The sequence below is a fragment of the Melospiza melodia genome, chromosome 5, assembly GCF_035770615.1.
Source record: "Melospiza melodia melodia isolate bMelMel2 chromosome 5, bMelMel2.pri, whole genome shotgun sequence".
Lineage (NCBI taxonomy): Eukaryota > Metazoa > Chordata > Aves > Passeriformes > Passerellidae > Melospiza > Melospiza melodia.
In genome coordinates this window covers 81,444,063-81,570,214 of record NC_086198.1, presented here as the reverse complement: position 1 = coordinate 81,570,214, position 126,152 = coordinate 81,444,063, and the positions used below count along the sequence as shown (strand labels likewise).

Here is a 126,152-nt window from a genome sequence, read left to right as displayed (position 1 = left end):
CTCTCCCCTCTCCCCTCTCCCCTCTCCCCTCTCCCCACCCCGGCGCCCTTCGGGGCAGCGGGCTGTGCTTTCCCCGAGGCGCTGACGCGTCTCAGAGGAATCCCAGATGGAAAGCGGCTCGATCCACGAGCCAGGGCTGTCCCTGCGGGCTGTTCCCTTCCCGCCGCTCTCGTCACCATCTCGGCCAGGGAAACGCGCGCGTATTTGTCCTTCGATCCTCCACGGCCCACGGCCTTGAACTGTCCTTTGTGGGAGAGACAGCACAGCGCGACGGGGAGGTTTGGCTGCACACAGGGCGCGCAGAGCCTTTGCATTGCTTCCATCGCGTTTCTTGGGGTATTTACGTCCGCAGTTCCCCTAGAGCTAGGTGCACACGGCGTGAGGTGTCCCTGTGGGACCCGGTGCAGTCAGTGGAAGCAGAATCGGCAGCTCCGCGCCTCCGTCCCAGCCCCAGCGTCAGTGGCTCGGCACGGCACGGCCCGGCCGTCGGGGCACCCACACGCTCTGCGGACAGATTCACCCCGGTACTGGGTCTCGTTTGGCAAAAAGGAAGCGTGAGGATTCACTCTGGGTGATTTTTTCGGGGTCGTTTTGTTTTATTTGTTGTTTGTTTGTTTGTTCAGTTGTGTTTGGGTTCGGTTTTGTTATCGTTCTTAAACGAATGAAGCCACCGTCGTTTGGCTTTAATCCCCGCACGATGGAAGCACAATGCGCATCGACCTCAACGTCGATGGCACAGCATTCCTGCCCAAGTGCTGCAAGGCAGAAACTCCACGTTTGTACAGAGCGGCAGGCATTGCCTGCTTTTTAAACCCTGGGTATTTCTGCTGGATTAACGTCTGTTGAGCCACATGAAACTTTCCCTTCGTCGGGAATTACTGACCGTGGATACCCCGGTCACAGCTGCAGGGACGGGCAGAGAGGGAGCAAAGTCAGGTGCTGATGCTGTGCTCCTGTGCCCCGCTTTGCAGCGCTCCCCGACACAGCCCGATGAGAGTCAGAGTGACACAGAAACCCAGACAGGGCCACGCAGCCACGCGTGTTTCCCGGGGGGCTGGTGATTAGCGGGGTGAAGATCACACATCGGAGCATGCCGGGGCTTTACCCGGCCCTGCGCAGTATCCCTGGTGAGATGAGTCCCCAGGCTGCTCCCCCCGAGTGCCCCTACAAAAGCCACTCATGAACTCGTTTCTCCGCCGGGGCGGGAGGACCGACGGGCGAGGCGGGGATGCGGACGGGGGGTTATCCCTGGTGAGATGAGTCCCCAGGCTGCTCCCCCCGAGTGCCCCTACAAAAGCCACTCATGAACTCGTTTCTCCGCCGGGGCGGGAGGACCGACGGGCGAGGCGGGGATGCGGACGGGGGGCACCTCAGGGCCGCGGCCACCGGAGCCCGGCTCGGCGCGGCCACAGGGAACTGTCATTGCCGGCAAAGTGCTGAATCCGGCCGGGCACTGGCCCTGCTGCGCCTTCTGCGGCAGCAAAACCTTCCCGCAAAGGGCGAACACACCGACTCCCGCTTTGGACAGCTGAGGCGCAGGAAATGGAGTCTCACAGCCTGTTAAAGCGAGCCGTGCAAGGATTTACCCGTCCATTTAAAATAACACTTTAAAATAAAGACTAGAGGGGTTGCCTGTCCGAGATTTCTTGGAACCCGATGAGGTATTTTGATAAGGATTTCTAGTTAAACTAGTTTATTTCTAGTTAAATTTCCAAGCATGTCTGAAGTGCTATTGCACTTTCCCCAAGAATTAAACAAAATAGTTTCTCAACCCTTGAATTTAAGGTAAAGATGATGGAAAAAAAAAATCACCAGCCCAGTACACACTAAAAACCCCGAGCAACTGCGCATCAACAGGAACCACCCGACTGCCGGGAGCGGCGCTTCCTCACTGGGAGCGGGACTCGGGCTCAGGTGCTCGGTAGTACTAAGGAAGTCCTGAAGGACACCCCAGTATGAATCCCTCAAATTCAGCAGAACAGTAATTGCTAATGACCTTTCCTCGCTTTGGACATACAGGTTTGATTAAAGGCTCTTTACAATTATTCCCCCTAAATTTTCTGGCAGGCGTCCGGACTCAGATAGCTCCATTTCGGACAGGTTCGGTCTGGGGCTTTTGCCACGGTTTAGATCACATTCACACTCTCTCCACCCTGACCTTCACATGCACACCCTCATCGATTGCAGGGAGCTTCCTAAAACCAGGAAAAACACCATGGCATTCAAGAACTAGTAAATAAACTTTCCTATATGTTTTTGACAAAGCTTATCCTCTTACTCTATGTATCAACTGGTGATATATAAATTTGGAGGGGGGGGGGGGGGGGAGAGAGGGGGAAAAAAGAACTCATATGTTCATTCTCTGCTAGGATAAGAAAAGCAATGTTCCAGAGACAGAAGGTCCCTTTTCCTTGATAACTTTGTAAGATACATGTTACTTTATGCCTTAACACACCACCTTAGACCTGCAGATCTCAGTGAATTGTGTGGAGCAATAACCTATTCTGTAGAGCATACTGTATCTTCATTCCTTCTGCAGAGTATTTTCTAGGTATTGCTGGAACAGAAAGGTCTCTCGGCTTCCTAGCAACTGTTCCACAGTGGTATTAAAGAAAGGACGAAGATCTCAGCGCTTCTTGCTTGTCTCCTGTCTCAGGAGATCCCTCTGGACGTCCCACAGTCCCCTGCTGGTACGTGGCGTCTGACACTGCCATCTTGTGTTCTACAGCTCCAGCTGTTATTTACGAAACCAATTTCAACGAAAACGTGTAGTTACGAACATAAAAGGTATAGCTGAGATAATTAAACACATGCTCTCAAAGAGAGGTGCCAAGCGCCCGTTTTATTTAAAAGGCTAAATATCAACATTTTAGCTCCTAGCAAAAGAGCAAAGTTTAAACATATTTGAGCCCGTGAGACCTTCATGAAATGAGCAGGTTTCTCTGTCTCTGTCATGGTACAGCTCTCAGGTCCTCTCAGCTCTCTCCAGTGTCGCTTTTCTTCTAGTTATGTTTATCATTCTCTAGGAAGAAAGTAGTAGAATTTATTTATCCTGCGCAGACACAAACCTGAAGGTCATGTCAATATTTTACTGCATATTTTCTGCCTTCACTACCAGTGCTGTAACCTAAGACAAATCTATGCAGACTCACCATGCAGCTTTGGCTTCAGTAGCTAAAACAGCATGAAAGAGAAAAGCTAGGGAAAATCATTCAAATGAGGCAAGACAAAGACATTTTACCCCATCTTAATCATTTGAACTGATAGGCACACTCATCAGGCCAGTGAGGACAGATGGAGGAGAAGTGAAGTTGATATACAGGTTTTATACCCAGCAATAAATGTCAAAACATTTTGGGCAGCTGAAAAGAGAAGAGTGTAATGGCAACAAAATGGGCATCTCTGGAAACACAGAAGTGCTGGCAAATTGTACCTTTATTTTTTACTTGTTTTTTTTCTTACAGAGAAGGCCTAATGGCATGCCAAAGTTTATTTTACGTTTCCTGACTTCTTTTGTTAATGTTATGATCTTGATTATTTAAACATTGTTTTCTTTCTTCATTAACATAAGTATAGATTGCAAATCACTGTAACTCTTTAAAGTATTAAAATCATGTAAGAATGGTGTGATTAGAGTAAGTGATGAAAACTTTCTGGTCAGGACTTCAAAACATGTCAAATTCCTAATGAACAACTTGAGTAGGGTGGTGCAAATAATGTTAATTAAAAATGTCCATGCACAGTCCCTTTGAGGGCATGTGAATAAATACATAGCAGTTTCTACTGGGATCTCAGTTCATACTGAAAATGAGGAAGTCTTTATAATTCATAACTATTACAGAGTCTTGATGAATGCTCTTTCTCATATTTCCCACTGGAAACCATTAGATAATCTGTTTTTATTATATAGAGCCAAACATTTGGCTTAATATTTTAGTTTTAGAACAGACCACAGAAGCATGGGGATATTAGCCATCCCATAATTTTTAGGGGTGCCTTAAAGTCATGTACATTTATTCCTGTCTTGAGAGTTTCTTTAAATTACAATCTTTGATCCTTGTTCTTCTAAAAATGTTACCCAAGATACATATAAAACAGAAGTTTCCTACTCTGTGTTTTTTCATTAACCATCTACCTTCCCACCCACTAATGCTGTGAATTTAAGAGTCTACATAATTGAGTCTGTAAATTAACAAAAAAATCCAGACAGCCAGAGCAACCAAGTTGCAGATGGTACATTGGCCTTAATGTTCTTATATTAGCACATTAGGCAAGCAGAAAGGGAGCTTTTCATTCATTATGTGTTTTGGTTTGGTGGTAGTTTTTTTTAATGGCAGCAAGATGCCTTTCTTTCCCTGACCTTCCTTCAAAGCCAATATCTTTTTGGGGCCAAAGATGAATTAAGTCAGATAGGAAAAATGTGTGATGAATGGATTATTCTGGGTATCTGAGAAAGACTGTGAGTAGGAAGCAATGGACTGCAAGAGTAATTCAAACTGGTTTTCAGTGTTCTAAACTATGAGTTATTCAGCATTTCAAATTGACAGCTTGTAAATGTAAATTTTATTAAATGCAGAGCAATAAAATTTTGTAAGTTTCTGTCATTTTGAATTTTAGTGGTTGAAATTGAAGCCTCTATCCTTTTAAATCACAACTTGTAGGAGCACAGCTCTATAGCATCCATTACTCCTAAATGTGTGCTTTTCAAAACCTCATTATTGCCTTTGCTCACAAAATATCCTTGTCAGGATCCAGGTCTGCATGTCTCGTGTCAATGATAGGCTGACAGGCTCATGCCCTCTGTTATGTTTACAGTGTATATTGTATAAAGTTTTCTGCTCTTCATTCTCACTAGGCAGAAAATAAAACAGGATTAGCAGTGATAGCACCCTTCAGACCAGCCAGATTTTCTCCTTTGATCTCAAAAAAAAATTCTTTGCATGTGCAGTGCAAGAGTCTGGCTCAAGGATCCTTGTTTTGCTCTTGAGACAGACATTGCCTGAATGAGGAAAATGAAAACATAATAACGCCTACCAGTTAAAGCTGAAATCTAGCAGGCAGTGTCTTGGAAAAGTTCTTGCATGACAGAGTGAGATCAGTGGAGAACTTTTGTAATATTTTACTGGATAACAAAGCTTGAGTAGAAGGCAGTTTTGCATAGGCAAAGGATTGCAGGAACTCAGCCAGACAGCTCAGAAATTTATGAGACCAATTTTTTTTTGGACGATTATAACTGCCATCGAAGAACCGAAGTGAAGTGACAGAATTGCACAGCATCCAACATGTTTGTGTTTGCCAGCAGGGATCTAAAATCCAGCCACTTCACTTGATGTGCTCCAGCAGTCACAGACGCATACTGTCTGTGTCTGTGGGTGTACATTCTTCCATTTAAAAGGAACACTAGCAACTCAAATATCATATTTCCTTTAAAAAAACAGGCATTCTACTTACAAGTAAGAATTGAAAATCACTCCAAACATTTTAAATTGTGTCAAATGATGAGAAGGATTAAAGACACACCACATCTCATTTTAAGTCAGAATCTCAATTCTCATAGTAGCCTAGATATTTTTATAGTATTCTGTTAAGTCTATGCAATAAGCTGAGTAAGCTCTCAATTAATTGAATATATTGTCAAATTGAATATGAATTTGAGTGTGTTATTAACTGGTGAGAATTTTACCAAAGTAAAGTAAGATAAAAACAACTGATGCATTATAAGATGCTAAAAGCGTAGGTGGTGGAATTCTCAGGAAATAGAAAATAATACCTAATTTTAATTAGTAATAATTGCATGTTCTCAAAACCTTAATTGCACCATTTCTTCTTGGTCTGCTTGAGTAGAGTACTAGATATGCAAATTCTGTCACAGTTTTCTTCCAGCTTTTGCTGGGATGCTTCTCTTAACTCTCTCTTCCTTAGTATTTTCTATATTTACCACGTTGCTAATGCACCTCTATGGTTTGGCTTGACTTAGATCTGAGATAATCATGCCATAAAGCACTTCATCTCCATCAGAAACACCTACAGTTTTGGCAGCAGTAATAAAATTGCCCTCAAGATGTAGAACTTCCTGGGAAGAAATTAGTTTGGAAGCATATAAGCTAGCGTTGAGGAAAAACACTTTGAGTGAGTCACAACTTTTGATACCACATCAGAAGAAAATTGATACAAAGTAGGGGTTTGAAAACCAGTTATCCAAGAGATGTAATTCTGCTGCTCATAGTCCCTTATGGAAAATTGGGGGATAGTTCTGATTTTAGTTTGTCGTGTGCAATAAGAAAGACGAATGGAAAAACTCAGAAATATTAGTTCTTTGTCATTCCAGCTGAGACACATTGACACTGAGCTGTGAACTTTACCATGCTAAATGATATAAATAATGTCTGAGAAAGTGTGTTTATTAGAGCTAGGACAGACCAACTTCCAGACAGGATGTCAGCTCTCCAGTTTGCTGGATGTCACAGCTCACAGAAGCTGCAGCAGCTGGAGGGACTTGTGCCCAGCCTGATTGCTCATGTCATGGCTTAGGTCACGGATGAAGATGAGCTCAGGTGAGGCTGTGGTGTGGGTGCACATTCATTGCTGCAGTGGTGGTAGCAAACCATGGAGAAATTGTGGATGTGACGTCCTGAACTGCTGCAGCTGCTGGCTCCTGAACACAGACGGAGCCCTCTGTCACGGTGGGTAGTGACACACACACCTATTGGGCACAGAATATATCTCAAAGCTGATTAAGATATTGCATTAAGCTATTCAGATGGGGACCATTTTCTGGCAAAGTTAGTGCTTTGCCTTCATTTGCTGACGTGGCAATGAGATGGCACAGCTGATGGCTGCCTGGTAGGTCTGTGGAGGAAATGCTCATCCACCAGAATACTGTATCTTATATAGACTATTACAACAGGACATAGCTGAGTTGGAGGATACTAAATGACACTCCATGGATATTTCAAATTAATTTTGGGCTGAAATCACTGTTTGCTCAAGAAAATCAGTCTTGGGTGTCTGCAGTCAGTGCAAACTTACCTCTCCCATGAAAGTTTCACAGGAAAGTGCGCATCCAATAACTCCAGACTGAGCTATACACCTGACTGCATCACTTGAATATTCACAGCGGCTAAAATCTGTAGTCAGACATGAGGATCTCAGTTCACTAGGTGATGTACACAGGTATAGCCAACAGATCATATTTGTTCCCTAAAAACTGCAAATTGCAATCTAGGGAAAAAGAAAAAAAAGTTTCCACAGTCATGGAGGACAATCAAAGAACAATGAGACAATTTTACACAAAATGACAGACAACTGTACTGGATCATCAGTACCTTCCAGCTGTGAAGTACTTATAGATGAGGTTGCACAGTGAAGGAGCAGAGGAGTAGAGGCTCTACAGCAGCCCGTATAATATAGTCTAGGAGTCTGTGGAACTAACTAGCTGTAAGCACTCTAAAAGCATGGCTGGCATGTGCTGCAGTGAACACAGAGCTGCACTGTCATGACTATGACATCTGCAGTTTAATGTTGGAGATAAATGTATATTTGGAAAGGTCAAAGTAGGAAACCTGGAGCTCTTTTCTCACCTTTGAGGCTAGGTTGTCTAGACTTGGCAGAAAGGGGATTGCAGAGGGTTTCCAATGTCAAGATTCATTCAACTCATGTATGTGCAGTTCCTTGGATGAATATCAATAGTGAATAATTATTGCTGTGAAAGCTGATCATAAAAGTGCTTCAAGGGATATATCCACTATCATATTTATGTCAAATGTATTAAATATCATTTGCAATTAATAATTTATTCAGAAAATTGAGTTTGTCTTCTGAATTGTTCACACAGTCTTCACAGACTGATAGATTATATAAAAGATTTAATTGATGTATTTCCAAGGGATTTCTTTTGACATATAGTTCAGAGTGAAAAAGAATGTTAATAAGGACCTGTAGGCAAGTGAAAAATAGGATACATTGCAACACAGGTTCACTTCACATGTCATATTAATGAGACAGTTGATTTGCTGAAAGATTTTTAGACATGTGCAATTTAGACATGATAATGTATTGGGTTTGCATGTCCAGGTTTTGGTAGCGGGGGTGGGTTCTGTGAGAAGCTGCCAGAAGCTTCCATCATGTCCAACATGAGCCAATACCAGCTGGCTCCAAGATGGACCTGCCACCAGCCAAGGTCACGCCAACAGCAACAGTGGCAGCACCTCTAGGAGGTAAGGAGAGGGGGAAAAAATCTGCACAAGTGTATCTGAACAGAGAAATGAGAATATGTGAGAAGAACAAACGTGCAGACACCAAGGTCAGTGGAGAAGGAGGTGAAGGAGATGCTTCAGGCACTGGAGCAGAGATTATTTATCCCTCTGCAGCCTGTAGTGCAGACCTTGGAGAGGTAGGTGCTCTGTTGAGCTCCATGGTGGAGCAGAGATCCACCACCAGCCCCTAAAAGACCCCATGCTGGAACAGGCAGATCCCTGAAGGAGGCTGTGACCCTTGGGTAACCCATGGTGAAGCTGGGAAAGAGTGTGAGGATCCTCCCCTGCAGAGGAAGGAAAGGGAAAGACTATGTGTGATGAACTGACCACATTCCCCCTTCCTTATCCTCCTGCACCCCTCAGGGGAAGGAGCTGGAGAATCAGGGAGTGAAGATGAGCCTGGGAAAAAGGCAAGGGTGACAGAAAGCTGTTTTAAGTTTTGAGTTCATTTCTCTGTGTGGGAGTAGCTACACATTAAGGCAGAAAAATGGAAATTGGTAGATAAGGAGAAGATGGGAGAATTAGATAAAGAGAAAATTATGATGGATGTTACTGAAAGAAGTATCAGGTTGCAGGGGATGGGCCACCTGAGTAATAAGTTTCAGGTGCAACATTGTGTAATGCATTTCTTAAAGAACTGCCCACAAAAAGCAGGATCAGGCTGATTAACTGGCTAAGAGGATTTTGGGAAGCTATGGCAGAGGCTCAAGATACTGGGCCAAGAGAACTGGATAACTGTGGCCCAAAACCCTCGATGTGGGGTAAGATTCAGCCATATAGACTGTAAAGTCATACACTTGGAAACTAGTAACTAAATATTCAGGAGTATTCACGAGGAGATGAGATTTAATAGCTAATAGTTCAAGAGAAGAATGAGATAGCTACTAGATCTATAGTAAATGTGATTTCTGTGTGAAAAAAGCAAATGCAATTATTGTGCACAATAAAAAAAGCTGTGGGAAAAAGGGAGAAAAGTGGACATTTGAGATTATTGTACTTGTCTTCCCAAATAGGCAGGCTGAGGCTCTGCCCTCCAGGAAGCATCTAAACATCTGCCTGCAGATGGGAAGTAGAGAATTAATTTCCTTTAAAAAAAATTCGCTTGTGTGTATGGCTTTGTTTCACTTATTAAACTGTGATTATCTCAACTTTCATCTCTTGTTTTTGTCCTGATTCTCACCTTGCTCCTGCTGTGGGAGAGGGACCAAGTGACTGGGGGGAAGTTTCTCTGTCAGGTGGGATGTTGTGGTTTACCCCAGCTGGCAACCAAGCCCCATGCAGATGCTTGCACACTCCACCATCAGCAGGATGGGGAAAGAACTGCAAGGGTAAACCCCTAACATGGAATGAAACCACCAGGCCTTAGAACAAACTTCCAAGAAGAGTGGTGAGAGCACATGGCTTTCCTGCTTTCATGACGGAACTTGATGGTATCCTTCAGGAATTCAACAACAGGACACCAGTGATTCAGGTGGGTCCTTCCAAAGCTGCAGTACAGGCTAGAAAATAATTCTAGATTTTCCATGGTGTTATAAAAAGAAAAAAAAAAAACAGCTTTTTTTTGGACTGGTAACAGGTCAAGACTGTGAGAAAGACAGCTTTATCCATTTTTGCAACAAGCATTGTGGTTTGGGGTCAAGAAACAGGAGTTCCCAGTGATCCTCTGTGTTCATGTGGGAATTTCCAAATTTGCATGACTGTGTCAGTAGAAGTTAGAATTACTTAATTTATAAATTAGCTCTCTTTTTGTAGGTCTTTTTGACCCGTTTACTTTCTGTAACTGTTGTTAGCCTCACTGTTGCTGGACTTTATACTCTGAGTTACATAGTGTAGTTTAGTGAGAAAAAGTGTTTACCACACTGAAAATGTGGTGTGGCTTTATTAGTAAATTCAGCTAGTGGAAAGACAAGAGAACTTGTTTGTCCATTCACACAACTGGAGAGCAGGTTTCCAATGTGGGTTTTTCATGTTAACTATGGCTAGAATTACTGCTCATGTCTTAAATACTAGCCAAGTGTCAGTGAGTTATTTCCCTTTACAGGGAAAAAGGGTAGTGCCTTACACATATTAAAAAGCTACTGCTGACATTTCTCTCCCCTCCCCAGCAGAGTCAATGCAGGAGGAGATAGTTCCAGTGGGACCACATGCCATGGTCACTATTGCCAGAGGGAGGATGCGGTCAGCTTTCTCCTAAACATTTAGCTTGGCCTCCACAGTCTGTGCTTGGTGAACCTCACTGGCCCTGTTTTACTGGGCAGTTTGTGGGGAACAGCTGCCTAGTGGTTCTTCTCTGTTTTGTTAGGCATTGTAGTTCATAAAAGTTGCGGCCTTCAGCTTAACCATATTCCTGAGTGGAAAGTCTTGTTCACTGCAGTGTCTGGGCCAGAGACCTTTACATCACTGCAGTCAACAGTGTTAAAAACAGTCACTCCTTACGTGACCTTAGGTTAGCAGGAAGCAAGATGGAAGAATGCCCTTCCAAAAGCAAGGATTTCCAACTTGAGTAGGAACTGTTTTTTACATGTACCAAAACAAGTCATTATTTACCATTTCCACTCAGTTGTATGTCTAGTCAGGCACATTAATCACTGAGTTTCACTCAAGGCACAGTCATCAAGCAGTGCAGAAGAAAACAGTGTCTGGTAAAGACATTAGAGATGGTATTGGTGATGTAGAAACAATTTGGGTTTTATTTGCAGATCTGTAGTGCAATTAAAACCAACAGCAGCTCTCTACTCTGCTCCAGAGATGAGTGGCAAACCCAACATTATAATGGAAGTAAATATATTTTCTTTTTAAATGCCCACTTTTGCTTTTCTTTTCAAGGACACTTTCCTCATTCAAACAAATGGAAAGTCGATGTCCACATTGAAGAAGAGGAGTGTGTGCAGATCCCAGCTACAGAGACTTGAAATAGAAAAACTGATATGAATGAAACTCAAAAGAGAATGAGTGTTGTTGTGTAAGCATGGGCATAAAAAGCAGAACAAATATTAAAAGAATGTCTTGTATTGGTAACAGAGGACACAGTTCATGTCAATCACTCTGAGAAGTGTGTTGTTTCCATCAAGTGCTGTAAGGACAGCACAGATGACTTGGAAGCTAATGACCCTGCATTCTTGAAGAGGATGGCAAAAAGGTTGAAGGCTCTCACACATGCTATTCCTTTTTCTCTCAGTGCAGATTCCACCTCATTCAGCTTGATTCACACCTTTTCTCAGAGCTTGGGAGAAGCACACATCTATTTCCTATGTAGGCAATGATTTTTAGTGATTTTGTAGATACTTGCATAACGGAGTACAACCTTATACTACATTCAAAAAAAACCCTCCCACATTCAGAGGTGTAGTTTGCATTTGTACAGTTTGCATTTGCAAACATGGTGGACTGTGTGTGCCACAATTACTTAGTCAGGGTAGCTTAAGAGCAAGGAGGCAAAGGAATCAAAACTGGAACTGTACTATTTCTTCAAACAGAAACTGATTATCAAAAATAGTTTTCTAATTAAACTGTAACAAAATGACAGGATTAAAAAAGAGAGTATTTCTGACTTCCAGCTCAAAACATGCGCAGAAATGAAAATCAATGGCTTGCACTAAAAAATTTAACCAGGTTTGTAGGGGGAAATGTGAAGAAGGGAACAAGCGCAACACAAAAATTCACAGGGGCCAGGAAGGAAAATTCCTTTAAACCCAAATGAGGTGAGCTGGGTACCTGGTTCTGTCTCTTGAGATGGATGAAGATGTTACATAAAAATGTGGACAGCGAAGAGTGAATACTAGAAACTCCCACTCTTGTCTCTGCCCCTTAGAAATTCCCACAGATTTCCCTATCCAGCCCTCCTTTCCTACCTACATATAAGCTCTAACTCCTCCACTGCTGCCTGTCTCCTCTCCTGAACATCTCTGGCCTGTGCTGTCACACTCTACTACCTGTGTCTCCCAAAAACTCATTCAGAAGTTGCAGTGATTCTACTTATGGAAAGTTACAAAATACAGACCAAATGTCAAACAATATATATTTACTTAACAATATATATTTATTGTCTGTGTCACTTGGTGACCCAGGCTCTTTTCAGTGAAAACTCCATTCAAAGTAACTGTTCAAGGATTTTTTCTTAATGTTTTAAATATGCATAAGAGTTTCAAATTATTTCCATATTGCCATCAATGATTTTTTTTTCACTGCAGTGATCTGTTTGTTAATTCCAGTGCTTTTCAACACACTTCATATATTTCCTTTAACTGTGAAGTATCAAACACTTTGAGACTAGCTTCCTTTCATCTATAAAATGCATATTTAGTAAAGATGGCAATGACAAAAATAGTTCAATTTGAAAGCCTCCCAGAGGGGATGTATTGTCGCAAAAGTTTGTACCACTCTGTAAAATGACCACACCATCCTGTTAATGAGCTTGCTGAACATTGCAAGCAAGATGTGTAAAGATTTCCAGTCAGATTGTTTGCCCTGTTATGCTGCTTAAGTTAAATAATGGTAAACAACACTCTTTGGTAGTATTATTGTTAAAGCATTAACTCCACCAGGCACCTTTTTTCTTGTACACTTATCTTTTATACAGTAAAAAGCGATTTTAGTACATTCCTGTCATTCATAGACTTAAGCAAGGAGGTTTTTGGGAGCTGAGTTGCCCAATTGCAATCCTATGCCATCTCCTGGGGCAGTTTCCATTCATTTTTCTTAGTAGCCAGTAGCAAGCATGCATGTTTATCCATACCAAGTATTATTGTACTTCCAAAATTATGTTTTAATATATAACTGCTTATTTAAACAGATCAGATACACAGGCTCAAGACAAATTTAGGCCAAAAATACAACATCGAAGATAAAAGGGAAGAAGTAAATTAAATTTTGGGATCTTTATTACAACACACACATTTCTTTGAGGTATTTCAAATGAAAATACACATAGTCTGGACACCTGGAGCACCTTGCTCTCTTATCATCCTGCTTTTGCACATGTAGCTTCTCATCTTGTGAGTTAAATAGAACCTGTTTCCCCTCAAAATCAAGAAAGCTTTAAATTATTATTTCATATTTTTTTCTTAATGTGACTGAGGTGGCATTTGAGAATTATGAGCAGTTCCACCAACAGTGGTTTATCAAGCATGTGTCTGCCCTGGTGTGAGATGTGGAGCTTTTAAATGTCTAATGCCAACTGTACAGCTATTCAATATGTCAGAAATCATAAAGGGTAAGTTTCACGTTTGTCCCTATTGCTCTTCCTTCCAAGAAATGCTGAGCCCTGATGCTGATCTTGCTGAAGTGCCAAAGAACTTGCAGTACAATTAGGCTAAATGATTATCTGAAGTGGAAAATAATGAAGAACATGTTAAATTTGATTCAAAGTATGGAGTGACAAAGGTGTGTGTCTTGTTTTCCATTAGAATCTAATGTACTTTATGGTGTATCTGCCCCCCTCTTTTTAATTTTTTTTTCCCAGAATGTCATTAGAAAAGCATTTAGCCTCAATTATGCAAACACATGAATACATGATCAATACGGAACCTTCTTCATCCAACTGAGGATTGAGTAAAACAGTGTACCTGTAATATTGGAAATTTCAGACATACATATCATAAAGAAAACCTGAAAGAGACTGAAACAGGTATGATTGCTATTAAGACATTATACAAACTTGTTCTAAAAATTCTTAGCTTGTAATTGAATCCATTAAAATACATCTATACCTCAAAGAGTTCCAGATGGTTCTGTTCAAATTGTCATACAAACAATGTCCAAAGAATTGTTGTCACTCATACTGGAAAAATACACCAAATGGAGGCTTGAAGAGATTTGGTACTATTGGATATCATTATTAATGACTTTTGAATAGAGTATGGTTCTTAGACTTCCAGATATAAGCAAGTCAGGATGGTTGGCATGCATTTTAGAGGATAACATTATAAATAAAAATTTATAGACAAATGTTGCAAGTTGCCTGAAACAGGATTAAATTCAATGGGGAAAAGCAGAAAGCACTACAGTCAAACAGAAATAAAGCTTCAACATGGATGAAATGCCAATAACAGGAGAGCATGCAGAGGCTCTTTTAGTAAATCAGGACTCATATGAGTCAGCAATGTCACACCGTCAAGAAAACAAACATCATACTGGGATATGTAAACAGAAGTCTTGTACGCAAGACACATGAAGTAATACTTCCACTCTGCTCAGTATTCCCAGGGCCTCAACAGAAGTACTGTATCCAGTTTTTGGCACAGTACTGCAACAAAGTGGAGAGGGGCCAAAGGAAAGCAACAAGAATAATCAGAAGTCTAGAAAAGACAACCGAGGGAAAGACTGACTGAAGAGGAGTTGTTTAGTCTGTGGGGAAGATGACAGGCTGAAGGGACGCTGGCAGTTCTCAAACTCAGGGAAGGCTGATGCAAAAGAGGAGGTTAGAGCCTGTTCTCCCTGGCTATACAATGTATTTTATATATAATAAAGTAATGGCCTAATATTCAGCTAGGGCTACCTTGACAAGTTTTCTTACTGATTCCTTATATAGATAGAAAAGTTCTGAGACTGTGTGAGAAAATGGTGGAGTCTCTAAAATCAGGATTGTTCAGTCTGCAGAAAAGAAGGCTCCAGAGTGACCTTACTGCACAGGCCTTTATGTACCCCCCCCTAAAGGGGATATGAGAGTGAGAGAGAGACTTCGTACAAGTGCATGCAGGGATAGAACAGGGGGGACGGCTCTAAACTGAAAGAGTGCAGGGTTAGATTAGATATCAAGAGGAAATTCTTCGCTGTGAGGGGCAGTGAGGCCGTGGCACAGGTTGCTCAGAGAAGCTGCGGCTGCCCCATCCCGGCAGTGTTCCAGGCCAGGCTGGACGGGGCTCTGAGCAACCCAGCCTAGAGAAAGGTGTTGGAATGAGATGATCTTTAAGGTCCCTTCCAACGCAAACCAGTCAGTGACTATGATTTGGCTGCCATAGCTATTTATTTAGTTGCCACATGTAATTGCCATAGCAAACCCCCGCCGCCCGCCCGATCAGCCCCACACGGGGCGGCCCCGCCCCTCAGCGGGGGCGGCCGGGCCGTAGCCGCGCCCCCGCCCCGCCCCCCGTTGCTTGGTTACCGCGCAGGGCGTCACTGCGGGGCCCGAGCCACGGCGGCGAGAGGCCTACAGCCGGGCTGAACCATCCTCCGACCCTGTGGGGGAAGAAGTGGGTGTGTCCCGAAGCAGTAGATGGACTTGTTGCTGTAGCTCCCGCCCTCAATTTACCGCTTCCCCCCCTTTTCTCTGCGCTGTCGTTGGTTTCGCCCCGCGCGGACCATAGCGACGGAGGGCGCGCCGGAGGAAGATGGCGGTGGTGGCTCCACCGTTGGTGCCGGCTTTGTGAGCGCGGCGCTCGCTCTTCTCCCTGTCCCGTTCTCGCTCCTGCACCTAGCTCCTCCCGGCTGCTCTCAGCCTCTTCTTTCCTGCCGGGGCCGTAGAGATCATGTCGGACTCGGAGGAGGAGGAGAGTCCGGACCGCCAGCTCAAGCTGGTGGTGCTGGGGGACGGCACCACCGGCAAGGTCAGTGCCGGCCCCGCCGGCAGCTCCTCTCCCTCGCCGCGGTGCCCCGAGCCCCTTCGCTGCCTTCCCCCTCACGCTGCCCCGGCTCTGCTGCTGAGGAGGGAGCAGCTCGCGGCGCTTCCAGTCTGTCGCGCAGCCGCTGTCGCGATACCCGCTGGCTGCTCCTCCTCGGCTCCAGGCCCTCCAGGCACGGGGGACGCGGGCTCTTCCCGCCGGTGTCCGCACCGTGCCCCGCAGCCGAACCCTCTGGCGGGCCTTCCGACCCGAGGAGGTATCGTCACCTAAAAGACGTACACGACTGTAATCCAATTTTCTTGAGCCGCGGGCAAAGGAGCGGCCAGTAACGTAGTTCGTGCTGTGCTGACGCAGTTGCCGTGGTCCCCGTGCGCTGCCCGTGTCGCGACGGAGGCAGGAATGGCTCGGCCGCAGCCGCTGGAGCAGCCCAGAGCCGCTCTCGGCGGCTGCAGTGCCCCGGGCGGGCAGGGCTGGGGTCCGGACCGGGCACGGGGGTTCGCGGCTCCCCTCCAAAGGGACGAGCAGGGAAGGTCGCTTAGCTGGGGCTGCAGCGCCCTTCCTTTCGGATACAGAGCTGCCAGCCTCCCGAGCTGGATGAAACACTTTGCATCTAGTGGAGTTACTGTTCAGAGTTTGAAAAGGCACTGCTGGGTCTATTTTAGTTTGTAACTTCTATGTTTTTGTTTTTTTTTTTTTTTCCCTATCTGTAATCACCATAATGAAACCCTGTTTATAAACGTTTATTTATCAACAATAATCAAACAATAATCAAAACAACCAAACAATAATCCAACAAATTTCTCTTTGTAAAAGAGAAATTTTGACAAGGAGAGACCAAAGAAGGCAAAAGAAAGGCTGCTTTCTTGACCATTTAAAATAGTTACTGATCCTAACTATTCCCTTGAACATTGCATATTGGCATATATAGCCTGAATAATTTTGTGAGACACACCTGAAAATAGTAAATTTATTGTATGATTGAAGTATACAGTTCTTTCCTCTGTCATTAACTTTTGAAATTGCAAGGAGAAGAAATTCTGCGTGCTTCACAGTTCATATGAAAAAAGGAAATGTTCGTAGAGCTGGTTTAAGTGTAGTCCCTTGCATTAATAGGAATAAGCTCTAAGTGAAAGTACATGTGGTTTTGCTCACTTACTTACTCAGAGCTCTGTAAAGAAACAAAACATTTTTTTTGTCTCCAGTGATTCTAAACCCAGTCTGAAGTGGTATTGTGTTCATGTGAGTCAGTAGATGGGCAGTTCCAACCAGCTGTGTGATGAGAGCATAATAAATGTACAGCATCGACAGCTGAAGTGCTGCTTCATGGGTAGCATTTCCCAGGAGTTTCCCATTCACACTGAAGAATCCTTTCACTGCTGCTGTTGAGCAGCTTGTGGCAAGACCTCTTGCCAAGCATGGATTTTCAAGCATTCTTGAGTTTTGATATATATTCCTGTTGGTTCCTACCTCTCTCTCAGGAGCTGCCACTCACTGCATCTCCTGCTGACTCCAGGAATCTCATGCTTCCAGGGCAGGTTCTTGGGCATGAGCAGCAGCAGTACTCTGGTGGGCTGCTTTTCCTCCCGTCCCCCCTAGATGATGCTGTAATAGAGGCTCCTTCCCACCATCCCACTGGCTGGCAGCACTCACAGATTTATTGTAGGGTCTTGTAAAAATAAAGAAGCAATTGGGTCATGGAATGGAAGGATAAAATGTATCTACTACTCTTTTTTACCTCAGAAGACTAAATTGTTGAGGCTCCTCTCTTTTGTTGTCTACTCGTTCCGCTTACTTGTTGAAACCTGTGTATGTCTATGTGTTTTCAGCTCTAAATTGCCTGGCTCTCACATCTGGTTCACAGCTGGTCTTCACACACATGCATACTTACCTCTCTTTTACTGTGCAAGGTGTTGGTTTTTCTCTTCCTGTCACCCTGGGACCATGAGACAGGAGGTGTGTAGAAAATGATGGCATATATCTGAAATGCTGTATCTTGTACTTAGTGTGAGGTGTTCACATTTGTCTTCTTTTACCTCCTCTTTTCCAAAGAAACAACAAAAAAAAATTGTTGTTATGGGTCAGGTGGAAACTTGCTGTTTTCCTCACCCATTGCTTAGAAGCAATGTGACTCGAGTTCTGTGAAGGGATTGGTAGCAGCTTAAAAACAAATCAATGTCAGTTCAAGCTAAAGGTAATGTTTGTACTTACACTAGCTAGGAATTGCTCTATCCATGAGGCAAGGGAGGCGTGATGTGCTTCTGTTAATTTGTTTTGAGGTGGTTGAATTGATAACTGGATACTTAAATTTTTAAGGGTAGCAATAAGCACTGCTGGAGCAAACACAAGTAAAGAAGAGTAAAAGTGGAAGAAGGCATAAGAGTAGAATGTGTAAAACTCTTAGAGTAAAATAGAGATGCAAGGTAATGGTAAACTGTGGAAAATCAAAATTGAGGGAAGCAAGGCTGGTTAGTCAGAAGATAATAGAGGGTGATTTTAATGAACTAGACAAACTAGGAAAACAATCTAAAGAGCAATCAGAAGTGGGGGCAATGGGGAGATGAAAAAATCCAGCAATTATTAATAGCAGTTGGCTCTTTGATTTTGAATATAGGAAGGACATATATACCCACAGCTGCCTTACGTGTCTAGGTTTTAAATCAGACCACTCTTCCTGGGCCAAAATGATTTTCCATTAAAATAAACCAACATTACTACTAGTATGGATTGAAAAAAAAAAAAAAAGGATGTTATGATCCAGATATTTCTACTCTTTTTGTGCATAGATTGGCTTAATACTGAAATATACAAGGATGCTGATTTAAGATAGAATATTATGATTTGCCAATGTTGAAAAAGGTTTTGGGCCTCTGGAAGTAAATCTCAGAGCTTTTAATGGGAAGGGAGGTCCTGAAAAATAGGTGTGCTGAGGTTCTGTTTGTTTGCTGTCTGTTGTAGCTGGAACTGGAGTATGGTATCAGAAACATCCTACCTTTCCTTCTGGTAACAATGGATGATGAAAATGAAATAATGAATGCTCAAGCTATGGGAGTGGTAGGAGCTAAAACATAGGTTGGCATAAAAAGTAGTGTCCTGCTTACTTAAGGATTTTTTTAGAATAGAAGATTTTTAAGCATTTTGAATTGCCTTGTTACACTTGGGCTCAAAAACTTCATAGATGGTGACAAAAATATTTTTATCACTGTTGAGTCTCGCAAATGGAGAACTGAATGAAGTGTGCTGTGCAGATTGGCCCAGCTGCATCAGAGACCTACATCAAATGTCAAGAAGTTATGATAATTTTCTCTTTTTCAGTGGAGAAAGTTGCATCAGTAGTTGGCAGTGGGATGGAAGGACATTAGCTTGGACAGTTATGTGTTTTTATGGTAGTTAAAGCATTTCATCATTTAGCCTAGTGTTTGTTTTAGTTTTGCTTTTCCTAAAATTCTTGTCAGTAAGATAGGACATGACTGAGGGATTAGTGTAGCTGTGCTTGGATAATGGCATTGATGTTCTAGAAGGGAGTGAGAGAAAGGATAGATACATGTGGTTTTTGGAAAACAGAGTTTCAATTTGTGGCTAAAGTTTGTGTGTGAATGGAAATTCATGGCTTCAGAGCTATGTGCTTGCATCTAATTGAATTTTTGGTTTAGTTTTCTTTCTTACAACTGTGATACTACACTTTGGCACCGCTTTCTCAAAACTTAATTCTATAGGACTTTACTCAAAGAGGTGTCATTGGTGGGGTTTTCCCTACAAGTTTCTGGTTGCCCTGATGAGTAGTCATTGTCAGAGCTGGCTATCATTGCTTGTTCCATATGACTTTCAATTTAATTACTTTTTAGTTTATTTCATAGATATTTGCTTTTTTTCCTCTTTACTCATTATGTAGGTCTTCAGGAACAGCATGTCAAATTCAGTTTATACTGAATTGTTGACATTGAAAAATAGAAGCAAGGAACTGTTATGCCTTTTATGTAAGGTTAAATTCCATCTTTGCTTCTTTGAAAAAAGCCTTCCCAAATATCCTATTGTATTTTGAACTTAGAATACTGTACTTTTTTTTCTTTTACTGCTATCTTGGTTGCTGTATATTAGAGTTCAAAGACATTTTCTTGTTTTTAACAAGGCTTCTTTAACCCCAACCTTCAATGAAGTATTGATATTTAGAATAGGATGTTTACATTAGGTGTGTGAACCTTCCAAACAGATGGAATTTTTGCTGGAAATTCTGCTATGCAAGCTGGTGACCTGTTTGTCTTAATAGAGCTGCAAAGGAACAAAGGCCTTCATACTATTGTATTGTTTTCTGAACCTGACATTAAGGGGTGAAATTGTATGGAATGCAAACTTTCTAAAAAATGGGCACTGATTACTTGTTTATTTTTACAACTACAGTTCTACTGAACCATTATTTAACTTTCATTAATTGTTATATAGATTGTATTCAACATGTCCTCAGGTAAAACAGTTGGGCAAAATCTTTTCTGGCAAGCATGGCAGGGAACACTTCTGGGATTTGAAGGGAGTATTTGCATTGTAGAGGCGCTTGAATATGCATTGACATAACTTCTTTGTTTATTGTTGTAAAGAAGTTTGAACTGTTGCTCTTAGCATTTTGTGGATAAATGCTTGTTTTGTGAAAAAATAGAGGACCCTAGACTGGTAATTCAACACCTTGAGCTCTAACATTTATTAGGAAAAAATTTAAGAAGGAGTTAGTCAATGATTTTGTGCTATAAATTCCTTTGCATTCAAGAGCACAGTGGAGAAAAACTGTTTCAGAGGACTTTGCCATGCTGTTGATTACTTGCTACTCTTATAGGTCAGCTGTTATTGAATATGTGTCATTTCTTGTTACTAACAGCCCTAGAAGTCTTCAGGGATTATTGAATGTCAAAGAATGATAAGCTAATATTTACTGAGCCTTTAAAATAAGAATGGAGTGGTTGCTTATTTAATGAGGATCTTAATTAGTGTGTTGGAGAATATAGAATACTGTGATATAGTCAGATGCTACTTGAATCTGTACTCTAGGCACTAGTTACTTTTCCAAAAAGGAAAATTTCAAGAGGACTGAATAGTGTATTCATGCAGTTGTCTTATTCTCATCTACATCTTTAAGGTCATAAAAAATTAAAGATGTCATTGTAATCTTGACATGCTAACTGTTGAGATTAAGTGAATCAGTTCTACTGACTCTTTCAGTACTGTAGTCTGAATCTGTATTGAATTTTATTTTGTGTGTGTTGTTAGGATTACTGTCACATAGCTGAAGGCAGAAGAATCTTCTCAAGATTTGCTCTCTGTGGTCTTCCCCCTTTCCACAGGGATATAAATATATAAGTGTACTCATGCTATTTCTAGTTTACTTGCTTTTTTCCCCATTTGTTTTTTTATTTTTAATCCTCTTGGGGCTTGAGTTCAGTGAAGTAAATGAAAATGTTGCATTAGGCTAACACTGACTTGTGGAATTGTTTCCTAAACATGTCTTCTGATATGAAAATATCATTCATTGTATATATGCCAGTGATAGGAATATAAATATGATACAGAAACATGAAAACAGTAAATCTTATTTTATTTATTTAATAGGAAATCTAATAGTTGAATAAATATTTGCCAATTCATAATAGAGTGTTAATGCTGGAGCTCTGGTGATAATGTTTTAATGCTAAAAAGGGTGTTTTTTTCTGTGTACATGTGGCATTAGCCTAATTTAGATCTTTGTTATAACCTTCTATTCAAGGACCTTGCCTACTCTCATATTTCGGAACTATTTGCATTATTTTGCTATTGCATTTTTAAATGTGCTCCTAACAGCAATTCTGATAACAATTGGTATGACTTATCTCTTCATGGCTTGATAAATGGAAAACTGGCAAGAAAAAACCCTTCTGGCCTGCTTTGAGTTTTCTTAGACAGTGTAAAGGTTTTGTGAGCCTCTTAGTATTTTTCCTTCTCTATATAGGTAAAGAAATATTTAGATTTTTTTTCTGTAGTTAATTTGTATATTTGTTTACAAATGTCATGCCAACAAGAGATTTTTAAGTGTACACTAATTTGATGTTGCTTATATTTTATAATTTTTAATATTTAGTATTTTTTTCACAATGCAGACTTCTGAATTATTTATGATTGTACCACTATTTTCTCCTTTACTTTTTTTGTGGGCCTTCTTTGTATATTTCTTTCCTTTTCTACCCCCACCAATTTTTTTTTTTTTTTTTTTTCTTCAATGGAGACACTAAATTGCTACCAATAGAATGTAAGTGCCTTGCTTCAGTAGTTTGCCCAGGTTAGTTGTGTATCCTTCCAGCCATATACACTAAATGCTTATTATTAGGTTAACAGTGTATTGGTTTGCTTTCATAAAGCCACAGAATACCAATTGAAGAAATAAATTTTCAAATTTCTGCTGAAAGGAATAAATCTATAAATGTGCATTCTTAATATGTGTTTACCTTCTTTTTCTGTGTGCAAGAAAGGACTCTTCCCATTTAAGAGTTCGTGTAATCCCTGATCCCAAAACTGATGTACAGTGGCAGAATCTGGCCACACTCAGGAGCCCTCTGTGGGATCCTGCACTGTGCAGGTCTCTATTCTCTCCCAGAAAATTGGTCTGGGATCATGGTGTTCCTTACCAGAGAGGACCCTTGTTTTTGAAATGAACGCTTTTTAAAAATACTGAGATCTTCAGGTACAGATGGTGTTGCCTAGATTTATGTCTGTTTGAGCATACTAATGATACCTCCTTCAACTCTGCACAGTATTTTGTAATAGAACTATTAGAGTTTTTTGAAATCAATGCAAATATGCACCTTGCTTCTTTTTGCATAAATTAGTAGCCTTTGCCACCTCCTGTTATTATGTTGAAACTGACTGGAATCCTTGTCAATCCAAATCCATGAACACTGTTACCATTCATTGATTTAAAAAGTGCTTAACTGTATTTCATACTTTTGAGTTAACATAAAGTTTGTTGCTGTTAAAAATGACGACTTAATTTGATACTGTTCTGTTTTAGACATCCTTAGCTACCCGTTTTGCTCAAGAAACGTTTGGAAAACAGTACAAACAAACCTTAGGACTGGACTTCTTCTTGAAAAGGATATTATTGCCAGGTAAGAGAATAAAAACTAACTCTGAAAGGCTGGGTGGCAGCAGGACTTGCAGAAACAGATTCTTCAGAGTAATGTGTACTAAATAAGCTAAGTGCAGTGATTTTTATGGCAAAGTAAATTAGGTTGTTTGGAGAATATTTTGTTCATACTTTCCTGCCAGGTGTCATAGAGTTATGCATTTGCAACTTACATCTCTAAGTAAAGCACTGAATTCAAATAAAAGGAGTGTTATCTATACTGATGAATTTTATAATCCCTGCTTAAGTGCACTCACTTTCCACGTGAGTAGTGTAACATACAACAATGAAATGGAACTTTAAAGATATTAATTGAAAAAGTATATGTGTTTTGAAAGAAATATATATATTTTTAAATGAAATACACTGCTTATATTTGAGTTGTGTGGGAGATGCATAATGCAGCTATGGACTCACAGTGCTCTAATATGTGAATGCTGTTTTATGCAAGGCAGCATGAAATTGCTGGCATTTAATAGACCACTAAAATTTAGGGTCCCTCGGCACTCATAAAAATACAGTTTGAGCATTCAAGATGTTTCACTTCATGAAGGCAAAGAAACTATTTAGATGCCAGTTGCGGCACACTGCATGGAAAATGCAAAGAAATAATTAAAAAAGAATAATTGCTGGTTAAGTTTGTCTCTGGACAATTGGGGTTTAAAATACGTCTTTTCACTGATTTGTGTGTGCTCATATTCTAAGTATGCAAGTATTTAATTAAAAACATTTGCTTCTGGGTTCAGAAATCAGAAGTTAGAAAAAGTTCGTGTAATTATTAAGAGCTGTAGAGAGATTTGATAAAGTTGATGCAAGTTCTGTAGTTCTGTCTTCTCCTTGTGGAGGATGAGGAGGGAAGGAAACCCAGAAAGTAAGCATTTTATCTGTAAACTGAAGTTATAAGAAAATGTATACAGTTCTTGAACTTATTTTTAAAAAAATTATATTGCAAATAATTTCTTGATTGTGTTTATATATTTTCTTAAGTGAAACAGAATAATCTTTTCAGACTACCCCTATGTTCACTATTTTGGTTTGGCCATTTTGCTGAACTTTTTTAGTATCTGGTGAATGATAAAGTACCAAATCCCAGTGCTTATTTCTCCATAAAATCAACAGAATAATTTTTTTATTGTCCTGCTCATGCCTCTAAAAATACCAGTGTGTATAATGCTTAACAGCAGTACTTGCAAGTGGAATGTGTACACAAATCATGCAGTGTGCATGCTGAGATCTTGTATTTTGCAAGTTTTTATTCCAGCTGTTAAGCATACAGAAACTATTAGTACGTTACTGGGATTCTAAATATCCTTGTTGAGTAGAAAATTTGGAAAATTATCAACTGTTGCTTCATTCATTTTTGTTCATAGTTTATATTGTGTGTGAATTTCATTCATTCATAGTTTATTTTGTAATAAAATCAGAATGCTAGTAAAAATAGCTCCAAAAAGTCTGTACATCTGTTTTCCTCAAAACAGTAGCATTTGCATTCATATTCAGGAAGAAACATTTTTCTGTAGGTTGTCACTCTGGTTTTTGCCTATACCTATATATGTATTTAGGTGTATATGGCTCTCTGTTTCATAGGTAAACTGGATTAGTTGTAGGGAGTAAGAGGGAGGGAGGTTTCATTTCTAAATGCTGGAATGGGAAGCATTACTTTAGTAAGTGGATTTTTCTAATTTCTAGATTAGTTCTGGGTTTGCAGAGTTTACTCTATGCTTGTTTACTTGACAGGTTAATTGAGACCACTGCACAGAAATTATGTGTATCAGTAGGAAAAAGGACTTGATTTCTCTTGTTCAGTAAGAGAATTGATGAACAACTATGGTTCAGTAGTTGTTGTTTTTTTTTCCTTCTTCAATGTAAGCAAAGATTCCAGAAATTAAAATTACAGATTTCTAGAATTACACAGAAGTTTGCATTGGGCTTCATTGAAATATATTATAACTTACAAAATAAAGTACTGTTTTTCTGGATTTTTTTTGTTTTTTTTTTAAATTTTGTTTAAGATAAAAGAGGCATTTGTCTCCAATTGTTTTAGTAACTAATGCAGTTTTGCAGTGAATATAGTAAATATTTTGCATGGTAAAACAGTACAGTTTAATACAAATCAGAAGTACTTTGATAAATTTTGAATGCTTTCTGTGTTGCTCAACATGTGTCTAGTGTTCAACATGAGAAATTCACTTCCTGCAGTTTGTTCAAAATACTTTTTTTTTCAAAGTGCTAATCAGTTTCATTATATTTATTGATGCAGAATCTTGTATAGTCTGGATGCAGCTATGGTGTAAGTTTTAGTGCCTAAATAGTGTATCTGTTACTCAGAGGGTCTGCTGATAGAGACTCCTAAGAGCCATAGTTGTATACTTTTTGGGAGGTTGTGGGTGCAGCTCAGTAAACAGGATTCTCCTGTTAAAAGGATTTTTTTAAAGTTGTTGGTGTAAAAAGTGTTCAGACTTGTGTCTTGACTGTGCAGCACTGCAGGTAAGGTTAACCAGTGCACGAAGGTTCCTCCTGCAGGGTCTCTGCTGCTGCAGCCCAGTGGCTTCACTCCATGCCAGGAGCAGTCTGCACACCTGCACTGTGCCACCTCACGTGTTTCAGCTTTGCATTGTGTGCATTTTCTACAGAGTAAAGAAGTGCTGGGGATTTTTTGTCCCTTAATAGTGTGTTACATGTTATTTTGACAGTATTCTCCTGTTATTTTTATTGGAGAGTTAAGACTGTTTCTAAGAACTGTCTTATTATGCATGGTTTCTTTTTGTTTTTTTTGTAAGTCTCTAGTTTTTATGTTCCTGTTAAATTGAAAAAATAAAAGATTTCAAACTTTTTGCAGAGAACTTTGTCTGCTACTATCTCAGTTGTTAATTAAATACTTGCTAGGTAAATTGCCTGCAGTTTTTCCTTTTGTCAGAATAATCCTAACATCCTTCTTTCTTCCCCAGAATCAATCTGAGCACAAAGCAAATATTACAGAACCTATTTGGAAAAAAGGGAAAATGCAGCATTTTGCACAGGAGATGATCAGTATGAATTTCATAGTTAGTGGGGTCCTAATTAAGAAGTTCACCTTGAACAAACATCCCAATCTCTTTTTTCCCTGTTTTTTTTTCTGTTGTTAATGAAACAGAGTAAATAATTTGTAATAGGAGATTTTTTAAATTGGACAGTCACAGACTATTTAATGTAACTTATTGCACTACAATTTTTAAGGTTGTTCCATGCAGTTATCCAGATACTGGGGCCAGAATGCTGTGCATAATTTTCCTTAGGAGGAAAATCAAGTTGAAACTTTTTAGAGTACTTGAACACAAGATTAGGCATCGGAAAATTACTGATTTTGAAAGTGATAATAAGCATAAAGGTATTTTTTTTCCAAAATACATGTCATGAATAACACAGTGACTTTCCAGCAGAATACATAGGGGTAGAATATTGCAGCATGGTGAGCCTTTGAGCCTGCATAGTTTGCTTACCCACTGAGGACGTGTAGTCTTTTCAGACTGAGGATGCACTGGTTTATGGAAGGCTTTCCTGCATTGTTTGCGATCATTTATATTCTAGGCTTTAAAAATAATTAATTAATTAATACATAGTATATGAATTATCAAAACAAACAAGCTTTTTGTTGATTATAAAAGGTTGCCTTGATTGAATTGGGGTGTTTATGATGTGTTTTCTAAGCTCTATGTAGATTTTTTCTTGGTATTAGATAAAACTCAGAGTAGCCTAATATCATCTCTGTATTTTTGAGACCAAGGTAGTAGTTTTGGGAATCTGCTCTTTTAACCAGATTAAAGCAAGGTTGCATTATAAAAATATAATGTGGTACATGTAATTTCACTGGTAGCATATATTCAGCTATACAGGTATAATTTGCTGTTATTTTCACCTAGTACAGTGATACATTTCCATGGAGCACATTCCCTTGTGTAACCAATGCCATCGTGTCAGTTACAAATTTTCAGCTGAATGGATCATGTGGGGTAAAATCAGATTGTCAACTGCATAAAATAGTTGAATTAAGAATATATCTTAGCAAGCCAAAGTAATGCGCTTATTTTCACTTGATTTGTAATTGTTGTGATGTGAAATTTGTTGCATTTTTTAAAATCTAGGAGTAAAATTAATAGGCAGTTGTGATTATTTGTGAGTATGTAGAATTTGTATTAACATATAAGTGTCATGTGAGTTGTGTGTGGGTTAGAAAAAAATTTGTAAGTCCTTACTCTGTTAGAGTTTGGTGCTGCAGGTAATCAGTACAGTTCTGAAAACAGTTATTACCATGCAAAATGTGAGAAAGTATACTTTAGTATGTTTGTATGTATATGGTACCTTACCTTTCTATGTATATTTTTGATCTGTGAGTTGCTGAGTTGTCTTGGAGAATATGTATGATTTGTAGGATGTTAAATATTCTACATGATTTTTTGCTAGTTTTGTTTTTAAAAACCTATTAACAATTTCAACGTAGCTTAAAAATGGTTCAGAGTAGAAAGGAGGGTCTATTCTTGGTGTAGATTCTTTGAAGATGAGACTGTGTAAATCATGTACAATTTAGCTTCATGCCTTAAGGTGAAGAGTGGAGGAATTAATCATAGTTTGCATCCTCAGCTTAGATGGGTGTCAGCATTTCCATTTTTTTACTCTGTCAACTATACAATTCTGTAACTGTATACTACTATTAGCATCATTACCAAAATGAAGTTATCATGAAGATTTTCCTCACTTCTTGATCTATAAGGAAGATTTGGAGAGGGGATGAGGAAGGAACACACAGTATGAAATAATGGGGATAAGTTGGCATTAATTGTGTTACCTTTCAGTTCCAAGTACCCCACTACAGAACATTCTTTGTGCATTTTTAAATGTTTTGTCAGTGGAATATATTATATAATTTCTATTCAGGAGTGTTATACTTTATGCAATTCCAATTATTTTCTGTCACTATTAGATATGTTAATAGCTAGCTATAGTTTATTGTATCTTAATGACTTAACTGGACACAAATGACTTTTTTCCCAGATGATACAATTATTTTTGTTTCAAAATTTAGTTCCTGTTTCTTGTATACTTGTTAAAAGCTATTGTTGTTGAATATATTTGTGTCTAAATTGTCCAGGTTACACAATATCTGTATAATTTTTTTTTCCAGGAAATCTAAATGTTACTCTTCAAGTATGGGATGTAGGGGGACAAACAATAGGAGGCAAAATGCTGGATAAATATATTTATGGAGCTCAGGTACAGTATAAATGCTGATAATTATATTTTATAGCAATGATTTAAAATTAATTGAAACTTTGTTTGTAAAATTATGCATACATACATTATATTTAGCTTTTAGTTGACTGATTCATGAATCTCAAAAATGTTCAATGTCTGTTCAATCTAAACTTAATTGACATTAATATGCTACTTTAATTTTGGTGTGTAGCTAATTTTATAGAGCTGACATAAAAACCAAAGCAAGTGTGTGCATTTATAGAACTGAATAACTCCCAAGAACAGATGGTTGTTTCCAGGCTTTGTGTCTTGAGTTAAGAAAAGCAATCACAATAAATAGTAAAGGCTATTTGGTTATCCACATGGTAGATAGAGTGGCTGCTTTCAGAACAGCTGCCTCCTGGGGGGAAAAGGTAGAAGGAGGAAATTAAGAGCAATCCTACACCATTAAACTCATACATGCAACTGGGGTTATAAGGGGGCAAACAAAAGGAGACAACCAGGTAGCTAAATATTTTTGCAGCACTCCTATCCAATGAAAATTAACTTTATCTTCAGGTTAACTAAGCAACTTTAAGTGGATGGTAGGATTAAGAGTTAAGTATTATAACTGCATCTTGAGTCATGAGATGATTTAGGAGGATGTATTATAAATGCCAAACTTCTTAGCGTGAGTGATCCTAATATGTGCTTTGTTCCTTAATTTGGAGTTTGTAATGAGACCAATAGGCATATAATGTGCTATTTGATAATGTTATACAACACAGGAATGGCTAATGAAAGAGATTGGGATTTATTAGTGAATTGGATAAAGAGAAACTTGTCAATGTAATGTTTTGTCACTTTCAAAACAATGTCAATATTTTTAGCTGTTGCATCTGTTTATAGCATGTTATTTTTTTAATAAAACCACATTTGCTAACCTGTTACGGATCTAGCAAGCAATAGGAGAAAGTGGCTTCCTTGACAGAGGGAATTTGATTAATCACAAATTGTTGCCATATGTCCAAAGTAAATTTAATGAAGGAAATAAAAGGCTATTAGCTTTGTCTGTATTGAATTTGGTGATAAATGTAAGAGTTTCTTACCAAAAATGGCAGGTCAAAGAGTTAATACCTGTGCCCAAAAGTGCATAAGCAGTTTATATCAATAAGACTAAAGTTTGATTTTTTTTTTGTTATTCAGAACACATTAACAAAAAAACCCTGTGTCCAATCTCTTTGTCTTTAATCTTCCTCCAGTCCTCATTTTAACCCATTTTTTTTTAATGGACTGGTGATTTTTCTCTCCCAATGTTGGCATGTATTGCCAATGTCTGTAAGAGGCTTCTTATCATCAAAGTTGAGTTCTAACACACTTTTCTATTAGCTTTATAACAATGCCTGTTAAAGATGCATAAAATTGTCTCTATTTTCATCTATTCATGAAATGACATGAATAGTTTGAAAAAGCACTGCTTTCAGCTTATTTCTAGGCATAAGCTTATTTAATGTTGAACATCGGTACCTTTTTATAAGAAAAATAGGAAAAGCAAAGAAGAACAAGTAGGAGTATTTGTAAGGGTAAATCCTTTTAAATATGGATAAAAAATTCCCGTGAATGGGCAACAAAACAGCAAGAAAGTAACTGTGAAGAGGTAGCATGGAGTTTGTAAAGGTAAAATGTGCACAGCCAACTTGATTGTTGTCTGTGGTTAGGTGGTTAGCTGTGTGGAGAGGAGAGCAGTGGATGTAATTTGTCTTTGCTTCAGCAGGGCCTTTGACATAATCTCCCACAATATTATTACAATATTACAGTAAATTTACTGAAAATCTGAATGGACAGCTGGATTTAAAGGTCTATAGCTCAGTGTCTTACTGATTTATTTCTTAAGGGTTGGTACTGGACTTGTTTCTTTTACTGATTCTTTTATCAATGGAGCAAAACATTGTAAGTTTATGAATAGCACCAGTTTGGGGAGGAATGGTCACTGTGCTGGAGTGTAGGGCTGCTACTGAGAGAAACCATGACCAGCTGAAGGAGTGGGCCAACAGAAACCTTGGGAGGTTCAGCTGATGACAGATGCCAAGTCCTGCACCTGGTACAGAACAATCTTATGCAGCTGGGAATCAACTGGAGAGTGTGCAGCGAAGGGCCACAAAGGTGATTAATGGTCTGGAGCATCTGTCCTTATGAGGAAAGGCTGAGAGAGCTGTGACTGTTCAGCCTGGAGAATAGAAGGCTAATCAATATATATCCACCATGCAGGAAGGATGCAAAGAAGAAAGAAGCAGGCTCTTTTGTGTAGAGAACCAGAGCAATAGGCACAAACTGACACAGGGGATTCCTTGTGAACATCAGGAAACACATTTTCTCCTGTGGGGATGACTGAGAACTGGCACAAGTTGACCAGAGAGGTTGTAGAGTCTCCATCCTCAGAGATAGCCAAAAGCAGTCTGGACATGGTCCTGAGCAGCTGGCTTTGGGTGCCACTGCTTGAACAGCATCATTGCACCAAATGACTTCCAGAGGTCCCTTCCTACCGCAGTCATTCTGGGAAATGGCTTTGGAGGAAAAAGCTCTTGGATGGATGTCTTATTGAGGTAAAAAACCAGTTTAATGGGACTTTGCAATGCATCCTTGCAACGGTGAAAGCTAATTGAGTACTGATCTGTGTTAGTAAGAATGAAGTAGTCAAATCAAGGAAAGTGATTATCATGCTCTCTGACATTTTTGAGGCTACATTTGAAGTACTGTATTCAGTTTGGGGTTCCCCAGTGCAAGAGAGCCTTTAAAATATTTTAGTAACTTGAGTGAAGGTCGCAAAAAAAAAAAGTGTGTGTGCCTATGATGTGCACTTGGTCAGCGTGTGTGGTGCAGCTGGGATTTTAAACATCTTGTTTGTAAAGTACACAAGCTATACGGATATAGGTAAAGCAGGTGATTTGGATCTGTTGCAGAAATTGTGTTTGTCTGTGTATTCTTCAAATCTAAATAATTCAGGTTTAAAATACATGTGTGGAATTGTTTGTAGCATATCTATGGCAGATGCCGATAGCCTTGTGTAGGTTTCTGTCTATTTGATCATTGTGAGATTCAGAAATCATAAGCTGCTAAATTCTTATTTTTGTGCTCAGAATTAAATATGTATGGTAGGACTACTTCTGAAATCCTATGGCCAGCTGGAGATGGAAGTTTAGAGAATCTCCTGCAACTGAAAAGATTATGGTCTACAGTTCACCTGATCTTGGTTGAAATTTGATCAGAACATCAACAAGAGTAAATGGAGTATCCATCTAAACTTCACTGCAAAAACTTGCCATTAGATTTTTCCTTCTCTCTAATGAGAGATGAATCAATTCTCTAGGATAGATCCTTTGGTTAGGTTGCTGTTAAGATGCCATATTTTGATTGAGATCCCCTGTTTTTTTGTGCCATATTTTAAAAAAAGAATGGCAGATTTGAGCATGAGAACTTTCATTGGTTGCTATTGGAATACGGCTCCCAATATTGCCAGTTATATTGTGCCTGGGCCAGTCTGACCCTCGCTGCTGGGCCAAAGGCAGCAACTGCGGTGTGTCACCCCAGAGATACCTTGGCTTGCTGGTGGTTGCAGCTGGGCACTGAACAAGTCCAGGCTTGTTAGGAACCCCGTTTACCTCAGGAGGAATGGCTTCAGGTGATGGTGAAGAGAAAAAGGATGGATTCTGCTGGAGGGTTTAATGTCCAGAGGTTTATTCCACGGTTACAGAGGTCTGAACGTGAGGACCTGCTCCAACACAATCCCGGCCGCATGGTCTGATTCACCTTTTAAGCTCAGGGACAGGGGGAGGGGAGGTACAGGTGAGCCACCAACCAGGTGAGAGGGGCAGGGTCTCAGGGGAAGTTGACACCCAGACAGGCCAATGACCTCTGGGCATAGGGGCATCCTTTGAACTTGACCAACCACACAACGCCTTGCTGGAATGCTAAGCCTGATTGACAGGAGTCATTCAGCATGGGGGTAAGGGGGAAGGGAGAGAGGTATAGGCACACTTGGGGAAGGAAGTTTACAACACACTGCAACAGGTTGCAGTTGGAGGAATTCCAATTCATTTCTGTCTTTAAGCAGTTGCTTTCTCCCTGCACATTTTTAATTTTTTCCTCTGATATTGCTCATTTAGAACAATGTGGTTACTGCATCCTGTCTTGGTAGCTGAATTTCAGTGATGGGGCAGAAGAACTCTGCAAGCTGTGGAAAAGAAGAGCCCTTTGATCTTTATAAATAAAGGGTGTTAATAATCAACACTGACTGAAAGCTATTTAAAACTACCACATTTATCTCAGAATTGAGAGATGCTGAGAGTAACTGTGTAGTCAGTTGCCACAGCTGTACTGATAGAGAGTAAATAATTCAATTATGGCAATTTAATCACTTAATCACATGTATTTGAGTGACCATGTCCTCAGGATCAGCAAAGACAGGAGTGGTTAAGTATGTGTGGACTGTAAGCTGCTTTCATTTGCAAAAAACTCTGTTTTCATCTGCACGTTTCTGCAACAATTGTGTGCTCTTTACTAAATGAATATTCTGTGACTAGAAAAAATACTCTAGAATTTTGGCCTGACTTATTTTATAATATTAATGAAAATTTGAAAGTTCCTTGATGCAAAAGTCTGTTATAGGACGAGGGTAGCTGAGGATAAATGAAGATGAAAACATATATTTTTAATTATTGTTTTCTCTAACTTCCTTTTATTGTGCCAGATCTTGACATTAACTTGGCATGTCTTAAATTTTGATTATCACTACAAAAATATTGCCTGTTTAAAACACGTCCATACTAACACTTCAGTTTGGAAATAAGGCTGCTGCTGTTTGCATGGTAAATCTTTCAGAAGCACTCCCATACTTACCTGTAATTGCTGCCCCTACCCACATATCTAGTTTAAATTATCATTAAGATCTGGCATATGCTACATCATAAATTGGCTTGTTAATAGGAGTACTGCAGACTCTACTTTCTCCAGGGAGCAGCAAATAATTTCTGCAATATTTTCAGTTTCCAGTGACCTATTTTTGAAAATGCTCTGTAATTCCTAAACAAAAAGCACTCACATGTGCACTAACATAGACAAAATGTCTCTTACTAGAGTGTAATTATGCAAGCAGGGACTATTCACCATGTTGCTGGAGACTAGAGAATCAATGTGCTGTTCTTGGCATGTCGTCTACCATGTGTTTCAAACCTCTTTCATGGCAGGGAAATACAGTACTTTTGTGTAAAAATGGCAGTGTTAATTTTCCTCCTGAATTGCTCACACATAATAGGGAAACAACAGTTTTTATGCTGTCTACTTGGTTTGTACCTCACACAAGCACCAGTTATTGTGGGGGAAGGGTAGATATAAGTTTAATTGTGTTAGGAATTTACATTTTAAAAAAGGAACTTACTATGTTGTGGTAAAATGTTTAGATATGGATAATATTGGAACTAGACTAGTGAAGAGATTTTTGCTTTTATTTTTAGAACATTAGTCTCAAAACAATTAAGATATGATGTTAACAGCTCACTGATTTACACAAAATGTCTGCTGAGGGTGGGATAATACAGAAAGACATAAAATCATTTTAGTCTAGATTTTAGCTAATTACACACAGAAAACTACATATTGACAAGCATTCTATTTAATCTCATAAAGCACACATAATGATAGTTAAAACAAAGACTAGTTTATAGGAGACAAAGAACAGAGTTCTATTTATGCTAACTTTCTAAAGATATACATTAAATAACTTTGTTGTCATTTTAAAGCAAATTTTACAGAGGCTTATTGTTATTTGTCACGTCTACTGCTTGGGAAACTTTTCTGCTTGCTTGGGAAACTTCGCTGTAACAGAATTTCAGCTTGAGGCTTACATACTTTTTTAAACTATTTTAACTATTTCTCAAAAATTTTCTAACTTTATGGATTCTAACATTTCTCTCTCTCTGTTTGACTCAGAAGTTTTCATTCTCTTGTTGCTTGCTACTTGCGTTTCATAGCTCTATTGCAAAATTTCTGCTTATTATCTGTTAGAGACTTATTTGCACTAGACTGAAGCATTGCTATATTATGGCACAGCAACTTAATGCTGTGAAGACTTAATTTTTGAAAGAGATATGATTCACGTTCGGCAACAGTCACAAGTCATTGTTCGAAAAACTCTGGTCGATTCTAAAGCTTTAATTCAAAACTTTTGTTCATGTCAATACTTTTATCTACTGCTTTTGTGAGATTTCGTACACTCTTTGTGTTTCCACTTCTTAACTCTTTTGTTTGTATGACAAATACTTCTTGGACTGTTTTGTTCATCATTCGCTGAACACAACAGAGTATACAAGGTACTACTATTAATATTAGTATTAGAACACTTAATACGTAAAGACTTATTTTGCAAAGTTGCTTTAGCTAAGGTGCAAAACTCTAATTTTGAAACAAATCATTTAGTTAGGAACTTCTATCTTCTTTAATTTGGGCTGTCAGATCTTTTAATTTTTGAATGCTTTTGTGAATGGGTTCAGAATGATCAGACAAATTTATACAACACAATCTTTCAAATTCTTCACAACTATGCTTTTGTGTCAGTAAAAGAAAATTGATGGCTGCTCTGTTTTGAAGAGTAGCATGTCTAATACTATCAACATCGGTCAACATATCACTGATTGCGGAGGATGTGGCATTGGCTTGTTTGCTTAGCTAACATCTAACTCGATCTAATTGTTTCAATGCTACTGCTGAAGCTAATTGGGGTAAAAATATACTTGCTGAAACTCTTGTCGTGGCATTTTAAGGCATAAAATCACTCTGACAGTTCTTATCATAATGAGGAATAGCTCTTGCTCTCTTTTGTTTCTTTTTCATCACTGCTTTGGCAGTGGGGGTAATTATGGTGAGTATACTAATGCTACAAGGGCTACTTTCAAGGTGAGCTGGAATGCTTTGCTAAGTTCTGTCTTTGCAAATGAACTAATACTCTTTCGGCAATTGCTGTGGATATTGATTTATCTTTGGAAACACATCTCAACTGTTTGAAACATTACACTAAAAACTCAAATTTTTATATGCAAAATAATGAGGAGTAACACTGAACTTTGGGGGATCACTTTTTCGCTAGGCATGAGTCATGAAAGTAAAACAAAAATTAATGGTCAAAGAACTAAGGATTTCTAATTCTTGAGGTTCAGATGCTGTCTTGAGAAGTTTTTTGGACTAAATGTTCTAATTTAAGGAAGGACTGTTTCTATTGTCAGTTCTACTTGGTTTACTATTGGATTGTTTTTTGACTAAAGGCAACTCTTTCACTGGCACACCAACTAAACACGTTGAAAAAGGCTTTTCTGGTTCTGAATTAGACAGACATATAGTATCTGATCTGGTAGCTTTGGCTAAGGTCACCTAAACATTTGTTTTCGGTTGATCTACAGGCAAATCTGCATGACAAAAAACAATTAAGATCAAGGAAAACAAGTATACTATTTGATTTTGCTCCATCTCTTTCAGGAACTAAGTTTTGGCAGAATTCTTTTTACACAAAAACAATAACTTAAGTTTTTACTAAAAATTAGCTTTGTTAAATAAACATTCAGCATTTAACTAGCATACTCATAAATAATATTGGCACAAAATCAGAGTTCATGGGTTCTACTGATGCACAAAGAACGTCAGGCACAAGAGGCGTCAGGTGAGACTCAGGATCCTTCGATTCGGTTCACGTTTGCGTACTTGCTTCTTCGGTCCTGGGCTCGACAACAGGTTCTGAAGTGCGATATGGTTTGACGTTTTTGGCAGGAACTCAATTCTAGCACCTGTGGAGACAGAAGCATACCCTTTGCCCCATGTTATTAATTGGAACGGACTTTTTATCTGTCTAGAGTCAGGGTTTCTAATTAGTACAGGAGGATGTTCTTTCAGTTTTGCTTGTGTGTTATTTGAAAAGTGCTTAAAGATTGGTGGATCTGGTTCTGTACTTGAACTGTTTAGAAAATTAAAAACGTACAGAGCCTTACTCAGTCTCATCTGTGGGGTGATCTCCGTTTTACTCCATATACTGTAAGTTTGTCGAAAATATGATGTATTTTTTTAAAAGAAGTTATGGGATTTCTCTGTAAAATAAAAGAAAAAGATGAAATAAATTTTAGCCGTGGAGTTGTGACTAGTCTTTCATTAATTATCTGTATCATACTAAGTTGTTTATAGAGTGCTGTTGTGGTGAAAATCTAAGCAGAAAGTATTCTTTATGACCTGGATGCCATGCTGCCTTTGTTTTGCATCTTTATGATGTTATACCTGCCATCTTTGCTTTTTGAAAGTGCAGCAAATATTGGCAAGACTAAAAAAAATGTTTAAGAAAAGAACGTGCTTTAGAAGCAGTGTTTTAGATCACAGAGAAAGGGACCAAAAGGAAGTGAAGTCAGCCCTAGTTGCAAACTTTGTTAAATGATTTCTTTGATGGTAAATCCACTGTGAATACCCTTTTATCCAGAGGGGTAGGTAGGCTACAGTTGTCTAGAAGACATGAAGCAGAGTGGAATTTTGATGAAGAATTGGTTAGAAAGAGTTGACTAACCTTAAATGCTCACACTTTCTTATTTATTCTCCATCAAACTCTGATTAGTGTTGAAGATTGTTTAGATGATCTGCTCTTCTACAAGCTGGTGAAAGAACTCGACAGCTGGTGAAAGAAGCATTGCCATGTGCTCTTTCCTCATTTACAACTTCCAGCATTATGGCTGGTGTTTTTTTTACCATACCTATCCTTTAGATTGAGTTTCTTTTCCACTGAGAATTTAATAACTTAAGTATGTCCTTCCTAGAGCAAAACTTAGATTGTGAGACAATTTAATTTGACAATTAATTGCCAAGTGCCCAGGCATTTGGGTAGTTATAAAAATAGTCAGGAGAAATTAACTGAGATTAACTTAGAGGTGTAAGATATTAAGTAATAAATTGTACCAAAATTGGAAGAGGGAAGTGGATGTTTAATCTTATATTTGATTAGTAAAGAAGGAAAGATAGCAAGATAGCAAGAGCTGGGTGTCATAATTCTTAATTTCCTTGAAGGAACTGATGAAAGCTGTTCCTCAGAAATTAATAGCAACTATATAAGGAACAAAAAAATCAAGTTTGCCAAGGAGTTAGTAACATTGGAGGAAATAAGATAGGGTGGTATTGCTGTCATAAGAAAGTAGGAGTTGGAGGGATCTCAGTAGGATCTGTTGCCCTCCTTTAAAGCTATCCATGTGTATTGACTTTTATCAACCTTCAAAAATTTTTTCAGTGTTGGTGTACACGACTGTTATAAGTGGTGTATTTCAGAGCTTTGCTATTCTTAGTCTCCATAGGGTTTTTTGTTTTGTTTTTTGCTTGTTTTTAGTACTCTTGCTATAATCTTCTTGCTGTGAGTTAAACTTATCACTACATGTTGTATTGATCACAGATTTGTAAGAAAGTGCAGGGTGGAAGGATGTCAGGAGGTTGGAGTACAACACTCAAGTAGGGTCAACTGAGAGATGGAGCTAGGCTGCTCAAGGATCTATTGAGTCCTGCTTGTAAACTTCTAAGGATGGAGACTGAGCAACCTCTGGTCAACCTGCTTTATCTGCCTCATGGTGAAAAAGCTTTTCATTAGTTATGGTTTGAATTTCTCTTATTTCAGCTTATGCCCACTATGTTTTATCTTGCTGTGCACTGCTGTGAAGAGCCTGGCTCCATCTCCTTCTTTGCTTCCTCACGGGTATGGGAAGGCTGCTTTTAGGTCTTCCCAGGGCCATTTCCTCTCCATGCTGAAGAATTTGGGTTTATTCATCTCTTCCTCATAAAACAAGTGCTCCAGCGTCTGATCATCTTGCTAGCCCTCTGCTGAAGTTATTCCACTTTTATCTTGAGGGACCTAATGATGTGTTTTGACTGGATGTGTTATTTTAGCTATGACCCAACAAGTGCTGAGTAGAAAAGTTTACTGGACTGGTGGCTGTACTTCTGCTAATGCCGCCCAGGATTACGCTGGCCATCCTTGCTGCCAGGGGATGTTGCTGGCTTGGATTTGGCCTGCTGTCTGACAAGACCTGCAGGTCATTTTCAGTTGCTCTCCAGCCAGTCATGTATTGCTCCCCTCAGCCTGTATTGCTCATTCCTTCCCAGCTGCAGGACTTGGCACTTGTCCTTGTTGAATGTTGAAAGGCTCCTGTTCACCCATTCCTTGAGCATGTCTACATACCCCTTTGAGATAGCCCTGCCCTTGGGCACATTGGCTGGTCTTCCCAATTTAGTGGCTTCTGCAAACTATGTATAACAGCATATACAAAGAGAGCTCCTGTTATCTTCTCTTGAAATTTGTTATCAGTATCATCATGCCTAAGTCATGCATTTGTTGAAGCAGACAGGTTTTTTTTCCCACTTTTTCCATGTCAGTCATGGTTTCCAAACCTGTGATTCTGTTCTTCATTTCTTCTATTGTACCCTTTTTTGGCATTCAAGTGTCCAAAGATGGATTTTTTTCCTGGAATGTTTTATGCCAATGTGATATTTGCAAAATAAGTTTGACATATTCAGCTGTGAGCTGTAACTCCTTGATCCTGTTATATGGAACTTGCTGCAGAGCCAGATGCTTCCTATTGTGCACTTGGCTATTGCTTCCTTTGAACTTGTCATGGTATTTATTGAATTACATCTTTTTATTTTTACACTGTCAGCATAAAATCTGAGCTCTCCTCAAATAGTCTTGCAGTCTATACTAATTTGTTATCAAATGTGAAGTTATTAAGTGTACACTCTGTTTTGTGATCTAAGGCACTCCTTATGATCTGAGACACTCCTTTTAACTATCAGTTAAAACTGGGCCCAGACAAATGCCTGAAAAAACTTGAAAAATCTTTTCTATTGAGAGTAGGTCTTTCACCCAGCTATTTTTGTATGGACCATACTGTTTTTTCAGAATATTTGTGAAAATTTCATGTGAGAAACAGTGTGCAGATGTAGGGTTTTTTTGCCAGGTGTGAACTTCATGAGAACAAGTGTGCCTGAAACCAGTTCCGACTTTACTCCTCATTTACAAGACATTGACTTTATTAGGGTGTAGTGGAAAGCAGGGGCGGAAGACTCAATAAGATCTGAGAGCTGATCTTAGAATTGTGGAGGGGACAGGGATGACTTGGACTGTTAATAGGCTGTGCTTTATAGTACTGAATATCTGTGCTGAGGAATCATCAGAAGTGTCTGCTTTAAGTATTTGTCACCTGTAGCTTGGCCCAAAACCTTGGAAATATATGGGACTCCTTTTTGAGTTCTCACCATGTCTTTAGGTTCTCTTTTGAAAGTTTAAAGCTCACCCATAACTTCTTATCTTCTGCAACACTGAAGGAATGGAATCCGGCCTTTATCCCCAAAAGGCAGCGGAAACATGACAGACAATGTGCAGAAATGTATAATTGAACTGCCTTTTGTTTTTCTTTCAAAAAAGGGAACATTGAAACTACAACTAATATTTGTTAAAACAAAAGACTTTCTCCAGTGTAATTTTTATTTTCCTGTTAGTGTGAAATGCTATTTTGGGTTTATCATAAAGTCTATACAGTTTGTAATATTTCTGATATAAATAATTGTGCTCTTGACTGTATTGCCATTTATTTCCTGAAATGTGCATTTGGAACACATGAAATGCAGGAGAAATACTGTATGTGTATAGTGTAGAAATTTATAATTCCTTTAACTGACCCTTGAAAGATATGATGCCATTATTTGTTACTGCTCTATTCTATGACAATAATAATTTAGATTGCTGCAAATCTTACCATGTTAAATTATTTTCCAGTCTGTAACATTTTAAACATGTCTTTTTATTTAGGGCATTCTCTTGGTTTATGATATTACCAATGGCCAGAGTTTTGAAAATTTGGAAGACTGGTATAATGTGGTGAAAAAAGTGAATGAAGGATCAGAAACACAGCCACTTGTGGCCTTGGTTGGAAATAAAAGTAAGTTACTCATATTTACTTATAATGAAATACTCTGGATGTGGTTTGCTATTAAAGAAATGACATAAGGTATATGTATATTTAGCAAAATGCAACTGAATACTATCTTGTGTGTTTTTGCTGTGTACAGATGACATATTTGGGTATACTTCAGGATTATGGCTGTGGGCAGATAGATTATGTTATGGGATTTGTTGCATCATGCTTTGCCTAGCCTGCAGCCTCTCTCCCTGTATCCTCTTTGCTTGGAGAGCAGCACACAGGAGGAGGGAGATCACTCCCCCATGTTTGAATTTGATAGACCCCAGGAAATAACCATGGCAATGGAGAACTGGGGAGCATTTCTGGGTGTATTAAAAGGTATATTTCATGGTTCTGTATGTTAAGAGACTGCTGCATTAACTACTGGTGTATGTTTAAAAAACTACACTATGCATTTGGCATAATACCTAGGAATTGATTATCAGACTTTTTTCAAGGTTATCTGTAGTTGTGTACATCAGGTGATTTGTGTTGTTTTGGGATTTTTAACATCCTTTTTTTGATCACATAAGTGTAATATAACGGTTTTCTTCTGACCACCAAAATACATCACTTTATATAATAATCACTTAGGTAGTTTTCTAATTATATAGATTCCAAATTTCCCCATTTCCAGTTAAAAAATCTTACACAAACATTATTATTAACATACCTGCTGTCTTGATCCTGGCTTTCTTACCCATTTTTCTGTTGAAGATGGTAAAAGCAACATATAAAAATTTTAGAATCAAAGTGATAGAAGTGGGTACATAATTTTTAAATACTACAAATGTGTTGTTTGAGCAACAGAAAATATTTGATATTTTTTTCACTTCACAAATAATTTGTTTGTGTTACAGTGACCATGTCATCAACAAACCTGAGAGAAGAACCTTATCCAGCATATTAGAATTGTTTAAAATAATTTGAAAACAATGTAGAGACAACACTTTCATTCAGAACCATTAATTGTAGTATTGCTACAGTGATACTGTAACATTTTATGACATTAACTATGAAAGACTAATTTCCTGTGAAGAAAACAGAGAAGGTCTTAGAGTTACAATATATAAATAGCACTTCTGAAAGCATAACACTGACAGTGTTGTACTCTAGCTGACCAGAGTCAATAATACAAATTCTGTTGAAATTCAAATGAAAAGTATTTTCACTGGTTTCTATTTTGCCCTGAATTTGGACTTCCTTGCTGGAGTTCTGCAAATATTACTAAGTATTTGCAGTAAGATACACTGTAACATAGCATAAACAAAATGTTCCTTTGCTGAACTGGCACAATAGGTGCAGAAAATGATACATTGTCTTTGATTTGGAGGTTGGTTATTTCTTTTTTTTTTTTTTTCAAATATACGTGCCCACAATTCTTTAATATCTGATGTTTCCTTGGGAGCATCTGGAAGTAAAGTCTGGTTTCCTAGGTGAGTTTTCAGACAAATGCTGATACTGACTAGTGAAAGGGCTTTCATTTTATGGAAATAGCAGTTGAAGGAGTTACTTGCTGCCTTGTTTTCCTTCAGAAGCTGTATAAAGAAAAGCAGCAAAATACTGATTTCATGTGATGCTAAGGATGTTTGTTGCTGTTGCACATGTTGGGCATGCAGGGGATACTGTTTACAGAGGGATGTTTTTGCTTTATTTTTATTTCAGCATGATAAAAATTAGACTTTGAAAGTATATTGCTTTTCTGAATTCTGTAGTAGGATAAGAATATCTAGGAGGGCTTCCACCCCAATACTAAAAAATTAATAGTAGGCTGCTGTCGTTACATAAATGGAAAACAAAGTGTTTATATAAAAGCATGGTTTTGACTCTCACATATTATTAAGAGATAATACTACTGGTACTAGCAAATTATTAAGGAGGAATCACTCTGTTCAACTTTTTTGCTTAGTAAGTGATAAAACACTCATGCAATGCAAGAGCAATAATAGGTTAAGAGCCAGGAGAAGCCGTTTGATGAATTGATGGACTTACTTGACCTCATGCATCATTCAGAAGAAATACTCCAGTGAGTGGTTTCTGTCTCAGGATTGTACTTGGTTTTTTGAGCTGTACATGTCTTTTAGGAAAATATCCAGGTAAGCTCACTGAAAGATTAGAAATGTCAATATCCACAGGCAAGTTATTCTAACACTTAACTTTCTTTCTGATAAAAGCTTTTAAAATTTGCCAAGTATGCAGTTATTTTCATTCATAGCATTTGGAAAGCTTTGGGCCAGTCTTTAGACTGATAAGAATTTGGAAGCTCAGCCTCTGTTTTGAAACTTTGGCTTAAACCTAGTTACTTAACTTGGGCTGTCCTTTGTCTGTTTTCTCTTAGTAACACTGTCTGAAATGCATGTGTATTTTTTCCATTTGGGGGAGACATACCTGGATTTTCTCTAGGGAAAAAGCTATAGCTTGGAAGAAAACAAAAATATTTCTCTACACAATATGATACAGAAAACTCTACACTTGAATTCTATACAACTTCCCTGAGTAATTTTGTCATTGAAAGCAAATTATTTGATACCTAGCAGTATCTGGTCCATAATTGTTTACTACTGTTAAGTCATGCAGTTTTATAGGTAATTTATTAGTGGTTTCTAGTATAAATTTGTAGTCATTTTGTTAAATGTTAAGTTTGTGGGGATTTCTCTAGTATTCCATAAAACTTGAAGAAACTGTTCAGTGCTGATTTAAATGAAACCGTGCTTGTTTTCACTGTTCTGGTTTATTGTGCATTGCAATAGATTAGCAGCATGAACACAGTAAGCTGCTGTGTCTGTTTAAAGCATGATAATTAGCTTCAGAGTAGTGTCAAGCTATTAAAGCTATTAAAATGTCCTGTTGTGATTGTAAGAGGTTAAGATTTAATCATGAAACATTTCAAAGGTAATTTCTACTTAAAAAGCTCCTATCAGTTGCTGGTGTCTCATCCATCAGAGATTTATTTGAAAATAGTAGAGCAGTATGAATCGATACCTAAATTCTGGAATTCTGGACCTTCCCACCTCTCTTTTTTATTTTCCCTTTTTTCCACTTCTCATTTTGTTTGTTTGTTTTGGTTCTTGTTTGTTTGTTTTTGATTTTTTTTTTTTTTATTAGATGAAGCCGTGTTGTTGCCCATTAATTTATTCAAAAAAATTGGGAGAGTAAGAGCTTCAGAAATGCTGATCTCCGTTGTAAAACTAGGACTTTATTGAAGCTGTCTGGGTTCCCTCTGGGTGCTTAGTTTCAGTTTCATTCTTTTTTCCTTCCTGTACCTTTTTTCTTTTTTTTTATAGCCTGTCCGACACATTTGATCAGACAGTAGAAAGCTGATTTGAATCAAGGTCTTGCCCAGACCTGCTTTCTGCACCAATGAGCAATTATCAATTGTCTTTCCATAGATTTTTGTCTGTGCATTTGATGAACAACAGAAGGAATTAAAAAATTTAATGTAGAGATATTTTTTCTTATTAATTCTAAGTCATAAGATCTTAATCATCCTGAACTTTACAGCTGACAATGAATCTTACAACCGACTTTCCTAGTAGCTTACCTTGTGTTATTTTATTCTTATTGAATACAAAGTATATTTGAAGTGTGCTTATATCTGTGTTGCTAGTACCACTTGCTTTGCACTGCTGATTAGGGAGTAACCCTTACTGTTAATTTTAACTTTATGTTTTGGAGTTTCTATGCAATAACTCAAACCTTTTGTATATATGTTGCTGTCAAATACTTTGATTTGTATGGTATAAATGAGACTATAGTTATCAAGTGAATGAATTGTGTTTTGTGCACTTAGGATTGTTGCTTAAATTAGGTATTGATAAAGTTCAGTGATCACAATGGATCTTCTAGTCATTAAGTGTGAATTAGAGAGAGTTTACCATGTTTCATATGATTGATGTATTTGCTTCCTTTCTACCTTGATGGCTTTATGTATTTTCTTCTGCACTAATCTATAAGCAGTCTCCTCAAGTGTCATACCAGCATTTTCAGTGGATATATTGTAAACAAAAATTAACCCAGGTTGCATGGGAGCTATACTCATTGTGATTTATAGCTCCCAAGATGGTCTTAGGGCGCTGGTTATCTGTAGCTTATGTAGGGGGTAGGAATTATCAGGTACTGGTGTATAGTGGCTAGATGAATGATTTCTGTTCTTAGAGATATTAACCAGATCCACTCCTCAATAAAGACTAATAACTCAGATTTTTAAACAATCTTCATGACAGATGAGGGCACAGAGGAGAATGCATCAACACTAATTAAGAATGTTGACCGTTTGTTCGTCTTGGCCATGATTAATTGATCTTGGAGTGCTATCTCTGAACAGGAAGTGGGATGCTGTTACATTGTGAAGTTTAAAGGTTACATTTCAGTGTACCCTTTAACTTGCCCTTACAAGCAACATAAAATGTTTTTACCTATCTTATCTGAGCAGAGAAAGAAACATTTTCCAGCCCAGATACAAATTAACATTTGGTTTTTTGTGTACTAATGTGAATCTGGCTAGTCATGGGACTTGCCCAGTGTGCTTTTTGACTCTGTTGCTGCATTATATACTTAATCTCCTCCGTTGTACTCAGAAAATTTCTTCATTAATACTCACTTTGATAATCTGTTTTATTTAAATTCAGAGCTGTGCATTCATTCTCTCGTCCCTCCCTACCGTCCCCAGTTTTCTGCTCTTGCTTCCTGCGGGCTCGCCCTTTTAAGGTCCTTCACCTGTAATTAAGACAAGTGTTGAGCAGCTAATGCAAAGACCCCTGTTCTTTAGAGTCTTATGCCTGATTAAACTAAAGTTCCTGTATGCCCAGCAGCAGGTCTGGTCACCTGAGCCTTACACATGCTCTTGGGATTGGAGGGTAAACTACTTACATGTAGAGATTCCCTTAAAAAGAAAGCCTTGTCCTGTGCTACAATAATTTTACAAACTCATTTGAATAAATGTAGAATGATACCCTGTTTTAAAATATATATAAAATGTTTGTCTCAACCAAACCTGTTTGTCTCAACCAAATGTTTGTCTCAGCTTGTAAGATTAATAGAAAATTGGAGTCCTATGGATTTGTTTCAAAGGTCACGTAGCTTTTTAACAAGAAACTTAAATTAACGGAAGAGAAAACCACAGGTAAAAATGATCTTTTATTTGCCATAATATTATATTTCCAACCCAGTATTTCAATATGCTCTGTATTACTTTAGCAGTGGGAGCAACCTAGGAGCACACACATTTTTGAGTGAAAAAAATTACCTTGCTTGTCTGAGAAAGCATTTGTCTTGCAAGACTTTGATCCTAAATCGTGCTTAGCTTAACATTAATAGGCCTGAGTACCATCCATGCTGAAGGGATCTATTAAAGTATGTCTGTTAAATTGCCATGTGGACAAGTCTACTAAACTGTGATTAGTAGGCAGAGCTTGAGCCTCAAGTGCTGTTCTTTGGAAAGGATCTGAGCTTACAGAATTTTACACAGAAGAAAAGAAGGAAGGTTTATTGCTCTTGTGTAGTATTTACCTTGCCATTTTGTATTGTCTGTGAAGGGAAAACACCTGGCAGGAAAGATTACAAGGATCTGTGTGTATGTATTGCATTTTGGCTCCTGTCTTCGTGTGACTTGCTGTGATCTGTTGCAAAGGGCTGCAAATCAGCCCATGTTGTACTTCAAGCCTTCTTTCACTAAATGGTCTCTTGGATGAGAAGGCAGTGGACACAGAAGCTGATTAGTAACCTGGTTAAAGGCAAATTTTTAGACTTCTGGACTTTCTTAGAGTGCTGCAGCCATTATTGAAGCATGTATACGGTATAGTTTTTGATGGTGAATCCTTTTTTTTCATGCTGCTCAAAAGATAATTAACAATCCTTGTCAAATAATTGAGCCTGTATTCAGCCCAGATAGCATTAGTTAGTAGTGAGCTTCTTTTTCATTTGTGTTCTGCTGCAGTCTGGGGTTCATGACAGAGTTGAAGCTGAGCAATATACACAACTTGCACACAGAAGGTATGTTACTGTTGTACTGCTTGTCTGAGTTTGAGATTTGTACAGCTAGACAGAGTCCTGACATAAACAGGTGTAGTTCTATGAAAATCAATGAATTTACATTCAGTTGAACCAGGGCAGTTCAGATCTGTGCAAACTATTTGCAGAAAAAATGTTTTCTCGTTTGGGTCATACAGTGCTTGTACAAGAAAGTGAGTGAGAAAGTGAATAGTCATGAACTATTCCAACTAATAAACAGTTAAGTTATGCTACACTTTTTTTTAATTTTAGTGACAATGAATAAACTGGTTTCTTCTTCCTACATGTAAAATCTTGAGGCTGCACTTGAGATTTTTGTTTTGTGCCCTTGAGTTTTGTGTGCTATGACTAACCAAGAACCACAACCAAGTTGAAGGACCTGGTAGACAGTTGTTAGTGTACTTGGAACTCAAACACCAGTGCTACAGAAATACCAGTAAATAATGTATTCTCATTCCCTAACAGTTATGCTTAAATTGAGAAAAATCTGTAGAAATGTCATTGAAAAATGCAAATAGAAGTAAACTGTTTAAATACAAAGGTTAGAACAGTATATGTATCATGTTTTTATAATAATACACAAATGAAATGCTGAGAGATCTCTTACTGTTTCCATGGATTTTGTCTGTGGTTTATTTAGCAATGTAGACATACGCCCAATAAAAAAAGATGCTGCATAAACTATAGTTCAGGCTGAATGTGCTTCTGTTTTTGGTTTAGGTAGAAATGTTTTTTCTGGCTGCGTCCTTCATACTTAGGTCTTCTTACAACAAATGGAAAGCCCTTAATTGTACCTAAGGGAATAGTTAATCTACGGTGGACATATGGTGGACAAAAGCTGAGTCTAGTAAATGAAAAAATTATAAACAGAAAATGTGTGAATGTCTGCACAGTCTGAGAGTCATGGGAGATATTGTGCTGTTGGATTGGAGCTTATTTTAGGTTAATTTGCTATTCTTTTCTATTAGTATATTAATAGAAGTCAGTGGAGCATAATATCCATAGTTTTAAAACACAGTCAAATTCACGTCTGTTTTATTAGATTGAAAAAAAAATACCTGGTTTTAAAACAGGGAAGAATTTCTTTTCTTTGCCAGTTGTCCTGCTCCTACCTTTGCCACATGACATAAATGCAATTTCGATTTCATTAGTGGAGGGAAACTCTCTGAAATTTTTAAAAGTTATAACATTTGATTGGGGGTAGTTAATCAGTGTTAACCCTGAGCAGCTCTTGGGCCTTATGGATTCAAGCATTATATGTGGTTGCACTGCTCCAGCAAAAGGTTAAGTATTAATGGAAAATGTTCACAGCTCTTTTACTCAAAGAAAACATGTTACTTGTAAGTTTTCTTTTGATTTTACTTTTACAGTTACATTGAATGTCTTCATTCATTTAGCCATCCATAAAGCAAATATTGTTGCACATGCAGTGGATAATAAGTCTTTTTAGGACTACTTGTGTGGTATGTCACAGATCATTAACTGCAAGTAACCACCTGACTTGAGGGAAGTCTGGAAGCATCATTACAGTGAAGTAAGCTTTTATTTCTGTATCACTGCAGCACATTGATTTGTAGGAATGTCTCCATTAGCTACTGTGGAAATATATTCTCATATATTATTATTATTGAAGGAAGTTGATGAGAGAAGATAAGCAAATTTTGAATGTGAATAGGGCATTACTATTAAGATTTTGGATAAAATGGAGAAAAAGACAAATGTTATTGTAGCATTATTTTCTATTTAAAAGCTAGATAAGTCAGTAAACTAATATTTTTTTTAAAGCTTTCGAGTTTCAGAGTCAGACTGATAAATGTAGTAACAGTTGTACAGTGTTTTAACTGAAATGCAGGTAGTAGTTGAATAAATGTAATACTCTGTATGGGCAGAGAGTGTGGAAGAGAAATTTATTCCTAACCAGCAGGGAAAAATTCAGCTTGTTCTACTGATTTCAATGAACCAGAAAAAGAAAATCAAGACTTTTATTGGAAGTAAGCAGTTATTATTCCAGTTCAATTTAGAGAATGAGGGATAGTTTATGCTAATATGGGAAATAATCATAATAGATAACCTTCACTTTCTTTGTGGTATGACTGATGTGCATAGAGATTGAAGAACAGAGAAAAATTACAGGGAATGCATTGTATGTACATTTTTTAATTGTGTAATTGTCAGGACATCATCATGTTTATTGGGGTTTTGCTAGCGAAGTGGAAATTAATGGTGCCATTTTGAGTTTAGCCCACAGTAACAGCTCCATTCCTGAGACACTGTGGGTTTATGATACCCATTTCAGTACAGGAACGTGTGCTCTGCTAAATGCGTGGCTTTTTTTGGGTAGAGCTTTAAGCATATTAAGCACTTATGGTTATGAGTTCAAATATTGTTCCAGTATCTGAGAAGACATGTCTTGATGAGGTACCAATTGTGCTGTAGTTTCTTTCTGCATTCTACTTTGGTGTTTTTTATAGATCATGGTTTTTTGAGGGGAAAATTTCTATTTGGAAAAAAAAAAAGTCATTCCTTATGTGTGTGTAATATGAGACTGTGAAGATGTTACCAGAGAAGTAACAACTAGGCCAGTATCAAACAGATCACTGAGATAAGTCTGTTGGTTAAATGCAGAGAGTGTTGTTGTTATTTACACTCTGTGCTTCCAGCCATTGTGGTTTGGAGGATAACTTCAAAATATCCTTGTTTTAGAAGGAAAGGTTTAAGACTCCACATTAAATTCAGTTTAAAATCAATTAAGATTTACTGAAATTTGTTGGTTAAGGAGGGTGGAGTAAAGTGATGATAAATGGTAAGTTAGTAATCTAATTTATTTATTTAAAATAAAGTTGTACAAGAGGAGGCCTTTATGTACATTATACATAGTTTCTATTTCAAAAATACTGAGTTCCCTATGAAATTTTCATGATATATTTTTGGTTTTTTAACTCTAGTTTTTTTTTTCAGAAGTAGTCTTAAGATAAAAATTTTTGTTGTTTACATCGGTGTAAATTTATAGCAGAATTAGTGAGCTACTCCAAGTTTACTCTGGTGTTCTCGTGCTAGCCCCTAGTTTATAATATTCTTCTGCATTACCTTTTTTAATATGTATACTATCAGGGTTTTCTTTGGTTGCAAATATTGTCCAATATTTTTACCTAATTATGTGTGATGACAGGAATATATTGTACTGGTATAATACTAGTATGTAGAATTCTACACATGGTAGAATTCATTAAAGTTTTGAAATATGTGTACAGAAAGAGGAATAACATTAAATCTTTCTGACTTTGACTGGAGAACTCAATCATACCTACGTCATACCATTTAAAAACTGCCATCAGGATTATTGCTTTTTGTTTCATATCTAAACAAAAACCATTAAAAAAAAGGTACGGCCTAAATAGTTGAATGGAACACAAGAACAGTAAAATGCCTTGGGAAAGGCTTGCTTTGGAAAAATCCAGGGATATAATCATGATGTGTATTTAGGACAGCTTTAAATTGTTGGATTTTGTAACCAAGCATTTTTTTGTGGTAGATAATTTAACATGAAGGCTGGAAAAACCAAGATTTGTACAGATAGCGCACCTTTGATGCTGTGGACAGGAAGAGAGACCCTCAGTTCCTAAAACCTTACTTCATACATTTCCAGGAGCTTGATGTGTTTTGTTTTGCAAATGCCACTGTGATGTCTCATGGGATGTGTATCTTTATGCTTCTCTTCATTCTTCATTCTCCTACAGGCTTTGCTGCTAATGCTATGGGTAGAAAGGCTGATTTAGTTGTTGTTTTATTTTTCCCATTATATTTTCCATGATGTAGGTATGCCTTCCCCTAAGGTATGATAGGACTTTGTGAGAGTAGTGCACCAGGAATACTGTCCAACTGGCAAATCTAAACTTGGGAGGAAATAACAGTGTAAGACAAGCAAAAAAATCCCTCTCACAAGGCTGATCCTTCTGATTCAAACTGTTTGGTTCTCTTGATTGGAATTTTTTTAGGGAGTTAGTTTTGTATGAAAAAAGGAATCTTTTTGAGCAGAAAAAGTAGTTTTCAATGTAATATATGAGCCCTAGTAGTTTTGACTGATAGTTCTGAACTAGTTCAGCTGTAGAGAATTTCCAGAGTTTTTGAGTTTAATTCATTGTTTAATTCTAAATATACTGTTGTGGTAGTTTATTTTAATAACATTACCCCGTGTACTTGCAGATGCTGGAGAAAAGAATCTTAGTCTGGTTGTACTGTAATTTTGCAAGGTTGAAAATGGTTCAGTGTGAAGAGTACTGACAGTTGTTTCCCAGTAATATTCAGTACTGCTTTAAAGTAAATTTTTAGAAAGCACTCCATAAAGCAGCTCTAAAACCTTTTATTTCTTAAGTTGTCTCAAGCTGTACAGAAGAAGTAAAGGAAACAATATAAAGAAAGATTAAGGAGCAGTCATTGTAGAGATCTCTATTGCTAGCTAATATGCTGCCTAATTAATAATTGAGCAGTTTTATTGGGCTGACTTCTTAAAGTACATGTACTAAGATGACCTGCTTTTACACTGTAAGTTTTGCTGTTTTATTTTGGGAATGGTGTATACAAAAGTTTATTAGAGAATGGTTACTGGTCTAGTTGCGTGTTTCAGTGGTTGATCACTAGGGCAATAATGCTGGTTTCTGAGCACAGCCAGCACTTTTTCCAGCTGCTTTATAGTGATATCTTGAAGCTTAAAATGTAATCTATATGGGTAAGCCACAAAAGCCACTATATATTAAAGCAGACTCTGACAGTAAATCAAAATTGAACAGCTGGCAACACTACTAAAGTCATAAACTTGTTTATTAAAAAAACTAAACAGAAGAATTATATTAAAAAGAGAGGAATATGTTCTACAGACCAGTGGATATAGCTTAAAACCTGGAAAGTGCTGCAGATTAAGGGCCCAATTTATGAACATCTGTTCTGGCAGTTTCTGTGAGATTCTCATGTTCTTTACAATAAAAGTGTGAAACATGTTTTTCCCCCCATACTAATCATGCTTTTCTGCAGTTCATAAAACTTGCATTGAGCCTTATGCAACTGGGCCTGTCTGCTTTACACACTTGCAGAGTAATTACTGTTCATGAAAGAGTACTATAGCAACATCACAATCCCACCATATACACTTACCCTCACTTGTTCCAAGCAGTCTCATTGCCTTCAAAAGCACTGAAACAAGACTGCAGTTTCCTTCATATTTTTCAGCTTAGAGCATGGCAATGAACTAATAATGGAAGCAGGATGCTAGAGAGCAAACTGGATAGAAAAATATCTTGTACATTGTTTCTCTAAAATTGAAGCATACTTACAGTCTTTCAACTGTTAACTCCCCTTATCTCCTATTTTTGAAATAAATAATCATAGAAAGATTATTTTAATTGTGATATTTACATGGAATATTACCCTACTTTTTTGGTCATATTGACAGATATGTAAGGGTAAGCTTTAATATCTGATCTGCTTTGAGAGGGAACTGAAAAATCAAAAGTTTAAAACTGTCTAGTTCCATTGTCAGTGGTACTGTTTGACTTTTGACCTCACTGTGACTAAGATTTGTTTCAGAGATTTTAGCCACAAGCCTTCTTTCATAATCAGACTTGGTCTGCACAGCACAGGACATATTTTGTTCTCTATCTTTTACTTCATGTCTAGTAATTCAGATTGAACTAGAGCAGATCATTTTGGAAGGCCATCACTTTTTTTCTAAAGCAGTACAGACTGCTAACATCCTGCCATTACTAAACAAAGTCAGGTTCCTGACAAAGTCTGTGATTAGGAAACCAATACGTAGAAGGAATACTTAGCAAATGTGCAATAAAATCACTTTCCTTGTCCTAAACGGATTGTATTGCTTTATTGATGGAAACGATTACTTTTTATTTGAATGCTTTCTTTTAATTTGAAATTGATCACTGTAACTGTGTTATGCCTTATTTATTAGGTTGCAAAACCACATGCTTTTGTAGTTATTTAATCTGAGGGCAATGCTTGCAGTTGAGAATTCTCAGGACAGGAAAATTTCTGTGTACCGTTTGGGTACTTTCTCGTACATTTAGGGTCATACTAACTGACAGTAGGGAAAAGAAAGGATATCTGATAATCCTTTGGACAAAGAAATGTCTTGTAGCAGCAAGGCATTTTCTGTTTCTATGTCATCCATTTTGGAACATTTTATAGTGTGGGTCAATCTCTGTCATGTTGATAGTGTGTATCCATTTTTAAAGTTGCTTGGCCAATTTTTTCTCCAGCTCGCTTGTAGAATATTAAGAAACTATATTTCAGCAAAATGTATATTGTCATTGATAGCTCTTTCTGTCTTTCCATTGAGTGATACTCTTATGATTAGTTCATTTGTAATGCTGAGGACAGTACTATTAGGAAATAAAACATAAAGTGACTCAGAGTATTTTAACAGTTCTGGATCTTAAGTTTTCATTTTGCTCTAATACAAAACTTGAATTGGTGCACTCTGCTCTAATACAAAACTTGAATTGGTGCACTCTGGATCATTTTATCTGCAAGTGGTGTTCAGTATATTAATGTCAGTTCTTAAAGCATGTTTTTTTTTTTTTTTTTTTTATAGAAGGGTCAGAGACATGAATGCTGTATTTGCTATATTCTTGTGTTTACCTGTGGTAATTTTTTATTTTTGGCTTTTGATTTGTTAAAATGTACAAATGTAATTTGTATGCACCTGCATGACTTGATTTGTGCCCCGGACTTAGCAAGGAACTAACCCAAGAGAAATCAAGGCTTTGTATCATCAAAGACAATATCCCAGAGGCTGTTGTCCCAGAGGAAACCCAAGGAAGGGATCTAGGTTGCAATATTTTTTATTGGACCTGACTGGAATGTTCTGGATTTCTGGTTTTGATAAGCTCAGATTTTTGTATTTATAGTGAGCCTCTTGTACGTGGGTGAACAAGGGAATCCAGCAAATGACTGCATCACTGTAATTTTCCATCTGCCTCTCTCTGTTAGGCTCTGCTGTCCAGGCTGGATTACTTGTCTCTCTTCTTCCACTTTTTCATGTTCTTCATACTCTACACCTTGTCCCTTGTGCTTGGTGCAAAGACAATGCCCCCAATGTTGTTGGTTTTCTTTTCATCCATAGATGACCAGGATGTGTTACTTCATCAGCCCAATATAGCAGGCTTTTTTCTTTTTTCTCTTTTTCTTTTTCTTTTTTTTTTCTTTTTCTTTTTCTTTTTCTTTTTCTTTTTCTTTTTCTTTTTCTTTTTCTTTTTCTTTTTCTTTTTCTTTTTCTTTTTCTTTTTCTTTTTCTTTTTCTTTTTCTTTTTCTTTTTCTTTTTCTTTTTCTTTTTCTTTTTCTTTTTCTTTTTCCTTTTTCTTCTCCTCTTTTCTATTCTCTGGCTTACTTTGCATAATTTTTTACTCTATTACAGAGGTTCTAACAGCTTCTTTGAATAAACTTGATGGATGAACTACTAAATTCTTTTGGTTTAAGTAGTAGCTCTACTAGTGTACCGAAGAAGATTTCTTTTGGAGCTGTTACAGTCTACTGGGTGCATAATCTACATGAATTAATGTGGCATTTCCTTCATATTCCTATGCATTTTCTCCCTTAGAGCTGCTTTTATGTTTTCTGTAAGAACTTTAGTAGAATGTACTTTAAATATGTGTTGATATCCAGAATTGTTATATTGTCATAGTGTGCTTTTGTATTTAACATGTACAAGTAGAAATAAGCTGTGCTATTTTTATTCTTTCTGTGGGTTTTTTGTTAGAATTTTGTATTTAGTGCTGCTTGTTAAGTAATTAGGCCAAGAAGGCAGAATTTTTTTTGAGTATGCTGGTGTTAAAAATGTAGACTGCTGTCTGGTGGGGTTTTCAAATGGACTTAAACCATTGCCAAGCTGCCCAGTTGCTTTGGTACTTAAAAAAGTGCCCCTAGGAATGCCTGTTTTCATCTTTCAATCTCTCAGTACCGTTGCAAGTGTGACTCTAAATGTTTGATTCTTCTAAAGAGGACGTCTAAATGTAGGGGAACTTCAATTATTTTGATAACCAAACCAGTAAATATCTGGCAATATTAATGAGCTAGTTCTGACCTGAGTGTCTGCGTTTTTTGAGTTTCTAAAAGAATTTGTGACAACATTGGAACCTGTGAAGCCACTTCATTCTGGAATTAATTTTAGGATTGGTCCAAGGGAAAAGCATAGTAGACATCACAACTCTATTATATTTGCAAAACAAAATTTAGTTTAATTTTTCAAAATGTTTTTTAAGAAACATAGAGTTAACTTCTCTTTAGCAAATAAAATCACTTGAGTGTGGTGTGCACTTAGTGTAGGGAAACTTATTTTGTGTGTTTACTCTACCTCACTTCTTGTTCTGGAATTATTTTCCCTAGCATCAGCACAGCTGCATCATCCATTTCCACAGTCCTTTTAACCTCCGCTTTTAATTAAAAAAAAATTAAATCAAATGCTGTTTAAAGCTTCCCATTTAGTTTTGGGAAAATAAAAGTTCACATCTAGCTTAGACGTGTGTGAACAGCTGTTAAAAGCCACAAGCAAAACGATACTTATAAAAGTGCTGGGGGGAATTTTAAGAGCAAGCTGCCAGTTTGAGTGAACTTTTCAATAGCTCTTCACTTTCAGCCAAATGGTTTTAACAATAATTTTCTTTGAAAAAAACCTTTTTTATAGAACCAGCAGCCCAAGCAGTTAGGCCAGTGGTAATAGGAGGCAAGTTGCCATTTCTCTTTAACTTTTTATGAAATTTTTCTTTGAAACTGAGGAAATTGCTCATTAGAGAGGTTGGAGGGGCTGATGTCCGCCCATGCCCACCCACATGTAAGTACATCTGTCCCCATTTGATTCTAATGAGGGATCTTGTTCATTGAAATTCCCAAGTTTCAAGTCTAAGCATAATACTTCCCCTGTGCCATATTTTGCAGGCATTATAGTCCTCCTCATGATTTAAGTATTTTGAGGTAATCATAGGATTTCTCTTTTTTAGTCTAGGTTACTAAATCTGATGAAAATCAGTTGGACGGAAACAGGCAGAGAGTTCATCTGATGTTGAATATTTAAAAGAAAGAGGCAAGACTTAGACTTTTCCTTGATTAATCTACCTTCTGAAAGAGAAAAAACAAAAAGTCATTCCTTCAAGAACATTTTCTCTTTACTGATATTGGGGGTCATGGGGCTAGAGTGTAAAATGCTCCATAACCTTATATCCATGTGTACATATCTCTGGGATTTGTTTGAGCAATTTGTTTTTGTCCTGTCTGTCTGGTCTATTCCATAAGCGATGCATGGTCACTTATGATGTGATGCGTGGTCACACTGCAAAGCCTTCCCAGAGGTTTGGTGGCACTTGGAGCAGATGTGACTTGTCCCACCAGGTTACCCCATGGCAGGGCCATACTGAGTTCACTTAGCCTGAGCTTACTGTGTCAGTGCTCGTTCAGAGCATGCATCTTGATATGGAATTGTCTTCAGACAGCTGGGGAGCATCTAAGGTGTAGTCATTGAATGTTTTGTGTGGGAGCAGAGATGCTACTGAAGTTTCTTCAAAGCTGAAATTTTCTTTTTTTTTTTTTTTAATTTTTAATTGAGGTTGTTGGAGTGTCTGTTGGCTTGTAATCTTAGCAGATTACAGCCTGTCATAACTGGTGCTGTCACTGGTCTTGGTACTTGTTGCTTTGCTGTGTTGTGGTTTCCACACTTGTGGAAATACCTTCAGTATCATTTTTGCTCCCAACAGTGTGGCCTGTGGTGTGCAGCCAAATACTTCATGTTCAAAGTCTTGGTGTGGCATTCATTTAATGCATCTGCTTTTGGAATATGCCACTGTTTGCTTTGCATAGACAGCTGGTGAAGATGAGTTGGGTTGCAAGAATGTAAATTCTTTCTAAGTAACTTGGTCATTGTTTTCTCCTTATATGTCTGAGTGTGTTTTGATTTCACATTATTAGAAAGTAAGAACCCAAAAAGCTTTTTTATCACTTCCAGTTTGTTAGATATCTCATTTTTATGTTTAGCTTGAATTCTTCACAAATTTCCTACCATCATTTCTGAAATGAAAAGAAGAAACAAGTAGGACAAGCAAAATCCCAGGTGAGTAATTTCTTTCCAACACAATGTGTATCCCTGGTTTCAAACTGCAAAGCTCTGATAAGACTGGGATTAGAATTTTGGGTATGAATCTCAGAATTATCCTCAAGAATTGAGAAAAATTTTGATGATCCCAGTTTACAAAGGAGAGCAGTGGTGACCAGAGGAATGAAAAAGCTTTTGTATGAGGAAGAGCAAAATAGATTGAGTTTCCTAGAAGTCAGGAAAAGACAAACAGGTGTATAAAACCATGAAAAGAGGGTAGAGAACAATTACATGGCGTCTTTTCAATACAAACCCAAGGAAATCTCATGCCTTTTGTTTAAGCAACAAGCTTAAAATAAACATATTAAATTACTTTTTTCACATTGTGAACAACTAAATTGTTGAAGTTCTATTCATTGTAGAAGCCAGAAGTGCACATGGCTTCAGAAAGGAACCATAGAGGCTTGTGAAGGCCTGGCCCACCAGTGGCTATAAAACATTTCAGCTGTATTCCTGGCAAACTGGAGATGGAGTGTCAGGCTGAGGAACTCAGGCTGCCTCAAAGTGGGGTGTGTATCAAGGAGTGATCACTGTAGTTGTACTGTTTCTTATTTTCCTGCCTCAGTACCTGCTGCTGAATGCTCTTAAAGGAAAGTTGCTGGAGTGGACTGTGTTAGACCTTCAAGTATTGGACTTTAAAAAACCCCAAACTCACTCTCTCAAGCTGTTACAACTCCTTCTCCCCTACTCCAAGCTCCAAAAAACCTTCTGGGACAGTGAACAAAACACTTCCACACATCCTTGCAATTTTGACCTTGGTGCCTCAGGTTGTGTTTGTGTGCATTACTTTGTAGCTGGTTGGTTAGAACACTGCAAGTGAGAGAATGTGATCTGGATTCTGGTGGTTGCTCTACAGTCTTAATTATTTTTCAATACAATTGTCTTTGGATAAAGTAATTAAGAAGGCTGGGGAACAAAGAGAGATACTGAGTACTCAGTAGTCCCTGGTTAATTAATTTTAGGCCTTCAAGGTCATTATTTTAAAGTATCTGCTCTTAACCAGTTAAACTGTGTGAATCTCACAGACTCTTCTGAAAACCCTGTGTCTTGCCTAGACTATATTAAAGAAAATTGTGATACTGAAAGGTTCTAAGAATCTAACATGTTCTTTAATATATTTTTATTAATATGTTTTAAGTGGAATTTTGATGTTGACATAAATTTGTCAAAGAGTTGTCAAAGTGATGGCCTAAACAAATGTTTAACCATTAGCTAAAAAAGTTTATCTACTATCCTAATTTAGAACACTTCACCCATGGAAATAGTGCCTGTGAAAACTCTTAATGTATATTAGAAGAGGAGGAGTATTCTAAGTCACAAAGAAATTAGGTCGTCAGCAGGGCTGTGCTAAAATTTTAGTAGATAATATCTTGGGGTTATTTGCAAGGGACTTGTTAGCTTCTTGATGCAAATTCTCCTTTCCTTTTCCAAACCTAGCAAAGGAAGTTCTGCTGATCCTTGAGGACTCCAAACTATAAAAAAATAATTGGGTTTGTTTCACTGTTTGAGGTCATGACTGACCAAATGGTCTGGGAAAATACACTTTCAGCAACTAAATTCTGCTTTAAGTCAGATGTAGCTGATTTCTCTAAGTTAAAAATGGAATGAAGCAAAAACTCTTAAAATCACCTTTGGTTTTAGGAAGTCTAAGAAAAGAAATGTTAAAAAGTTCACAAAAAGAAGTTCCAGCTGAACCCCAACTTACTTAATATTTTCAAGTCAAAATGAATCCTGACAAAAACTTTCGAGAGCATGCATTTGTTCAAGTTTAGCTGTTCTCAGTGATGTATTTCCCACAACACAGCCTGGTCTGAGGTGGTTTTGTCATTGTCTTCACCCACTTTCACTTTTGTCCTCTGCAGTCATGGTAGCACTGCATGAAGTCAGTTTTGTTCACTAATCCAGCCTCAAATGAGCAGAACAAAGACGAGTTTTCTTTGAACATGTGGATTCCTTTTTTTCTGCAGTGGTGCTATCACTTCAGAAGCTTTGGAAGTGCTCAGCCAGTAGCCCAGGAAAAGCCAGGATCATCCCTTTGATTTGCAATTATGGTAGCTTAAACTACTAAAGAAACTATCACTTTTCTAACCAATTTGAGGCCTGCCTCTTCTGCTGAACCATCTACTTTCTTGATGATAGTCTTTTTGGTGTGAAGTTGGTTTGGTTAATTTTATTTTTTTTTTCTGTTTGTGTGTGAGAGAGAAGTAATAAGAGGGAATTTGATTGCTTTGCAAAGGCAGATGGCTGGGTTTGCTTTGATAAGAGTATGGGCCTTCATTTGTAACAAATTGTGTATAAAGTACTTTTCTTATTCCCTTGGTTCCTTTATGCATTACATAGCTTCTAAAGTCTTGGACAAGGTTGTTAATGATTTTTGTTCAGTCCCTTGTAGATTGCCTGATGACTTGGTTCTCTCTCCTCATCTGAGACTGGTTAATACAGTAAAGTTGCAATATTAATATAATCCATCTTAGTGTGTCCACTATTTGATGTTTTAAATTTGTTTGGGAAAAGGCTTTTGTAGCTTTTCCTCAATACCTGAGTCAATAACAGCTTTCTGTTAAGCTAATGAAGTTCTGGACCACATGTTCACATTATGATAGAAATTTATGTCAGGGAGAAATGAGCTGTATACTCACTCTGCTCAGAGGTAAGAATAGTTCTTCAAGACAGTGATGAACCAACTGATGTATTGATTAAAATTCAAGTAGGCTTTTTTGCCTGCATGACTAGATTGTGATGATGAAGTATGTGAGTTGGCAAATGCATAGGATTTCTAGTGTCTGCTCTGAAATCATCACATTGTTAAGTATAAGTAGCTTGAGTTCAGTTCTTGTAGTCTTTGAAATGCTGTGGCTCATTTTAAGAATTAGCTGATAAATTTACTGTCATTGATCTGAATGTGCTTGGGTTTAATTTCTCCTTCTGTAGTTAATTGAAGAATGTTATATTTATTTACTAAGCAGCCTCACTTTTTTGCTTATAAAAAGTCATTTAATATAAATTTCATTTGGACTATTAATTTTTTAACTGCCAGTTAAAATCAGTTTGGCTTAGTAATAATTAGTTACAAAAGCTTCCAAATGGAAGAAAAACTGGGCTGCTGTTAAATAGGATTTGATACACATGGAACAGTTAAGCAGTAATAAATTGCCTAGTAACTGAGTAATTTCTCTCAGATATGTGCCAATCTTGTCTCTACATTGAAAAATTTTGGAAGAAGAACTGATGTTTGAAATTGCTTAATGCTGGAGGTTTATTGTAATAACAGTAATACTGACTTGGCCTGATCTTTGAACATTTAAGGCTTGCTTTTATATCCCAGTGAATGATTTCATGTTCATTTATAATTTTTGTTGTGGGAGAGTTCCCAGAGGGGTATGTAGGAGAAGCACTAAGTGTCTCCAACTCCTTATTACATCTGCTGGAACCACAAAGGAATCAGGCATGGAAGGGCCCTGGAGTTAACCTGGGTTGGCTCTGGAGCAAATAATTCAGAGTATTGGATAAAAGCATCACACTGGAGAGGATAGCCAAACACAGCTGCTGGCCTGGTGTCAACAGAGGCATACCTGTGGAAACCGTCTGTGTGGATGGATGCAGCAGTAGCCATCCAGAGTGCTGGCATGGGCCCTCTGGGGAATTGTGTTTTTTTTTAGGTGAATGCTTTTTATAGAAGTAAGTTTGATATCAATAGTTCATTTCTATGGCTTCATGAAATAGATTACTCTGAGATATGTTCCTATGCATTATTTTAAAACTCTGTTTTAGGAACTGCTAGGTAAGGATAAGACTGTTTTTTGATGTTTTAATATGTCCAGATTTACTATTTTTTGGAAGAAAGTATTTGTCCAACTCTACTTAGTATGGAAGGGGCTGTATAATGTTTGAATAATAGGCAAAACTGGAAATTGGTTGCAAGATTTTGTAGGGGTTTGGTGGGGGGAGGGCAAATGGAATTAGTTTTGATTTCTGTCTAGAGCTACAGATTGCATCTCATATCTAATAAATAGATTTCTGCCTTTAATAATATGAAAAAATTAGTTTTTCATATGCAGTAATGAGACTGACTTTGTTAACTTGCCAGCCCTTTCCAGTTCTGAGAAGGAATTCAGCCCTTGCAAGCTCAAGGAGGCTGCAGTTCCACAATTGGTTGGCCTTGTGCTGAAGCACGTTTGCAGCTTGAAGTTACCACTGCTGCTCCATGGGAAATCGGATCTGAGACCTGATCTGGGTTAAATGGAGCAGCCAAAAAGAAATGGCTATTTTTAACATGGATCAGCTCACTGAGCTTGGTAAGCTCACAGGAGCTGCATGGCCTCCTAAGTAGGTGAGGAGGGAATAGTTACACTCTGGCATGAAGGTGGGGATGAAGAGCCAGGAGTGGGACAGGTGAGACTTTCCAAACTTTGGTGCTGGCATCAGTAGGTCTTGGAACTGTGACTGCAGAAGGAAACAGATGTGAGTGAAGGCAGGATGTAAGAAATGTTGTATAAGTTTTCATACAGATTGCAAGATCCTGAATTTCTGAAATTATAGTGAGCTTTATATTTTATGCCTGTCAATCCTGTAAATCTTCATGAATTTCAGAATGGTATTATTTGGTAGTCCTCTTAGTACTTAAATGATGGTGACTATACTTTGTCCGGGTATTGATAAATTCTGTGATAATGTAGTAGATACGTGAAAACTAGAGAAGATTTTGAAAGAGATGAAGAAAAGCTGATCCATGCATGGCTTGTGTATATATTAGACTAGCACCATCTTCTGAATATTTAGTACACTGCAACTTCATGTCTTCAATAATGCACTTAAAGAACACTTAAAATAATATTCATTCAACTTAGAATTTCAGAAATTGCATTACTATAATATCTTTTTTTACACTCTGTTGGCCTTTTGGAATTGTTAAATTTAGCCAAAACAATGGACATCTCTGTTTGAATTAGCAGGAAAAACAGGCTTTTTTTTTTCCCTTTTTTTTTACCCTTTTCTGTCCTAAAACATAACTTTAATAATATAAGGAGGAAATTTATTTTTGAAAAAATCTATTGAACCTAGCAGTTTGTCACTATTTAGCTCAGCTAAATCAATCTAAGCTTTTTTTTGACTTGCAGTAATCCTGATAAAAATAGTTTCATGTTGAATCAGAGAAGAGTTTCTTTTTTTTCTGTCAGCAAGTCTTGTTTTGAAGTGCTGGGGCAGTCATTGAAATTCATTACAGGGAACTTTGGAAACTACTGTCAAACTCAATAATGTCTAATCTAAAGAGAAATGTGGTTTTTGAAGTTAGGCACATAGAAATGAACTTGTAGTGCATATGAACATTTAAAACATATAGTGCAGCCATTGCAGCATTGAAAATACTCTCAAAATATTATGAATCAAATGTTTCTATGTTTCTTATATGTTGCTCTATAAAGGGTAGTCTTAGACTGGTGAGGGAAAATCTTCATTCTAAGTGGTATAACTTTTTTCTTGTTGGTATTGCTAACACGTTAGAATTAGAACATGATGCCTCACTTGAAACTTGATTTTTTTTTCAATGTATATGCCTAATTACTGTGTTTATGAAGGATGCTGGATCAAAATGTGAAATATCATATATATTACTTACATAAAATTCTAAGAATGTGAGAAGAAATGCAGCAACTAGAGTTTTAGAGATACAAAAGAATTATTACATATTTTCATGTTCTACTGTATTTGAGTTATGTTCTTCATTAACAGAATTTCTGTTTCTCAGAGATGGTTGAACTAATGCTATTGCAGTATAATTTATAATTTCATTAACATGCCCTTGTCTAGTGCTGGTGTTTTAATGTTCCTGTGGGGACTGGTATTGGGCATTGGGATTATGGTTTGTGTGAACACAGCTTATTTTTATTTGCCTTGCTTTCTCAGCATCATTCAATAAACATTTTCAACTGTGTTCCTGTCCTGTGCTGGTCACTGTGCCTGCCCTGTGATTTTTATAATTGAACTAATATAGGAAGATAAATTCAGCTGGGTTGTGTTCTCCTGTCCTAGACTTTTTCTCATTTCTCCTTTTCTTTAGGAAATAGGCACTCATAAAGATGTTTGAGTCTAGATTAACACATTTAACTTAACTTTGTAACCTAAACTTCTGATTGGCACTAAGATTTGGAAGTCTGAACATAAGTGTGAAAGAAGATGAAAGATGACTTAGTGCACAAAGCAGTAAATTGATGGCTCTGTGAAATTTCCTTTGATCTTACACTAGGGCCATATAAGAGTCTGACAGACTGGATAAAAAGCAACAGTGAACAAATTGTCTTCTCTCCAGGAGTAGCTTTTAATCTTAGGACATGTTTCTGTGAGGAAAGTAAAAACTAATTAACCATAGGTGTGAAATTAGGGAACACCAAAATCTTGTGACACGATACTTTTGGGAGAGTAGCATTAGTTTGCTGGAGCCAGGCCGTTCATTCTCCATGCCAGAATGCACAAAAGTGTTTCATGTTCTTTTTCATTCACAGCCCCACTTTGTTTGTTGGGCTTATCCAAAGGATGTGTTTGTTTAGGTCTGTACACTGCAGTGAACAGAGATGCATCATAAAATCATCTGCACAGAGGTGTGTGCACCACATCCAAACTCCCTGTGCCTCGGTTAATGTGTTCTGAGGTCACTGTCTGCTGCCTCAATAGATCTTCAGTGTACTTGGCCACTTGAGTTGCAGGATGGGGAGAAGGCAGTCAACAGTGCCTTTCCTCCACCCCTCTTGCTTTCTGTGACCTTACCCTTTCAAAAATAAAAAAAGCAGAGTACTTCCAGTTGTTTTAATTCTAAAATAATATTCAAGGTGACTCAAATTTGTATTAGTTTAATAATATAATCTTTTCTGAATACTTGTTTCCAAAAATGTCAGCATTAGGGGTAGGGGTAAGTGGTACAGGTACCTAACAGAAGAGATCAGATTCCAGCTGTCAGTGTAGTCTTAGTCCATTCAGCCAAATGAGAAATGGTTGCAAGAAATTCTGCCAAGAATTTATTAAAAATGAAAATGGGAAATGTCTAGCTGAGAAAAAAAAAAATCTTATTTTCTCTTTAACTGTCTCTTTAGCTGTGTAAGCCATTCATCTGTCATCCCAGTATTGAAAAGAAACTTGGGTGTATTGTTTTTCCTTCATAAGAAATTTTATTTTTGTATGAAAATATGCCTGCTCTTTGTATTTGCAAAGGTTAACATCATCTTAAAAATGACCTGCCATCTACCAGACATTAAACATGCTTGTTATTAGGCAAGAATCCTGTCACACTCTTTAGTTAGCAGCACTTGGTGCTGAGAGGGAGGCATTTGCTTCTGGCTGGTCTTCTTGTTTTCTGTTGAAACCTATTTTAAATCTTGCAAGTGTTAACCTCATTAACCTAAGATGCTCAAGAACCACTGTTTTAGTGCTTTAGCAGAAGTGCTGTAATTGTTTGTTGTTTAACAGCATTTGAAAGTCTCATTTAATATGGGGTATTTTTTGTAAAGAGAAGTTAATGTAATAACTGCAGCTACTTCCATAAATGCCAATCAGAGAACTTGTCATGCTAAACACATTATTTTTTTATTATTTCCCGTGTTAGAAGAAACTGTCAGCCTCATCAACTTTATTTTAATGTGTGAAATATTCTTATTCCAAGAAGCTCAGATTTTGTGTCTTTGTATGACATTTTTTGGATGAGAAAGATAATTTCACATAAGCTTTGTACAAATAAGTGGACGCCTATGTGAGAGTTGTGCATAAAACCAGGCAAACCTCATTCACAGGCATGAGGTCTTTCTGTTTTTAAGCAGAGACCTAGGAATTGTTCACCTTTCCTTTCCCATATTAGGCATACATTTTCATGTCTTGTATCTGTAGGAATTTGTCTTTTGGAAGGCACTCAAATAATAGATTTGTCATTTAGAAAGCATTGCAATTTTTCTTATTGCAATTGAGAAGCATATTTGCTGATAGTTCTAATTTTTTTAGAGGAGGATGTGTTACAGTGTTTTGTGTAAATTACAAGAGATTTTAAGCTATCATTTTTTTGCTTTCTGAAACCAGTGATTTCCTGTTGTAGCTGGAAATGTTAAGTGTAGTTTTTAAAGTAGTAAAGTGTAGCACCACCTATTATTCTGCCTTAGCAAGTCTTCTAATACAACATTTGATTTGTTACTATGTCCTCATAGGAAAGCATCAGCAGTAGAGTGTTCATGACAGTGAGAAAGTAAACACATGCTTGCAATCAAATTAATGTATTTCATCTGTCTTCAATTAATAACAATCTGTCATGCTATCTATCTGAGAAGTGGCATAAACAGTTTATTTTGTGTTTGGAATAACTTCCTGGAGGTAGTTAATGTGACATGTAGTTTGTCTGACATGAGTATAACCAGATCAACACTCTAGATGTTTTCTTGATAACCTAAAAAAATTACTGAGAAAATCTGTACTGGAACTATATTTATATTTCCTTTGGAGCTTCCTTAAATCAGAGTAGGGGCATAGTTTTCAGGACTTCCATGAAAGAGTTTTCTTTTCTTGGCAGTTACACAATTTTAGTGTGAGAAAAAGATTGAAAGTATTAACAGAAAATTAACTATGAAAAGCAGCAGTTTTCACTCTAACATTTGGGACTAAATATTTGAGAATGTGTGCTGTAGTTATTTAGAAGTACCAAATCAAAACAGATTTTCAAAAAGCTAGTTGATACACAAAGTCTGCTAGTGCTTCAGACCAGTTCGTGGGCAAGTTAAGTTATTGTTATTTCTGTATAAATCTGATTATATTGGATAATAATAATTAGATATTAGATGCTTTCTATTTACACAGAAAGAGCCTTTGTGTCTAAATAGAAAATGAAAGTGCAGTTGCTTGAAATTCTAGGTAACCTATTGAAATACTCTTTAAAATTCTAAGATATAATGAAATAGCTCTATCTTTTAATGAGAAAAATATAAGTAGGTTGCTGGTAAACTGTACCATAAAAAACTAGGGAGGGTGGTTTTGTTTTTTTTTTTTTTTCTTGGTTGACCTTTTTTTATTATACTTTTTTCTTTGGCTTGGTGGTAGAATTAGGATTAAAACCAGATAATATTGCTTATGGCAGAAAAGGCTTGAAAGGGGGTTCCTTCTGGCCAGAGCAGTGGGCCGTGCTAAGCTGTTCTCTGTTGTTGACATGCTGTGATGAACTGGAAAGTAAATCCTTCTACCTAGAATGTTGTTGTCAGAGTTCAGCTTGATTTCTGGTTTATTTTTAACAATAGTGGATGTTTGGCACCTCCTGGAGAAATCCCTCTTTTAATTCCCTTTTTCATACACGTTTGCTTACGCACGGAGGAAGCGGAACCGTCACGTTCTGGAATTGAACTGCCTGTGCTTGTTGAGCAGCGTGCACTGCATGAGGACAGTGCTGCGTAACAGCGGTGTTGCCCTCAGTCTGCTAGGTTTTCAGGTGCCCAAGCCAGCTTTGTTCTTAAGAAATCAGTCAGAAATTATAGCAAAAAATAAGTTGAAAAAGACATTGTCATATACAGACCCCTTTTTTAATGACCCTGGAGTATTTTCAGAAGAGAAAATGTGTACATAATTTTAAGCACATGTAAATCAAATTAATAAATTATTAAAGCATTTTACTTGTCATGTCTGTGTGGGCTAATCGTGATAGCTCATTATTTAAACATTATGTAATTGTATACCTTGTGTGCACAGCTGCAAATACTTTGCAGAAAGATTTATATTTCATTTTTCACAGCATACTATAAAAGAACATATTTTTGTGTGGTACTATAGATTAATAAAGATGTTTACTCATAACTTTAAAACTACTCTTAGTTATATTGAAATATGAAATAGCTATAATATGTAAAATAAGTAAAAACCAGAGAGTTGTAACTTCATTTATGTCTTACTACCAGTTTTAATGGAAAATACTGTTATCAATTAAAAAAAAGTTCATCTTAAAAAGGACTGCCCCTTTGCAACTGAATCCTTTGCACTTTTTACAATTCAAGGTCTGAAAGCAGGAGGTTGTCAGATTTGGGTGGAGAGGCATCCTTGCACTGAAACTCTAAACTGTTTCTTGTTTCTTTCCAATACATATGGTTTAGAAAGTGGATGGGTTAATTATCACTGGTACAATCATTGAGAACAGCTTATGGTTTGCAAGTATAATCTCACAATCCAGGGGAAGTCCCAACAAAGTATTAAACACTCAGACTTGCTTCACATGCATTATACTCAGTTGTCCATGCTGTCATCAGCAAGTACTGTCACTAGTTTCTCAGCTGCTTGGAAGTACCTGTACAAGTTACAGACAGTTTTTTTGTTTCTTCCAAAATTAAAAGGAACATTCATGCAAAATGGATGTTTTCCTACTTAAAAAACTCCTATAATTTTACGTGAAGCTCTTCTCCCATGATGTTATGAAAGAAGAGACTTGCAGTCCTGGGGGAAAGAGAGAGAAATAAAATGAGTAGCAGCCTTTACATTCTGCACAAATGATGCTCTGTTGTCTTTTTTAGAGCATGTGCAGTTATTTACTTACATAGTTTTGAAAGATTATAAAACAAGAACATTCATCATTCTTCTGACTGATGATACATACTTTAAAGTACTTCCTGGCTTTGTCATTGTACCAGTTGTTTTAGGTAAATAGTTACATGTATTTTATTATTACCTTGATTTTAAGACAATACAGTTCTGGGATTAGACATCACACTCTGGTCCTCACAGCAAACTGCTGAGATAATTATATTGGTCCTAGCTCCTGGATTTTAGAGAACCAGCTGAGTTCAAGTAGTTTTTAAGCTGCTACATCAGATATGGTGTAGTGGAATGGAAATGATAGTCTGTGCATGGTGGTGCTGTGTGGTTCATTGCAGGACATTTTTTAGCTTATGGAATGACACAAGCATCTAAATAGTGGAAGAGAAACAACTTTGACATTAATTTATTTACCATTAGTGGTTTCAGAGCCAAAAGCAGCAGAACTATTCAATCAAGATGGAATTGCTGTTGAATGGCTGGGTGTGGGTAGATTATAAAGCACTCATTTGTGTTTTATCTAGTACTTTTAAAGGTTTTTCCATTCCCTTGCCACAGCCCAATAAACTAAAATTTTAGTGACTTAATTTCTCAAGTAAATTCATATAGACTTTTGACTTTGAAGAAGAATTTATGCTGTCTCGAGTGTTTCCTCAGAATTTTTAAATCATAAGATAGGTATCTTGCCTTGCAGTATTTTAAAGTATGGTTTCCTTTTCCATTTTGATTTAGCATTGTCCATGAGATTTTCACTGCAAGTAATTGATGTATAATAGTAATTTGAGGGGTATTGAAAATCCTTCTATAGATCACCTGAAGATATAACCTAATCAAGTTCTCTCTGTTTAGTATTTAATCTTACTTTTTTGTCCTTCTTTGAAATGTCACTTGTAGTGTTGTTCTTACAGGTGTTTTCTTTTTTTCTTCTTTTTTTTTTCTTCTTTGTTGGTTTTGGCTGGGATAGAGTTGGTTTTCTTCCAAGAAGTCTTCAGGAATGCCTAAGAGGGAGTATCCTTGGGATTTCTGTGGGAGTTCAGTACTTTCCTCCTATATTCTGTTTTCTCTTTTCACCTCACTAGATCTCTGTTTAATCTCACCTATAAATCAAAATGGAACTCCCTGGAATTTATGAGAAGTAAGCATTTTAGTAAGTCTTACCTTACTTTTGCAACAGCTGATGTTGATCTGTGCTTGCTCAGAGATTTTCATTGGATCTGTTTGCCTTGCTGAGAGCCGCATCTGAATTCTCAAAGTTTCTATTCTGTTTTTGTTGTTCTGGTATCTTAATGAGATACCTGTACATACATATGTGCATCAACCTGTTATGGAACAGCACTTTTTCTTGCTAGTGTAATTGAAATGACTCTTCATACTAAAAAAACCTTAAAGATGAGTGGTTAGTCTTATTTTAGAGAATCAACAAGATGGGCTCTTTAAAGGATAAGCAAGGCAATGGAGATAAATTTTGGAGAATATCTGTCAGCCATATATTGTTTGTATTGTCACTTGAGGCTTTTAGTGTGTATTTCAGGCATAAAAATGAGCAAAACTGCAACAGCCTATATTGTGGATGCCTTTTCTTTGAAAGGGACTTTGGAGGCTGATGAGCCCCCTTTTCCTGTCCTCATCAGGCTAGTCTGGGGAACAATACTATCTCACTCTCTATCCCCCATTGCTCATGACGTCCCTCTGCTTCTCTTGATACAAGTTTTCATGTAAGCATTCCATTTAGTGCAAATATATTAAGTGGTTCCATTCTAGCCAGGGAATTAGCAATGTACTCCTTTGATATTTTAACTATTGCTTTCATAATGTATATTTTTAACTGCCCTTTCTGCCTGTTGATCCCATTTTTAAGACATTTAGAATTTTTGAAATCATAGATCAAAGAAATACCCTCACTGCCTTCTCCAACATTTACACATCTTGGGTGTGCCTTAGCTTTTCATGATCAGAAAATATCCTTTAATGCACATAAGAGAGTTTGTATTCAAGCACTCAATCAAAAATACTGGTTTGTAACATTTGTGTGCTGTCGTGTGTCACTGTTTGCAAATAGTTAAATCTCTTTCTACTTTTCAAACTTGTGTCTTGTGTCCTTTTGTCTCCTTTATTCATTGTGAATCTCTAGCCATCAGTTTGTATTCTACTTGATGAAAATGAAGCTATTAATTTTGCCCTGCTATTACCCTCTTTCTCATTCCTGAAGATGAAGAGGATGACTGTACCATCTGGCACGTAAACTTCACTTTGGGCCTTTCTCTAAATGTTTGTGTTTGATGTGTGGCCAAATCTTGCAGATTCCTTCTTTGAGACCTTTGTTAGATATAGCTTAGCATAGCCATTACCAGAGTTAAAATGTTCTCATTTTGTATCTAAATTTCAATAATTCCTTTTTCTTGGCTATTGCTGTGTTATCTAGTCATTTAGAATATTCTGCAAGATCATTTTCCAGGTTTATAAAATCAAACGGTATTTATGTATCTTATTCGCTTTCTTTCTATCCAAAACTTATTTGTCTTTGCTGTTAAACTTTTCATGGCTTAAGTGCATTCTCATATCGTTCTTCATCCCAAGATACCTATTCCTGCTGTTAATTGGCTCATCATATGAGCCCACACTGGCCAGCTGTTAGTTTTCTGTCTGTAAAGTCCCTGCATTCCTTATAAACATCTTTTTTAGAAAATCCTTTTTCTCCTCCAAATCTCTCCCTAAAGTCTTTTTGCTGTGATGTCTAAATAAAAGCTGGACAAGACTTATCTCCTGGTGTGCTAAGAATTCTGCCTGTTGAGCTGACCAATGTCAGATGTTAAAGTAAAAAGACTGGAGGGTAACTGCTCACTGTCTTCAGCTGATCCTCAGTAACTCTATGATTATGCCCTTGGCCCGTGGGCAATGCAAAGCAATTGGACTTAGGGTCATTGTCCTTCATTGACTTCCAACTGCAGATTTGGGTAGTTGAATATTTATTAACTCTTGAAACACTTCTTGTGCTAAAAATGTGCCCTTTTTTACCAAGAGCTAACGTGACATGAATCACCTGGCATTTTCTGTGGGCTCTGAATGCACACATGCACTGTCACCTGGCAGTTCCCTGGCATGGCAGTGCCTGTGCAGTTGAGAGCAGACAGCCTGAAGCTCAGGAGGCAGAAAGTGAAGTACTTGTGACTGGGGAGGACTGAGAAACACACAAAGTTCAAAAACATAATGACACCTTGATTTTTCACTTTCAGTCTGTTTGTTTCTATGATCTCGTGTGCTTTAATTTCTCTTCTGTACTGACCATATATTATTATTGATGTTTCTTTATAGGAAATAAGAGGCATTTGATGATGATTTCCAATATGCCTGTGGCATTTTTTTCCTGGAAATCCATCAACCTTTTAGCCTGTTGTTTTCTTTGTACACTCTCTATTCTTTCCTTCCTGGGAAAGAGAGTTTGAGAGAGATTCTAACTAGTGAACTTGTTTTTATGAATTTATGTAAGCATGTCATGGTCTTGTAAAGGAATATAGTATAAATGCTGTCTATTTATTTATTTAGTTCTATTGTAATTGTGTGTAGGTTTTTGGAGTTCAGGTATAATCAGAGAAGTATAATGAGTGAAATCTGGAAGTGGGGTTTAAGTTCCTTTAAAAGTTCATGAAATGAAAATAAAGAAAATACATTTTTATTTTTCCCAAAAGAGTAATCTCACTGTTGTTTTTTCTAAGCTGCACTTAAAAGTAATATATGAAGCATAAAAATAATAGTTAATAATGAAATGTTTTAGTCAGTATGCTGTATTTTGTTCTTAAAGGCATTTCAAAAGAGTCTATCTTTTATCTTGGTAGTTATTTTTCAGAGAATAAAATTAAATGCATGAGTTTTTAACAAAATTGTTATTGACTTCAGGATTTATTTTAGTAAATGTATTTGTTCTTCTCTTTTAAAATGAAACTTTATTATAGAGTGGATATTTAGTGTTACAGAAAAACCATACTAGAAACATTAGTGTTAATAGCTCAGTATTTTAATCCTTCACAAATTAATATCTGTGGTAACTGGATGATTTTAGGCCTGTTCTTACAAACAAGGCCTTACTGATGTGCAAGGAACAGTAATACGTGTCAAAAACTCCACATTAACCAAGGTAAGCAGTATAAATGGGGTGTAGGAATCCCCTGTTAGGCTAAAAATCTCCAAGAGAAAATCTCCAGAGCCTACAAATTAAAGACCTCCAATATCATTTAAAAATAAAGCCTTTTATGTAGTAGGAGAGCATTTTTTCAGCTGATAATCAAATAACACTATTATACAGACTTACTAGATTTGCAAATTTACAAGTTTTTACAAGTCAGTTGGGTCCCTTCCTCAGGAAATCAGTTGAAGTTTTTTTTTCCTGTATTAACTCAAAGAGCTTGCTTGTCCTTAAATCCTTCTGAATATATTTGCCTTATAATTTGACTACATTGAGTCAACACCCTTATAGGAACCGTAATGCAATAAAAAAAAGAGAAACTGTTCAATATAGTTTCCAATTACCTTAGGATCAGATTGGAGAAACTGGAATGTACACAATAAAACCTGCACAAGGCTTGAGTTCTGTGAGATTTTGGAAGGAACCAGTACTTTTCAGCATAAAATACCATTTGAAAGCTTTACTCTGCTTCCAATGGTTGTAAAGTGATAAAAATGAAAATATGTACGTGTCTTGAAATGTGCATTTTACTCTTTAAAATTTTCTGAACCACACCTTTGTGGAATTGAAAGTCTCATATGTAAGTAACTAAGCATCACTGCTTTTACTCAGTCAATTTTTTTATTATAGTGAATGCTTTTCCTTTGCCATGTTCTGCAATAAAATTCTTTATAACTTATTTACATTTTTACTTTGGAAAAATATGTCGATTCAGATGTGCCTGGTGAATTTATTTTGTATAAGTCTTCAAGTTACACTGGAATCCCCAATATGCATCTTGCTTCAAACAGAATATGGAATATTAGTTCTGTCTTGTTTTAGTATGTAGCTAGCAGCAGAGTTTTACAAAGTATTTGATTGTATGCAGAAATAAATTTGTACTTTGAGATATGAATTTGTTGCATTTGGCCATAAAATTTTAGTTGTGGTTTTATTTCAGTTTTGCAAATAAAATTAGTCTGATAGAATTAATTGCTTTTATTTTAGCAAATTATTACAGAGAGAAAGAGACTTGCATTTGCATCTACCTGTAAAGGAAAGTATTATATCTGGTGTGTTTCCAATGAAAAATTTCTAATGTCAGTAACTAAACAGGATCCAGTGAAACAATTTTTCATTTCTTCAACTTATTTTTAGTTGACTTGGAGCATATTCGCACAGTGAAAGCTGACAAGCACCAGCGATTCTGTCAGGAAAACAACTTCAGTAGCCATTTTGTGTCAGCCAAGACAGGAGATTCTGTAAGTAAGGAAAAACCCCAAACTTGTAGATGTCTGTGTTTTTTTTTCAAGATGCAGCAGTTATATTTTTCTTCACAACTGTTGAGAACTCAGAGTGCTGCAGGCCCTTTTTTGACTCCCTTTGTTGCATGAAAAGTAGATTTTTGTATGAATGTGTACTATTCTTATTAAATTACAGTGGTTTCTCATCTGATTTTCAGTTTGAAGTACAGATTTTAATGGAAATGTTCTGGCTTATACATCAGTGTGAAAACTGAGAGCAGCTAAATCTCTGTTTGCTGTCAGCCTGTAGTTAAGTATATTTCTTTATTCCAGGTGGAGTCCCATCTATAGACCATCAATATAGAATTTTCCAACAATCGGTAAATAATGTGACAAGACCCTGTTGCAATAAAACATTTTAATATGAGTCCTGAGCCATGAGAGAGATTCCCTTTGCAGCTCCATTGAAATTTGAACATTCTGACATTTGTACCAGATGCTTTGCAGAGTACATTTTTGAACAATCTTTTGACTCTGAGCTAACTGGGTTATTTGTTTTAGTTGGAAGCATATGAAAGAAAAGGTTCTTTTTCAGTTGACACTATCAGTCAAATTAAATAATTTTGTATTGTTTTGCTTGATTTCTGTCTCATGCCTAATGAGTTTGTCATTGCCATAAAACAGTCTTGTATCTGTCTCCTTAATATTACTGTTGACAAGAAAGTTTACTTTACTTTAATGTGATTGAATAGCAAGACCATGGTCAAGTACATGGAAGTATAGTCCACAAATGGAATGACTTGTTCAGTTCTTTGATGAATCTTGTGCAGTGAACTGCCTGATTTTGTAAGATAATGGTTTTTCTGTAAAGCCTAACAATGCTGCTGTTATAAATGCAGTGAGTCCTGATTCTCTTTATAGTTTGTGTTAAATCCTTGGCATATTTTTTTGTTTTAAGTGTGAAAATACAGGCTTTTTATGCCAGAAACAGAAAAAAAATTTGTAATACTACATTTAGTAAAATGTGCATCTGATAAAATATATTCTTTTCACAAGGAGACCACCAAAATCAATTAATTTTATAATTGATACATTTTTCATTTCTAATTATGACAGAATCTTTATTTCAGCTTTTTAAGTCATTAATTACATCAAGATTCCACTATATATACTGATTTTACTTTTCATAATTTACTGTTTAAAAAAAAAGTAAATCTGAACATGACTAGAAAACATTAACAGGAAATCTCTGCCTAAATATCTACTAACAAAAGAAGTAGTTTCAATAGTTCATTTTTAGTTTCAATATTAATTTGAATTATCCCTTTCACTGCTGCTGCACACTGATCATTTAGAAGATGGAGTGTTTATCCTAGACAGTGATGATTTTAGAAGAGGCATCCATTGCTACTGTGAATATAGACTAGAGGTGTCTTAGTTATATGATTTGTTTTGTTTCCGTCAGATCTTTTCAACAGACTTATTTGCAAAAGCTGATTTTGTGTGTATAGAAAAATCTGAACGTCATCTCAGGGGCAAAAAAATTTTATGTAATTTTATTATTACAGTTTTATTATTACTAACTGTGTTACTGTCCACCAAATCACTTAGCTGAAGCACTGGACTTGTGCTTGATGTTTTTTGCAGAGTGTCCTCAGGGCAGGTGATGTAGCTCAGAGCTCCTGAGCTGGTGTGGGTTAAACTAGGTCTCTGAGCCTCAGAATCTCTGTTCAGTGTGTACATGTTGGTAGAACAGACAAGTACTACACCAAGGAGTTGAGAGAAAGAGCAATTGTTTTGGAAGTGACTACACTTCATTGGTTGTGCCACTAATTTATTTCTGGTTTCCATCTCAGGTGTTGGAAGAGATTGTGTAAATAGTATTTTTCTTAATTTTCACTGAAAATGATGGTGAGCATGTACATAGATTTTTTTTTTTTGTGGGTGGCAGCTGCATGATGCAAACCAATGTTTGTTAGGTGTTTAGATGGTGAGCTCAGACATTGTTAACAGCCCTGCAGATAAAATATAACTTGTAGCTTGGCAATACAGTGTTTAGCAGGACTGCACACTTATGCTGCTCCTCTTGAACATGTCATATTCTTTCATCACATTTAAAATGCAGTTTTACCTAAACAGTGAGATAGGTAGACTGTCATGAGATGAATTAAAGCACTTGTTTAAAACAGCATTGCCACCCAGTATTATGTGTTAAACCATGTCCAAAGCCTAGCTCTGCCAGGCTGCTGCTGCAGGCTGTACAACGTCCTGCTTGTTCCTAATACTTCTATTCAGTGAATGTTTTAGGGAGTCTTCAGAACTCTCTCATACTGCTGTTTTTTGGACATATGTGGTAGAGATTTTTGTGATGTAGATGTGCAGTTCTGTTATTCTCACTTTCAGAAACCTACATCTCTTATTTCACAATACACTGGTAATACATTTTTGTGCTCAACATTAGTGAATACCCTTATTCATATTTTATAGCACCAAGAGTAGGATTTGAAAGGTGGGTTGTGTAAAAGCTTGTTTAAACTTAGGTCTCTGGAGGCAAAGTAGAAGTGTTGCTTAACAATCCAGCATACTGTTCATTCCTTGTACCATTGTTGAGTTATTTTCTCAAATTTTTAAACAAAATTGAAAGTACCAGATGAGGTTTTTTTTCAGATCTGTTTTGCACAGGTCATAATTTTGTATATCATTGTTTACTGTTCAGGAATGGTTTGATATATTTGAAAGAACCTCAAGGATGTCTGTTTTTAATCATTGAAATGCAATTTATTTTCTTTCCATAGGTCTTCCTGTGTTTTCAAAGAATTGCTGCTGACATACTCGGCATCAAATTAAACAAAGCAGAATTGGAACAATCACAGGTGATTTTCCACAAATACATGGATTTTTTGGTATTTTATTTAGTATTAAAAGTGATCTTGTGGATTTATAACTATTCTTTAAATAAATCTTCATCTGTTGTTCTGAAGGTAAATATTTGATTTCATAACAGCTTTTTTGAAATACGATAATTCCTTACTTGTCCATCATGATCAACTCCCTGAAATAAGAAAGAACATGTTCAAAAATGAAGAAAAAAATTTATTTCTAAGGATATTTGTTTAAAAATAGCGCTTAAGATTAGTTTGGAAATTAAATATGTGTGCATATACAGGTAGCATGGAAGATATTAATGAAATTATATGCTAATGATATTATATGGTATTATATGGTTTAAACTGAAAAATTTTTCTACAGCCTAGTTTCAGAAACCTCAAAAAGAAAGATTAAACTACTGAGGCAACCCTGTGTAATGACATTTGAGATTACAATTATTTAAATTTACTTAATGAACCCAAGTGTTGCTATTCTAAAATGGTGTAATATCCTAGATCTGCTTTTCAATACCAGTGTTAAACAAGTACCAAAAAATAAGCCTATAAGTTTATTTAAAATAAATGGCAAAGCATTTCTTATGCACAGCTTGGTCTCCTTCTTTTTGAATTATACAATAAATATGTATTTTCTGAAAGTGCTTTGCCACAGCAGTGTTTGCAATCTGTGTTGAAGTGGTTAACTAGAAAACTGTATTGCAAACAGTGAAATTGTAAAATAAACTTGCGGAGCATACTTAACAAACAAATTAGTTTTAAAAAGCTGTAATTTATAGGCAGAGAAATACTAAGTGTGTCTTTTAAATGTTCTTTTACTGCTAAGGTACTATCCATCTATTATTTTGAGCTCTGTGATTATTTGTCTCTAAATAATTGAGCACATAGAGTTCTTCAGTTTTTCTTTGGTTGTTTAGTTAGCACTGGACTATCAGTCCAAGACCTTTCTGTGCTATGAGTGGTGTTCTGTAACTCAGGTGTAAGATTGTAGAAAGGTGTGTAATTAAATTTAAAGGAGATAATAGGTTATACGGAAAACTTCATCATTCCAAAGAAAGGGTCTGGTTATAGATTGTTTTTAAAGTAGGAAGCTCCATATGGCCCCAGTTCAAGAGTACATAATTATATCAAACTGGTATCAGATTTAAGTAGGCTTCCTTCTACTTTAGTATTGTAATTAGCTTTTAATTTTGTTGAGTAGATCAATGGAATATATGGGTCAGTTGATATTACACAAGTTGCATTAGCAATAGCCTATAAATAGTTAATTTGCATAAATTAAATGTTGTGGCATATATTACTGTTGATGTGAATCTAGGCTCTAATTATCAAAAAAAAAGGTAAAAAAAAATTAAAAAAAAATCTCTGAAAAACCACCACCACTGACAAAATAAGCAACAAAAGAAGAAACAAAGCCAGTAAATGAATTTGGACAGAAAATGAACTTCACTGTTGCCTTTCAGGTACAGCAGAAGTCACTATGTGGTGCAACATGTGTTTGTAGCTAAGGAGTGTGAGATGCTTAATTTGCAAAGTTCTGTTAATGGGGCATAATTTTAATCTACTCCAAACAAGCAATAGCTCTTTGTTATCAGTAAAAACTTTGCTCCTTTTGAGAGGGTTATTTTGAAGGGATTCTAAGAGTTTCCCCAATGAGAAAGTTGGAAAGTCTGTTAGCTGTATCTTAAGGCTCATTGTTGTATGGAACCAAACACCTCCAATACTTCATAAGAACAGAAAAGTGAAAGTCTCTTCATAATCTGGAGAGTGAAAACTTGAACCGTCATATCCTCAGGAAGATAAATTCACTTGAGAGAAATTAATTTGTCTGCAGTAGAAAAGTCTAATTGAGGTGATGTGCAGATGCTGTTTGCCAACAGCATGGAGCTGTTCTCTTGGCTGGAAGGAGGTGGAGTTAGAGGACAATGCCATAATCAGGTTTCTGTTTTACCATAGACTCTGGTATGACAAATGCAGGTCCCTTCAGTGTGGTGGTGGTACGAGTTTTTCCCTCTTCCATCTCTAAAATGGGCACGTGTGTTCCTTAATTTGTGGGTCAATTATATGATGTGTGTTCCTTAAAGTTTTTAGGCATTGAATACTCTAGGTACTGGGCTATAAAATTAGATCAGTGGATAACCAGATGCTAGATAAATGCTATAAAGAATCTAATAAATACAAGACAATAGTAAATGTGACTTATCTGTAAAGTATACAAGTGTTGACTTGGATTCAATCTTTAAATAAGGATTTTGGTTTTTACAAATGTGCATTATTTACACACTGGATTATATATTTGTGTTTTCCATATTTTGTGTAATGTGAGATTTCCTTATTTTAAAAACTGAGATCTTTCTTGCTTGAATCTGTTTGTCAGACAACATCAGATATGTTCATTCAATCTAGGCATTAAATACTGAATTTGTGTAAAATGCCAACAGTCAAATGCTATATGTGTATTTTTATTGTCTAGTATTGAGAACATGCTTTAAAATTATTTCTAGTGCTTGATTTTGTGCCTGAAGATCTCATTTCTTGTGTTTAGAGTCAGTTATGATTATTATAGTCTAGAAGATTTTAGATATGACTCATAGGTGGATACAACTAAGTAATAGGAATTCCCAAACATAGTATTTTAACTTGTATGAATTTGTGGGGTTTGGCTCATGACTTTTGAGCTTTGATGAGTAGCAGAACTGCAGATGCTCTTGTGAAAAGTATGTGAGGTTCTTGGTTGCCTTCAGATTAGCAGCACAACTTCTGTTAATTGACTTTAAGAACAAGCCTTGGAGATTGAATTATATTTACTCTGCATTGTTTCAGAAAACAGCTGCAGCAGTTTAAGATATTAATGCAGCCCAAGCTATTTGCTGCTGCCCTTTTGTTGGAATGTATTGCTCCCACATCAGAATCAGACCATGGAAGGTGATCATGTGCTTTGGCCACATCAGGGTGAAGTTGAGCAGCTTAGCTTAAACTGCTGCTGAAAGTTGTTTTAAAGAGAAGCTGCCAGACTGTGCTGAAGTGGATGAGGTGCAAGTACACGTTACATTCCAGCAGCTCTCCTTTGGCAGCAATGATCTCCAGCAGAGGAGTAGGACAGACATTTGGGGGTGGTAAGTTTTTAAACTATCTCAGCTAGAGCTACTAAACCTTGTCTGTTCACGTGCTGAGATGGCTGTTAATCAAACCTTTATTTGGACAAAACTGGTGAAACAAAGAACTAGATTACTCTTCATGTGTGACTGGAAAGTAGAGCATGTTTTTTTCAAATAGAACAGTTTCAAAATGAGAAAATTGCAGAGTCTGACTTTTCAGTCCTCAAAATACTCTCCCTTTTAAATTGCAAGGGTCTGATGAAATGTGAGGAAATAGCTCCTTTATTAATCAAATGTTTTTCTTTCTGTATTTTTTACTTCCAACCATAGTGTAAAAACTGCATGGGGTACAGCTTTGTTCCTTGGCATTGGCAAGAGCTAGCATTTTTGGAAGTGATGTGTAGTTTTCTCTCTAACTAAATACTGGTTCAGCAGACCAGTGTGTGTGTGCCAGCTTTGTACAATAAAGTGTTTGGCAGATAAGTCAGAACTGGAATACAGAGCACCTGGACCAAGAAAGGTTATTTCTCATTATTGACAGTGATTTGAACCATGGCAATGATACACTTGATGTAGGATCTGATGCAAAGAGACCCAAGTTTTTAATTACCAAAAAGTTAATGAAAGAAATGTTGCAATGATATTTTTAAACTGTTATTTGGATGAAATTCCATTAGAAAATCCAAGTCATTTATGATCATCAGTTTTTTGCTACAGTGTAGCTAAGCATAGGTCACTAACCTGCCTGTGTTTACAGGATGGGATTTAGACCAATGTTTGAGGAACAATTAATTGCCTGCTGATTGCAGGACTTTTTCTCTTGGTTTTTTTTTTTGCCCCTCAGCTCTAGTCAAATGATTGGTATGAAGAAACTAGGTCCTGTGAGGTCAGATAATGCTGTTTAATGCTAAAACTCCTACTACTGCCCTACATGGGATTTGGCAACCTTTCTCTTGATAACATCAGGCCAGGAGTCCAGTAAATCATGAGTGTTGTCCACTAGATAAGATAATATGAATGTGATGAATTAAGCTCAAGAAGAGTACTTCAGCAGCTAATAAATCCAGGTCCTTTGAAGCCTATTCAATTATTGTTGCTTGTTTGACATACAGGTTTTATTTACAGAGGTAATCTTTAATGTATACTGTTTATATATTCCTAATCCAGTTTATATATTGTTTCCCTTAAAATAATACAACTTAATTATTTATGAATTCATTTTAACTTTGAGACTATATTGTAGGAAAGTTGAAGTATTTAAGAAAAAGTATTAAACTGGTTTAGGGTATCTTTCATAGCAGACTTACCTCCTCTGCTGCTTCTTTGCTGAAATTGTTCCATGAATTTTACTTCCCTTTGCATGAACCCTGTATTGACCCTGTATTAATAATGAGAACCCTGTATCTATTACCTGTATTAATAATAAGAAAACAGTTTTTTTGGTTTGTCTCTAAGGGGAAAAATGGGAGCCTTTTATTTTTAAATGAAGCAAAGATAAATCAAAACTTATAGCATTTTGATATGTGGTTGTTAATTTGGTCACTGCTTTTGGATTAGATATTTATTTCCATCTTATGTGATGGAAAAGATGCATGTGTACAGCTAATGCACTTGTTATGAGCTAAAAATGTAGTATTTAAGTATATTTGATTTAAAGTAGGAATAGGCCACTGTCATCTTTTCTTCCACTAAATTCCTTGCCTTTTTATCCTGTCCCTTCTCCAGCTTTAATACATTTTTGCTGATTGCATGTATGAGCCTTTCACTTTGGTGCTTTGAGAGGGCATGTTCTGGAAAAAGCTCAACAGGCAGCCCTGGTGCTGAGTGCCGCTTTCAGCCAGACTGTTGCTCTTGTATCTGCCTAAGGCCTGAAAATGCACTTTCCTTTTGCTTCTGCATAATCTTATGTTATCCATTCATTCTTTTCAACTACTGATTAATCTCTCCATTGTTTTCCTTCTCTTTTCTTTTTACATTCTTCTCCTTGCCCTCTATCCATCATGTTGATACATGGTTAACAGAATGTTGTCAGGGCAGAACTAGTGAAATATCCTGAAGAAGATAACCAACATCACACTTCCAACTGCCAGAGCAAAGTCTGCTCAATGCAGTAGTTCAGGTATTGATGGAAAACTTGGTTTGTTTCTTTTTTATGAGCTGCATTGCTTTTACATGAAGTAACAACTGTTAAAGTAAGTTCTTTTGGAAGATTGTGTATTGTACGTGTAAGTACTTGTAATACTCAACATATTATTTTGGAAGTTTTTAATTACAATTAATTATGTAGTGTTTCTAATAGTCAGATAGTTTGTAGAAACTTTGAAATGCTTCATGTTAGTGTATTCAGTGCTGTACATTCAAAATATTACATAGCTGTCTCAGATGGAAATGTATGCAAAATAGTACATTTCTGTCTCCTCATGTAGGAGAGAGCATCAGTCTCTTATCATGTGCTTTGTAAATAGAATGTGTAATATCTGTTAGATTGTACTAGAGAATAAATATAGTATGCAGAGCTTCTTTTTAGGTTAATATAATCTTTAGCCAGTGTGCCTATCAAAGCTTTTTAAAATTATTGCTGTATTTAAAATTTACTTTGAATTCTGTCCATATTTTCTGATGAAATGCTTGGAGTAAAGACAAAAAGACTTAGGTACAATTTCCAGTTACAATTTAGGCAGTTATTATTAAAGAATGAATGGCACAACTTTTGCAAATAAATTCTGTTTTATTACTCTGACACAGAAAACTTTTCATGGAAGTAAAACTTTATTCAATGCTTTAGGAAGAAAATTCTAGTCCTTTTGTAGTGTTGTGATAACCTACCAAGGCACTTGCTTCTGCTTAGCATGAATAAACCTAGAATTATAACAAACATTAGCACCTGATAAGGTTTCCTGTAAGGTAGTGGAAAAAAAAATACTGATTTGTATGTTATTTTCCCCTTTGTATTTCATCAAAATCTGTTGAATGCTTTGCCAGCATGAAGTTTCTGTTTTCTGATTGTTACTGTGTTTTCTTTTGTGACAGAGAGTGGTGAAGGCAGATATTGTCAACTACAGTCAGGAGCCTGTGACAAGAGCCGCCAATCCTTCCAGGAGCTCAATGTGTGCAGTTCAGTGACCACCCTGTTCTTCTCTGGCTCGATACCTTTGCAGTGCTCCTGCCTTGATGCAGGCTCTGGGATACCAGGACCTTGTTTTAACAGGGACCAGCACAACAATGCCATTAGAGGTTTCAGAAACATCTCCACCATTGTCCATTAGGAAGCAGCAGGCAGTTTTTTGACTGGCTCAAATTCAAACATGAGACAACACACTTGAAAAATTTCAGTCTATATTCTTTAAAATTATATTTAAATGAAACTGTATAACTGTGTTTATGTTTCCTCCTCTCTATTTGACTGATACCAGAATAAAAATAGATGAGGAAGCCCTGCACTCAAAATGCTTTTAAAGACATCACCGTGGAATGGTATTTTGCCAAAGCATTTTTAATTTTTTTTTCTCCAGTTATTTGAACTAACACTCAACAAAATGTTACTTGGAAAAGCTGTTGTTGGAATAACTTTAAACACATAATATATATTTTATCTAGGGATAATTTTGAAAGTGTTCAATTAATATATATACACTTAGCACAAAATGTATAAGTTGTATCCAGTGAGAAACAGTGCTTGAAATAAAGCTGTTATTATAAAAATAGTTATTTCTATGAAGTCTCAAATTGTCTCCATGGATGCTCTGAAAAATGCTAGTGTTTTTGTGTATTTTTATCACCACATCAGCATTTCTTCTTGCACTAATAAATAGGCTTATATGTCTTTATGAATATGGATGAATCTCAGTCAACAGTTTGGTCTGTAAATGATGAGTGGTATATTCATCATGCATTAGAAACTGTTGATAGATCAATTAGCATCAGTCACTTTAAATAACTAACAGAATGACTTTTGGCCTGGTATTCTTTTCTTTCGAATATAGAATAAATGACAAAGAAAAAACTGTGTGCTCTGTGATCTTCACACTTGTTCCCTGTTGCTTTTCTAGCAGCACACACAGTTCTCTGCTGGCACATCTAAACAGAAAGCTAAGAAGAGAGAGAAGTTAAGCCATCTCAATGCCCAAACTGGAAATCTTTTCCTGTTTAAACTCTAGAATGTGCTTTCTAATAACTACAAGGAAACATTTGGAGATTCAGAGAGTAATGAGGCTATGAAGGAGGCTTGTATATTGCAAGTGAAAATTAGGAGGTTCTTCAAGTGAATGTTAAGCTGTTTAAGCAAGTACTTATTAGTTGGAACAATTAAACTATTAGTAGTTTAACAAAATATCTAAAATGTTTTAACTATGTCAAAAAAATTGCAGATGGCAAAAAATCCTATTTATTAGCTTAACACATAATTATGTAACTCTGTGATATGACTTAGTGGGCATTGTTTAGCATTCAGATCTGGGGAATTCTAAGAAGCTGAGATATTGAGAAATTATGCTGCACTAAGGTAGGTGTGATTTGCAGTAAATTTCTAGTCTGAATTCTTGCTCCTTCCCATAGGGTTTGTGTCCCACTGCATTGCTTTACTGTATAATTAACTACAACTATGGAGGAGAACTCTCTTCCACTACCACCAGATGAGAACTTCTCTTCAAAGAGTTTTTCTTTATAGTTACTCACTTCACAAGTTTATGGCCTCCAAGGCAGGTGGAACGTTTTTTAAATCTTTACATTTCTTGGTGTGTTTGGGGCCTCAGCTCTGCTCGAATGTTCAGATATTGACAAGAACTGCCCCCTCTGAGAAGCTGAGCACAATGTAGCTCATGCAGGTGGCTGTGGTCTTTCTCTAGTCCAGGTGTATCATCTTCGTGGTCCTGCTTCCCAAGTCATATGTAGTATGGTCATAAACACCCAACTTCTTTAGTTGTTTAAGTTTTTTTCTTTAAAAACTTTCTGTAATTTTACTTTTCAAAAGAAAATGTTTTTTTATAACTTCATATGCAGAGTCCATTATCACCTTGAACAATAAAAATTTTTGCTTTTATATTTTGGGTATTCTTCTGTACAAAAAATGTTATATGTGTCCCAGTACAAGCTGTTTTACAGATGGATTTTATGTCTTGGTCTCATCACAGTTTTTTACTCTCAATGCCTATTTTTCTAGCTGTCTTTGACTTGTACATCCTTTTGTATTTTATTCCTCTTGATCTTTTCACCAACTACTATGTTAAAGGCCTACCTTCTCTGAAGATATTTTTGTTTATGTTTCCAGACTGCCCTCATTCTTTCTCCCTAACATACATGTATATTATTTACACTAACCAGGAATCTCCTCTCTTCTGTGCCCTCAGCCCCTCCTTTTGCTGCCCCTCTTAACCTCCTCAGCTTTTTGTATTGTATACTGACTTCCACTCTCTCTGCTTTTCCCTCTCCTTCCTGCCCCACAGAGATCCATTACCTGTCCACCTTTTAATCCTTACAAATGAGCTTTGCTCTTTTTGCTCAGCCCTGGGGACCCCACCTTGAGCCTTCAATTTCCAGCTGCAGTCTAAATCCTGGGCTGTGGTAGCTGCCTTTGAAGTGCTGCAGCAGCTATGGTTGAAGATGCAGCACTGCTGTTGCTGGTGCTATGGCACAAGTTCCTCCAGGCAGAGCAGCAAGGTTAGAGATGATTCTGAAGCATTAAGCAGTATGGAGAGAGGGAATAGACAGTGTTCTGCAGGGAAGGCAAGGGCTCTGGTTACTGGAGGGATAGACAGAAATCTGCTTAGAGAAGGGCTGTGTAAGGACTCCTCTGGGTCCAGGTGCCTTCTGTACGTAATGTCTCACTGCTGATTCATGTGATTCATGTATAGTAGAGTTGAATTGTACCATATTAATGCACTTAAAAAGTTTTTTCCAAGGTGAGAACTGGTGGAAGGCAATTCAGCAAACAGTTACGAGGTAAAAAAATGCAGCGCTCTCCAAAAGTGAGGCGACATGTGCTTAATGTCCACTGACATGGGGAGTGGGCTGGGACAAGTGAAACGTGTTTTTTCCTGAAGCTGAGGCCAGATGAAGGGAAGAAACATGTTCAGGCCCTGATCTTACACAGATGCACACTGGTGAAGTGATCTGCCTGCTCAGAGCTGTTGTAACTAATCATTTCAGTAACAGCTCTGCAGTTAAAGGTTGTTGCTAAGTTCAGCTCCTTGCTAAGGTCAGCCTCTGTGATGTGGTGGATACCAGGAGGTTCATTGTGTCTGGCTGCATGGTCGAATATCAGTGCTTTTAAAACATGGATCTGAAGCATTATTAGACTCATGCAACTTGTCTTTTGTGGTTCTAAAGTTTGGTGAGTCAAACTGAATCTGTTTCACAAACAACAGTGTGAAGTTCTTTTCCCTTGCAACATGGGATGCTGTGAGTGCCAGAACCTGTGATGAGTTCACAATCTCTCTGAATACATTGTTCTTTTGACAGTTCATAAAAGTCATAAAAACATGTGAAGCTGCTTTTTAACCGGACTTTTTCTTAAGTTTAGACACGTACAAGGTCACCAAATTATGTGAAATGTGCTTGTTTGAGGAATTTGATAATTGTCAGTTCTATCTGCATCATTAGGCATCTGAAAACCCCATTTCTTTAAATCACTGCTTGATTTTCACTGGAAGAAAAGGAATTTTGCATCAGGCAGCATCTTTTAAATGCAGAGCTAATTTTCTTGTCAGCAGGTGCACCTGATAGCCTGATATTCAAAATTTTATAATAATTTTGTAAAGAAAAATATAGTAATATTTGAAGTTTGTTATTCTGCTTTTTTTGAGAATGACAATTTAGATAAATTGCAGTTGTATTTTTCCTTTTAAAATTTATTTTATATCAGGAATATGGTTGGTTTTCCACAAAGATTTATAATCTTTGCTTCATGATGTTCTTGACATTTTTGCAAAGTTGTACTAGAGGGTACAATTTAGTAGGTAAACATTGGTATATCTAACTTGGACTGTAGTGTGCTGCTAATGTTTTGACAGAACATTGAAGTGCTGTTCTGTAACATAACTAACAAGTTTATAATAATGGGAAATTTTCTGCAGGGGAATTTTTCCTATTTAGGATACTTATATGCATTTCTGATGTAGCTTATCAGTTTGTTTGAGGGGCCTGATAGATGTATTTAAAGCAGCATTGACTTTTATAGAAGTTATATTTACAAAGCTGGCATGATTAACTACTTTTCTTTCTGGAATTTGCACATTATTTCCCAAGCAAAGTTGTTATTCTACAAGGCTGTATTCTTTTCTTTCTCAGTTCAAATACTATTGCTTAACATATAATCTGATTTCTTTAGGCTGTCTTTATTTAAAACCAACTCATAACCACTTAAAATGTCAAAATAGCTGAATGTTGCTGAAAAGAAAAAGCTAAAAGTTATCCATGTTTGCATAGGGGTAATGGCATACGTATAAGATTAAAACTCCAGTCCAGATAATTATCTGTAGGAAGCAAATTTATACTCTGATTTCAGATGCTATGAATAGAATGTGATTAGAATTTAATGTGCTGCAGTTTTATTTGCAAAATACACAGGTCCTGTATAAAACCTCTTTTTATAAAGTACTCTCTAGAAGCCTTGGGGATCCCTGTTTAACTTGCAAATGCCGAAGTTTGATCTTCCCCAAATAGAAGATAGTGAAGCTCCTGAGTTCCATGAACTGATTTCTATTTTCAGCTTCCCATAGAGAGCTGACTGTTCAGCCAATTTAAACTATTTTTTTTTTCCTACTCCACTTCATCTTCATTCATTTTGGCACCATTTTGAACTGGAAAACTTCCAGTTAGCTAATTGGCCATTTGCCTTGTTTTATGTGGGGGTGATGTCAAGTGCTGAAATAACCGATTGACTGAAAGCAATCTTGTTTCAAAGGCTGGTCAGAACCAAACCTCAGAAGGTACAAATTTCAGGTTTGTTTTGTGTTTAACTGCTACACAGCAGTCCTTATCCTAGTGGACGAACCTCAGCGAAGAATATAGATTTGAGGTCAAGAGCTGGTGTTTGTTCAGATACCACATTTAGAGCCCTGAATTCTGGAGGAAGTAGGAATCCAGATCTTTTTTTAATATCACTTTCAAGACTTCCTCTACTTCTACTCTGTAATATCATACTAGCAATCAATGCTTTTAAGAAAATATTAATTCAAGTCTCCATTTAAAAAAAAAAGTGGTAAGCATACTTTGGTTCAGGAAAGTTTTTCTTTTAAGGATGAGTGGAAAAAACTGCTTGTTGTATGAAATATCAGTGGCATAGTTGAAGATATTTAATGCACATTAATATTCATATTTGGTTGTTATCATCTGTTAAATATCCCATATTCTGCTTTCTCCTTTTCTTATTTAAAGTATTCTTTAAATGATAATGATTATAAATAGAAAACAAAATACCAAAGCAGTTTTAATTAATTTGTGACTCAGAAAAAGTCCTTCAAACTGCTTCAGGCAAGCATTTTTTCTTTGCTAGCTAAACTTCATTTCTGTCCTTTCCTGGGCTGATCTATACCAGGTAGCTTGGAGGATCATGACCTACTAATCCTTTTTGATTTCTGGTGAGCTTTTAAAAACAAAGTAGACCAAGAAACATCAAAGGAGGATTTAAAAAATACACACTCTGCCCTGAAAAGTAAATGTTGCTTTGGAAGGCATTCTCTCCTTTAAAAAAGAGATTAATGCTGTGGTTCAATACTATTCGCCAAAAACACTTAAGCATATGCTCAAAATTAAGCATGTATTTAAGTTCCCTTGAAGTCTATGCTGTTTAAGTACACACTTGAAGCTAAATACATTCTGTCATACTTTGCTGACACAGAAATTCTGGCTCCATTGAAATAAATGCCTTTGAGGATAACATTCTTTCAGGAATTTCAGTGTTTCTTAGATTTTTTACCCATTGTGAAGGGTATAAAGCCACTACAGCCACTAAAACTAAAGCCACTCCCAAGTTAAAAAGAAAAAAAAAAAGAAAAAGTTTCTCATATGATCAGTTGTTTTTCTGATATTTTCTCTAGCATGAATGATATGGAAATTGAAAAAATAGAAGTTGAAATGTGGTTCAGTTTTGTGAGCAGAATATTTACTTGACATTGGGCAAGTCCTGTTTTTGGAACAAATGCTTCTCAGATCCATAATGAATCAGAAACAAAAGAATCCGGAGGCATTTGACAAGTCTCATTGCAAACTGAATTCCAACTGATTGTGCAGGAAAACATATCAAGTTCCCATTTGTAGTGTCTGAATTGCAGATCTGACATGGAGGATAAACAAGAGCTGGTACTCCTTACTCAGATTTGGGGAGGTATTTGATCACCATCTTGGAAAAAATGAAGTGTGATTTCTGGAAATATTCCAGTATTTGTCAAAGAATGGTGAGGCAATGTTTAACTGCATAATGGAAACTGGAGAGAAATGTTGACATCCCACTCATCAATCCAATTGCTTTTTTATCTCTCCACTGTCTTGGAAAGAGAGCAAAGTGTAAACCAACGTTTGGCACAAATGGGCTGTCTGTGCCATTTAGGAGCAATTTGCATGTAATTGGTAACAATTATACAGACAACCCATTTATAACAGGGAGTGAGCTCACAACCTAGCATAAACTACAAGAAAACGAATCATATCCCCCAGGAATCACACACAAGAAAGGAAATGGAACTTATTCAGTTAAACCTCTTCAATAGTTTTATCATGCAGAAATTCAGGGATGCAAATAGCCTGTATTCAACAGGTTATACAAAAGTGCAACTTGTGTTTGTGCCAGTAAGCTTGGATATAATCAGGACTCTTAAAGAGGGTCCTCTCTATCTTTTTTATTTTCACTCAGGTTCTGCTAATGTTGCTGACTAAACAACCAACCTCTGAAAATTTGGAGTCTAACTGTTTCCATATGGTCAGCTGCTGAACTGATGAGGTGGCTTCCCAGTCTCCTTTGTCAAGGGCACCTGGTGCCAGCCAGGTCCCCAGCAGCAGAGACTCAGGTGACAGGTAGTGGTGACACTGAAGTGCAGCTGAGCAGGCTTGGAGAAGCTTCAGCCAGATACTGCAGCTGGGGAAGTGTAAGTTAATTGACTGAGATACAATTAGTTTGATTTGCACATGTCAGCAGCAGTTGAATGTCTTCCACTGTCTTTTGGATAAGACACCAACTGACTTTTAAAAATTATTATTTGTTTTCAGGTAGATGTAAACTTACTGTAGTTGTTCTAGTTGTGACAACAGGTTGGATGTTTCTGTGTCCTCCTGTTGTGGGCAGTCTTTTCCTCTTTGGTTAAGAACCATACTGATTCAGGTTGGACACAGTTTCTGATGAAGGTTTTGAGAAAGTCTGAATCCAGATGCTTGTGCAGGCAATTCATTAGCTGACTCTCTGAGGAGCATTCAGTATGGTGCTGCAGTATCCATTCAAAGGGGCTGCTACAAGCAGCTCATAATAATTCTGGTCTTTGTGATTGTTTCTCTGCCCCTAACCTCCTGGCGTGGTACTAGTGCTAGGCAATAAAAATTGGTGATTGGTGAATTGGGGTTTTTTGCCTGTTTGTAGGATCTTATTAGTCTAATTGGCACATATTCACCAAGAAATTCAGATGATAATATCTTTGAATTTATTTGGAACAGGACACTGCAGACCAGCATTTTCAATGGAAATAGGCAGAATCTTTGGCCCTGAATTAGAGGAGCTGCAAATGCTCCCTGTGTGCATTTGTACAAACCACTTAAGCTGTCTATGTCTTGGAGCTCTTTGCAGGCTGACCACAGCACTCCATCCAGCGAGCTGCCGTGGGCGTTTGTGGGAATGTCCTGTGCCTGTGTACTGTGGTGGGGCGGGAGCTTTGACTGGTTCCTTGTTTAGACATGGGAGGCATCAAGCAATATTTTCTAGGATTCTTGTCAATGCTTCCATTGTGCAAGTGTACAGTCTGATGGTATCCCTCATGTAGCCAAATATTTGGGATGGACCTGGACAAGGTGTATTTCAGGTAACAAATAGGCCCAAGTTTATGAGAGTGATCCCAGCAAGGTTAGTTGACTGTTTACATCATGCAACTCATAAACATTGAAAGATGTTGTCTATTTCTGCTCTGAAGACACACAACTGGCAGCTGAAGGCTAATGCAAGTGATCACTGAGGCATTCCGGCAAAGCCTGGGGATAGATGAATGCTTTGCCTAAGTGTGCCTTAATCACTCTAGTCAATCTTGGGATTCCTTTAAATTAATGAAAAAAATTAGTCTTTTTTCTAGTCTGTTCCTTTCCCTAATTATTTTTGTAAAAGCCAAAAAGTTACCCAAACCACTTTTTTTCTTTTACTGTCTCGCTCATTGGAGCAGTGGTTTCTGTTGTGCCCTTCACACCTGCAGCCACCCTCAGCAGCAATCAATCTGAGCTGTTTCTTCTATCCCTGTGTATTTTAGCAGGACATTGTGCTCACACACACACACGTACATCTGTGTGCATATAAATATATGGGAGCCTCCAAACACTTTGGCACATAATGAGTGTCTTGGTAGTTGGTGCTAGCAAAGTTTTAGGTGTTGGGTTCTCTCTCCACCTATCTCTATTTACTGTTTTAAGCCAAGTGTTTCAGTACTGCTAGAAGCATATATCAGACTACATGGCTAAAATTTGGAAATAGCTGCAGTATTTAGTGGTAGATAGTAGATATATCCGTCTCTAAGCTATGTTGACTACATCGATACAGTAAATAAAGCAGGTCCAAGGAGCACTGGAATGTTGTTGTTTGCTGTAGAGCAAAAATGGCCAGACCATTCCTGACCAGAACTCACCTTTTTCTTTTATTTACATGGTGCAGAAAGAACTGCAGTGGGAAGTAGGGCAATGGGAAGATGGTTGGAGAATGGGAATGCAAACCAACTCTCACTGTCATTTCACCAAAGCACTTGAATGTTCACAGCAGTATCAGATTGCAGTATTTCAAATTTGCACTCCACTTCACTGTCATTAAGGCAGCACAATTATTTATGATATAATATAAACTGGGAAAATGATCCAGCTTAAAAAATATGGAAGAGGAGCATTAGAAGATGGGATCCATGTTGCCTGGCATGCATTCTTTAGACATGGCTGAGGTGACAGTGAGCTGGAGCACAGAGGCACTACTGGTCAGTGTTTAGGTGAAAACAACTCATGGAATCACAGACCTGGGAAAATGTACACCTTTTTAGGACCTGCAGTCCTCAGGCCATGCAAAAGTTGTAAAGACAAGTGACAAACACATCCTTTCCCGGGCTCTTGATATTCAAGCCATCATTTGTTTTCCCTTTCATGTTGCTGTTAATGGCATAAACAAAACAGATATTGATTTTCAAGTTTTTTTAATCAGCTGCCTCATCAAAGAATATCTGGCACCAAAAGACAGGTCTCACTGTGTTCCATATAGGAGATATTTCAGATGCCTAAGATGAGATGAGTACTTGAGCATCAGATTGCAGGGCTAGGGTTACTTCAGGTTTTGAAAATTGATATCTTTAATTTCTTTTTATATAAAATAATTTGTGTTTTCTTTTAAAGTATAAACTTCAATGAAGAAAGATGATTACCTTAAGCACAAAATGACCTACCCCTTTTCTGTACCTCTTTAGTGGTTTCTTGAAACAGCAGAGAAGAAAGAGAGAGGACATGCACAGAGTCCCCTATCAGCCAATCTGAAATCCATTGCAAAGAAACACTTTACATTCATCCCTGTGTTTTCTGGCACTTTTTTCACAAAAGGAACAGTTGCAGTTTCCAGTGTACCTTTCTATTCTCTTGTCCATCTGAAGGTGAATAAGTGACTTGAGGAAGGGAGTGTAACTTTATGGCATATATGACTCCATAGTGGTTAGAAGCTTTCTTGTGTAGTTTTCCTGGATCAAGAACAGCCATGAGGGAGAATCATGTGTTTGGTATATGGCTGTCACTAACTAATGCCATTATGCCCACCTGCACCAATGCTGAAGTTGCCCTCTTGTATGGAAACTACAATCCTTAGGAATAGCCTGCTAGTTTGTATTTGCTGTGTGAGTATGTCATGTATGTAAATGTTTATGCCACATAAGTGAAGATGCCATGTAAATGATCTACATTTGGTCAAATCAATCAAATATAGACATTCCTCTTTGTGATTTGGAGGGCATTGTTTCTTTGCTAGGGGAAACAGAAAAATATCTATTTGTTATCTTTATCAAAAAGTGCTAAAACGCCAATGTTGTTCTGGAATTAGCAAAAGTTGATTGCTGTTCAAATGCAAAAACAAATGACGGCATTGTCACAAAGAGTTCACATTGTAAATAGGAGTCAGGAGCCAAACACGGATGCAGAGAGATAAGGGTGAAGAGAGGTTCAGATGTACCCTTAGAGGGGGAACTAAAAAGCTCTGTGGTGGGATTTGAACAAAGGCAGCGAGCTCTTCTGTGATCTGTGATGCTTCTTGACGCTGGATTTGGTCATTAAAATTACTTGTTCAGATGGTAAAGGCTGAGTAGACCTTCTGTTTCCATTTTTCAAGGTGGAGGCCAAAAAAGGCTTCCTGGATTCCCAGGGGAAGCAAAGGAAGTCTGTCCATAAATTTCTGCTCTTCAAAATGCTACATTCATGTGCAGCGTGGATAGCAATGCCCACAATATTTTTTCAACATAAAGAAGTTACATTGTGGCATTGCAACACTGTCTTGAGTAGGAGGGAAGAGCAAGGGACATGACTGTCATGTTTGGTGGCACTGCCTGAGCCATCACTGCTAGGATCAGAGGATGCCTTGACTGTATAGGAACTTCTGTGTTATTGTATAAAAAATCCTTCCTTCAGTGCTAAATGGTGACACCTAGGCAGATCCCCATCAGAAAGGAATTCTGGTTCAATGCTGTTCATCAGGCACTTAAAAAGAGGGCCATGGACAGAGCTCTTGGATCAGGGCCAGGAGGTCTGGACTTCCCCCTGGTTCTGTGACAGACATGCAGCAGCAGCTCAGGAAATCCATATGTGTTGTGTTCTGAGATTACAAGTTTCCCATTCCTTCAGATCAATACATCACTACCCAAGGAGACGGCTGGCACCACCCTAAGGAGGGTTTATGTCCCTTGCCTGCAGAGTGGCTCTTTTAGAAAGTGTTAAAACTATGAGCAATTATAAAGTATTAATTATAAAGTAATTATGGACAAAAAGCAGAGGCTCCTTGATCCAAGGTTGTTCCTATACTAAGGTGATGTGGCCTTCAAACCATTTATTAAATTTTAATAAATAAGAGTTTATCCATGGAGATACACATTACTTAATCTCCTCTTAGTAGAGTCAGGAGATGAATTTCATAATAGTTGGACTTCTGCCTGTGATTTCTAATTGGTTACCATTTACACTCACAGAGTCATTGACCTTTCAATTTGTAATTTATGAGAGAGACTTATATCTGATGATACTTCAAAATATTTAAGATATTACATTTTATCCAGAACAGCTGAATAAATGTTCCGGAAATTTACTGGGATTTGATAATACTGAAACAAACCCCACTTCATTTTTTTCAGTATGCTGCTAATTTTTTTATTTTTTTACTTGACATATTGTACTTGCTCTTAAAGCTGCAAGTAGAAAAGATTTATCTGCCTTGTTCTATGATGTTTGGAGGTGGGGAGGCTTCCTGTAGAGTCTGAATGCTCCTGATTGCTGTGAGTTCTCTGGAAGCTGATATTGCAGGTGGAATTCTTGTATAAATTATTTGATAAAAGAAAAGGTTAGTTTTGTTCCTGCCTGTAACAGAGATTTGCTACCAGAGGTGAAACTGCAGAGTGAAAGGCCAGTGTGTCTGTGCTGCCGTGGCGTTTTTCAGTCTACATAAATGAAAGTGTTTTGTTGTTGGCCGTGGGAGTGCACTGGAGGAGCTCAGCTGCAGCGCTGTCCTCAGCAGGGGAGCTCCAGGGGACAGCGGTGACCCAGGGAGTGCACACAAACCTCCAGCACTTGGATCCAAGGCTGCCAGTCTTGGCCCCAAGCATCTGCACTCAGACTGTGAACTCTGAGATGCAGAGACAGTGCCACACTCTGAGGGCTGCAAAGGCATCTGTCCAGAGGCCAACAGAGGACAGACCATTAGGTTTTAGGACAGTAAAATTTTGAATTAGTGTAGTGTTTCCCATGTGGCTCTATGGTCTCCTCTTAGGAGCTGGCACTCAGTGATGATAGAATCATAGAATTATTAAGGTTGGAAAAGACCTCCAAGATCATGAAGTTCAACCTTGGAATATGCAGAAGAGATACGTTTGGTCCCAGATATGCACCCATGTCTGGCTTGCCTGAATTATCCAGATCACATCCTGTAATGCAGCTTTGTTTGTCAGTTCCAGAAGAGCCTGCAGGCAGGGATGCAGAGGAACACAGCCTTAGTAATGAGAATCTGGATTTGTGTTTGTGAGTGACCAGCTCATCAACAGAGGCTGTTCCTCAACATGCATGAGTGTGCTGATTTAACCACCAAAATGATCTTAATGGGAGAAAGTTTCCAAGAATATTTTTTTAGTTACTGTAGAGACAAGAAGTTGTAACATTGTGTTTAAACATTACTCTTGCCCCCCAACAAATCCAGTAATGAAGTGTCATTTCATATTTTTTTTAAAAAGCCTCAAATCTGAAATGATAGCAAGAGTCAATTCAGAATATGTAATATATTTTGTTTTTTGAACTAGAAAATACATATAAATAACTTCTCACTACAACTGTTAATGTTGTCTGCTTTCTATAAAATTACTTTTCTCTTCTTGGCATGTTTTGCTGAGAACTGGTCCTTAAAGTGGTGCAGAATGAAGTATCTTGAAAGTGGGTTTGGTGAGTTCTTCCCTCTACTAGGGGGTGTTAAAAACACCCTCCTCTACTAGGGGGTGTTTTTAACCCTATGTGCTGGTTTTTTTTTCAGTTCAAATTTATTTTTCTTAAAAACTGATGTCTTCTTGTATAAAAATTATTGGCATAGCTGCTGCAACTTCTGTAATGATTCACCGTATTAAATTATCCCTTCCAATTCTCTGCACAGGATTTTTAAAAATTTTGCTAAATTTTGGCTGTTGTGGGTCAGCTCTCGAGTAGGTCTTCAGGAGCTGGAGAGGAGCTCATGAGAAGAAATTCAAGGAAGTCTGGGTCTAACCCCACCTTTTCTAAATTTTGTTTTTGCTGGAGTCATGACTTGGATGGAAACCTTATTCTCTAGGTGTGGCTGAGACTAAGATTGTGTGAGGAATTGGGTGACTGGGGCATGAAACTGTGGAAGGGGACAGGCTGCCAAAGGGACTGGGAGCAAGCAGAGTGATGGAAGATGGAAACAGGGGTGTTGTGAAAATGCACACGTGGTTGAAGCAGTCAGTTACTATGGGGATGTGCAACACCACATCCACCACTGAGGAAATGAATCCTGCCCTCCCAGCAAGGCTTTCAGGCAGTAAGTAACAGAATGTGCCACACCCTTCTGGGTGAGGGAGGGAGAAAATATCCCATCTAGTATCTGGGTGAGATTTTCTTTAGGGGAAAGAGTAAGTGGTTGTGTAATGAGAGATAGGGTCAAAATGTATAGGCATGAACAGGCAACTTTGCCTTTTTTGCTAACTTTCCTGTTTCTGGTTTTGGAGCCTTAAGGTTTTTCCATATGGCTTCCTTGATTATTATATTAATTATATATTATATTATATTATATTATATTATATTATATTATATTATATTATATTATATTATATTATATTATATTATATTATATTATATTATATTATATTATATTACATTATAGATATAATATAGTATAATATAATATATATGTTTGATATAATATACATGCATAAATAAATAAGCTATGGTGAAGCCAAGGCTGCCAAGAGAAGTTTAGTAGACTTTAAAGCAAATTATCCTATATTTTTGTTGGTTTTCAGTTAGATTGAACTAGCAACATTGTAAAAAGGGACCTTTTCATCTTCTTAAAATATATCCCTCAGGATTATTCCAAGTTACCACAAACAGGTTGTGTTGGGAATGAGTTCATGTTCTTAAAGTTCCATCAGTAATCCATGCAAATTAATTTTAGTCTGTGGGTATTTTTTCTGATGCTGGTTACTGCAAGTTTTTCTTGCCATAGGATCATTTGTTGGTTTTGCACATTATTCTTTTTGTTTCCTTATGGAAAGCATAGGACTGAAAAATGTGCTATCTTGCTCCCTGTTTCCAAGTTGAATTTGCAATAGCTATTTCTACACTGTGAAATAAGAGTTGTTTTTTTTTTCTTTCTCTAAATGCAGTTTAACCGCATGTATTCATGGTCTGCATGAGGTGGCTTTTGATTTATGCACAGTCCCACTGCCTGGCTCCATGTGAGCAGCAAGTTCTGTCCACAAGCTCCAGCAGGATCCAGGGCCCAAGTAAAGAAGCAGGTTGCAAATAACAGTGCAGAAGAAGCAGAAGACATAATCGACAAGGGAATAGTATATGCAAATAAATTTTTATGTATTTGCCTAGCACTATTAAATAAAAAATCTGGGAAAATAAACTGCTGTGATTATCTGACAAGTGAGCAAAATTGCCAGTAGTCACTACTAGTAAAGCTTGGAATTAGTTAGTCATAGCAGGCTAAAGGGTAAAGAAATTAAAGTACCTCTATGAAATGCCAAAAATAACTGCAGATAAAAGAGAAAGTTTTTTTTTTCACTTCTTCTGGCCCTCTTGCCCCTCCCCATCTGGTATTAATTTTGATTTGATTTGAAATAATCTTTAAGACATCAAGGGTGTTAGGGCTTTGTAGCTTTAGAGGACTAGGTCTGCTTTTCACATTGAAGTAAAAAGAGTATACCTTTGAAGTCCACTCATGGTTCAGAAAGGAATACCCCCACTCTCTCTTTGAGAGTGAGTGAACCTCAAATGGTTTTAAATTTTGGCCTGATAGGTCAAGTTCAAAAATATTTTGGAGCAGTTTTGTTTCCTCTTGAGCTTTGTGTCAGCCTTGAGTGGGATGCTGCTGACTCAGAGACAGATGGAAAGATGTATTTAACAAGTGGAAGATTTAAATGAAATTCTTTTTCCCACCCAATTCTACAATACACTGTCTGAATTACTCTGAATGTTGCCAGCTCCTTAATTGCTGTCAAAGCTCCTATTACTTCTCACAGAGCAGAATGCTGAAGGTCATAACCAAGAGATTATATTTTTATGCCAGATAAAATTTCTTCCTGTGGCTTCTCACTTTTGCTTAAAGGAGTAAGAGGTATTGCCACTCCAAGGTACCAATCTTTAGGCATACTGTGACAGCAGCATGCTCTGCTGAGGAACAAGGCTTCATTTTGAAGGTTGCCTGAATAATGAATGGATTTGGCATTCGTCTTAGCCATGGTGCTCACTCTCATAGCAGGAGAGAGCTGCACGTTTAATTCTTCCCTTGGTTTAAAGCTGCTTGAGCTGGTGTGTAGGAAGGTGCCAGCACCCAGCTGATCAGCAACAGCTGTGTACAAGGCAGTGGCAGTTCTGAACATCTCTGTAGGGCCTGCATCTCTGTAGGGCCTGCATCTCTGTAGGGCCTGACCTGCATCTCTGTAGGGCCTGCAGGCACTATAGGACCTACATTTCTAGGGCCTGCAGGCGCTCAGTAGCAAGAAAACGCCCTTCCCTGGTGAGATCTGCTGTGTGTCTGGTGTGTCACTCCTCAGGGGGGTGGCAGGAGCTCCTGTGGCTGCTGAGGCTTTGGGTGCCACTGTCAGCGTGGCCAGGTGGGTGTGTGGGGGCACGGGGAGCGAGGGGGGTGACACATGATCTGCAGCAGACCACGGCTCCTCAGCTGCTGGGTGTTTTGGTTAGTGGGGGAGAAGCTGTGAGTTTACTTTTCCTTCTGAGGGCAGCCTGGGAGGTCCAGGCTGATCTGAACTGAGAGGCTTTCAGCCCATACACCCAGAGCAGCTCTCAGAGCCCTGACTGCAGGTGAGCCCGGCCCTGGTGGTGCCAATGCCCCGGGCACCGGAGCAGCAGAAACTCCTGGCCAGGGACAGGCAGTGCTGTGGTGACATCTGTCACAGGCAGGGGCAGCAGTGACACAGACCTCCCTCCTATACAGCACAAATCATCTTTTGGCGCTTTTCCTGCAATACTGACACCTTTCCTGGTCAAATTTTATTTTCATATCACAATTTTTTACATATTTTAAAATGCAGTGAAAAGTCTGAAACTAGATCAGTGCCTGTGCTTTGACAGAGTGCTGTGAGATTAGATGGTGACTGTGGGTCTGCCTCTCGGGGAGTTTTACTGTTTGTTCATCAGTGTTACTGTGAATTAATTTGCTGTAGTGCAAAGCTATAAAGTTCTTTACATTAATAAAAGAAAATTACTTAACAAGAATAACACATATTAAACCTATCCTTTCTTTGCCACGGTTAAGAATGCTGTATCATTAATATTCTCTATGTAGTAGATAGCAAGGGAACTATTGTAAGATTAACAATTCCGTTGTCTAACTTTGTGAAACAACATTAATATTTCTTTGCCTGGAAGAAAACATGTCACTGTTGATTTATAGCCTTTGGTCAAATACTTGCATAAAGTTTGATCCATCTGTTAGATTATACAAATTTTTGTAAAGATTAATTGAAGCATGTATCTTGTTGAGGTTTCTCCTTGTCTGTGTGTCTGTCAAATAGATAATTACACTGATTAAATTTGTCAGAGAAAAGGAATTCCAACCAGATGTGTGAATAAATATTTTGTGCTATTTTAGCAATTAAATTCTTCAGTTGAGGCTACAACTGCAGGAAGCATTGAATTTATTAGACTTAATAAAAAGGGGGTATTTCCATGAGACCACCTGTGAGATTTTACAGCAATGAAAATATTTAAGATATTTGTTATGTTTCCTTACGATAGTTTCATTTTTTTTTCTTGATGTTTCTTTCAGCACATGTAGAAATACAGTGCTTTGAAGGAAGAATTGTTCACCTGTCTCTGGTAATCACATGTTCAGATGGGTAATGTCAGGCCTGTAATACCAAATATGTTATAAAGTGGTAAGTTTATGGATTGAATTGCTGTATTTATTTAGGAAGCAATAAAGTCCTTACCTAATAGCAGAATATGAAACTATAAGAATCTCATGGGCTCTCATACCCTATGCAAAGCAGATGGGCCTCACAGATTCTTTGCATAAAGTCTTTCCATAAAGGCTGATTTCAATTTTTCAGAAAATGTTGAATGCACCCTGAACTTCCTATCATGACCTAATTTCCATATCAGACAAATATTAGAGCATATTAGTTCTAAGTGAGGCCAGAGTAAGTCCTCTTAAGAGACACAAAACTAAAAAACTTAAGTGTATAATTTTACCATTTACAGAGTTGTCCTGGGGAAATTCAATATGGATGTGCACATGGACGCTGAGAAGAAGGAATTTAAGGTGTGGACTCTGGGAGCCAAATCTTTTGTGAACTAACACCATGTGAATTTTACTTTTTCTTCAGTAAGGGAAAACATCCCAGATGTTCTCTAGTCTTTTAAGTAGAATGATTGCTGCCAGTTCAGATAGTTTTTGTTCAAGCTTTGCTTCTTTATGTAATCAGAATTCTTTAAAATTTCTTACTATAGGCAAGAATATCTTGCCAAAAGGAGTTTTATTTTATGTATTAATGTAACTAAAAAGGGCAAAAGATGATTTTGTCAAATAGTAAGAAGATGAGAATATAAAGCACACAGGTAAACATACTTGTGGAATTGGCCCCAACTGAATTTCAGAGAAAGAACTGAAACAAGTGTAAACACAACATGTTTTTAGGTGCCTTCCACTAGATACATTAGTAGGATAAATATCGAGAAAAATAGGTTTGAAAATAGACTATTCACTTGGTTATTATCATTTGCAAATAGTTTGCTTATGTTTATGTCTGTGCAAGCTAGCAGAATTTTAGATCACTAATCCAAATACTGTAACTCCTGAATCCTTACAAAATGCACGATCCTGATGTTTGAATGCTCAGAAAACTGAGGAAAATATTTATTACTTTTACTGTAATTCAGCACTGGGAATGAATATTGTGTTTAGTCTTACAACTGGTTTTCATCAAAATGACTTAAAATCCTGTAGCTATATCCTTTTAAGGGAAGTGCCCTTCTGAGGACTTGTTTTGCCAGAGTTTATTCCAGAAAGAGGGTAACTCCGCTTTTAATAGTTCAATTGTTTGCTGTAATCTATTAATCTTTATTGAAGCTCTATATCAGGGATATGTATCACCCAATATTTATCTTGTGCTTGAATATGAAGGATAATAATAATTCCTAGCTATTATTTTATTATTATATGGAATTCAGGGTTTGGCAGTACATTTGCTTTTGATTCATGGCATGGTGATATTTAGTCTTCCTGAATAAGTTCTCTCTGAACTGCTCAATGATCTTTCTGGATAGAAGAACAAAAGAATTGTGGTCTATTGAGTTTTGCACTTAGCTTGAGAAACATTCAACTTCTGATAGAAGAGTAACTACAACTAGATTATTTCAAAGTACATAAGTGCATTTAAGACAAATGAGTTATTTTTAGTTCTGTCTATCATAAGGAATTTTACATGACAGCTGGCTGATGAGGCATAAATTGGCATTCTTCAGTGTAACTGAGATGACCCACCCTTGCTTCCAGTCTTTGCAGTCCCGCTGTTAATCTGACAGCTCAACAAAAGTGACTGCTGTCTTTGGCTTTAAAATGAGTCCAGGTGATCTAAGCCCAACAGCTGTGTGTTTTTGGCCAGGAACATCTGGCACTCATCATGGTATGTATTGTTGTGTGGTTTGTTTTACATGTGCCAATACTGCCTTTAAGCTACTAGAAGGCCAAAGTTTATTTTGGCTGAGTAGTCAACTATTTAGAATACACAATAAAATCAGATTGCTCATTTCTCACCAAACTCCTACAGCTGTTTTGATAAGGTATAGAGCAAAGAGGAAAACCTAGACATGACTGTAACTAGAAGACGAATACTTTGGTGCATCTGCAGCAGGCTCACAGCTTGGGTGGTTGCAGGTCATATATATAAAGGAAAAGAGATTGTTTCAAACTGGTATCCATCATTAGTAGTAACTTAGGACAAATATTAATATTAGTGAAATCAAAGCTCCTTGAATTTTGAATGGGCTAGTTACATGTAACAAACTACTTAACACATGATGAATAGCTTTAAAATGGTAGCCTCTTCAGCAAATAAATGTCCATTAAATAAATGTCTGGATCTTTTTAATTATCAGAATCAGCTATTTAATATTCAATATATGAAGATGAAGGCACTGATGGCAATAAGGGTAAACTGCTTAAAATGTAGAAAGTTTTCCTGAGCAATGTACATGTGACAGAAATATTATTCTGAGGTATTCTTTCATTAAAATGACTTTTAAATAATTTTAATAGGGCAAGAAACATATATTTTTACAACAAATGAGAATCTCCATCAAGATCTTAAATTTATGCAACTCCAATCAACAAGTTAAACCTTAAGTACATGATTCCTGAAAGAAAAAAGCTAAATTACAATAGGTCTGTTAGTCACAAAGGGGAAACTATTTCAGTCTGTTCTGGAAATCAATATTTAATGTCTGGGTATGAATTTAGTCAGTGGTCTGCAATGCAAACTTCAGGTGGTATTTTCCCTTGTTCACTTTCACATATCCATCACAACTTACAGAGCTGCTCAGTTCCATGTGAGATACAAAACAGAACCAGTCCTTTGCTCATTCAGTTTAGTGCTTAAAGGTGGAAAGAGAATATGCACTGGGAAACATGCTGAAAGGATTAATTTCAAGTTACATATTTGGGAAGAAGAAGATGGAATTAATTCAGAAGTGAAGGTGGCATTATATTTATCATAAACTTCAGCTTTGTTTCCATGTCAAGCTATCCATTGGAGCCATTTCAGTCATAGGCCCTACAGGACCTGCCATCTTTGGGTATCACCTAAGACAAAAAAGGTAATTTAGCACAGTACAGAAACTGCTCTCTTTTAAGTGTAGCAAGGAGAAATTAGCTTGCAACAGAAATACTTTAAGTGGATTCTGCCATGTCTAGCTGGAAGCTCAGCTAAACTTATGGCAGTGTGGGAAAAACCACAGTCAGAAATGGGGCAGTTAGGAGACACTGCTGTCTGGGCAAAGGGATGAGGTGATTGCCAAATGGTGCCTTGAAGGTAAAGGGAAGCTCTGGTTTTGGTGGAAATATTTAACATAAAGGTGTTAGGAGAAAACAGTAGTGGGTGTTTGTGTTAAATGGATTGCCAGGGAGAGGCATGGGAAAGTTATGTGTGTTTTAAGTGACTCTGTGTTGTACTTATACTTTCAGAGCTGCTATCCTGCCTTTTGGGTAAATAATGTTTAGAAAATGTTTATAACATATACAGTCAACTTGATGTTTAGGTCTTTCAGAGCCTAGTAAAAAAAAAAGGGAAGTAACAGTACTGTTAACATAGTTCAACCCTTGTGTATTTAAATTGTAAACTCATGGAGGAAGAATTGTACAGGGATATGTTTGCACATTGCTTGACACAGTGGGTTCCTGGCTTCTGTATCTTATTATACTACAAAGAGCAAACAAGAAGCATAACTGCATTACAGTCACTATATTTTAGAATTATAGTTCAGGCAGTAGTGATCAAACCACTGGTAAAATGGGATTTCAGCCTGGTTTTGCACATGTATAATTTGAAATTAAATCCTCCCAACAAGCCAAGAGAACTATAGCTGTAGGGGGAGCAGATGATCAGAGTTCAGAGGCCGGATAGTTAGTGGAAGGAAAAGTGGGCTCTGGGGTTTCCTTTGTTTTACCCATATATATATCTGCAACCCATACAGATGCAAAATTGCATTAGTTTGGGCAACTACTGACTCCCTCTTCTCTCCTCTCTTCTGACACATGGCTTCTTTCTGCTTGTACAAACTGCAGCTGCACAGCAAGCAGCACACAACAATACTAGTCTTGTCATCCCTGTACTCTTCAGCACCTGCATGTAACCTTCATCACTGGAAATAAAGGCTTTATTAAGTGCTTTTGGGTGTAATTCTTAACTCATCCCTGAGCTATTACACTCAGGTATGTGTTGACTCACAGGACAGTGTCTTTCCTTATCCAGTATAAGTGTGGTGTGTTAATGATACAATGAGGAGATAAAATCTTGGTGAGGAAGGGGAATGAAGCCACAAAATTTTTTCACAATCTTCCTGTTCTTCCAACAGGAATGGGTACATGCATTCTTGATGCTGGAAGGAGTTGAATGTAACAACAACAACAACAATAATAGTAATAATATCATTCCTTCAGATCTTCCTGGGCAGACTTGTTAAAATAAAACTTCTTTCCCTGAGGAATCAAGAGATCATGTCTGCCTGCTCTGCTCAAGTGGGAATCCCACTAACTGCCCACAGGAGGAGAGCAAAAACAGTAGAGATGAAACCCAGTGTGCATGTGAAAGGGGAGAATTTTGCTTAAGGCATCTGAAGTATCATGGGAGGCTTAAGATAAAAGTTCTTTTTGTGTTTGGAGTGCAGCTGTGGAGTATCTGACCTCAGGCTCAATGGCTACCAGGGACTTTTAGCTTCATCATTTGTTGGTATAAAGTTTCAAGAACCTTGATTCTGCACTGCTAAAATGAGATGCAATGGATGCTCCCTCTAGCTCTTTAGCTGAATTAGCTAGAGGGCATAAACTCAAGAATTTTTCTTATTGTTTTATTGGGTAGGAGAGACTGACACTGGCTTTACATGCAGATGAATTTTAAGTATCAGTTCTTAAAAGTCTGTTTTCCCAAGAAGCCTACAAAAAGAGTATTAGCACCTGGACCCTGAGATTGCTGCCCTTCAAGATGACTTGTTCAGTTTTCTTTATGCTTTTCTTGCACCACTGCAGTTTCTGTACCTTCTTGTCTGGTACTGCAATCGCAATGTTTCTGTCATGGAGATCATTCTTCTGCTCAGGGTCAGGCTACACCTAATACACTGATGTCCACATCCAGTGAAGTCAAATACAAAGAATAATGTGTTTAACAACACTTGAGGAACTGCAGTCAACACCTCTTACTCTGCAGATGCCAATGACTGCCCTTGCTTACAGGCACAGGCTAAATCCTCACGCTGGAATTCCTCTTGTATTCGTATTTATGCTTGTATCACTCTCACCACAATGCTTTATGTTACTGGGACTAAAATTTTCAGAGGAGAGCAAAAATTGTTCCCCATCTCAGTGGGATAAACTGCCTGAGGAGACATATTTTTCCAGATAAGGACAACCTTCAAAAGAGGTTCTCATAGTATTTCATTTTTGGCTTTGCTTTGATTTTTTAATTGCAACCATGCAGAGGTGATATTAATAAACTGATAAACTCATTGCCTAAAAAATGTCCCAAGTAAAATAGGAACTCTGTGTGAGTGCTCTCAGCACTGGACCCATCTGTGTTGTGGGGTACAAAATCCTTCTGCAATGATTCAGTATCCCAAATACTGCACAGAATTCTTGTAAAGACATTCTGTGCTGTTTGAAAACATAAGTCAGTCTCCACATCTCTCTAAACAGGTTTATATCTTTTCCTAAGCAACTGAATGAAGAATTCATTTTGTCATATTTGAAACCTGTTCAGATGTCGTCACTTTCAAGGTTCAGCTCAATCTTGAGCATTACTAGGTTCATGTTTCATTTCAACAGTATGGTAAAAAGGGCAGGGAAAAAATCAGTGGAAAAAAGGCAAAAAAAAAAAAAAATGGAGTTCTTCTGTCTAAAAAATAAAAAAATATGGAGGTTGAGGGTGATAAAGAAATAGGACAAAGAAGGGCAGAAATTTGTATGAAAATGTCTGTTCTCTCTGTATTATATGAGAAATCACCACGCTGGGCCCGAACCAGTTTCCTTATCCATGGAGGACAAGTTTCCATTTAATGGCAGAGTGAAAATAAATTGCCCCTAGCAAAATAAGAGAGGGAAGAAAGAAAAAAAATTAAGACTTTTATCCCTTCCAGTGTTCAGCATGAAGATTTTTCACAAACTTTTCAGCTTGGAAAATTTTTTCCATCTCTTATCATAAATGTACTTCTTTACTGTTCCAATTGAACAGCTGCTGCATGTCCAAGTCTGGCTGATAAGGTGAGCTAGTACTAGACCTCAACTATTTAGAATCTATTATTTTGCCCATTTCTCACCTCTCCTTTGTGCATAATGTGATATATGGTGCTAATTGTTAAATTTCATAGGTTAAAATAATTGTGAAGTATGTTTGTCTTGTTTTCTTGCAAAATGTTGCTTTTTCTTGCAACATTTTGCTGTACTCCTTACTTGCAAAAGATATGGTATTAATTGTTGCTTGAGCTTTCTACAGTGTAGCTAAATCCAAAGGATTGGCTGGGAAGAGCAGAAAGATAGAAAATTTGTTCTCTTTCAACTGAACATTTCTCTGTGGTAATCCTTTTCTGTTCAGCTGCACAGCCAGAGAAATGTGGAGTGTGGAAGCTCTTGCAAAGAAGATTGGAGAATCCAGAGATTGGTGCTTAAATGAAAGAACTCAGTTCCTCTCTCGAAGAGTATTAACAATTAATAATTTCTCCATTTTGTAGCTCCAACTAACTAATCAGAATCATCACTTTGTGTCTGCATCTACTGCTTCTCTACCGGGACAGACTGACAGTAACCATGTTTTTTTTTGACTCCCAGAGTCAAAATCTTGTAAAGTTCATTAATCTTTTCATCCTGAATCCACAGGTTTTACTTTCATGATGCATTTTAACTGACTTGTAATATACCAGCACCCTCTCTCTGCATGGATCCTGATACTATAATCCTCTAACTGTATTTAGGGGCAATGGTGTTCTGATTAGCTTCCAGTGGTGATTAATCCTTTTTTCCCCCAGATGACAGTTGTTTATATCATTGGTGGTGCTCTCAATTCTGGCCAGCCTTTTCTTATCAGTCAAGTCCTTTTTCAACACCTGGACCTGGCAATGGATTTCATGCCTCAGTGCATAAGAGCTATTTTAGAGCCATTAACCACACTGGTGCTTACAAAGTAAATGTTACATTCTCCAAGCAGCATCCTGCTTCCCAGTCCCTGTGTTCTTCTTCCTTCCTATTCTCTCCCTGTCCTTATCTTCTCAAATTATTTTAAAGTAAACCTGTGATTCAGACTAGCCTGGGATATTTAGCAGTCAGTCCTGCCTTTACAGTTCCCAATCATACACTGACTTCCAGTACAAAAAAAAAAAAAAAAAAAACAAAAAAAACAAAACTAAAAGGAAAGAAAAATAGTTTTTATCGTACTGAGTCTGACTTAAACATCTGCCTTCTCTTGGCACTGTTGAAGCCTGGGAATTTGGGAATTTAACAATGCTGTACGTGGAGTTGGCCAGTAGGTGTCAAAATAACCTGTCATTTGTACCACTGCAGTGTGACACCGATCATGGTTCTCTCGTGCAGTGTTCATGAAGAGCGGGCTCAGCGAGGGTCTTGTGTCCTTACCCAAGAATGGAGCTGATGTTGTGGCAATTTATCAAGAATGGCAATGCTGTGCCTGTATTACAGATGCTGTGTTAAATCTAGTGAAACCAGCAGATACTGGACATTTACTCAGGCTGGTAATGCTGCAGACAGCCATGCACTCCTCTGACCTTCCTTCTCCCCCAGTAAAACTTAGCAAACTGGGTGTATGCTTTCTAGTAGTTTGCATATCGTGCTGCCATAAATTGAGATGAAAGCTTCATTTTGCTGGTTTCTCGGCTTTGTTTTCTGTCCTTTTGTCCCCCCACATTTGACCTTAAACCTTATTTTTCTGAATGTCTTGACCTGAGAGCAGACCTGATGAGTTTTGCCCTCAGGGGTGTGCGGGGGCTTCTGCTGACATTAGCACTCAGGGCAGCTCTGTGAAGTGAAATAGTTCAGCCCCTGCATTTGGTGTGTCACTGAAAAGTTAGGGAAGCCCTGCACATACTCAGGACATTTGGATTATAAACAATTCTCATGTTCTTCAACCACTTTACTTTCAAAGACAGAAAAATAATTGATGTTTTTGTAGAGTTTTCCAAATCATTAGCTTGTGTAACATTCTCATATGTGTTTATTCTTTTCAGCCTGAAATTTTCCTGCTTGTTAATTAATATAGGAGCATTCTGTGGTCTCAGTTTATCAGGGTCAATGTAGACACAGGTTTGCTGTCCTAAAACTCCACATGCTTCTACAATTTAGTTTAGTATTTTGAAGGAAAACACCTGAGTATATAATTGGAGATTTTATAAACCAATTTTTTGTGTTTCAGTTTACTGATGAAACAAAGCAAAAACATAAGCAATGAACAGATTTAACCCATCTTGTTTGGGAATGGAATTTTTTCTGATTTTCTAGTTTCCTCAAAATGCTGTATGTGCTCCCTCTGTGATGCTGCAAAGGAGCCTGCATTTCTGACGCAGGATTGCCTGGTACTTGGTGCCACTCAGATGGGAAATAAGCTGAGCAATTAAATTAGGTTAGCAGCCACTTAGATTAGCAATTGGTTGAAATCTGTTGTTCCTCTGCCTGTCAGAGTGTGCCACACTGGCAGAAATGTGACACTGAAACACCTCCCCCAGTGTGACACTGAAACACCTCAGTGGCCAATTTATCTAGAATAGGGCTGGTTGTTTTGGATTTGACCTAGGCCAACCCTTCAGCTTCTGTGTGCATGGCTCATCACACCACGGCTTCCTCCTTACTGTGTATGTTTATGGGTGATTGTGGTGGAAAATCTGTGTTCAGCTAGTATGAGATCAAAACCAATAGAAAATATTAAAGATTGGGGGGAAGATCAACTGTAAATGAGTCCAGAAAGTGCCTTGGATAGGAAGTGAGCTGAAGCACAAAGGCCAGTCAAACAGAGCCTCTTCAACTGAGCAGAATAATCAGGCAGGATTTGGTTTGAAACAGAAGGCTCTTATTGAGGGCACCTCAGAAGCCATCACACATCTGGGAGATCTGTTTGTACCTTGACCTTTTGGGAAAATATAATTTATTTTAATAAGATTTTAAAATGTAATACAATGTAAATTGACTCCTGGCCTTTCAGCTTTCACTTATTTCAGATGAGTTTCTGATCCCTAATGCCACACTATGGTAGCAATAAAAAAAGTTTTTATAATACCTTATAGTAGCTGCCAGTAATAACACTGGTCTATAATGAAGCCAACAAATACTGAAATTTGAGCAATTTGTAAAGTCAGTAGAAAATGTGTAACCACATACTCTGGCAAATAGGCTTTTGTTACATAATAATCTTACAAAAAGCAGATGCAATTTCAAAGCAATAGAAAATATGTATACTGGAATAGGCTTGTTTCAAAATTCATCTCTTACAAAGCCCATGGCTGCATGTTTACTGTCCCTGCCTTCTTCTTCTCAGCAAGATTGTTTTCTGGCTTGCTCCTTGCCCCCCATGGAAGGTGAACACCACCCACCACGATCATGCTCCATTAAGATCTTGTGCTAAACAAAAAAGTTCTATGGAGCTTTCATTTATCAACTTTCCCCCAAAGTGCTTTTTGCATTTCATCAGGGATTTGCAAAACTATTCACAGCTCCAGAAACCCAGCACTGGAGCACCATGATCGATGGGAGAAGAATTCAATAACCACCCAATGTTGTTGAGCAAGCCTGGGTAGTTGATTGGGACAGGAAGTGAATGAGCAGGAGATGATGAGCCAAGGTAGTTGATTAGGAATGGTTGATTAGAAACGGGTTGGGACTTTTAAGTGCTCTTTGCAGTTAGAGCCTCGCTTTTAGGCCTTATTAAAAAAAAAGTTATTTTAAAGAAACATGTAATTTAACATGCTGATATGTATTGGTTTCGGCCCATCCCAAGTTTGTATTTTACCTTGCAAAGATACTTGGGATGTAAAAATATTTAATTTTTTTTGATTTTACAAAAATGATTTTTTCCATGAATGGACAGTTTTAAATGCACATGTAAAATTGTGGACAAGATAGTACTGCCTCAAGACAGATTGGTGCCCTGAAACCACAGATCTCAGTTATCTGGATTTATTTTAGTGCTCTCTGAATACAATTGCAGTTTTGCTTTGTTTATCTTAGCTATCCTATAAATTAAAATATAAATGCCTTCATTGACAACATTGCCCCTTCTCTCCTTCAGAGCCACAGCTGGTGTAGCATGGTGAGATCTTTCAGTCCTGGAATAAGAGAGTTTGCTTTTGCACACAGCTTTGGAGTGTGTCAGTCTGAGCTCTTTTATTTTACATTGTAGATGTCTGGAAAACTGCTGTGTCTCCTCAGCTGGGTATTCTCATTGCTTAGCACATTCCCTGCAGCCCCCGGCAAAGCCGTTACTGTGGGAACAGGGGAATGTCCAAAGCACACGATGTTCTGGCAGATCCCAGCTGGCAGGCAGCCCTCTGGGGTCACAGCTACTCAGATGTGGCGTGGGTTGCTTTAAATCAGACCATTGGCAAGCTCCAAGGACCAAGAAATTTTTTGCTGCATCCACTTACCCCCAGCAGATACTGGGGCAGCCGAGGTTAGAGGCCAACACAGCCCTTCGTAGCAATGTCCAGGTGGAACATCAATCAGGGATTTCCATGAAGAACTAAATGGTACATTCAGTTTATTGACAGAAAAGGCTGTATAAAAACATACATGAGAGATAAAATGATAATGCTCATTCATTTATTCTATAGTTTTTATCACACAAAACAAGGGGTTGGCACCAATATTTTTTACAGACATATTTAACTAGAGATAAATGGGACTGTTCTTGTGGCTGGCCATGAGTAATGATGAAGTCACTAAAATTAGGAGCTGAATTGTTTCTGAATCTCATAACCAGGATGGAGGTCCTGTTGTGCTAAGTTATTTATAAACATAGAGTTGAATATTCCATTTCTGAGCATTTAATGGTAAAAAAAGAAAAGACATGACATGGAGAAATAATCCAATAAAAAGTAGGATAACTAAGTGAATGTAATAACTTACATCAAGAGATGATCCTCACATTAATATGCTTTTACAGTAATAGCTGAAATTTTAATCCCACTGAACAATCCATAACTGTTTTTTAAAAAAATATTGTATGCTGTATTTAAATAATTTTTTGCTGGAATGAAGACTGCAGAATTCCATTAAATTTTTCTTCATTACAGTTTGTTAATTCTTATGCAGAATATATTTTTGTTATGTTATGAACAGTTATTTGCATTTATTATTTAATTAAAGCTGCCATGATTTTTAAAGTCTCTTAACTTTCTTTGACTTGTTTAGTTTAGTTGTGTTTTAATCACAACCTAGTCAAGTGGTGAAGAATAAATAGTAGATAACAGTGATGAATGAAGCTGAGTATCACAGAAAACAGGTGTCTGATCAAGCTTCTGCTGAAATCCAGGAATAGATTCCTATTGACCTTTGTAAAAACAAAAAGAGAAATGATCTTTCAAATCCAGTTGTAAGCTTTCTGAAAAATTAGCCTGGGCAGTTAAACACACTGAAACCCCCAGCCACAAGGCACATTAGTAGTATAAGTTTTACACCTGAAAGGGAATATAAATTGAAGTTTTATTTTTCTGAGAATAGAAGAGTTGTCCTCTTATGTTATTGATTATGGATAAGGTAGGAAGTTCTGAGTGGTCTTCTGAAGGACAAAATAAATAATGACAGAATATGTGTAGATGAAGTATAACTGTATAACATATCATAACATGCCATATGACAGTTAATTATATATTGCTTTGATGCTTACTGCTTAAAAATACCGCAGCAGTTCTCAGACAACAATTTTAAATGAAAGAGAGAGAAAAAAAAGGAAAAAGAGGGGCTCTGCTTTCTCTGCAGTCTAGGAACATTGCTGTTTACAGAATGACAGAATTCAATACTAATTATTTTGAATGTAGTGAATTTGACTCTTTAATACACAGCTGATAAAATTATTCTGCTCAAAAAAATTGTGTGGGTTGCAATTTTAAGGTGGTATGGAAGGTATGGAAGCTGAAAGAGAAAGGGCATAAACAGAAGATGGAGTGTTGGGACTCTTTGTTGAAAGTTGGAAAGAAAAGGATGATGTGTTGAATGCCAAATCAAAACACATATAACAAAGGAAGGCTGGATGTAAGGAGAAGCATGAGAAAGAGATAAAAATTGAGGGACTCTAAAGGCGGAATAAGAACATCTGGATTCAGGTAGGAGGTGTACTTCACTGTATCTGAAAGGATGAAATTTCAATGGAGAAGTCACACTGGACTGGGTAAAAAATGAGGTCAGTGGGGAAGAATTCAGAATGCCTGTTCATGGCAACTGTTGAAAAGGCAGGATAAAAGGATGGAAGCCAGAATGGGTTTTGTGCATTTCTTCTTCAAACAGTGAAGGAGAGTAAGGCACATTTCTGTCAGAAGTGTGAGGAAACTAATGAGAGTGAGAGGTTAAGGAAAGGCAGGGAGAGTAACAGGGCAGCAGGAAGAATGTACTGGATCACTGTCTGATGGTGGAAATTAGGCAGTAACAAGTTCCAGAGTTACTGGGGTAGAATAAAGGAGGAATAAATTTAATACCAATAGCCTTTCTTTCAAATGTGCTCTCATTTCTTAGTGGCTTTGCTTTATAACACTGCTGATAGCCTCGTGCCTCCTTGATATCACAGACAAACCAAAGCACAGGCAATAGACTCCTCTCCTGTTATGCACACAATGTAGAGAGTGTGTTCTAGTGCTGTGTCCAACAGGGATGTTGAAGTAAGGTTCTGCTTTTTATTTTCAAGGGCTTGGGCTTTCAAGGCTTTGGACTGAGTGCCAAAAACAATTCATCCGGAACGCTTTACAACTCAGCAATACAAAATCTGTTAGGAGGCAGACACCCACAAGACAGAGTTTGGGGAGGAAATATGTAAAGCACTGGTTGACCTCAGCATGATTAATGGTTTTTAGCACATTGAACTCTGTTGCTTACAATGTGAATTTTACCCTGGCTCACGCATAGTTGTTTATTTTTTTTTTTTGGAAGGAGGTGGAACCTCTGTTTGTGAAACTTTCATTCATATAGAAGTTAATGACAGTCCACATACAGCAGCAAAATATTTATACTGGGACACTACTGTCCCAGCTGATTCTACTTCTCAGCAGTTTGTTCCCTTTAAAAGCAGCCTTTAATAATTGCAGACCTTGCAGGGTTTATGCCAATCATCTCATGTCATGAAAGGATTATATGAAGCTCATTTACTGGAGTAGAGCACTGAATAAGATATCTTCCACCACCATGAAGTCACCCCAGACCCAGCTCCTTGGATTAATAATAACTTGAGTTTGAAGGGACCCCTTAGGATCAATGAGTCCAAACCCAGTCTTCACACAGAGCAATCTTGAACTGAAACTATTTGTCTAAGAACATCACCCAACCACTTCTTGGACACTAACAGCAGCAAGTGCTCCAAGGTGGACACTTGCTGTCTCCCCTAATCCAAGCATTCTGGTCCTCAGTGTTGCTGAGCTGTGACATATTTCCAGTTACAGACAGGGCTCTACCTTTTGCTGCAGCAGGTCCTGCATTCAGAGACACTTGGTCACCTGCACACAGTGAGTGGGATTTGTGATAATGAGCTGTAGCTGAAATGAACAGGGTAGGCCTGTTTCTGCTGACCATGGCTGGGGTGAGGCTGTGCAGCAGGTGACAGAACAAGAGCTTCCAGCCTGTGAGCCTAGCACTCTGAGGCTGTCCTGGACCATGGGTCAGCTACGTGTTCCAGTGTCTCAGGGACAGGCATGCCAGACCTGGATAAACTACACAGCACATGGTAAGCACTGCTTACATCTTCTGAGCTGATTTGTTGGCTTTGTGACAGGATTCACAAACCCTCAAAGTCAAAGGACTCCTTGACTTGTCCTAGTTTCAAGAAGGCCAAAGAGATCATAATTCTTTTGGGGCTTAGCTGCACAGGAACTATGCTCTCTTTTTTTTCTGAGCAGTATTGAGAAGGGAGAATAAAACAGGGGACTGCTATTAGCTATGAGTCACATATGGAGTAAATAAGTAAAAAGCTGAAGGGCTGGTTCTCTCCCAAAGGCTAAAGAATTAGAGCTCCAACCTTCAAGTCACTACAGTGTCATAGCACGGAAAACCAGCAGCAGAAAAAACTCCTCTGTGTTAGAAATGCTCTGGGAGTAGAAGAAAAGGAGGAAGGTGGCACCTGTTTCATAAATATGTACCTTTAACCTGGAGCTACAGCTTTTGTCTGGTTGACCCATTATATAAGCAGAAAGTCCAGACCTGTGTCTGTAAGCTTGTACTATGCATTCATCTCTCAATATGACAGTTTCCATATTTCACCCTGGCTCTGACTTGTGTTACTTGTTAATCCTGAGCTAAGTTTAAAAGAATGAATGTATTCCACAGGGCTTGAACTTAGTTCAGGTGTTAGATTTCAACACTTTACATTTCTTTATATTTACTTTATGATATTTTTCATAATTGTTGAAGTGCAAGTTCAAAAGATGTATGTTTAAGCTCCTTAATAACAAGGATGTTTTTAGAAACATCACCTAACATTTTGGAAGGTTTACTGCCTTTTTCTTATGAAGCTCATGCAGTTGAAATCTACAAAGTGCTTATTCACAGGAGTTATGTTTTTGTATTTATCACTTGCTGCTTTGAAGTGGTAAACAATTCTGACACAGTATTGAAAAATATTAAGATTAATGTAGAAAAATTAACGGATGGTTTTCCATGCAGTTCCAATGCTGCCTTCATCATTGTAGCATTTCGTAGTTTTCTACACAAACCATCCTAACCGTGTGATAAACATTTTAAATATTAAGCATAATCTTGACTGAAATGGTACTATATAGAAATATTTATATACACCTTGCTGGTCAAGGCCAATGATTAATTCAGTGCCTCTTCAGACCTACAGCAAATTGCCTTCCCCAGCAGTAAGACAAAGAATGCAAAATACCCCAGATTCTGAGTTTTATCATATCATCTGCCTTTCTTTCTGAAGGTTTCTCTTAATTGCATGTTTATGAGGAAACATGAGGTTAATGTCCAAAGAAAATGTGGTGCATGCCCATGGACCAGAAGGGAATTGGTGAGGAATGGAAACTTCAGGAAGCAAAGGAGGTAATGGAGGGGCTGAAATGAAAGGTCACGTTTCAGAGGAGGTGATTTCCTGGTGATGCTGCTGTGCAATGGGATGGTTTTGGGGAGGGTAAAGGGGAGGGTGGGACAGTAGAGCAGGGCTGAAGTCTTGAGACTCATTTCAGGAGATAGGAGGTGGTTGAGTCATGACTCATTTGAGCTCAGACACCAATTAAATATCTAAGATTTTTCCTTCTCAGTTCTGGAAATAACAATTACATCTTCTAAGATATATTCTGCGTATCTATTTATTGGAAAACAACAGCATATAATGGAAAACATAAGATATATTCTGCGTATCTATTTATTGGAAAACAACAGCATATAATGGAAAACAAATGAGCCTATCTAAAGAATAAAGTTACTTTGAGTAGTGCAATTTTAAAGAAATATACTTTTATATTTTTTTCTGTAACCATTTTCAAGATAAAATATTGGGTCTTCCTTTTTTTTTTTTTTTTTTTTTTTTTTTTTTTTTTTTTTTTTTTTTTTTTTTTGCTGTTTCCCCCCATGTTTCCAATAGAAAGTAAGGTTTGTTTTCAAACTTTAGTTGAGTTCTGACATGAAAAATGTTTAATATTTAACAAGTTAAACAACAAACGGTATGAACCATTCAATTGCTGCTTTCTGAAGAAAAGCAAATGAGAAAGTTAAACCTTGTATTTGAGTTACCAGATGTAGGGGAATATAATGTAGGTAGTATAGAAGGTAATCTTATTCTGTAAGGAGTTGCAGCTGAGCCAATTACTGAAGATTAGGTGCAGGCCTGATGTTAACAGGCCACAGCTGTAGCCAATCATAAGAGTGTTATAAAAGAGTGGGTTGGTTGGTTGAGGGAAACTGGAGTCAGTGGCTGCTGTGAGGATAAGGTAGTGGTAGTGCCTGGAGGAGCTGCCTGCAAGAAACATCGAAGAGGTACGAAACTCTAGCAATGTGGAACCTTTGCAATGTAATGACAATAGAACTCTTGCACTATTTTGACAACAACCTGTGGTGAGTGGGATAAAGATGTGATAGGTGTTACAGGGAAGTAGACATTTTGAATTCTGGAGTTTTGTTTTTTTTTTTAATTACAGCTATCAGAGCATACAAGACCAAATTTGGTTTCTGGTGCCTACTTTTTAATGGAGCGGGGACACAGTGACATATAAAGGTGACATATCTTTGGAGTTACCAGAATGCTGTTGTGACTTGGTACAAATCCTGCCTACTTCTGGTTCAAATGTGACTCTGAAGCAGGAGTAAAAGCAATGCTGTGTGTCTGTTCCTCTGCTCTTTCTGTGTTTCATGGGCTGAAGTCACTCAAATTCGGGGTCTGGGAACTGCTGAACTCGTGCAACAGGGGTAGGTTGCTGGTTGATGCCAGACTCATATATGTTAAGTAAAAGGTGTTTCTCCTAAAAAGTCTGGTTGTGCTCCATGAAAACTCAGGGAAGTAGATTTCAGCCATGGCTTTCAGCTGTAATTTTGCCAAAATACTGGGCTTGCTTTCCTTGTAATTCTTCCATCTTAAGGTTGATTACTTTGACTGTTAATTCAAAATGAAACTTTGGGCCAGTATGTCTGCCTCTGAAAAATGGAAAAAAAAAAAGAGAAAATAACTGAAACCTCAAATAAAGGATTCACTTCCATTACAGAATTTTATAAGGTGATATGTGGCATATAAAACCTTGTATTGGGAGCTTGGGATCACATGCTTGTGTTTCTGCTTTCTCTCATCTGGAGTGAGCGTGGACTATCTGTGTTATGGTTTGGACTGGAGATGGTTTTTCCCTTTCACTTAAATTGGTGACTACAGGATGTGGCAGTTCTAATCATACTGAAAATTGCTGTAATTGTTATCAGGCAATAAACATTCAATATATTTTTGTAAGAAGTGGAGCTTAGTGGAAGTTTTCCAGTATTTGAGAAAATAGCTGGAAGCAAAATGGTAACGATACAAATTGAGTTTGGACTTTAAATACTGAGAAAGTTGGCCTGGCTTATTCTCTTAAGAAACAGGATTACTGTAACACGCAGAGCAATGCAAGACATGTTCTCAGCTAAGGATGAATATGAATGTCTTTTTCATATAAAAACACATTGTAAGTGCTGCAGGAATGCATACCTGTCATAAGCATAACTGTTGTACAGAAAACAGAACAGGATTGAGCATTAAATGTTCTTACAAAGGACATCATTTTCCTCTTTGGTTCTCTCAGCTGCCATATATGGGCAACTTTTACCAAATGAGCCTGCAATAACTCTGTATTTTGCATTCACCTTAAAACAATCAAAAGATAATGTCCATATAATTTAGGTGAGAGCTGTTATTTATTACTCTAAAATTATAGTACTTTTTAAAGTACTCCATATGTGTCAATGGGAGGGAAGATTCTTAAGTTGTTAACATTTGATCTCCTGTTATAATTAATCAGATCCAGAATGTAGCTTAAATAACGTGTTTATATAGTGTTGTCTAAGAGTTTTACTTACAGTACTCCTTTGAAACTGTCTGTATTGAATGGGACTAAATATAGGTGCAGTCTTTTTCCTTTTGATAAAACACATTTCCACCGGATAATCCTCTTACTTTATTTTAAGAATTGATGATTTTAGAAAAGGTAAAACTAATTCTGAAATCCCGTAAGTATTTTATCGGCCTTGTAATGTCCATAACTCATTTGCTGGAAGCATTGCAGGATGGGAATAAAGTTCTTGGATTATAAAGTTCCCTTTTAAAATAAACAGGAGGAAACATAGGGGAGAGACAGAGGAGTGTAACTTGTTTAACATTTAACAAGCCTCTTGATCCATTTTCTGGACTAACTGCTGTGCTTTTGAAGATAAAAACAATTACATAAGGTATGGGGGTGGTTTTCATGCTCTGGGGGTTGAGAGAATTTTGGTTCTTTACAGAAGCAGGAATGTGACTATTTGACTGAGTGTCGAGGCTGATTTTTTTTTTTTTTAAACATTTTTCTGAGTGCATCTGTGAGAAATCCAGGTCTTGCAGAAATCAGTGAGAATTGCTCATTCCCTTTAACAGGGCCAGGATTTTGTATGTGAATGTTCAGGATTTCAGTCACTGGCCAGCTCCAGTGGCACTACATTTCAGCTTTTCTTTTTTACTACTGCAAGCTGCCTCATTCCTGGCCCTAGACTGCAGAATGACTCCCAGGAAACTTTTTCTCTCTGGACAAGTACAATGTTGATGATGGTAGCATGGACTCTGGTTAGCTGAAGCACAGCAATATTGTGGTTAAGGACTGGGAGCCCACTAATAAAGTCTGTACATTTGCTAGGCTGTGGATGATGTTAGACTGAGTTGGGTCAAAGCTCACTCTTGTAAATTTTGGCCAACAAGTGGGAAACTCCTGCATGGGATCCTAATGTTAGACAAAGAGCCTTGGTCAGAATTGGGATATCTGATAATGCTGTAATGTAACTATTGGAGAGAATGGATCATGCAGGAGAGGAGACCTGGAATCTCTGGATCTCTAACAGAATGAGGATTTGCTTTATGCTGCCCTGCAGACAGACACCCAAATTCAGTCAGCTTGACCCTCTGATATATGCCTGTCTCCAAAATGGGTTGAAGGAAAAAAATTACCAAGGTCAACTCAGAGATAAGGAACTTAACACATTTTTCAAAGTCTCAGTGGTAGTTAGACCTGACTTTATTGCAGACCAGTGAATCTTGAGGTTCTTGATGCCTAATTTATGTCTGAAAAATGGAGCTGGACACCAAAGTCATCTATCTACTGATAAGCAAATGTAAGTGTTCCTGTGTATTGTATTTGTGGGGACCCTTGTGGCAGGGAGGAATGATGAATCTGACTCCATATTCTCAGAAGGCGAATTTATTTTTTCATGATACTATATTATGTTAAAAAATGCTATACCAAACTAACTAAAGAATACAGAAAGGATACTTACAGAATGCTAAAAAGATAATAACGAAAACTTGACTCTCTCCAGAATCTTGGCACAGCTTGGTCGTCATTCACCAATGACTGAAAACAACTCACAGCAGAAACTAATGAAAGGATCACCTGTGGATAAACAATCACCAATCACATTCCACATGAGCAAAACACAGGAGAAGCAAATGAGAATTATTGTTTTCCTTTTTCTCTGAGGCTTCTCATCTTCCCAGGAGAAAAATCCTGGGTGAAGGGAGTTTTCAGAGAATGTGAATGCCACACCTGTGCATTGTCTGCGACTGACTTCTGGGCTCTACTCTTTGGAAGAGACATTCTCAAATTCAAGGTAGGGGCCAGAAGCCACCCCATACATTGAATAAAGGTGCCAAACAATGGGTTTGAAGAAAGTGACTGAGAGATGAGTTTGTCCATTTGCCTACCAGGCTGTAATTTGGCTCATGCCTGAGAGCTGGATGTGGGATTCCTGGTTTGTCAGCCTCTAATGAGGTTTCAGGTGGGAGGCTGGTGTTATAGGTACTCATGAGGCCAAGGTGACCTGAAAGCAGGTGGGTCACACGGAGTCCTGCCCTTGCACAATGCTCCCAACATTCATCCCAGCAGGTCCTCTGTTCAGTCTGCATTGCCACTGCTTTCCACTGGGCTGCAGTCTTTTCAGGGCTGACCTGGAGTTTGTGTGTTCCTCTGTATTGCCTTAAGAAAACTGGGGTTGAATGAAAAGAAAATTCCATAAATCCTTCCCCTAGGATGTATCTTCAGTGGTAGAGAGAACTGTCCTCAATTCAAGACAATTCAAATACCATCATTCATCACAATGTTTATATTCAGATTTTAGGTTACTCTCCTAATACAGTTATAAATGCATTGTACAGTCATCTGGTGGTTGCATATGAGGCAGTGTTTCCCAGAAGTTTCCACTACTCACAGTATCTTTCATAATTTTGGGGGTTAGGCCAATTTGTGATTTTGGTTACAATCCCATTTTGTTAGTTACTGCAAGCATAAAGAAATAGATGGTAGTATGCAATCTCCAAAAATGGGAGAGTTGAAAAGGTAATTTTAAGTTATACTGAGTGCAGAGGTATGTAGTATAAGTTGGAAGTTTTAATTTTTCGTTTTTTTTTGGAAGACAAGAACTCTAGCATGAGCATCATCTAACCTATGAGTTTCAAAGCAAATATGTAGAGTTCTGAACATTCCATGTGCTTGAAATTGTATATTTAAAATGTAAGCCTCTAAGAAGATGTGTATTTTGCCTCTCTTAGTTTCCTCTCAAAATCAGTAAAATGTTTTGGATTAAGCATATTCAAACAATTTGTGTCTGCAGAAACTACCATGGATGCTCTGTGTGTTTCAGTTTGCCATGCTGCTGTTCAAACCTCAGATATGGTGCAGTAAACAGGTGGTGTTTTTGGTTTCCTCAGTCCCTGAGCAGATTCCCTGCTGTGTGTTAGCCACACCACTAACTCTGTTGCAGGTCAAAAGGAAAGTTGGCAACTTTACAGCTCGGACACCTCTCTGCAAACAGTGTAGCCTATTCCCATCTCTTTCCTGGATGATACTGGAATTTCCTACTCCTGGTGACTCATGTGGCTATTTTCCTCCTCCCCAGAGTCTCTGTCTGTGCCTTGGACTTCTTGGTTCCTCTGTTCCCTTACCTGTGTGAAGCAGCTGGGGACAGGTCTGTGAGGGAAGGCAAAATGCTTCTTGCAAGTGGACAGTTTGTTTCAGATAAGGAAGTGAGGGGTGTGAGGTGGCTCAATATATTGCTCCAGGAGGGCTTTGCTGGAGCCAGGAAAATCCAGCTCCTGCAGACTGGCTCCACTTTCCTTTCACCCCCTCCTGTGAGTAATGTGAGTTGTTTATTTCTTCATAGGCGCCCTTGCCGAGAACAACTAGGCGTTCATTTCTCTTCCCACCTCCTCCTTGCCTCGGCCTCTCGTTTTTCCTTGAAGAAGTGGGCAAAGCTGCAAGGGAAAACACCTTCACTGCCTGTCCTTGTGGGATCACAGGGCACTGGGGCAGAACCAGATGAGCTGACTGAGCATGGGGAGGAGTAGGACACTGTGCTGTGTAGGGTGAATTTTGCTGGGGCTTGCAGCCCACTCCAGGACTCGTCTGCTCCCAGACCCCGAGCAGAGATTTAGATTCTTTTGCTGCTGCCCATGTGCTTGTGTGCAATATCCTACCAGAGATTTCATACATTTAAAATGAATTAGAACCTTAACCTCCTCTTCCTTTAATAGTTCTCTGTAGTAATTGTATCCTTCTGCTATTAAAGGTCTAAATAATGACTGAAATAGATTTTTATTTGATAATTTACAGTTTGAAGAGGATTTTAAAAAGAAATGCATCTCTTTACATGGGAAGACACTATGTAATCTTCGAAGACATTCCAAGTTTCCTCAATATTTTACAGTCTTTTTGCTATTTATTTTGTATCTCTTTTCTTGAAAATGTTTATTTTGGGTAGGTCAAAACAAAATTCTCCCTATGTCTCTCATCAGCTGTAAGATGAATGCACACAGTTGGAACATGTTCCATTGAAACTCTCATGCAGAATAAACAAAGTCCTGACCAAAGGCTTGACTCATGATAGATCTTTAATGACTATTGTCATGAAAAAGTATTTAACATATTCTCCACCAAAAGAAGGGTGTAGCTTTGCTGCAGAGTCAGCAACACATCAAAATTAGGGACGAGGAAAGATTCAAAGGGGAAGGCTGATATGAAACTGGTGGGCATTGGAAAGAAGCTGGGCAGCTGTGTGCTCATTAAAGAGGGTGAAATAAGAGTGCTGGAGGTCAGGTGTGTCACAGGGAATTTCTGGTGTCACTGGTCAGGCTCTCCAGATGGAGTCAGCCTATAGAAATGGGTGTTATCCCAGGGTGTTGCAGGGGTGTAGTGACCATTTGAGCTCCTGTGGGCTGTGTCATACCAAACTGTGATAAAGCAATTTTGCTTCACATGTTCACACAGTCTGTGCGGAATCTCGGGGATTGTTTTGGGAAGAAATGTTTGGTATTTTGATGGATGAAGCTGGAGGTGCCTACAAAGTCACTGCACATCCTTAAACAAAGCTGATCTGTTTCCTCTGCCTTTTCTACTTGTGTGACAGTGAGTGTAACACTTGGCAGTCAACAAATGCTGCATGCTGCTCTTGTCATCATGTGGTGGGGCAGGAAAACTGCTGACATGGAAAAGTGCAGAGAAAATCAAGCAAAAGTGATTCATAGCTTGGAAGGCTCTGTGTCCTGGGGAAAGATTAATCAAAATGGGCCCACAGAGCTCAGGGATAATAATATGCATGCATGTTATAGTTACTGGGTGATAGAAAAATATCTTTGGGTGAGTTGGGCCAGATTCACAGATGTTATTTTAGGAGGTACATTTATTATTTTTGCTATTAAGCAAGGTCTCTCTTGTAAAAGTCTAATCTCTCTGTGAATGAGGGGCTAGGAAACCTGCACTGTATAGATTACAGACCCATGGTATTCACAGCAGTCATAAGGAGGACTGAGTAGAAAGTCCAAGAAAATTACACTTTCAGACCATTGCTTAGTGAAGAAAGGATGCTATGAGAGCTGTGGGACAGGCTTATCAAAAGGAAATAAAACACTTTGGTCCTTGAAGAGTTCAGGTATCTGAGAGTGATTCAGACTATAATCTCATTCCTTGCAGTAGTAAAAAATTAAAATACTCATTTTAATTTTAGTACTACATGTTACTTGATAAGTTTTGGAAGGTGTGCAGTTATTTTTCTGTAAGTCTAATTATCTTTAAGATGAAGAAGACAGTGATTAAAATGGTCCTGAAGATTTGATCTTATTTAGAAGATTAAGAGATAAAATGTCCTTTTAACCAATATGAAAATATACACAGATGACATGAGAGGAAGCACCAGTTTCAACTAAATTTCTAAAGGAGTATATATAATCTAATCATACTCAGTGAATGATTTTATATTTTTATTCTAAAGAAATTTTTGAACTTGTTGGCCATTTTTACTGAATTTAAGTGCCAATGTTTTTTCAGAATTGTGAAGCTCCTCTTTATTATGAGAAAACTAGAGCTAGGAAAGACATTTATACATGGATGGATGGAAAATATTCAACAGACATACCCTGATCAAGCCACTGGCATGCACAATGTTCAGAAACAAGCACAGTGCCTCTTGCTTGACCTGAAGCTGATGGATACAGGAGGGGTGGAGGAGAGCATTGTGGATCACAGAGAGGGGAATTTATCAAAGGAGTATGGAAAAGGGGCTTGGACTGTAGCATTACAGAGCAGGGAATGATGCAAGCCACAAATCTCTAGGAAACCAGGCTTTATTAGTTCCACTGCTCTTGGAACAACTTGTTTAAACTTCCCTTGTAGGTAATTAACTTTCCAATGGCACTGTGAGATGGGCCACCTGCAGAACCCTTGGGCAGGGGGATTCACAAGCATGTGCAGTTCAAAATAAGGCCTCATGGAAAACTAGGCAAAAGTGCGTTAGAATAATATTTACATTCAGTAGCATTAAGTACATCTGTTTGTTATTAGTGGGAGGCTGAACTGGCTCAAAAATCTTCTGCAAGAGTGACCCAGCAGCAGAAGGCCAGGTACCTCTGACAGCTTTTCTACAGCTACCAATAGAGATGTTTTCAAAAACATGACAAGATTTCCCTCTGTGTCAATTTGAATACAAAGAAGATAAAATTTAGATTACTGTAGTATACAAATATTCCAGCTCTGTCCTTTTAGGTGTTTTGCTTTGCCCTCATTTTCTGTTACTCCTGTGTTTACACAGTAAGAAAACTGTGAAGTTTTTGTACAAACTAAGGGAGTGCAGCTCTGGCTGAAATCAGTGCAAGCAAAAAGATGGTCAGCTTGTTTGAAAAAGCAAGGGTGATAGGCAACAGTCTTTAACTTAATAATTTAAAATTTTCTATGAGTGTCATTTAATACAAGAAAATTATTGCATCTTACTATGTCAAACATGGACACAGAACATGCATTTTAATTTTTTTTTTTAGTTCAGCTTAATCTGCTTACTATAAATTTGATGTCTGAAGATTGTACACATAACTGCTAACAAGGATTAATGATTTCAATGTAGCTGTGATGATTTAGGCTATCTGGAACTAATGTTTAGTGGCAGGTGGAAAAGCTTTTGCATAGCTAAGAACAGAGTCCTGATACTTCAATCCTGTGTCTTAGACGTATATGTGTGTGTGCTTATGCACAAAGCTGTATTAGGGAGATGGGTTACTCTAGCTTAGGGTTTAGGAATTCTACTGACCATATACTCAGGCTTTTGTGTTTAGTTTTGTGTTCTACTAGAGGTTTATTCAATGTAAAGCTAACTAGTAACAGCTTTTTGTTTATATTTCTGTCTCTTGAGATTTTTAAGAACCTGAAGGGAAAGGAAAAAAAGACATTCTGTATATGTGTGTTTACATATAACACATAAAACACAAAACTATGTTGACCCCCCCATCTGTGTTAATCTTTCAACCTGAGGTATCCACAAGTTTCAGAGAGATTTCTAAATCCTGGAGTTGTTGTGGCAAACTCTTACTTAACCATAGTTGATTGTTGTCTTTCCTCTAAATTATTTAAAAAAATCTGTCCATCCAGCCCCTCTGAAAGTTTCCTTTATCTTTCTTTTATCTAGATTCACACTCACTGTCAAAAACTGTCTTCCTCTCTGGTTCAGAGCCTGCTGTCTCTATTCTCTGAATGTTTGTACAGACTGCTGTTTCCTGGCCAGTTTACACCTTCAGTAATCTTCAAGGTATAAATAGACATATAAATAGGCATTAAAGGTATAAATAGACATTGTGTTGCACCTTAGTATTGCAGCTATAAATTCTTGTGCTGTACAGTCTCTGGGATGAGAGCTCCTGAGCCTGTTTTGTTTGCAGGGCACATTAAAGCCTGATATATAAGTGATAGAGGTCAGTTCTGCTGCCCAGCCACATGCACCCATGTTATAAGGATTTCCTAGGGTGTGGGTGTGATGGTTCTGTGGGGCTGCCAGGCATCATACAGAAGTTTTGAAGGTCTCATGTGTCCCTGGGAAGACATGGCTCTCCTACTGCGGACCAGAGGATACCCAAAGGTATCTCTGGTGGCACTCACCTCTTACTTCAAAATCATAAAAGCAGACATTTATTAATTATGCAGTTTCCAACAGTTAAAACAATTTTTAAGGAGAGGAAAAAGCAAAAAATTTGATTTGATCAAATCTGGAAGAAATCGATCATGGTTATGATAAAAGAAAAAGAGCATTGATTAAAAAAAAACACCTCCAAAGAGATCTGACACAATAGCAACAGACGTAGAGCTGTGTGTCTGGAGATTAGCAGCAGAAGTAACCACCTTGTGACAAGACTCACAGTGTTGTTTTGTGGTTTAGGAAAAGCAAGTAGGTATGACCAAAATGACTGTCCTTTGGGAAGATGGGGTCAAAGGGCACATGCTTGAGAGCCACAAATATGAGCTATTCAGAAAACAAACAAAGACCTCTAAACTAAAATGTGCAGGTGACTGAAAAGGTCACCTTGTGAGAATCACAAAGAATGAAGCAAAGGGAGGTGATGAGGTGTGTTTGGAACAGTGGCCTCATCTCCTGTGTAAGTGCACCAGATGAGGAGCAATGCGGGTCAGTAGGTCCCACACTGACTTCAGGATCTCCAAACTCCTCCAGTCTGCATGAGGCTTTGGGACACAGCTGCTCCTTTAATGAGTAGTAATGTGGGTGGGTAATGTGTTCAAAATGTGTTGGTTTCTAGAGCTGTGCTATTTAAACAGCACAGAACGGCAAGACTTTGAAACTAGCCTTAACATTTTATGGGCAGTGTAGCTGCCTTTAAAAAAAGGAAGCAAATATTAATTAAAAAATGGGAGACCACCTACTTAAAATATAACTCTGCAAGACAATAATTTCATTAAAACAAACTTATATGCAAGCAGTGAGTCACCCTTTCACTTCTGTAAATATTTGTGCAGTGTGCATCTGTTGAAAATCATTTGGATTCAGAAAGGCATGGATTTGATTCTCTCCTTTCTTGCACTAACTCCTATTAGTACTAAGTAGGTAGATTACTCATTCAGGGATTTACTCATTCAAGAACTCACTTCCTTCAGTCTCCCTGCCGGCTGAAAGCTTTCTGCTCTGATATTGGGCTTTCTGATACCAGCTCTGGGCAGTGGTACTACTTGTTTCCTATAAACCCTTTTCATGCTCATGTAAAAGCTGATGGGTCTGCTGAAATCAGGCATCCTTTTTCAAACAAAATTTTATATAAATAAGTTGAACTGGATTCCACTCAGATCTTTCAGGCCTGGTCTAATATGCCTTCTTTTCATTCTGGTAATTTTTTATTTGCTCCAGGTTTTGTTGTTTTCCTCTGTTACAACTATTTTGAAGAGTCTCATTTTGTTATGTGTGGTCACTTATCTGTTGCAACCCACTTAGTGGCTTCCATATGTTGCTAAAATGTGTTTGGAAGAGGGGATTAAGTTACTGTTTCTAGCTGTGAGTTTGGTCACTTGGACACGTTCACTGGGATGTGAGATCCTGGAGTCCACAAGAGCCTTCCAAGTGGAGATTTTCTCTTTTTTTTCCTTTGCAGTGGGGGACCCCACACATGCTTTCCCTGTGAGCCCTGCTCTGAGGAAATTCACATAACATCACAGCTTTACTACAGCAAAGTGAAATCTTTGCAGCCCAGGTTCTGGTGTTCCCTGCCCTGGGGTCTGAATTGAGGTGCCTCCCTCCAGAGGTAAAAGAAGGAAACAAGGGTTGGGAAAATTCCCTCAAAACCCTTAATGTCTGTTGCATAAAAATGTATTGAATAATCCCTGACAAAACTGGTTCAGAAAGTGAGGCATATCCTTGCTTTTGTCTGAGTAAAAACTGAGGAATTAGGAGCTCAAATAGGATATTTTACTGTGAGTGACCAAAACAACTTCAGTTTCTAGTGCTTTTTTAATGAATGTTCATTGTTAGCATTACATTCTACCAATTACAGTGCTACTCTGAGAATGTAAGTCTGGGAAGCATTGACTAAGTAATGTTTCTAGTCAAATCTGTTTCTTTATGAGTGCTGTGAATGGTTTAACTTCTACTCTTTTGTATCAGCTTTTTGCCAGTACCTTCATATGACGATTTTTGCTCGAGTGTGTTTTGAGAAGATGACTTTTCTTGTGATTCTTAGCAGTTCATAAAAATAAACAACATGTAGTGGGTTTGTTTTTATACAACTAGGGATATTTACCTTACAGGATTCTATATAATTGGCTTTGGGAATAGTTTTGGGAATGAAGAGCTAAGGCAGAGGCAGAGATGAACAATCTGTTTAATTTACTTGATTATTTCAAGCCAAGTGAATATGCCTAAGCAGCACAGAAAAGAGAAAACAACTAATTGGTCCCCTTTCCCAGTGAGGTTTTGCATGGATTCTGCACTGTATCTCAAATACCAGCAGTGACCACATCTAGTAGAGCAATCTTGACATGCAAATGTAGCAATAAACACAACATGATGTTGTGTAGGTTTGTCCTTTTCAGCCTGTTTCAAATAGTCTGCTCTTCTGGTTTTTCCACAGTTATGATTTTCCAATACCCATGGAAGGTACATTAATTTCTTTTGTATAGTATTGCATGGGATTGAACTCAGTAGTTTCCCAAGTCTTCTTGTAATGGTTCTGAAATAAAAAGAAAAAACAAAAATTCTGAAATAAAAAGAAAAAAACAAACACAAGAAAAGCTGCTATTTTTGTCACAACTGCAGTATATGCTGCAGCAATAAATGGATACTAATGAAACAGAAATCAGTGGATTCAGCCTTTGCTCTTGTGAG

General features: G+C 37.6%; 1 protein-coding gene across 2 annotated transcripts; it reads left to right on the top strand.

Annotated features, from left to right (window-relative positions):
* The first annotated feature begins 15,396 nt into the window (after positions 1 to 15,396).
* RAB28 (RAB28, member RAS oncogene family) lies at positions 15,397 to 81,960 on the top strand. 2 transcript variants are annotated; one of them, XM_063157650.1, is made up of 8 exons: positions 15,397 to 15,799; positions 22,839 to 22,935; positions 28,111 to 28,199; positions 40,027 to 40,156; positions 72,191 to 72,294; positions 75,072 to 75,149; positions 80,278 to 80,375; positions 81,287 to 81,960. In XM_063157650.1, the coding sequence occupies exons 1-7, from the start codon at positions 15,722 to 15,724 to the stop codon at positions 80,368 to 80,370; spliced, it is 669 nt and encodes a 222-aa protein (XP_063013720.1). In that variant the 5' UTR covers positions 15,397 to 15,721; the 3' UTR covers positions 80,371 to 80,375; positions 81,287 to 81,960. The 2 variants fall into 2 exon arrangements, with proteins under 2 accessions (XP_063013720.1, XP_063013719.1); XM_063157649.1 differs by lacking the exon at positions 80,278 to 80,375 and having other exon boundaries at positions 15,405 to 15,799.
* Positions 81,961 to 126,152: the final 44,192 nt, after the last annotated feature.

What these genes read in the sequence shown, in the direction of transcription:
- RAB28 (XM_063157650.1), top strand. Translation starts at nt 15,722, where the DNA reads ATGTCGGACTCGGAGGAGGAGGAGAGTCCGGACCGCCAGCTCAAGCTG. An exon ending in GGCCTTGGTTGGAAATAAAA is followed by an intron (nt 40,157 to 72,190) that starts GTAAGTTACTCA and finishes ACTTATTTTTAG; the next exon opens with TTGACTTGGAGCATATTCGC. An exon ending in CAGCCAAGACAGGAGATTCT is followed by an intron (nt 72,295 to 75,071) that starts GTAAGTAAGGAA and finishes TTCTTTCCATAG; the next exon opens with GTCTTCCTGTGTTTTCAAAG.